General features: G+C 42.9%; 3 protein-coding genes across 3 annotated transcripts; 1 reads left to right on the top strand and 2 right to left on the bottom strand.

The window, feature by feature from the left end:
- Positions 1-8,267: 8,267 nt before the first annotated feature.
- Positions 8,268-78,861, bottom strand: setd1ba (SET domain containing 1B, histone lysine methyltransferase a). The gene is made up of 19 exons (XM_056291035.1): positions 78,658-78,861; positions 78,301-78,452; positions 77,932-78,030; positions 77,284-77,554; positions 75,123-75,244; positions 64,104-65,204; positions 57,990-58,739; positions 31,816-31,989; positions 31,610-31,703; positions 31,267-31,475; positions 31,057-31,135; positions 30,569-30,973; positions 19,445-19,654; positions 13,329-14,533; positions 12,893-13,060; positions 12,305-12,430; positions 12,089-12,208; positions 11,556-11,693; positions 8,268-11,251 (listed from the first exon to the last, which is right to left on the bottom strand). Exons 1-19 carry the CDS (start codon positions 78,716-78,718, stop codon positions 11,078-11,080), a joined length of 5,658 nt encoding a protein of 1,885 aa, XP_056147010.1. The 5' UTR covers positions 78,719-78,861; the 3' UTR covers positions 8,268-11,077.
- Positions 78,862-86,081: 7,220 nt separating this feature from the next.
- Positions 86,082-93,201, top strand: rhof (ras homolog family member F). The gene is made up of 5 exons (XM_056291038.1): positions 86,082-86,600; positions 87,003-87,090; positions 89,262-89,371; positions 90,150-90,284; positions 90,587-93,201. Exons 1-5 carry the CDS (start codon positions 86,481-86,483, stop codon positions 90,749-90,751), a joined length of 618 nt encoding a protein of 205 aa, XP_056147013.1. The 5' UTR covers positions 86,082-86,480; the 3' UTR covers positions 90,752-93,201.
- A 1,280-nt stretch (positions 93,202-94,481) lies between these two features.
- On the bottom strand, positions 94,482-116,627 carry tmem120b (transmembrane protein 120B). Its single transcript, XM_056291036.1, has 12 exons — positions 116,417-116,627; positions 111,524-111,642; positions 100,410-100,526; positions 100,247-100,306; positions 100,049-100,144; positions 99,858-99,947; positions 99,228-99,293; positions 99,043-99,104; positions 96,529-96,621; positions 96,179-96,243; positions 95,169-95,237; positions 94,482-94,636 (listed from the first exon to the last, which is right to left on the bottom strand). The coding sequence occupies exons 1-12, from the start codon at positions 116,477-116,479 to the stop codon at positions 94,520-94,522; spliced, it is 1,017 nt and encodes a 338-aa protein (XP_056147011.1). The 5' UTR covers positions 116,480-116,627; the 3' UTR covers positions 94,482-94,519.
- Between the last annotated feature and the right edge of the window lie 465 nt (positions 116,628-117,092).

Here is a 117,092-nt window from a genome sequence, read left to right as displayed (position 1 = left end):
TTTATAAATATGGTAAGGGCCTGATTACAGAAAGCCCCTGAAAGTGTGAAAGTCCTTTGAGTGTCACAGGAAGCAGTCCTGGAAGGTCCTGGCAGAAGGTGAGGACCAAGGGAGATGACCTCTTGGAACAATAAACAAGTTCTGTTACCCAGCAAGATAAGTTATCTCCTCCAAGACAGGATGCGGGAGAGTATGCACCATTGTGGTGGAAACTACCTCCTCTACATGATAAAGGAGACTCTGGGTACATACCATTGTCATCAAACCCCTGGGCCTTGTTCTACTGCATGGTATAAAGACGGTGCTCTCTGAGATCGGGACACACACAAGCGTCTGAGCTTGTGCGTCTGTTCATTGAACATATATTAAAATCGTGCGATAATACCGTGGGAGATTTTTGTCTCACTCCTCATTTAATGTCAGATTGGAATTAAATAACTGCCACAACAACCCCCAGCTGGGTCGCTTGGGCAAGGGTGTCTGATGTTAAGACCCGAAACACCTGATTACCCCGGGTTTATTACTGGGTTACACCACATGGTGTATCAAAGACCTATTCACCTGCAGCACTACTGCTACTGCTACTGCTACTACTACTACTACTGCTACTGCTACTGCTACTGCTACTACTACTACTACTGCTACTGCTACTGCTACTGCTACTGCTACTGCTACTACTACTACTATTACTTTCGGCTGCTCCCGTTGGGGGTCGCCACAGCGGGTCATCCGTTTCCATCTCTTCCTGTCCTCTGCATCTCCCTCTGTCACACCAGCCACCTGCATGTCCTCCCTCACCACATCCATAAACCTCCTCTTTGGCCTTCCTCTTTTCCTCTTCCCTGGCAGCTCCATATTCAGCAACCTTCTCCCAATATACCCAGCACCTCTCCTCCATGCAAGTCCAAGCCATCTCAATCTTGTCTGTCTTGTTTGTCTCCAAACCGTCCAGCCTGAGCTGTCCCTCTAGTATACGCATTCCTAATCCTGTCCTTTTTTGTCACTGCCAATGAAAATCTTAGCATCTTCAACTCTGCCAACTCTGTCACCAGCTCTGCCTCCTGTCTTTTCGTCAGTGCCACTGTCTCCAGACCAACATTGCTGGTCTCACAACCATTTTGTAAACCTTCCCTTTAACTCTTGCTGGTACCCTTCTGTCACAAATCACTCCTGATACTCTTCTCCACCCACTCCACCCTGTCTGCACTCTCTTCTTCACCTCTCTCCTGCACTCCCCGTTACTTTGGACAGTTGACCCCAAGTATTTAAACTCATACGCCTTCATCACCTCTACTCCTTGCATCCTGACCATTCCACTGTCCTCCCTCTCATTCACACATATATATTCCATCTTGCTCCTACTGACTTTCATTCCTTTTCTCTCCAGCGCATACCTCCACCTCTCCAGACTCTCCTCACAGTGTCATCCGCAAACATCATAGTCCACGGAGACTCCTGCCTGATCTTGTCCGTCAATCTGTCCATCACCATTGCAAACAAGAAAGGGTTCAGAGCCAATCCTTGATGTAATCCCACCTCCACCTTGAACCCATCTGTCATTCCAACCGCACACCTCACCACTGTCACACTGCGCTCATACATATCCTGCACTACTCCTACATACTTCTCTGCCACTCCCGAGTTCCTCATACAATACCACACCTCCTCTCTCGGCACCCTGTCATATGCTTTCTCTAAATCCACAAAGACACAGTGTAACTCCTCCTGGCCTTCTCTATACTTCTCAATCAACATTCTCAAAGCAAACATCGCATCTGTGGTGCTCTTTCGTGGCATGAAACCATACTGCTGCTCGCTAATCATCACCTCTCCTCTTAACCTAGCTTCTATTACTCTTTCTCATATCTTCATGCTGTGGCTGATCAACTTTATACCTCTGTAGTTGTTACAGTTCTGCACATCACCCTTGCGCTTGAAAATCGGCACCAGTACACTTCTTCTCCACTCCTCAGGCATCCTCTCACTTTCCAAGATTGTGTTAAATACCCCACTGCCATCTCTCCTAAACATCTCCATGCCTCCACAGGTATGTCATCAGGACCAACTGCCTTTCCACTCTTCATCTTCTTCATAGCTGCCCTCACTTCCTCCTTGCTAACCCACCGCACCTCTTGATTTACTATCCCCACATCATCCAACCTTCTCTCTCTATAATTTTCTTCATTCATCAGCCCCTCAAAGTACTCCTTCCACCTTCTCAACACACTCCCCTCACTTGTCAGCACATTTCCATCTCTATCCTTGATCGCCCTAACTTGCTGCACATCCTTCCCAGCTCGGTCCCTCTGTCTAGCCAATCGGTACAAGTCCTTTCTCTTTCCTTAGTGTCTAACCTGTCATACAACTCACCATACGCCCTTTCCTTTGCCATTGTCACCGCTCTCTTCGCTTTACGCTGCATCTCCTTGTACTCCTGTCTACTTCCCTCATCTCCACCTATCCCACTTCTTCTTTGCCAAGCTCTTCCTCTGTATACTTTGCTTTCATATCAGAGTAGACTCATCAACAGTACAAATAACACAGCAACTTAACTTTGGCTTACATTCACCATGACAACTTATCCAACAATGATATATACTCATCAATATCACCAACAAAGGCTGATTGGCCAGTTGACTGTTGTGGCTTTAAATACCACTATGCAGCACAAAATCATTACTTTGTGTGAAAGACCAGGCTAATGACAAGCTTTATCCCAGCAGGCTTGGAAACACCAGTTCTAAACAGGCACCGTACTTACTACTGTAAAATGAAAACTGAAATGATACCTGTCTTTCCTGGCTTAAAAGGGCTTCCTTGAAAATTAAAGACGCTGCATTGTTCCAGCAAACAATTACAGTGTAAAATGGCTGTGACTACCAAATACATCAAGGAGCCAAACTGGTTTATGTTTTATGCCAGTTTAGGTAGATACTGCTGCACTACTGCATTCGTTCATTTTTCGTTCGTTCGTTTTTTTGTTTTGTTTTGTTTTTTAATGTAAACTAGATTTATATACAGTTACACCATTTGACCAGTGGGGGCAGTCGAGTGTACTTGAATGAAGAGTAGTCAATAGTAGTAGAGAAGAAAGTTTACTGGAAGTGATAAGTGCTAAGCGGTGTCATGCATCTCTCATTGAGAATGTCGGGAAAAAAATAGGCTTTTCTAAAAGAACTGCATCAAAGTAGTGAATAGCAACGGGGGGGGGGTGCAGAGGGTGCAATGCACACAAGCGCCACATCAGCGGGGGCGACAAAAGACCGTACGCAAACAAATAAAATAATAAAAAAACATATATATAATTGAAAATATAACATGTAACTACGTGTATATTCTAATCCAAAATTAAATATTAAAACTTTTTAAAAAAAACAAATAGGCCGACAACCAGAAATTGTTTACTTTACATTGTACTTTTGGCGCCCCCGCTGATGCGGCGCCTGTGTGCATTGCACCCTCTGCACCCCCCCCCCCTTCGTTACGCCCCTGGTTAAGTTCATCCTTGTCTGAACCTTACAGAACAATAAGGCAACGAACTCTTCCTACCCTGGTGTCCTTGTGAAGTTGATGTCATGTGTAATATTACCAGCTCACGAGTGCTGTCAGTGTATTCATGTATTTATAATGTGATGTGTGTGGTGTGGGAGTGAAACATGTACGCACGGGTTTGTTGAAGGTTGTGAGGTGGAGGGATACATGTTGAAAATGAAGGAATTATTAATAAGCAGATGTTGAAGAGGTGGGTTTGTCGAGAGAATGGAATGGAGAGAATTGTGGTTGTTTGGGATGACTGGCAAAGTGAACGGATGTAATGTTAATTCATCAAATTGTGTTTTAAGCCAAAAGCAAGAGAGGCAAGATTGAGATGGGTTGGACATGTGTGGAGGAGAGATGCTGGGTATATTGGGAGAAGGATGCTGAAGATGGAGATGCCTGCCAGGGAAGAGGAGAAGAGGAAGGCCAAAGAGGAGGTTTATGGATGTGGTGATGGAGGACATGCCGGTGGCTGGTGTGACAGAGGAAGACGCAGAAGACAGGAAGAAATGGAAACGGAGGATCCGCTGTGGCGCCCCCTAACGGGAGCAGCCGAAAGTAGTAGTAGATGTTTTAAGCCACGCAGGGTTTGCTGTCAAGCTAAGGAAGAACATAGTCCATTATGAAAAGAGGAAAGCTGAGGTGTGGAATATTTTTAATAGTATAATGGAAAGAGATGTTGATATGTTGTATAGTTATGTTAGAGAAGAAGAGTTTGTTCGTGGATTTGTGGAGGGGAGCACTTTTATCGTGGTTGGGGGGGGGTGATGTTGGATTTTGGTTGAATGGTGTGGTGTGTGGAGTGGGATGCAGTGGGGATGGTGTGCGGGCATTTTTTGCTTGGTTTCTTTGATTTGGTGGGGGAGTCACTTGGGAATACCGCATAGCCCTGTTTCAGTGCCATCAAGTTTGAGTTTTAATTTTGATTATGCCTTGGACTGTTCGTTTTTTATAACACAATATTTAAGAAAGTGTTACAATATCTGTTTTTTTGGGGGGGGGTTTAGCCATCAAAGCTGTTGCATCATCAATGACTTGTCTATCTCGTTTTTAGAAAATGTGTCAAAGCTGAATACATACTACTACTTTGGCTAAACCTGATAGTTTTTCTCTAACCACTGGCAACTCTATAGTTCCTCCGTCACCTCAGGTTGAGAGTCTGGCTGTCATCTTGGACAGCACATTATCTTTTGAAGCTCACATCAACAATGTTACTCGGTCCGCTTACTTCCACCTACGCAATATTATCGTCTTCGGCCGTCACTTACACCTAACAGCACTGCCATACTCATTCACACCCTGGTTACATCCCCTATTGACTACTGCAGTCCTATTCACTGGTCTTCCTCTCAAGTGTCTTCATGAACTTTAGTTGGCCCAGAATTCAGCTGCCCGTATCATTACCAGAACTCCTTCCATAGATCATATCGCTCCTGTTCTTCAGCAACTCCACTGGCTCCCTGTTGAATACCGTACTTCAAGATCCTGCTCCTCACCTTTAAGGCCTAGCTCCTTCCTATCTCTCTGAACTCCTTCATATCCACACACCCTCCCGCACTCTCAGATCCTCTTCTGCTCTCCAACTCACTACACCATCGGCCCGCTTGACTACCATGGGGTCTAGAGCCTTCAGTCATTCTGCCTCCAGACTATGGAGCCCTCTCCCACAAGACATTCACAACACTGACTCTCTTTCAACCTTCAAACCCCGTCTCAAAACGTGCCTTTTCAAACTGGCATATTCAGTCTGATCCACACCTCATTGAGTTTTGTGTTGATGATGATTTTACACTTATCTGTTGTGTTAACTTTGTATTGTCTACCCTGCTTTGTTTTGATTTTATGCTGTCTGATACAGTGCAGCTTGTTTTTTTGTTTTTTTTAACTGTGTTATGGAAGGTGTCCTTGAGTGCTCTGAAAGGCGCCCACCAATAAAATGTATTACTATTATTATTACATTGGGTCTTTTATTGAAATGTGGAGTAAATTATAAATTACGGCATGCGTAAAACAGCAAGACCGGGGATGCTTCATTCAAATGTGATCGGGTGACAGAATCTTGCACATTCCTCTTTTACATTTCTGGTAATACCAATCTCCTCCTGTCACCGCCTCTGAGGGAAGACAGAAACAGAGGCCACTCTGTCAGTTTGTCCCTGTCTCAGGCAAGTGAATGAATGTAAATGCTGGAGTGGGTGACGTCACCGCGGTTGTAAAGGTCTCATTATCAAAGATGGTGGTGCCCTTTGCTCAGTTACACTATGCTTTATGACCACCCAAGTTTTCGAGTAAGGCCAGTTTGGAGGCACGGTATGCATAAGATAAGATTCATGACACTATATCTGCAGAGTGGTGGACTTGTTAATAGGTTAAGAGGACACTGGTCCAGCATTATGCCATGCCTCACCCCAAACATCAATGTGAAATACAAACATACGGGGTCCTCATTATGGTGTAAAGGTCAACAATGTAGATTCAACCTCTCACGGTGGCCCAGTGGTGAGCACTATTGCCTCACAGCAAGAAGGTTCTAAGGTTGAACTCCAGGCCGTCCCAGGTCCTTTCTTTGTGGAGTTTGCAGGCTCTCCCCATGTCTGCATGGGTTTCCTCTGAGTGCTCTGGTTTCCTCCCACCATCAAAAAGTCATGCATGTTGGGATTAATGCTTCTGTCTGTGTCCCTGAGCAAGGCAATGGAAAGAACTGGAGTTGGTCTTGATGCATGCTCAATAATCCAGGTCAGAACTTCAAAAAAGGTCGAATCAGTTCATCTGGATACAACTTTTATTGACAGATACGTTTCATCACTCAACAGTCTCAGACTGAAGTCTTAAGACTTCATCTTCAGACTGAAGATGTCACTTAGTTGACTGATGAAACATAACTGTCATTAAAAGTTGTATCCAGATGAACTGATTTAACCTTCTTGGAAGAACTGGAGTTTGTCCCCGGGCACTGCACCCCAGCTGCCCCCTGCTCCTATACAACAGGATGGGTTACATGCAAAAGGCACATTTCATTGTAACCAAACAACTGTGCAATGGCAAAATTAAAGTGGCTTTCGTTCTTCTGGCTTTCTCACACTTACTGCAGAAGCTCTAGGCACCTAAGGAGATGCCATTTGGTGGGACCACTGGTGTCCCTGCAGCCCCCTGCAAGTTATTCAGTTAGATCCAAGAACACCTGGAGTAAGCCAACACCTTTGCCAGAGAGCAACTGGAGAGAGCTAGCCTGCAAAGGAAGTGGAAATATGACGTGTGAGCAAAATGGAGACACTTGCAGGCTGAAATCTTTGTCTGGGTCTCTGGATCAGAGAAAGATGGGTTGATGTCCTTAGCTCTTTCTGGTTCACACCAGGTACATTTTGTCAGCCATCTTCATTAACAAGCGATGATTGTTTTATCGTTATTCTGTGGGTGGCATGGTGGTGCAGTGGTTAGCACAGTCCCCTCACAGCGAGAAGGTCCTGGGTTCGGGCCCCAGGGTAGTCCAACCTTTGTGGGTCATCCCGGGTCGTCCTCTGTGTGGAGTTTGCATGTTCTCCCCGTTTCCTCTGGGGGCTCCGGTTTCCTCCCACAGTCCAAAGACATGTAGGTCAGGTGAATCGGCTGTACTAAATTGCCCCTAGGTATGAATGTGTGTGTGTGTGTGTGTGTGTGTGTGTGTGTGTGTGTGTGTGTGTGTGTGTGTGTGTGTGTGTGTGTGTGTGTGTGTGTGTGTGTGTGTGTGTGTGTGTGTGTGGCCTGGGGGCCTGTCCAGGGTGTCTTCCCGCCTGCTGCCCAGTGACTGCTGGGATAGGCTCCAGCATCCCCACAACCCTCAAGTTTCTCTTGTTAGTGCTCTAGTTATTTTGACCTCTTTTATGGCCCCAGAATTATTGTTAGAAGTAGTTTTGTTACTTTGGTTTTTGTACATAATTTTATTTATTTTTTTACCCCCCTCCAAAAAAAACCAAAAAAAAAAACAAAAACCTGTCTCTCTCTGGTCTACCAGCTTGGTCCATGACAATGAGTTAATTAGGAAACAGACAATATCTGAATCTCAGCTAAGTTATTTCGTATGATCATCAATTCAACTCAGTGCTTCACTAACTCTTGTCCATCCATCCATTATCCAAACCGCTTATCCTGCTCTCAGGGTCACGGGGATGCTGGAGCCTATCCCAGCAGCCATTGCGTGGCAGGCAGGGAGACACACAGAATAGAGATCGTATTAGGATCTCTATTCTGTGGGAAGACACCCTGGACAGGCCACCAGTCCATCACAGGGCCGACACATTGACACCTAGGGACAATTTATTACGGCCGATTCACCTGACCTACATGTCTTTGGACTGTGGGAGGAAACCGGAGCACCTGGAGGAAACCCACACAGACACGGGGAGAACATGCAAACTCCACACAGAGGACGACCCCCAGGGTCGGACTACCCTGGGGGTCAAACACCAGGACCTCTTGCTGTGAGGCGACCACGTTGACCACTGCGCCACTGTGCCGTCTCACTAACTCTTGTGTTTCATAAAAAAATCTCCCCGCAGACATGTTCACCCCTATTATGTGGATGGAATTTACACACAAGCTTTGTGTGCTGTCTCTTTCTATGTAATAAGGAGCTGAAGATAGTAGTAGTAGTAATAGTAATAGTAATAATGTAGTAATATAGTAATAATGCTCAGGAATGGACCGCTTATCCAATTATAAAAAAGTTGAATGAAAAGTCAGTTGTATGCAAAACTGCCTTTATTTTTCCACGTTTTCCTTTTAATACATTTGTTGTGTAATAAATAGACATAGGAAGCAGGCTAAAAATTTGTCCCTCTTCCCATGCCAATTCTGCACCAATATGCTATTTTTCTCCACACTGCAAACAGTTTTTCATAGAATTTACAAGAGAAAATAAAAAACAAAGCTTGACACAAGCTGAAATCACTGCTACCAGCTCAACGCTCACTTTGTTACACAAATGTGAGCTGCATTCATGTAGCAAATCCCAGAAACAAAAAAATATATAGTATTCACATTTTAAGTATTTACATACTGTAAGATTACAAAGGAAATGGACAGGAAATGAAGACGTTTCTACAAGAAACAATCTTTCAAAGGGAGGTGGAGACAATTTATGTACAATGTGGACCTTTGCGTTAAATAACAACCCTTCGACCCTTGTTTAACTTTGCAGATTCCTTTTACAGATCCCTGATTTTTTTTTAAATATTCAGTCTTTTGGTAAAAAAAAAAAAAAAAGTAAAGATGCAGTTATAAACAAAAAAAAAGTATTACCCTTGGGAAGACAAAAAAAAGCATCATATCTATACAAGTGATCAATAATATACAATATTAACAACACTGGTGAAAAAAAACCCTCGATAATCAAAATGAATGAAATGCAAAACTGTCTTGGTCATAAGAAGACTCTCTAGATAGGGTATAAAGCATAAGTGCAAGCCTCTAGTGCATTCACAAAAGAAAAATGTACATTTCTTAACCAGCTTAAAAAAAACAACCTACGCACAATTTAAAGATGAAAGCTTGAGCTTAAGTGTGGTGGCTAAGACTAGGAGGTCTGATGGGTTTTTAGAAACATTTCTGTCTCATAGGTAGATTAAACACTGGTAGTATAAAGATCCTACTTTTTACAGTGGAGGAGGAAGCACTTTATGCATGATAATATACAAAGACATAAAAGAGTAGTCAGGCATTAATTTTAGTCTGTTTGCATTCACTCATCTTTTCTGAAGATGGTTGGAAAAAGGGGTGCAGGTGAAGAGGACAGCGACGGTGGTGTGGTGGGGGTCTGAAGGTGGAATTGGTGCAGCAGAACACACCGAGGTTCGTCACAAGTCTACCCAGGGCTTAGTTTGTTAACACTGACATATTGCCTTTCTGCTCATCTCTCACTGATCTACTGCACAAACCCACCTGTCACCTACGTAACATGTGTCTCGGCCTCTATATCGTCCCGGTATTACTTGGGCAATTTAATGGGGGCTGTGAAAGGGGGTGTGTAATTTTTTTTCCTTCTTAACATTATAACCAGGGCAATCTGCTCTACCAGCCTAGGTCATACCAACATGTTATCAGCTCAAAAAACAAACAAAAAAACAAAATAAAAAAAAACAAAAAAAACAAAACAGGCTAATAAGTTTTACTTCCTCTAACAGCCATCCTGAAAACACATAATCAATGAAGAAAAACATACAGTAATATTACAGTCAAAATAGGCAGCACTTCTTTGCATTTGCATGCAGGTTAACACATCTGCAACTAACAGCTCTAGGAAACAACCTTAATCTGTTGTTTTGCTATTCAGGTTAACTGGACAAGCCTATACGTGAATGGCACTCAAAACAATGCATTTATTTTTTTCAATTTTTGCCATGTTATTGGCCATCAAGGAATTTGAAGGATTTAATTTTTTTTTTTACATTTTTTTTTTACATTGTGCAGTGGTTACAAAAAAGAATCAACTAACTCTTTGCCATCATTAGTTTCGCACATTTCTCTTATCAGGATGACTAGTTAGCCTTCTATACAATGGCCGATAGAGTGCAGTGAACTCACATTTTTACACACAAACATATACTGATAGTTATTCAGTCTAATTAGCCTGTAAATTCATCAACACTCTCAATCATAATAACATACACAAGTATAGTGTCTTTTAACAAACTATGGAACAAATATCTATAAAGGAAACACTGGAACATCATTAATACCATTTTGAACATCTTTGCAAATGAGAATCTATTCATGACTGTGAACAAAATAACAGGAAGCAGCATCATCCACATTGTTGGCTGGTGACAGCAGGTTTGATACCCAAGTGTTCCAAATTAGCGGCTGATTAACCATTTAGTTGCTTAAGCCTGATCGATTTTTGTGTAATTTTAGGAAAACTGGTGCTGCAGAGGTAGAGTAAGAAAGGGGTTTCAGTCAATGGCAGGCTGATGGTGTCTATGATGGTGTCTTGAGTTCTCAGTGGTTTTTACCCCATCCCCCGTCTCTGCCCTTGGATCAGAATAGTGTAGCTTGCCATCTGCTAGCAGACTGACCATGTCTTCTTCCAGAGAGAAGTGTATTCTGGTAGGCTTGTGCATTTTAAAAGTATCAAAAAGTTGCTCGATGTGTGAGTTTCTATGTCGGGGGATATGTACCATGAGTGGTCTATGTAAAGCTTATGAGGAAAATAACTGTATAGACAAAACTGTACAAACCAGGACAACATTGTGCAGGGACTATGCTGAAATACTACTTAGAAGAGTGCTGCACCAGTAAGTCTATATATATATATTTTTTTTTAATTCTGAATCACTGGCAGTCTTAAAAAAGTATGCTTTTTCATTTTAAGAGCACCAGATGTCGTAAACAATCTTGAGCAAACATTTTTAATGTGAGGAGTCCTATATCGGTAGTAGAACTGTAACTGAATGAGTTTCATTTAGTTCCTTTTCCTCTTGGTTTTTTTGGCATGGAGTCTCTGTGCGTGTCTAGGATATAAGTATGGGACAGTGCTGTTTCAGTCAGGAAAATACTGTTACCAGTTTCAGTTCAATGTGCCCCTACAGTTTTCTGCCCCACACAAACAGGGGATCTTCTCATCCTCAATGGGGAACTTATAATCATACGTGATTTCTTCATTGACGCTGATAGATTGTCGGGAGTAAATCACAATCTTCTTCTGGGATTCCACAGTGATTACTTTAGCATAGCAGTTGGGCTAAGAGAAAGACCAAAAGGATAATATTAACGATAGAATATGTTTGCTAGTGTTTAAGTAACAATAAATTATATTTGATATATTTATATATCAAATATATTGAAATAAAAAATTAAATACATTTAAAATAAATAAAAATAAAATTTAAAACATTTATCAATACAAAACGTATTTTTATAAATAAAAACATTAATTAAATTAATAAAATAAAATATATTTATATTACATTTGATAGTGGTCAATAGGGCAGTACTTCTTTGGACTTTGTTGAATAGGAAAAGAAAAGCTTGCTTAGTTTTCTTACATTACAGCTGTGGTTGATGAAACGGGCAAAGTTGCCGCATTTTGTGGCATCTATGATGGTGTCATGATCTACACGGAACATGTAACTGCTCCCAATCCCCTCCTCTTCGTAACGTTTCTCCCGCATGTCCGCAATCACCTGGACATGGAAGTTTGTCATTTATAAAATATTCATAGTTTTAGAGAATGGGTTTCTCCAGCATATTCACAAAAAAACTTGTTTCACTTGAATGATGAATAAGGTTAAGCAGCAGAAATTTCACTGTTACACTGTCCTGGTATCAATTTGGGAGATTAGATCGGATGGATGAGAATAAGGATGTTCAAAACTGTCTATATATTCCCATACAAGGAGCTAGGTAAAAAAAGTTACAAATAATTATTATCAAATTATTATAATTGGTATATAATAATAATATAATAATCAAAATAATTATAAAATAATTATTTAATTACATTATTATTAAATCATTCCTACCTAAATAATTATTTAGGCAGGAAATTCCTTTTGGACAGAATAATTAACTGTCTCACCTGTCTGATGTTCTGTCCCACATATTCAATCACCATCTCATCTGCAGCAATAGGTTCCATAGCAAAAAGACCCCAGTCATGGATGTCTGACTTGGAGAACCTGATTTTCTTCTTTCGGAACTACAAGAGTTATGGATTAAATAAAAAAATACGTAAAAGGTCAAATTAAGTAAGAGGACAATTTATAATTCTGTGTAAAAGATACGTTTTGTTTACCTTCAACTGATTGAATTTAAGCAAGTCACTGTCGCACGCAAAAGATGACAACAGACGGCGCTGTTCTGATCGCCGCTCTGAGCCAGCTCTGGTGGAAGCATGTACCTGTGCAGGGATACTCATACCCTGATCAGAAAAAAACAATAAAGACAGGTATCAGCCTACAGCAACTTAAAGACTGGGTTCTGCATCTTTGAAAAATGTGCCTTTTTCCACACAAAAGCCAGTGGGAGAGCAGTCACACAGTGTGACAGGGCCACTGTCATAAGTTTTCATGATGGTAACAGCTTTTTCTTACGTTTACCATCCACAATAAAGGAAAATTTGGGTTCCATTTTAGACAGCTTACAATACATAACGGCAAAAGTCAGGATAAATATGAAGAACATATTTGTGCAAGGGTTTGAGAGGAAATTGGTAATTTTCCTTTTTTGACCACTAGATGGAACACGTACCCCTATCATCTCAGAGAACTCCCTGTATGCCTAATACACATGCACACTTAAACAGCTAAACTGACAAGGCTGTATGAAACTTTAAACTGATCTGTATTTAAACGGTGCACCACATTTTCAATTTATTGCCTACCTGGGTGTCTACTGGTGGCTCCTCTGACAGCAACCTTGAGCTTTGAAGGTATTTGATTTTATCCTTCTTATCAATTTTGTAGTAACCCTCACTACGCGCACAGCCAGTCATGTGATCTCTCATGCCATCATCTCTCCTCTTGCGTTTCACTCCTCTGATGTTGGTAGGTGCAGGGGAGTCAAGGAAAAGTCGGGAAACTTTAAATCATGACTGGACTGCCAAAGAAATCATTTTGAAACTTAACAGGTATTGGTCAACTCACGCTATCGTTGGATGTATCTATAGTACAGATATAAAGTGAATTAGTAAAAATGATTGGCAGCAGGGGGTACCACCTATTACACAGTATTAAGCAGAGTAACACACATTAAGGGATATATGTGTAGCTACAGTAATGATCTGTAGCTCAGGTAGAGGGACAGCAGTAAAGGATATGAGGATGGTTGACCCACAGTGTGTCATTGAGCCATTCATTCCCATTATCCTGCAGGAGCATCTTGTCATACGTGATTTGCAAAACGCGGATGTCTTCTTCATCAATGCCTTCGTTCCAAATGTCATACAGGATCGTCATCTCCTCAAACTCACTGCGTGGGGTGAACATGGGCCAAGGAGGGGAAGTGACAGGAGATAGGCTACCCAGCAGCAGCTCCTCCCATCCTCGCCGTACCCTCCTTGCAGGTTTCACAGTAAGAGGTGCTGCTTCTTCATAATGCAAAAAGGTGTCTGCTGGAGGCAGGACCGTCTGACTTTCTACATCACCTTCCCTGAAGTCCAGACTGTGGTGGCTGCAGATATCAGGAGACTTGGTAGACATAATGTCCACAGCTACAACATGAGGCAGAGGGGTAGGAGTAGATGAAAGCTCAAGAGACTCAACAGGAACTACAGGGGTCTTCTTACTCTTGGGCCGACCGGGCTTCCTTTTAGTTGGGGCAGTGTCAGATGGCACTGGGACATCTAGGTCAGCAGACACATATTCAGGCAGAAGGGTGGAGTTCTGTATGCCGGTGGACAGGTCCTGGTTTGGCAGGGTACTGATAGGGGGCTCCTTAAAGGCTGGCCTATCATCCAGGCTTTCAGAGGAAGGTTTCCTATGAATTGTTAGGGCTGTGGGGTCAGGGAAGACAGGCGTGAAGGAAAGGTCTCTGCCTGGGGTGCGGGGCACACCAGCACTTAAGACAGGTGACTGGGCAGAGTAGGAAAAGGGGCTGAGCAATACGCTGCTGCCTGTTAATGGAGCATCCCTGCCAGGTGTTATGGGGACTATATCTGTACTCTGGGACTTGCCTAGAGCCTGGCACATTGGGTCCCTGTCAGGGCTGTCCTCATCTGTGCGTAGCCTGACCCGTTGGGAAATGTCAGTTAGGGGGCCAGGGGGTGACAGAAGGGGGGAGTGGCCTTCCATAGATGGGACAGTTAGAAGAGGAAGATGCATGGGAGTGGCCGAGAGAGATTTTAGACCAGGTGCATCTGAGTCTTGATGGGATGATGATCTTTGACTAGGGGTGAAGGACACTTCCTGTTCACACTCGACCACTGAACCTGTGGGGGTGGGTGGTCGGAGATTCCCAACATGCTCTTGAAGCCCAGACTTCACAATGGAAATACTGCCATCTGCATCAACATCTGGATGTACCACTGAAAGACAACAAAGATATCATTAATAACCCAATACAGTCTTTCAGTAAAGTTTTTTTTTGGTATGGTATAAAGTCCATTACTTTTTGATTAACAAACTTTTATATAGCTTATTAACACAAATTACAAAATTTGCTTGAGTGAGCTTTATGGCAATACAATATCCTGTCCTTAGATCCGACTGTTTCATTCAAATCAATGTAACTCACGACATCTTGAGGCAAACAACTTACTGGAATGTAAAGGAAATGGCAGCTCTCCAATAGCTTGATTTCTGTAAGTTTAACAGGGGGATGGCATCCCCCCTGCATCCCTACTCAAATTGTCCTCTACTTATAATCAGTCACACTTTATTTGAAGGGGTGTGCACAAAAGTGCCATGGCACGACACCTGTCATGAACATGAAGGAATCTTTATGAATGTTTATGACTGCTGTCATTATGTGTCATTCAGTCAATTATGTCATTTTTAATACCACGTTGACATTGTTTGAGATGTCTTTGTTGTAGCAACCCGAGGGGGACTGATCTGCTCGATTTGATATATTTCACGCATCTGTAGCTCGAAAACAGACATCTCAAAGAATGTCAACTTTGCATTAAATATAACATAATTGATCAAATGACACTTAGTGACAACAGTCATAAACATTCATAAAGACTCATTCATATTCATGACAGGTGTCAGGTCATGGTTATCTTTTTACTGTTACCACTGCTGAAACACTAGATTGACTTTTCTCATTCACAGTCATAAATTATCATTAACACTGATCAACCAAGGGTAACAGGATGTTGTGTAACATGCATCACTTCCCATGCGACACCAATATTCCTCGCCAGTGTACTTACCAGTACACCTGTGATTAGAATAGGTGATAGCAAAGCCGGCTTGTGCCGACTGGTGATCGGATCGTACGTATATCGATAATTGAAGGGAGTATCGAAGACTGGTTTTTCCCATGCCGATAAAGGCGATTTTATCTATCAGAACTAAAATGTTATGAAAATCTCTAGAATCTGGGACCTAGTGTGCATTTAGAGATGTTTCTGGTGGAGCGGCATGTCCGCCTGCGGAGCCCTGTTGATCAGCACAAGTGACAACTTAATTTTAAATCCTTCATTACAAACCAGTTTGCTGTCTCCTTCATGGATCTGACACCAGCATCTCCCATCTCCACATGCCTGCTCACCCAAACTTTGCTCTGCACTCCATAGTAGTAGTTAATGGTATGGATATGATTTGGATTGTGATGATTAAAGATAACATAACAATATTAAACGCAACATGAAGCTTGGATATTGTCACACCAAACACAGACACAAGGACTTTTAAAAGGGAGACTTTGTTGAACATAGGAGACATTGCTACAAAATATTTTTTAAAGTTTAAATATTTTAAATAAAATGTTCACGCTCTTATGTTTATTCACGTAACTTTAAATGTACTGCTTACAGAGAGCTTAAAGGCTCAATTATTCAAAGCTCCATCAGATGCTGAGCCACGCTAAAGATGATTATTCAAAATCTTTAATCCAAATTATATTCTGATGTCAATAATAATTTTAAAAAAATGCTAAACAGAGAATAAGGTATGTAATAAAAACAAATAAATATACACCTACTACAAATCAGGTAAAACCCATAATATTCCCAAATACAAGATGTTAAATTTTTCTTTGACACTAAGCCAAGTCGTCTATGCTGGCATTTCACTGGCGTGCCGTGACGCAACTCTGCCAACCCCCTACTTCTGCCACCCACTGATGATTGGATCACCTGTCAGCTATCCTGAGTAGCAACGACTGGAGGATAAGAAAATAGCAACGATCGCCCAACCTTAGAGCAAAGTGTCTCAAACTAAATTTGTGTTTACACCTTGTACAGACTTTTAAAAGGAATTAAAAGTTAATATTTTACCATAGAAAAAGTTATTATATAGAGCTTTAAAAGATAGCGACACTACTAAGTAACTAAGCACCGTGATGACTGCTATTTCACCCATTCCTATAGAGCTAAATTCACAGGAATATTGAGAAATGTTTAGTAAAGTGATCTGGAATGTCTGTGAATGGGAATATTCTGAGGCAAGGGGGCAGTCCATGGCACAAGACTGGCAGCAGCTGCAGGTGGGAGTGGACTAAGCAATCAGGCCTGCATTTAGCCTAGTATTTTAGTATTTCAAACTGGGAGGACAAGAGTTAATAAAACTAGAGCATGTTTTCATTAAAACAAGGGAACAAATTAGTTAAATGAGAGCATGCTTTAACTAGCATTAGCCACCAAGACTAGATCGCCCAACTCAGAGAAGAGCTGAGGACACTTGGATCGAGCCAGTACAGGATGGCAAGTGAGGAAAAGAAGGCAGCCTTGTCAGAGCTTCGAGTCATGGTAAGGGAAAGGCTAATCACCCTGCTGCGCGCTGAGCGGCACAGGAAGAGGGGCAAGGAAAAGGCCTGCAAGCACAGTACCTTTATTGCAAACCCATTTGGATTTATGAAGAAGATGCTGGTGCCCTGAGGAAGAGATCAACTGCTACATTAGCAACACCGACCGACAGTGACAGCATGAGGGAGCAAGACCTTGGCCACTGTGCAGCTCTTATATCCCCACCCGAACCCAGCACCCTGTTCAACATCAACGAACCTACACTGAAAGAGATCAAGGAGGTTATCAAGTCAGCCAGAACATCTTCAGCCCCAGGCCCGAGTGGAGTGCCGCACAAAGTCTTCAGAAGGTGTCCCAGGCTTCTGGAATGCCTTTGGAAGATCTACAGGGTGATCTGCAGGTGGGGAAAGGTGCCACAGCAGTGGAGTTATGCAAAAGGTGTTTGGATTCCTAAGAAGGAGGACACAAGCAACATCGAGAAGTTTAGGATGGTCTCACTCCTCAGTGTGGAATATAAGATCTTATTCAAGATTGTTGCCAATCGCCTCATGGGATTTCTCCTGAACAACACCTCGGTGCAGAAGGGAGGAGTCCCTGGTGTTCCAGGATGCATAGAGCACACAGTGGTAACTCATCTGATCAGAAAGGCACGAGAGAGTGGTGGAGACCTGGCAGTGCTGTGGCTGGACCTTGCTAATGCCTACAGATCGATCCCACACAAGCTGGTAGAATTGGCGCTGATCAGACACCATGTCCCAGAGAAGAGCCAAACCCTCATCCTCAACTATTACAACAACTTTAGCCTGAGCTTGCTACGGTAAAGCCCAAGGAAAGGACAGGTGAAAGCTGATCCAGGAGGAGGTACGCACAGAGGTGAAGGACGCTCGCTACAGCAGAATGGCGGGTATGTGCAAGCAGGGGGCCTGGACCAAGTGGGAGCATACAACCAGCCAAAAGATCACCTGGGCAGACTCTGGAAGGCGGAATCACACCGATTCAAGTTTTTGGTCCAGTCAGTGTACAATGTCCTCCTGAGCCCTTCCAACCTGTTCAGCTGGGGCCTGGCGGACTCACCTGCTTGCCAACTCTGCCAGAAAAGGTGATCCTTAGAGCACATCCTGAGCTGCTGTCCAAAGGCTTTGGGAGAGGGGTGGTATTGTTGGCACCATGAGCAAGATCTGTGGGGAGTAGCAGATACCATCTGCACTGGGATCAGCTACAGCAAGCAGTAAAACCCCAACAAAATGCGCCACGGCCTTTGTTCGAGCAGGGTTGATGACCCAGCCCCAGCCAAAGGACCAGGGTGGGTTCATTGCAACAGCAAGGGACTGGCAGTTCCTGGTCGACCTAGGGAAACAACTGGGGTTCCCCGACACCATCGCAGTGACCACACTCCAGATATGCGAGACATGCCAGATATGCGCCTGATGTCTGTGGCAACCAAGCAAGTGGTTTTGCTAAAACTAACTGTCCCCTGGGAAGATCAGATCGAGGAGGCGCAAGAAAGGAAGACAGCCAGGTATGCAGATGTGGTAGCTGAGTGTTGGAGGAATGGGTGGAAGACCCACTGTGAGCCGGTTGAGGTGGACTGCAGGGGCTTTGGAGGCCAGTCTCAATACTGGGTCTGGAGACTCTTGGGGATTTGTGGGCTGCAAAGAAGAGCCATTAGCAACATCTTGAAAGCCGCGGAAAAGACTTCCCGTTGGCTCTGGGTGAAGAGGGGTGATGTGTGGAGTAATACACAGCCTGGATACAAGTTGGGGCTTGATCACCCCTGGCTGTTTTGCTCGGGCGAGAGTGTCTGATGTTAAGACCCGAAACACCTGATGACCCCGGGTTCATTATTGATGATATGTTCAGGTTGCAACACATGATGAATCACAGAACTGTGGCAGATGGGTAGGAGTGGATGAAAGCTTAAAAGACTCAACAGGTAGGGAACTACAGATGTCTTCTTACCCTTGGGATGACCAGGCTTCCTTTTAGTTGGGGCAGTGTCAGATGGCACTGGGACATCTAGGTCAGCAGACACATATTCAGGCAGAAGGGTGGAGTTCTGTATGCCAGTGGACAGGTCCTGGTTTGGCAGGGTACTGATAGGGGGCTCCTTAAAGGCTGGCCTATCATCCAGGCTTTCAGAGGAAGGTTTCCTATGAATAGTTAGGGCTGTGGGGTCAGGGAAGACAGACGTGAATGAAAGGTCTCTGCCTGGGGTGCGGGGCTCACCAGCACTTAAAATAGGAGACTGGGCAGAGTAGGAAAAGGGGCTGAGCAATATGCTGCTGCCTGTTAATGGAGCATCCCTGTCAGGTGTTATGGGGACTATATCTGCACTCTGAGACTTGCCTGGAACCTGGCTCATTAAGTCCGTGTCAGGGGTGCTGGGGATGTCCTTATCTGTGGGTAGCCTGGCCTGTTGTGATATGTCAGTTAGGGGGTCAGGGGGTGACAGGAGGGAGTGGCTTTCCTTAGATGGGACAGTTAGAGGAAAATGCATGAGAGTAGCTGAGAGAGATTTTATACCAGGTGCAGCTGAGTCTAGATGGGATGATGATCTTTGACTAGGGGTGAAGGACACGTCCTCATGCTCAACTTTATTCTTGACTTGTATGTCCTGTTCACACTCGACCATTGATCCTTTTGGGGTGTGTGGTCGGAGATTCCCAACGTGCTCTGGAAGCCCAGACTTCCTAATGGAAATGGTGCCATCTACATCGACGTCCGGATGTACCACTGAAAGACAACAAAGATATCATTAAAACTTCAATTCAGTCTTTTAGTATTGTTTTCTGGTATAGTGTAAAGGCTGTTACTTTTTGATTAACACATTTTTCACATGTACTGATTGTTTCGTTCGAATCAATGTAACTCACGGCATCTTGAGGCAAACAACATACTACTCCTTGGTTACAACAGCATGATGTAGCTAACCTACAAACATGGAAGAAATTATTCTACCATTATAATCAGTGGCTGATTTGTAAAAAAAAATTCCAAACCACAGTTACCTTTAAATTTGTAGCCATAGGCCTATATATACTTAACTATGAATGATTTTCTTACACCAACTGTATTTAAAAACTATCTGTATGCTCATAAAGTAACATTTCTTTGGTGTGCAAATCTCTAATATGGATAGAATTTGAATATTAATACTAGATTTACTTATACATATAAACATTTCTTGAGCAAGATGTATCTCATTGCGCCATTAACCCAAAGGGAATGGAAAGGAGATGGCTTTACAACAACTTTTTTGTAAGTTTATTTAACAGGGGGATGGCATCCCCTTGCATCTCTGCCCAAACTGTCCTCTACTTAAAATCGGTCACACTTTATTTGAAGGGGTGTGCATAAGACTGACATGACACGGTCATAACCATGATATGATACCTGTCATGAACATTGAGGAATCTTTATGAACGTTTATGACTGCTGTCAGTAAGTGTCATTCGGTCAATTATTTAATTTTTAACACTAGATTTCATACCGACCTAAAATGACCACAGGCAGTCAAAATGCCGCCGGTTTTAAACTCTATATTCTGTCGAGATAAATACCCAATTGAGATATTAATGCATTGCATCTGTTAGTATGTCTGTTAGGAAACGACTGCATTGAATACAGCGCGCAGGAGCTGACGACAATTTGAAGTAAAGGGGATTCATCCCGGATGCCTGTGGAGCTGAGACCCCCACGCAAAACACACCTTCGGCGAGTCCGAGACAACCTATCTGGGAAACAGCGGGTGCAAAAATCATGCTGGCACCGCGAGGCTTGCCTCAAGCATATCCAAGCAGTCGTCTATTACCTGCTCACCATTCACAGCCCATTTTTTCTGCAATAAGGTTGATGAGATCTTACACAAAATTAGTTCTTCAACTCCATCTACTCCTGCAGATCCTGTCATACTAAATTCATATCTACACAATGAGTCACTGACAGTTCCAATTATTACAGCTTTTGAGACTATCTCTCTTGATACTTTGACTAAGTTCATGTCAGCTTCTAAACCAACTGCTTGCCTACTTGATCCCTTACCAGCAAAACTTTTTAAAGACCTCTGGCCTTTTCTTGGACCTACAATGCTAGATATCGTTAATTTATCTCTTACTACTGGCATTGTTCCCAGCAGTTTTAAGACAGCTGTGGTTAAACCTCTACTTAAAAAACCGCACTTTGATCCAGGGTCTCTTAATAACTATCGGCCAGTCTCTAATCTTCCATTCTTCTCTAAAGTACTAGAGAGAGTTGTGTATCAACAACTTTTGACCCATATAAAAGAAAACCATCTATATGAACTAGTGGTGGGACTTGATTAAAAAAATTAATCGAATTAATTATGGGCTTTGTAATTAATTAATCGTAATTAATCGCATATCGATATTTGACACCAGAAGCAAAATTTTTCAATTCAAACAGGTCTTGGTAGATGACTAAATCAATGAATAGACACATACATAAATTTAAACAACAAAATCCTGTTTATTTTGTTCAAAACAAGTTTGTTTTGTAAACACAGCACTTTTTGTAACCCCTGATCTTCTACCACTGAAAGTGGTCTACAGTCCACAGCAATCCATTTCGCCAGTGAGTTTGTTAATTTATCAGATGTGGACTTACTCATCTTGGCTTTGAAACCCGTCATCTGGTGGAGAGTCGGTTAGCGACTTTGCTTGGTTGTACTAGGAGCACTAGCGTTAGCATTAGCTCTGGTGTTCGTACTAGCTGCAACGTGTTTCGCATTTAGCTGGTACCGCAGGCTTGAATAACTGCGGTGGAATGCAAACCTTTGTTGCAGAGTCTGCACACAACAGTGCTCTTATCTAGGCTTCCATCCGACCGTTTTTTAAACGTAAATTTCCCATCCACAGAGCTAAGCAACGCGGTGTCGTCCTTGTCGTCCATCACATCTGTTGTTAGCATACTAACTTGTTAGCCTAACCTACTCCGCCTTCCGCTTGACTGACGTCACTCGGTGCATCGGTATAATCCGTATGCCAGAAACGAGTGCACTGAGAAGCGTTCCGTGTTGACTGGAGTGTAAAAATAAAATGCGATAAAATGCGTTAATTTTTTTAACGCCGTTATTTTTCCTATAATTAATTATCAAATTAACGTGTTAAAGTCCCAGCCCTAATATGAACCTTTTCAGTCGGCTTTCAGGCCCTGTCACTCCACTGAAACTGCTCTGACCAGAGTGGTAAATGATCTTTTACTGGCTATCGACTCTGATTCCACTTCTGTGCTTCTACTACTGGACCTCAGTGCAGCCTTTGACACCATTGATCACTGTATACTTTTAGATAGATTAAATGTTAATTTTGGTGTCTCTGGCTTAGCTCTCTCTTGGCTTAAGTCCTACCTATCTGGAAGAACACATTGTGTCTGCTATAATAATATATCAAAATTTTCTGACGTTAAATATGGTGTGCCTCAGGACTCAGTTCTTGGCCCTCTACTTTTCTCTCTTTACATTACACCTCTTGGCCAAATTATACGCAGTTATGGAATAAATTTCCATTGCTATGCTGATGATACTCAGTTGTATGTGCCTATAAGGGCTGATGATCATACTCAAATCACTAACTTAGAGGCCTGCTTGGCTACTGTGAAAAACTAGATGTCACTTAACTTTCTGCTTTTAAATTCAGATAAAACCGAGATGCTAGTCATTGGCCCTGCTGGACACAGACACCAATTTGATCAAATAACGATAACAATCGACAACTCTGTGGTTTCACAAAGTGTGGCAGCCAAAAATCTTGGTGTTACGTTTGATCCCAGCCTTTCCTTTGATAAGCACATTAAAGAAACCACCAAGACTGCCTTTTTTCACTTACGTAACATAGCTAAAATTCTGTCTTTTCTCTCCATGGCTGACGCAGAGGTTCTAATACATGCATTTGTTTTATCCAGACTTGATTACTGTAATGTTCTGTTCTCAGGTCTGCCACATTCTAGTACTAAAAGTCTTCAGATGGTTCAGAATGCTGCTGCTAGAATCCTAACTAAAACTAGGAAATTTGACCATATTACACCAATTCTTGCCTCCCTTCATTGGCTTCCTATCCATGTTAGATCAGAATACAAGGTGCTTCTGCTGACTTATAAAATCCTAAATGGGCTTGCCCCATCCTACCTGTCTGATCTCCTTAAACCTTACATGCCATCTCGAGCTCTTCGTTCTCAAAATACAGGGCTCCTGTGTGTACCCAAAGTTAAAAAGAAGTCAGCTGGTGGCAGGGCCTTTTCCTATCCGGTTCCATTGTTGTGGAATAACCTGCCTGCTGCCATCAGACTATCAGAGTCTGTTGAGTCCTTTATATCCAAACTTAAAACTCATCTTTTTGCCTTAGCTTACAATTAGTTGCCTTTAAGTTGAATGCTTCACAAATCTGTACTGGATGGCGGGTTGGTTTTCTGTCTCAATGCATTTACCAATCACTGTTCTGCCGACGAGATTATCAAGTATAGATTACAGAGTATAGATTATGACTAATTGATGACTTAATTGATTATGGCTAATGACTATTGCAAACTGTTCTCTTCTCTAACATGTCTTTTCTCTCTCTCTGAATGATGTCTTCTCCTTTCTCTTTTTCTGTGTTTGAATGGTGTCATGCGAGTCTCTCTTGCGTGCATGTGCAGTCGGTTCTCCTCCCAGGTCTCCGTGGTGATGGTGGTCACCATTTGGATGCTGCCTGCCCTTCCTCTCCTCACATAAGTTTTTCTTTTTTTACATGATGATGCTGGTCGCGTGGCTTGGGTCCTGGACTGTTCCGTTGGCATGTGGACACTGCTTGGCATCCTGTGCATCATGTTCTTCATAAATTTTATGTCCATTATAATTCTGTTATCCTCTTTCAATGTTGTATTATGTAAATTGCGTGAACACAACATCCATTGCACGCTGTCCGTCTTGGGAGAGAGATCCCTCCTCTGTTGCTCTCCTTGAGGTTTCTTCCCATTTTTTCTCCTTGTTAAAAGGTTTTTTTAGGGAGTTGTTCCTTATCCGATGAGAGGATCTAAGGACAGGATGTTGTGTTGCTGTTAAGCCCACTGAGGCAAATTTGTAATTTGTGATATTGGGCTATACAAATAAAATTGATTTGATTTGATTTGATCCAAGACAAGCTCAAGGGGTTTCGACGCAATGAGGACGCTTCATGAGAACTTTCTGTATTGTGAGTTAACGATTAATCTAGAGATCGGTAAGATTATCATATCTAATACCAGATCGGATTATATTGTATTGTATAACCAGGCAAATTTTCCTACTGCGCACTTTATGGACTCTACTGATGTCTCGCCCAAGGACAAGTATGATGGGAGCATTTGGTTCGAGTTCTGGGATGAGGTGAGCCACTGACTTCAGGTGAGAGTGGTTAGATGCAGCATTGGGTGTCGGAATCTCCGATATGTTGTTAGGGATGTCATTGCATTCCAAGAGGCTTGGCAGGGGAAGACAGACTTTTCCATCCACTGATTCATTTTGGTAGCGTAAGGCACTTCTCCCCATGGTCTCTGTTACTCCAGAGCAGGTTCGGAGAGAATATGGAGAGGTGGGGCTTTGGACATTGAAGGCATTGAAGAACTCACAACACTCAGAACGAGCTAAAGATCTATTGCTATGCTTGTCAAGGATTGCGTAGACCTTCACTGCTCTATCACGATGGCCGGCAGGGTAGATATCAACGAGGCAGATTTTAGAGCACGATCCGTCACTCTGATTGCCACCACAGACTTCAGTGCTGCGAGTTGTGACTTGTAAAGATGGTGTAAGGTCTTGCTCCCCGCCATGCTCTGTAGAGAGGCATGGCTCATGGATCCACAGTGCTGGTCCGGGATGGAGGACAGAGATATGCTTCTCACTCCCACACTCAAGACATGTTGTTATGGACTTACAGTTCTTAGTGATGTGTTGTGTAGAAGTGCAACATTTAAAGCAAATTCTGTTCTACTTCAGGAATGCTTTGTGTTCCTCTGAAGGCTTCCCGCAGAAAGCCCGGCACTTCCTGGTTAGATGGGGCTTTTTATGAATGGGGTACTGTTTATCAGTGTCGTCAGCTTTAAGATCATCTCTGTCTGAGGCAAGAGGAGCAGCAGGAAGTATATCGGTTTTGTGGACTGAAATTTCCTTCTGTCTGCTTAGACTCCATGGAGTCTTGTCTGCTTTTGGAGGAGCATCCACTTGGCCAGTGAAGTTAAAGCTCGGATTGTTGCTTATTTTAGCCTGTTCTCTGATGAAGTCAACAAAAACTTCAAAGGGGGGGAGTGAGACATGGTACTGTTGTTTGTAGCTGGATCCGTGATACAGCCACCTACCTTTCTTTCTCCATCAACCATTCTGCCTGTGATATTGTCATCAGTCAGGAATGTGTTAGAGATCTTTTAAAATGGGTAAACATCAGAAAGGCCCCTTGTCCAGATCACATTTGTGGGCGTACATTGCGATACTGTGCTGACCAGCTTAGCGGTGTCCTCCACCATATCTTCCAGATGTCACTTGATTTAACCAAATTCCTGCGATCTGGAAATCCTCTACTGTGATACCTGTCCCAACGAACACCAATCCTAGGCAACTTAATGATTTTAGACCAGTTGCGCTAACATCATTATAGATGAAAGTCTTTGAGAAAATTGTTAAAAACCTTGTTTTGTTATCTGTGGATAGAAAAATTGTTTCACTGCAATTTGCTTACTAGGCAGGAGAGGTGTGGAGGATGCAAAACTTTTTATACTTAGCCTGTATAAGCACTTGGAAAAGCTGCAAGCCAATGCCAGGCTTTTGTTTGCTGACTTTTCATCTGCATTCAATACGATGCATCCGCACCTTTAATAGATAGGTTGCTATGTGATTTTAATTTGCCTCACCAGGTTGTGTTATGGATCTTGGATTTCTTGACTGACAGGGAGTAGAGGGTGTCTTTAAATGGTTGTCTCTCAGACTCTGTATCTATATCCACAGGCTCACCACAAGGATGTGTCCATTCGCCCTTACTTTTTATTATGCACAATGAGGGATGCAGGAGCACTCAGGAGGGCAGCTAATTGGTCAAATTTTCTGACAACACTGCATTGCTGACCCTCCTCCGAGATTCAGAATCAGTCCATGGGAATGCTCTCACTGATTTTATTTCTGAGAGTGATAACTTCTTGGACTTCATGTTGCTAAAACCAAGGGACTGATTATTGATTTTAGACGTAACAGAGATGCAGCCAAAGAGTGCATCATACATGATGAAAGTGTGGAAATGGTTACATCACACAAATATTTGGGCACTATCATCGATGAGCACCTTAAATTTGATGTGAACACTGAGGCTATTGTGAAACGGGGGCAACAGAGAATTCACCTTCTTCGTAAACTAAATTCCTTTTCTATCAGTCCCGTCATCTTCAGTCGCTTTTTAGCAATCTTTTATCGAGAGTCTTCTTTTATCTGCTGGTTTCACAGCCTCACGGTAAAAGAACAGCCTGAACAGCATTGTTAAAATTTGTTCTAAGATCACCGGAGTGAAACAAGTTTCTTTTTTTTTTGGAATTTGAAAAAGACTTCTGAATTCTTTTTGCAACCAACAAATCCTCCAGAAAGCATCAGGTATTTTGGCTTCTTCTGGACATGTTCTAGTAAGTGAATTTTCACTGTTGCCATCAGGGCTTCGTTATGTTTTACCTGCTTGTAAAACTAACTGTTATTCTAAATCATTCATACCTTTTGCAACTCGATTATTAAATGGTTCATAGTGGTTTTTTTTATCAGACTGTTTTATTGTCTTTATCAAGTTTGTTTTATTGTGTTTCTTATCGTGTACTTTTATTTTCTTTTTGGACCCCCCCCCCCTATCTGCGATTATACCTGGTCAATTACCCCACTCTTTTGAGTTGTTCCGGTCACTGCTCCACCCCCTCTGCTGATCCGGGGAGGGCTGCAGACTATCACATGCCTCCTTCGATACATGTGGAATTGCCAGCCACTTCTTTTCACCTGACAGTGAGGAGTTTTGCCAGCGGGACGTAGCGCGTGGGAGGATCACACTAGTTCCCCCAGTTCCCCCCTTCCCCAAACAGGCGCCCCGACCAACCAGAAGAGGTGCTAGTGCAGCGACCAGGACACATACCCACATCCGGCTTCCCACCGACAGACACAGACAATTGTGTCTATAGAGACGCCCCTCCAAACCAGAGGTAACATAGGGATTCAAACCGCCGATCCTTGTGTTCTTATTGCGTACTTCTATAGATTTTATTCCACATTTAGCATCCTGGGGTATTATTCGTTGTTTGTGTTATTTGTTTGTTTGCATGTTACTGTGTTTTTTGTTCACTTCCTTCTCCAAACAAATTGCCCCTAGTGGGATTAAGAAAGTTGTTTGTATTGTATTGTATATACACTCACTGGCCACTTTATTAGGTACAACTTGCTACTACCGGGTTGGACCCCCTTTCGCCTTCAGAACTGCCTTAATCCTTCGTGGCATAGATTCAACAAGGTACTGGAAACATTCCTCAGAGAGTTTGGTCCATATTGACATGATAGCATCACGCGGTTGCTGCAAATTTGTCGGCTGCACATCCATGATGCGAATCTCCCGGTCCACCACATCCCAAAGGTGCTCTATTGGATTGAGGCCTGGTGACTGTGGAGGCCATTTGAGTACAGTGAACTCATTGTCATGTTCAAAAACCAGTCTGAGATGATTCGAGCTTTATGACATGGCGCATTATCCTGCTGGAAGTAGCCATCAGAAGATGGGAACACTGTGGTCATAAAGGGATGGACATGGTCAGCAACAATACTCAGGTAGGCTGTGGCGTTGACACGATGCTGAATTGGTACTAAGGGGCCCAAAGTGTGCCAAGAAAATATCCCCCACACCATTACACCACCACCACCAGCCTGAACCGTTGATACAAGGCAGGATGGATCCATGCTTTCATGTTGTTGACGCAAAATTCTGACCCTACCATCCGAATGTCGCAGCAGAAATCGAGACTCATCAGACCAGGCAACGTTTTTCCAATCTTCTATTGTCCAATTTTGGTGAGCCTGTGCGAATTGTAGCCTCAGTTTCCTGTTCTTAGCTGACAGGAGTGGCACCCGGTGTGGTCTTCTGCTGCTGTAGCCCATCTGCCTCAAGGTTCGACGTGTTGTGCGTTCAGAGATGCCCTTCTGCATACCTCGGTTGTAATGAGTGGTTATTTGAGTTACTGTTGCCTTTCTATCAGCTCGAACCAGTCTGGCCATTCTCCTCTGACCTCTGGCATCAACAAGGCATTTTCGCCTACAGAACTGCCGCTCACTGGATATTTTCTCTTTTTCGGACCATTCTCTGTAAACCCTAGAGATGGTTGTGTGTGAAAATCCCAGTAGATCATTAGTTTCTGAAATACTCAGACCAGCCCGTCTGGCACCAACAACCATGCCACGTTCAAAGTCACTTAAATCACCTTTCTTCCCCATTCTGATGCTCGGTTAGAACTGCAGCAGATCGTCTTGACCATGTCTACATGCCTAAATGCATTGAGTTGCTGCCATGTGATTGGCTGATTAGAAATTTGCGTTAACGAGCAGTTGGACAGGTGTGCCTAATAAAGTGGCCGGTGAGTGTATTGTATATAGCCAGCTCTTTTCCTTTACCAGTCGTAGTACCAACATTCAAAGTTCTGACTCTCACCTCCACACTCTTACCCTTCCTCCTCCCCCACTGCCTCTGCACATGCCTTCCCCCTCTCCTTCTTCTTCACAATGACAAAATAAAGTGACTTTATTTCTTTTTCTGGATATGATTTGGATTGTGATATTAAAGATAACATAATATTATACGGAACATGGTGTTCTCATATTGTCGCACCAAGCACAGATATAAGGACTTTTAAAAGGGAGCCATTGTTGAACATAGGAGACATTGCTACGTTGCTATTAAATATATTTTTTTTAAAGTTTAAATATTTAAAATTGTTCACACTCTTATAAAGGGTTATTCCTGTAACTTTAACTGTACTGCTTACAGAGAGCTTAAAGGCTAAACTATTTCAAAGCTCCGTCAGATGCTGAGCTACGCTAAAATATTTAATCCAAATTAAATTCTAAAATCAATATTCCATCCATTATCCAAGCTGCTTATCCCAATCGGGGTCGCGGGGATGCTGGAGCCTATCCCAGCAGTCATTGGGAGGCAGGCGGGGAGACACCCTGGACAGGCCGCCAGTCCATCACGTCAATATTAATTTACAAAATGCTAAACAAAGAATAAAGTATTTAACAAAAAGAAATAAATATACAACTACTACAAAACCAGGTAAAATACATAATATTCCCAAATACAAGATGTTACTTTTTTCTTCGACACTAAGCCTAAATCGTAAATGTTGGCATGTCACCGGCGTGCTGTGATACAGCTCCGCCAACCCCCTACTTCTGCCGCCCACTGGCGATCGGATCACCTATCAGCGATCTTGAGTCGCCATGACTGGACGACATGGCAATAGCAACGATTGCCCAACCTTAGAGCAAAGTGTCTCAAACTAACTCTGTCTCTACATCTAATACAGACTTTTAAAAGTATTTAAAAGTTAATATTTTACCATAATAAATGTTATTATATAGAGCTTTAAAAGGTGGCAACACTACTAAATAACTAAGCACTGTGATGACTGCTATTTCACCCATTCCTATAGAGCTAAACTCACAGGAATATTGAGAAATGTTTAGTAAAGTGATTTGGAATGTCTTTGAATTGGGACATTCTGCAGCAAGGGGGCAGTCCATGGCATAAGACTGGCAGCAGCTGCGGGTGGGAGTGGACTAGGCAGTCAGGCCTGCATTTAGCCTGGTATTTTAGCATTTCACACTGAGAGGTTAAGAGTTGATAAAATTAATGCATGTTTTCATTTAAAGAAGGTAATGAATTAGTTAAATGAGGGCATGATTTAACTAGAACAAGGGAAGGAATTAGCAAAATGTAGGCACAGTTTTCCAAAAATGTGGAAAATCATTTAATAAAATTATATACAGGGCGTTGTAGCCTCACCATATCTAGTATCATATTTGGTGTGAATACAGTTTTGTAGTTAGTGGTGTGTTGGCTCTCCAAAAAAAAAAGGTAGCTGAGGGCCCACACTCTAAGGACAACCTCAGAGTGCAGTAATGTTCAATTCATTAACAGCAATAAAAGTTTATTCCCCGGCAGACAGGTTTCAGCGCAAGCTGTTAATGCCATACAGGACATCTATGGTCTCAAACTGTGGGCCTCTGCTACATTGTTTCATCCAAAGATAGTCTAGGCAACTCATAAGGACGCCACAGAGCCCGTCTAGTGGAAAAGGTTGGTAATACCAGTGCAAAACTTTAAAGGTTGAAAGTAAGTCCAGTATAAAAACTGTACCAACATGATGAGGCTGATATCAATTACTATACTTGATTTTAGTAAGCCACAGTGTAGCCCATGGATGCTTGGGAACTCATAAAAAGTAGCTAATATCATTAAGCTAGTTTTACAATGCTAAGGTTTGAGCTCTTCTCTACTTTCCCCCCCTCAATGGTAGCAGGTTATTATTGCAATATTGACTGCCTCAATGGACTTAGTCCTATACATATATGTATGTATAGGTTCAGTATGAAACTGGTAACAGTGCTCCTACCTGGGATTTCTTTAGGTGACGGTGCCTTCATGTCCTCCAGACTGATATGCCCAGGATCTATTCCTTCTTCTAGAGGGCTATGGGCTCTACATCTGGACTTGCTAGTTAGCTCCTCCCTAGATATCTGGTCCTCATCATCCTCTGGGGCTTGTCCTGGAGGGATGCTTGGTTCCCTGGCCTCAGTCTCTGTTTCCTCATCATCAGAGGATGAAGAGGATGAAGAGGACGAAGAGGATGAAGAAGTCTGGACCTCGTCTGTTTTACATTCATATTCTGCATCTATTGCAATCTCCGTCTCTTCTAACTCTTCTTCCTCTTCTGAGCTCGACTCATAATCAGATGAGTCTTCACTCTCTGCTGAAGAGTCTGAGCTAGCCTTGGAGGATGCTGAGCTCTCCACTTCTGCTATAAGTGATAGACAAGATGACTAGTTACAAGGGAAAGGCTTAATAAGCAAAACCATCATCTACTTAAAACAGAGCATGTACCCTCATCAGATGTATCGGACAAGTCACTCTCACTGGATGATTCTGCCTCATCTTCTTCTTCTTCTTCATCTCCACTTTCCTAAAATAAATGATCACATCTTAAAAATATATAGAGGATTTCTACAGAATATTAACTCACCCAGGGTAACATGATGATGAACATGATGACATTCACTATAGATTTGCCATTAGTAAATTGGTAACAGCTACCTTGTCTGATAAAATCCTTTGAGCGGTCTCTGTTTCATCTGGTTCTTCCTCCCTATCAGATAGTGATTCCTCCTTCCCAGAGGTCTCCATCTCCTCCTCTCCCTCACTAACCAGTTCAAGAGGCCGTGAATGCCGTCGTTTTGCTGCTGTGCCATCAACGTCCAGTTTGCTTTCATCCAAGGGGAGTTCAGTTGGGTCTCGGTCCCGTTCTGAATAAATGAACCAGTCAGAAAAAAAAAATCTGTTAGCAACACTCCACCACCTTTGGCTGATCTAATGATAGGAATTAATGGAGTAGGATCTTTAGATTTGGCTTTAGTAAACTTCAGAAGTACATAGTCACCTTCATCTTCCAGCTCGTCATCCACATGTGTAGAAGTTCGGGCTCGCTTGTTGTCCCCTGCAGCTGTGGCTTCAGGAGGGCCCTTCCTTTTCACCTAAGCACAGCATACCAACATTAAATACTCCAGTGCCATATCCAGTAGACAGACACTTGATAAAATTCTTCCATATCCGTTTACAGAAATACATGCAAATTTCAAGAATTACCTTGAAGGAAGGCAAGTGGATGGCTCCTCGCAGGCCAATTCCCAAGCCAATGCCCTCATAACCCAGTCCTTCACCCTTGTTCCAGTTCTCTAGTAAACTAGATCCGATCATTTCTTTGGGTTTGGGTCTTTCTTCTTCCTTCCCTTCTCCAGCCTTCACTGGATTCAAGGATGCCTGGAAAAAAAACACACAATATGCAAGTGAATTATTTAACCCTCATATATTATTGAATAAAACAAATATAAATCACCATATTCTGGTATGTTTTCCTTTCACAAAGGTAAAGTCTAGAGCAATGTTTATAAATATGCAGTTCTAACTGTACTGCTTCAATACTCCATAACACGAGTACATTCACAAATGGCCAAGACATTTTTTTTTTGGTTGAAATTATAAGCATACAACTGGCACGTCAAATGTGATATAACAACTTTTCTGAATCTAAGCTACAGCCAAAATCTCCAACTGGATTTTCTGTCAAACAGTGGGCACCGTGATGTCATTTGTTATCAAAGTGTCCTGGTCAAAATGGGCTTTAAACCATTTGAAAAAAATAATTGCGAAAGAAACTCAATAGTGTCGGGTGAACAAGAGATTGGCAGGGTTGGGCTGTAATGGAATACAATCACATATTCAGAATACAGATATTAAGCATCTATATTCAGCTCATGTTATGTTTTGAAACACCAGTGTTAAAATTAGAGATTAAGATTATTTTGGAAGAGAACACTTCTAGAACACTTTCCTCCTAAACAGTGCCAGCGTAACCGGTGGGACTATGTGTTTAGGCGCAAGCTCACGTGAAAATTGGAAACCAAATGAAAGGAATTTGGCTTTTAAAGGGTTTGGCTTAGGCTGCATTCTACAACGCAGTAACAATAAAACACATGGAGAGCATCTAATGTGTCGCAATAGACTTACTCTATGCCTTGTGGTTTATTTAGCGCACCTGTGAGTGTGTGTGCGTGTGTTTGCGCAGGTCCAGTGTAGTGTGTAGAGTTGTACTTCTGTACCCTATTTCTCATTGATGCAATGAAGTAATAGCGAGGTGAGATGAACTGAAAAGCCCCCCTGGTGAAACTTGCATGCCCTGGTGCTGACCCTGCTTCGAATTAAAAAGAGTGATACAATCTACTAAAAAACTAGTAACTATTTTCAAACCAGCACATGCGCATTTCCTCCTGCGCACACGTCACTACGACAAACCGCAGCAGTAGCTGGCAGATGGTTAGCACACATATATATAATGGCATGGAGACACTAGTAACACCAAGGAATAAGCAACAATTTAAAAAAATAATATTCATGATACAGCACGACTTGTTCACACATGCCTTTTGAAGATGTAGTATTCTAAATGTAATCTGAACAAGTTATACCTTGTTGGATATTGTAACTGAATGCCTTACTGATTACATTTAGGACAGCGTATTCAGTATTCAGGGACTAAACGCATTTTCAAAGTATTCTGCCCAACCTGGAAGATCAGCATGTTATCTTAAATAAACCCGTTTTTATTAACACTTATCTTACGAAAACATTCAAAATATTCTAATTGGACTATCAACAATATTTACAATGCAACCACTGAGCTGCTGTTGGCGACATTCTTTCAAAACCTTTCTGTCAGATTTGGAGAAATTCCCATTATATACCAACAGGTACACATCAAGTAAAAAGTAAGTAAAGTCCTATGGAAAAAAAATCTGGCCTTTCCAGCTGCTCTTGAAGCTTTATTCTGATCCATAAAAAAATCCATTCGGTGAGAATGAAACAACCAATCACCACTACGGAGCGTGCCTAACTCATTGCCAATCATGTCATGTGCACACACAGGGCAGCCTGGTACTTTGGAAATAGTGTTCTTTATAAATCTGTAAGTAAAAAAGTTGGGATAACTAATAAATTTGCTGAAAAAATATCTTTTCCATGCATCAAATTAACAACTGTGATACATTTGACTGGATTCATGTTATTAATACTGATCTTGGACAGATGTCACACAAGGTGCCGCTGGTCATTTGGAAACAGCAATCTTCATAAATTCTTCATCCATAAGTAAAACAGTGATTCATAACAACAATGTCATAGGCATCGATTATCAATGACAATACAAATTTTGCCATTTACAACAGCCGAACTCATGAAGCGCATGCAGCTAGTCTGGAGGGAGGGGTTAAGGAAGAAGAAGTGAGGCGGGAGAGTGGATTTGTTTTGAGGGGTGTTCCATCAAAATGGCTTAACACGCACAAGGTACCAACAGCTGCTAATCTTGTTGGTAATTTGGTTAACAATCTAGTTGGAAGCTGTCTAGATTAACAACCCGTTGATGTCAAATTAATGAAATCAACATTGACATTAATGGGTTATCGTTATTCCGAAAGTTTTAAATGAAATGCTCAATAATCCAGATAAGAAAATCAAAGAAGGTTGAATCACTTCATCTGGATACGTTTATTGAGCTATGATTCATCACTCGACTAAGTGACATCTTCAGTCTAAATTGACAGCAGGTATCCCCACCAAACAATACAGAACAATACATACAATGCAATACAATACAGTTGCACAACGACCGAAACCAACGACCAGGTTCATATGCAAATACGGGTGTGACCATTAGGTAGCGTTTCAATGGTCCTGTGTACTATTCAGAGGATTAGGGAATGTTTGCAGTCACAGCATTGTAAGACGGTGACAGATGCATAACGACCAAAACCAATGACCAGTTTCATGTACAAAATGACACATACTATTTTTAATGGTTGGGTCAAGAGACTCAACAAATTATCCTTCCACAAATTGTATTATAAGAGATGACTTTCCTGTACAGGGCAAAAAAACACACGACAACCTATTAGCAGGCTATTAACAAGCTTTTTTCTTCTTTTTTTTTTTGAAAATTCCAAACAAATATATACGAATATTTGTTGGACACAATGCAATGCCATTGGCAAATTATTGTGGAAAGAAACTGCCACCTACTGGTCATTGGTTTTGGTCGTTATGCATCTGTCGCCATGTTACCATGCTGCGATTGCAAACATTCCCTAATCCTCTGTGAATAGTAAGCATGGCTACTGAAACTCTAGTTAATGGTCACGCCCATATTTGCATATGAAACTGGTCGTTGGTTTCGCTCGTTACGCAACTGTATTGTTTGTAATGGGTAGGTGGGGGGGTGGTACATGCAGTCAGTTTAGACTGAAGGTGTCACTTAGTTGAGTGATGAAATGTATCTGTCAATAAATGTATGCAGATGAACTGATTCAACCATCTTTTTTTGTTGTTGCCTGGATTACGGAGCATGCGTCAAGACATTTTGACTCATTTCGGCCAGGATTGCCTTAAACTTTTACGCGAGTACGAGCAAACGGCGCGTAAAATGGCAGACTACAGGATCCGCCTGAGACACAGCGGGGTTACACCCAAGAGCCTGCAAATGACATCTTCGGTCAAAGGCCACCGAGCTAAGCAGATCCTCCAGCGGGCACAGAGCCAGCTGTTGAACGAACGGGCGAGCCAAGCACATTTTATTATCGATGCTCTGAAAGCCCAAGAGGAGCAGATCCAACAGAGACTAACGTCGCGTCGAGGTGAGACCACTCTACAACGTGTGACTGAGTTCGCGGAGAAGGCTCGTCAAGCGCAACACGGGGAGTCGAAAACCAGGCAGCAAACGAAGTTCGATCTACTTGCTGGACGCCACAGACATCGGCGGGCAGAGAGACGGACGCCTGCGATGTGGACACGTGGGTGAAATGCCGACAGACAAACGTCATTACCCGACCGTTACGGAAACACGTTTTACGCATGTGGATGGAGCCAAGATGGCGGCGTAGTGTTCGGTCTACTGCAGAACCCGCTCTGCCTTGAAAACTTTTTAAAAGCAACAAAACGAAGTTTCAGGATAAAAAATTGAAGCCACATATGATGGCAAAAAATCTGGGCTCAGATAAGAGAAAAATTACGACTCCCAGTTCTTCTCCATCCAAACGTTTTGGCAAGAGACAAAACATGGAAACCGACGCCGCAGAAAACGTCATTGCTACGCTCAAGATGGCTATCAAAGAGCAAGGAGCTAGTAGCATTGGGAAAAGTATCAGTGACCTGCAGGTTACTGTTAACTTTATTTCTGAAGAGCTCAAGGAGCTGAAAGGAAAGTTGACGCACACCGAAGCGAGAGTGAGTAAAGCAGAGGAAAAAATCCAAAATGTGGAAAGCAAGGCGCTGGAGCTGCCACGATACAAACGAAGATGGAACCTGCGACTCCACGGGCTAACTGAGGAAGACGTTCGCAGAAAGGTAATTGAAATCTGCCAAAACATGGCTCCTGACCACCGAGAGACATTCCCGGAGGTGCTCGACTCAGTGCACAGGCTTGGGCAAAGACGTGAGTCTTCAGCGGCACCACTGCCACGTGTAGTAATCATTCAGTTCACTATGAGGCATTTTCGAGATATTATCTGGAAGACGGCGAAACGATCCGACTATTTGACGACCAGGAAGCTGCGCTTTAAGGAAGACCTTTCTCCCGAAGACCGAGAGAGGCGCAACCTATTGTGGCCGCAGGTTGAGGAAGCACGAAAGGAGGGGAAGGTTGCATACTTCGTGGGAGCCCGTGCGTTTGTGAACAGAAAGGAGATTCACTGAAGTGCCTTTCATCATGTAAGCTAATGTGACTCAGGAGTTATTTTTCCTTATTCGTTTTCTAAATATACAATATGCTGTTGTTGCTAAAAACACTTGTTATGTAATGACAGAGTAGTTCTGTTCTCTCTGTAATTTACACACTTTTTCTCAGGGTGAAAAGTTAGTTACACTCAAAATTTCATCTTTATCTTTTGTTTCTTTTAATGCTCGAGGATTAAGGGACAATACCAAAAGGAAAGCACTGCTATTATATGCTAAAAGCCTGAATACTGATTTTTGTTTGACACAAGAATCTCATTCTGAACCTAATGACATCAGATTCTGGAAATCCCAATGGGCAGAGGACTTGTGGATGTCTCATGGCACAAACCACTCAGCAGGAACTCTGACTTTGAAACACAAGTTTAAAGGGAAAGTTATCTCTTCACAGACTGATCCAAACGGTCACTTTATTTTGTTGGTTATTCATTTAATGACCAGGTATTTTTATTGGGAAACGTTTATGGTTATAACAACAAACAGGAGAATATTACCTTAATGCATTCAGTAAATGCAAAAATTGATTCTATAATAAGTAAATTTGCAGATTTAAAGATCATATTCGGAGGAGACTGGAATCATTCAATTAATGATATGTTACATAGATGGCCAAATAAAAGTAATACAAATAATAGTTATTTGTTAGATTTTATAAATGAAAGAGATCTGATTGATATTTGGAGGTATAAGAATCCTACAGTTAAAGAATTTACGTGGAAGAACAGGTCAGGGTCATTACAGTCTCGTACTGACTATTGGTTGATTTCTGATCCATTGTCTGAACATGTCTCTTCAGTTAAAATGTTACCAACACCCTTGACGGATCATAAAACTATCTTTTTGGAGCTGTATATGTCTACTAGTCATCAAACTAAAAGAGTCAACTCATATTGGAAATTAAATAATTCTCTTTTATTGAATGAATCTTTGGTAAAGGAGATTAAAATAAAAATAGATGAATGCTGGGATAGGGCATGTGCTGAAAATATGTATGGCAAAAATTGGGAGTTCATGAAATTTGAATTAAGGTCCCTTATAATGAAAAGAGGAGCTGAAATAGTTAAAAACAGAAAAAAAGAAGACTCAGAAATTATCTCTGAAATTATTGCTTTATCATCACAGCCACTTGAAAATTTATCAGAGGATAACAAGAACAGACTTCAAATTCTACAATTAAAATTAGATAATCTATATATTCACAAGGCAAAAGGAGCCTTTGTGCGCTCTAGGAGGAGATGGCTTGAGGAAGGAGAGCAAAACTCCAGCTATTTCTTCAAATTAGAGAAACAACATAATACAATTTGCAGCATGACCAAACTCTTTCAGATGGTGTCATCACACAAGACCCTAAAAAGATTTCTGAGACATGTGAACTATTTTATAAAGAATTACATAAGTCTAAACTGTCAACAAATGACATGGAAAGTTTCTTCAACTCTTTAGGTAATATTGAGAGCATCAGCAATGCTAATAAAGATTTGTGTGATGCCCCATCACAACATTGGATGTTGAGGATGCTATTAAAAAAATGAAACTCAATAAGAGTCCTGGGAATGACGGATTACCCTCAGAGTTATATAAATGTTTCTCCAAGGACTTATCACGCTTTTTACATAAAGTATATATAGAAAGCATTGCTAATGAAAAGCTCCCTCGTTCATTGTCTCAGGGGTTGATCACTTTGATTCCGAAACCGCAAAAAGACTATTTGTTGTTAGATAATTGGAGACCTATTTCACTCTTGAACAATGACTACAAGATAATTGCTATGTGTTTGGCTAAAAAATTGAAAAGTACACTTAATGACATTATTGATGAAACACAGTCTGGTTTCATGACTGGTAGACATATAACAAACAACATAAGAATGGTGATTGATATCTTGGATCATTCAGAATTAATTACAGATAACAGCTTCATTCTTTTTTTAGATTTTTATAAAGCTTTTGATTCCATTGAACACAAATTCATATTTAAAGCACTTGACATTTTTGGTTTTGGGAATATGTTTAAAAAAATCTGTCAAAACGTTATATGCAGGCGCAAATAGTTCAATCAAACTCCCATATGGCACTACTAAAAGATTTAACTTAAATCGTGGAATCCGTCAAGATTGTCCGATCTCGGCATATCTCTTCCTTCTTCCTATGCAATTACTCTCCATTCATTTCAAAAACAGTGATGTATTGGGTCTCTCTATTGTTGGCAGAACACTGTCTATACCTCAACTTGCAGATGATACAACACTTTTTTTAAAGGATAAATTTCAAGTTAATAAAGCAATCAAAGTCATTAACGCTTTCTCAATGGCCTCCGGCCTTAAACTGAACATTTCAAAATGTGAGCTTCTTCCTGTTAATAGTTGCACAGATACTATTATTTCTGGGATCCCTGTGAAGCATAAGGTTAAATATCTTGGTATTATAATTGAAAAAGACCAAAGCTCCAGACTATCTGAAAATTTTAATCCACTTATAGCTTCTGTCCAACAGAGGTTTAACCTTTGGCTTCAAAGAGATTTGTCTATTACTGGAAGATCCTTGGTAGCTAAAGTTGAAGGCCTCTCCAGACTTATATATGCAGCTATGGCACTTGATGTCTCAAAAGACATATGCACTAAAATTGACAGAATATTATTTGAATTTATCTGGAAAAAAATACATTATATTAAGAAGAATGTCATGATAAATAAGTTATGTTTTGGTGGGATTAATTCTTTAGACTTCACCTCCTTAAACTCTTCTTTTAAAGTCAAATGGATCAAACTTTTCTTAAAAAATCCCAACTCAATCTGGAATTTTATTACTGCCCATATATTTAATTCACTTGGAGGAATGCATTTTCTCTTAAGGTGCAATTACAATATTTATAAATTACCGATAAAACTGTCCAACTTTCATAGTCAACTTTTGTTATCCTGGTCAATGATGTACTCACACAATTTTTCTCCCCATAAATATTTCATTCGGAACAATCAAGATATTAGGTTTAAGAACAAATCTTTATATATTAAGAGATGGGTTGATAATAAAATTTTACTTGTTAGTCAATTACTGAATGACAATGGTCAGCTTTTCACTTATGAAGAATTTCTTTCTGTATATGGTTTCCCTGTTACACCAAGAGAATATTCTATTGTATTTGATGCAATACCAGATGGAGTTAGAAGGTTATGTTGTCTGCTCCTAAAGGTAAAAGTTGTACTATTCCAGGTTTAACTCCTGAAGACATATATTGGTAACTTGTGTCCTTTATTAAGTGATAAAGCCACTAATCAATGCGTTAGAAATATTATTCAGAGAGACATTGTTTCTAAACCTGCAGCCATTTTCTACTGGAATAATATTTATAATGACATAGATTGGAGGAACACTTGGATTTTATCACGAAAATATTGTATTACAAATAAGGTATGAGACGTTACATTTAAACTGCTTCACAGATGTTATCCAGTCAAGTCCCTTCTTGTAAAATACAAGATTAATATTGACACACTCTGTTCCTTTTGTGGCAATGTGGATGAAACCATATGTCATTTATTTTGGGATTGTACCTACTCTCATATTTTTTGGATTGATCTAAATAATCTCATAAATAACAAAATTGACTCTTCTTGTAAACTGGACATCCAACATGTTTTATTTGGTCTGTCACAAAATGAGGAAATAAGTTCAGAAAAAATGTATATTATCAACCTTCTATTAATATTTGCTAAATTTCATATTCATTGTACCAAATTTGCACGACAGCGTCCAAACATTAGTGTATTCAAAGCACTTCTTTCATCCTATTTAGAATCTATAAAAGAATGTATGAATCCTAAAGCCAGCAAAACCAGAAGACTATGTGAAGAATATAATTTAACTTAAATCCTGTATATCGAGCTTTTTTATTTTGTCTTTTCTTTTCTTTTTTTTATGGATATGTAAATTTTAATTTAGAAATAATTTATATTTTTGTAACTACTTTTTGTCCTATTGTGATGTAATATTTTCTTGTTTATATGTTTTGTTCAATAAAAATAATAATAAAAAAAAACGTTTTACGCATGTGTGAAAATACGTCTACTTCCTGTCACCGCTATGGTTTTACGGCATTGTCGAAAAAGTGTCCTCCCCTCGCCTGACATGGATTCTTTTGACTTGTGCCGCCATTTGCAGGAATGCCTCTTAAAAGGGAAAATTGCCTCCAACGTTGATCGCACAGACCGAGTAAAACTGAAACGGGCATCTTCAAATTTCATCCCCAAAGGTAACGGATAAGTAGACTTTAAAAATAAACAAAAGAAAAGTTAAAAAAATAACGCTAGTTAGCCGGAAATGCCGGAGTTACTGAACAAATAATTGTCACATATTTTTATGTATAAGTCCACGAAGCTCTCAAAAAGGATTTGGTTTACAAATTATTACGTACGTATGGAGGTTTAAAAGAACTGGGCCTTTCTGGTTAGTAACAATTTGGTCATGTGTTTAATACACAAATGCAATTTGTTTAAAATAAAAAATACTGTCCAACAGCATTTAAAAGTTAACTGTACTTGTTCAACTCCTGTACCAGAGTAGGAGAAGTAGTGTACAAATGACTTTGTTTAATGTAATTTAATCTCAGTCAGATATATAGTCATTCCTTATACTTTGAACTGCAACTTTCTCAGCCGGTTTCTTTTTTGCTCTTAAAACAGACAAGAGAGTCTTCTACGCCGGCCGCAGCAGGCGCTACATGCGGCTAGTTGTGCTGTCAGAGGACGAGAAGAGATCTGTTCTGACGTTGTGCCACAATAACACTGGTACTGGGATTCACAATGGCACCAGAAACAGGGTTATTGCTGGCTACTGCTGGCCTACACTGATACAGGATGTTAAAGATTGGGTAATGTACTACAGAGTGATATATGCCTGTTACTTGACATATCTGCTGATTTGTTTCGATTCGGACATGATATTTGCCTTTTTGTGATGCTGCATAAAATGAAAGCGTCACACAATTTCCCAATTTGCAATTACTGTCTTACAGGTGGAACATTTGTAGGATGTGATATTGTTAGATACCTTGTTAGATACCTCCTTCATTGGCCTTTCATAATGCTAGACATTAATTTTTTTTTCTAAAAGTGTATTCATTTGTATTAACCTGTCTTTCAGGTCAGAGGTTGTCACCGCTGCCAGTTGAATGATCCCATCAAGACTGTTGCACTGGTGTTACATTCCATTAAGGTACAGCTAACAATATTTTAGCATAGTGAAGACTAATGTGGATTAACGTGCTAGTCACAAGCTTGTATACAGGTAAAAGAAGCTTGGGAGGGGCTTGGTTTGGATTTGATTAGACCACTGCCAGAAACAGCACGTAACAACATATATGTGCTTACCATGACGGACCTCTACACAAAGTGGGTGACTAAGACAGCAACTGAGGTGTCTGCAACAATAACTTGGAAGTTGTACATGTTTGATATGGTCAGGATAATCATCACAGATCAACGGAAGGAGTTTGTCAACAAGGTGATGCATTATGAAAGTTTATTTAATAATGTGGAGGTTTTTTTTTTCCTACCCCACTCTCCACATACTATATGTTATTGTCTGCAAGTACTTCAGTCTTGTGAATTTAACTGATCATTCCTCTGCAGCTCAGTGCCAGCATTTTCAGTATGCTGAAAATCAAGCACACAGTCTCCAGTGCTGACCATCCCCAGACCAATGGACAGGTAACCCTTTGGATGTCTGTCCTCTAAGATATGTTGTTGTTAAATCACTTATGTTTATTCATCAACTTCACAAATACATTGAAATGTACAGGATGAAAGGACCAACCAGAACATCAAGAAAGTTTGTGAATGACAACCACGACTGGGACCTCCACCTTCGTGCTGTGGTGTATGGAATTAACACTGCAAAGCAGGTTGTGTCTTAACACATCCACTTTTATACACTCACCGGCCACTTTATTAGGCACACCTGTCCAACTGCTCGTTAACGCAAATTTCTAATCACCCAATCACATGGCAGCAACTCAATGCATTTAGGCATGTAGACATGGTCAAGACGATCTGCTGCAGTTCAAACCGAGCATCAGAATGGGGAAGAAAGGCGATTTAAGTGACTTTGAATGTGGCATGGTTGCTGGTGCCAGACGGGCTGGTCTGAGTATTTCAGAAACTGCTGATCTACTGGGATTTTCACGCACAACCATCTCTAGGGTTTACAGAGAATGGTCCCAAAAAGAGAAAATATCCAGTGAGCGGCAGTTCTGTGGGCGAAAATGCCTTTTTGATGCCAGAGGTCAGAGGAGAATGGCCAGACTGGTTCGAGCTGACAGAAAGGCAACAGTAACTCAAATAACCACTCAATACAACCGAGGTATGCAGAAGAGCATCTCTGAACGCACAACACGTCGAACCTTGAGGCAGATGGGCTACAGCAGCAGAAGACCACACCAGGTGCCACTCCTGTCAGCTAAGAACAGGAAACTGAGGCTACAATTCGCACAGGCTCACCAAAATTGGACAATAGAAGATTGGAAAAACGTTGCCTGGTCTGATGAGTCTCGATTTCTGCTGCGACATTCGGATGGTAGGGTCAGAATTTGGCGTCAACAACATGAAAGCATGGATCCATCCTGCCTTGTATCAACGGTTCAGGCTGGTGGTGGTGGTGTAATGGTGTGGGGGTGGTGTAATGGTGTGGGGGATATTTTCTTGGCACACTTTGGGCCCCTTAGTACCAATTCAGCATCATGTCAACGCCACAGCCTACCTGAGTATTGTTGCTGACCATGTCCATTCCTTTATGACCACAGTGTTCCCATCTTCTGATGGCTACTTCCAGCAGGATAACGCGCCATGTCATAAAGCTCGAATCATCTCAGACTGGTTTCTTGAACATGACAATGAGTTCACTGTACTCAAATGGCCTCCACAGTCACCAGATCTCAATCCAATAGAGCACCTTTGGGATGTGGTGGACCGGGAGATTCGCATCATGGATGTGCAGCCGACAAATCTGCAGCAACTGCGTGATGCTATCATGTCAGTATGGACCAAACTCTCTGAGGAATGTTTCCAGTACCTTGTTGAATCTATGCCACGAAGGATTAAGGCAGTTCTGAAGGCAAAAGGGGGTCCAACCCGGTACTAGCAAGGTGTACCTAATAAAGTGGCCAGTGAGTGTATATATAATAGTCACACTTTTATTACATGAAAGAGACATCGTAGTGATCCACTGTTTAATATCCCTGCTAAGAATATAGATTTTAGTTTATTTTTACAATGTTAAAATTGAATTGATGAATTTGTGATTATTAATATTCAGTGTCAAGGGGGGATTTTTTTTAATATATATTAGATTTAGTTATTAATGGGAAGCTTCCTTGTGATCAGAACTCCACTAAGCACAGTCCCTACTTCCTCCTTTTCCATCTACACCCACATCTGCCAGAAGTGATGAATGCCTGTCCCATGGGAGATGATTTTGAAGTTGCTGCCCCAGAAGATGACATCGACACCAAGGCCAATGAGATGAAACTTCTGAATGAAACGGTTTGTATTGAAGAGAAGACACCAGACAATTCTATGTTCATTTACAGCAAGTATTAATTATTGGGCACTGTTATTTTTTTGCAGGTTCTTTGCAACATAAAGAGAGCACAGAGCATGCAACAAAAGACCTTCGGAGATCACAAGCGCAAGGATATGAGCGTAAGTTTGGTTCAGGCTGGTGACAATGTTCTCATTTCACAGGACCCCAAAAAAACGACTGGAGACACTTAAACATGTCAGCACGGAGGACCATATATTGTTGCCAGCATCACTTCCAAAGGGGTAGCCAACATTATGAAGGGTTCAACTTGCCAGAAGGTCCAAGTGTCAAGACTAAGGACATACTACAGATTGAAAAGTAAGGATGTTAGATACAATGTATATATAACTCTTAACAATTAAATGCTGGGTCCAAAAATATTGGATTCATGTTTGGAATTCCTGTTATCAGTAATTCTCACATATTTGTGTATCATGCACCAACAGAGAGGAAGTTTCTCCAGGACCACTGTTATTCAACACTTATAAATGGCAGATGGAGCATCCATATGCTTGGTCAGATGCAAAGTGGGAGAAAGACTTGGGCCCCCTCAGGATGATCTTGTAAACATTCTTTCCATCCAGGGACACCTTTGCATATTTTGTAGTTTTTCCATTAATTAATCATATCAAATGCTCTTTACTTTTAGCTGAAGTACGTGTTGGACAAAAATAAGCCATCAGGAGAGCTGATTGTGAAGCAAGGCCAAATCTGCCTCACACGAGAAGACTTTTGGAGCCTGGGTTTTAGCCAGTGCATGGAATCTAATACGAGTGTGTTTAGTGTCTTAGTTTACTGCACAATGAAGAAAATCCCAGATAATGCATGAAGTTACACATGGCAGCTTTAACTGTGTAATCAACTGCTTTCTGTAATTAATTTCAGATTGGAAATGCTTGCCTCAATATTTTCTGATGAGTACACCATCAAACTAGTTTGATGGTGTACTCATCAGAAAATAGTTTTTATTTTGTGTGTGTGTGTGTTTTAGTGGGAAATGCCATTAATTCGCCGGTGCTGCTGTACTCAGCATGTCTATTCTTGTCAATAGCTTGTGTATATATCCAGAACCTGGTGACGCTATTTTTATCTTATTGTATACAAAGGGTTCTTTCGTTCTTGACACATGCACCATATGAAATTTATGGTATAGTTGTGCTTGGCAAAAAGGATTGTGTTTGTGATAGGTTCAATAATTATTCATTTATTGTCATACTTGTACAAATCTATATTTTTTATATACAGTGCATCTGGAACATATTCACACCCCTTCACTTTCCCCACATTTTGTTATGTTACAGCCTTATTCCAAAATGGATTAAATTCCTTTTTTTCTCATCAGTCTACACACAATACCCCATAATGACAAAATGAAAAAGGTTTTGTAGACATTTTTGCAAATTTATTAAAAATAAAATTGAAATATCGCATGTACATAAGTATTCATACCTTTTACTCAGTACTTGGTTGAGGCACCCTTGGCAGTGATTACAGCCTCAAGTCTTCTTGGGTATGAAGCTACAAGCTTGGCACACCTATATTTGGGGTATTTCTCCCATTCTTCTCTGCAGATCCTCTAAAGCTCTGTAAGGTTAGATGGGGAGCATCGCTGCACAGCTATTTTCAGGTCTTTCCAGAGATGTTCAATGGGGTTCAAGTCTGGGCTCTGGATGGGCCACACAAGGACATTCACAGACTTGTCCCGAAGCCACTCCTTCGTTGTCTTGGCTGTGTGCTTAGGGTCGTTGTCGTGTTGAAAGGTAAACCTTCGCCCCAGTCTGAGGTCCTGAGCGCTCTGGAGCAGGTTTTCATCAAGGATCTCTCTGTACTTTGCTCCATTCATCTTTCCCTCAATCCTGACTAGTCTCCCAGTTCCTGCCGCTGAAAAACATCCCCACAGCACGATGCTGCCACCACCATGCTTCACTGTAGGGATGGCATTAGCAAGGTGATGAGAGGTGCTTGGTTTCTTCCAGACGTGACGTTTGGCATTCAGGCCAAAGAGTTCAATCTTGGTTTCATCAGACCAGAGAATCTTGTTTCTCATGGTCTGAGAGTCCTTTAGGTGCTTTCTGGCAAACTCCAAGCGGGCTGTCTTGTGCCTTTTACTGAGCAGAGGCTTCCGTCTGGCCACTCTACCATAAAGGCCTGATTGGTGGAGTGCTGCAGAGATGGTTGTCCTTCTGGAAGGTTCTCCCATCTCCACAGAGGAACGCTGGAGCTCTGTCAGAGTGACCATCGGGTTCTTGGTCACCTCCCTGACCAAGGCCCTTCTCCCCCGATTGCTCAGTTTAGCACGGCGGCCAGCTCTAGGAAGAGTCCTGGTGGATCCAAACTTCTTCCATTTACGAATAATGGAGACCACTGTGCTCTTCAGGACCTTCAAAGCTGTAGAAATTTTTTTGTACCCTTCCCCAGATCTGTGCCTCGATACAACCCTGTCTCAGAGGTCCACAGACAATTCCTTTGACTTCATGGCTTGGTTTCTGCTCTGACATGCACTGTCAACAGTGGGACCTTATATAGACAGGTGTGTGCCTTTCCCACTCATGTCCAGTAAATTGAATTTACTACAGGTGGACTCCAATCAAGATGTAGAAACATCTCAAGGATGATCAGTGGAAACAGGATGAACCCGAGCTCAATTTTGAGTGTCATAGCAAAGGGTGTGAATACTTATATACATGCAATATTTCAGTTTTTTATTTTTAATAAATTTGCAAAAATTTCTACAAAACCTTTTTCACTTTGTCATTATGGGGTATTGTGTGTAGATTGATGAGAAAAAAAAGGAATTTAATCCATTTTGGAATAAGGCTGTAACATAACAAAATATCGCAAAAGTGAAGAGGTGTGAATACTTTCCGGTTGCACTGTATATATAAACCCAGGCAAACACAGTTGCACACAAGCATGTGCACGTGCACAACCATATATTAGACAGATGGGCAAAGTGCATTGCAGCATGACGAATGTAGCAGCCTTCGTTTATTCATTTCAACACAAGCACACACGTGCGCGCGCATACACACACACACACACTCACAACAGCGCCATGCACGTATAAACTCAGAACATACACACATTTACTTTACAGATTTAGTCTTTAAGAAGAGGCATCTTTGGTCCAGATTGGGTGTTTTAATAACACTAATACTAAAATACACACTAACGTATACACAAATTTGTGTATGGTTTGTATACACTACCGTTCAAAAGTTTGGGATCACCCAAACAATTTTGTGTTTTCCATGAAAAGTCACACTTACTCACCACCATATGTTGTGAAATGAATAGAAAATAGAGTCAAGACATTGACAAGGTTAGAAATAATGATTTGTATTTGAAATAAGATTTTCTTTACATCAAACTTTGCTTTCGTCAAAGAATCCTCCATTTGCAGCAATTACAGCATTGCAGACCTGTGGCATTCTAGCTGTTAATTTGTTGAGGTAATCTGGAGAAATTGCACCCCACGCTTCCAGAAGCAGCTCCCACAAGTTGGATTGGTTGGATGGGCACTTCTTTGAGCAGATTGAGTTTCTGGAGCATCACATTTGTGGGGTCAATTAAACGCTCAAAATGGCCAGAAAAAGAGAACTTTCATCTGAAACTCGACAGTCTATTCTTGTTCTTAGAAATGAAGGCTATTCCATGCGAGAAATTGCTAAGAAATTGAAGATTTCCTACACCGGTGTGTACTACTCCCTTCAGAGGACAGCACAAACAGGCTCTAACCAGAGTAGAAAAAGAAGTGGGAGGCCGCGTTGCACAACTGAGCAAGAAGATAAGTACATTAGAGTCTCTAGTTTGAGAAACAGACGCCTCACAGGTCCCCAACTGGCATCTTCATTAAATAGTACCTGTTAGAGCCTGTTTGTGCTGTCCTCTGAAGGGAGTAGTACACACCGGTGTAGGAAATCTTCAATTTCTTAGCAATTTCTCGCATGGAATAGCCTTCATTTCTAAGAACAAGAATAGACTGTCGAGTTTCAGATGAAAGTTCTCTTTTTCTGGCCATTTTGAGCGTTTAATTGACCCCACAAATGTGATGCTCCAGAAACTCAATCTGCTCAAAGAAGTGCCCATCCAACCAATCCAACTTGTGGGAGCTGCTTCTGGAAGCGTGGGGTGCAATTTCTCCAGATTACCTCAACAAATTAACAGCTAGAATGCCAAAGGTCTGCAATGCTGTAATTGCTGCAAATGGAGGATTCTTTGACGAAAGCAAAGTTTGATGTAAAAAAAATCTTATTTCAAATACAAATCATTATTTCTAACCTTGTCAATGTCTTGACTCTATTTTCTATTCATTTCACAACATATGGTGGTGAATAAGTGTGACTTTTCATGGAAAACACGAAATTGTTTGGGTGATCCCAAACTTTTGAACGGTAGTGTATGTACACACACATTTGATTGGACAGATGGCAAACGGCTGGGGGATGGACCAAACTGTCCGTGTTATCTTTAGGTGTAATGGTGCGGTTAATGATTCTGGTGCTCGAGTGCTATAGAATATCACATCAATTGCAATGTATGCATTATCAGTTCACGCAAAAGACGAAAGAATTTATCTTAAGAGGAGCTGTTCATTTAAGTCTCTCCCACATGCATTGTGATATAAGAGTCAAACCCAGCCAGACAAAGCATCCAAGTTTCATCCTGAAACTTTTGTCTGTGTTTAGTGTGACCCGGTTTGATTAGCTAGTCATTAGAATGCAGTGTCGAGCTCCAAGTCCTCAGTGTGTGTTATAACACAAACAGGACATGTCCTGTGTGTGTGTGTATGTTTTAGTGCATATAAGTGTGTCTGTGGCCCTGTGATGGACTGGCGGCCTGTCCAGGGTGTCTCCCTGCTTGCCGCCCAGTGACTGCTAGGATAGGCTCCAGCATCCCGCAACCCTAATTGGGATAAGCGGCTCGGATAATGGATGGATGGATGGATATACATAACACTTCGTTAAATGAAACTCTCAACGGTAGGGAAAGTACTCAAAAAATAAGGAGCCAAATTATCCAGTTAGTGAAGTAAATTCTTTGATGGACAGTACAAGCCTGTTTCATGCCATAAGCAATGATGATTACATATGGCCATCCAGCATCAGTAGAGATGAGAGGAATGCTCTCACGAATCTCAGTAAGGACAATAACATCATCATACTTCCGGCAGACAGGCAGATGCACTGTTGTATTAAACCAGCTAGAATATCGTAAGAATGTTATGACGTTACTTATTGACGTTACTTATTACAAATACTTATGAGCCCCTGAAACGAGATCCAGGCAGTGGTTACAAGAAAAAGGTGATATTGTCTGAAGCAGTTAGACAAGGACAATGCCATTGACAGAAATTTGAACCACATATTATACCCAGGGGAAGCTACACCTAGTCTGTATGGGTTACCTAGGATATATAAATAGAATGTGCCATTACGGGCCTATTGTTTGTATGATTAACTAAGTGACCTATAACATCTCTAAGTTTCTGGCATCTATTCTTTTTTTTGGGGGGGGGGGGTCCCCCCCTCTTATTCTCCCCAATTGTATCCGGCCAATTACCCTACTCTTCTGAGCTGTCCTGGTCACTGCCCCCCCCCTCTGCCAATCCGGGGAGGGCTGCAGACTACCACGTCTCTTCCGATACATGTGGAGTCGCCAGCTGCTTCTTTTCACCTGACAGTTGGGAGTTTCGCCAGGGGGATGTAGCACGTGGGAGGATCATGCTATCGCCCCCAGTTACCCCTCTCCCCCAAACAGGCGTCCCGCCCGACCAGAGGAGGTGCTAGTGCTGCGACCAGGACACACACCCACGTCCGGAATTCCCACCCACACACACGGCCAATTTGTCTGTAGGGATGCCCGACCAAGCCGGAGGTAACACGGGGATTCGATCTGGCGATTCCCGTGTTGGTAGGCAACTGAATAGACCGCTACGCTACCCAGACGTCCCCTGGCATCTATTCTTAACCCGTTGGTAGGCAGTAAGGAACATCACAATCAGAACAGTATGGATTTTGTGGATAAGGTGAGGGACATCATCATGGAGCAGGATGAAGCAATGGTCTCTTATGATGTTAAGTCTCTCTTCACGTGCGTTCCTGTTGATGAAGCAGTGGAGGTAGTCTGTATGAAATTACAAAATGACCCCACCCTTAGCAATAGGACCACCCTTAACACTGACTAAGTGTGTCTGCTCCTGAAACTGTCGTCAGTCCACATACTTCACATACAGGAGGCAGTACTATAGGCAGAGGCATGGGTGTACTATGGGTTCCCCAGTCTCACCTGGAGTGGCCAACTTGTATATGGAGGAAGTGGAAAAGAGGGCTCTGATGTCCTATCCAGGGACACCACTTAGCCATTGGTACAGATTTGTGGATGACACCTGGGTTAAAATTAAATCTCAGGATGTACCACATTTCACCGACCACATTAACTCTGTGGACAATTGCATGAAGTTCACCAGGGAAGATGTAAAAAAAACGACAGGTTAGCCTTCTTAGACTGTGAAATTGCGATTGGTGATGGGGGAATTTGATTGTTGATGTTAACCATAATCCAACACATACTGATCAGTACTTAAGGTTTGACGCTCATCATCCACTGGAGCACAAACTAGGAGTCATCAGGGAGCTTTACCCCAGAGCTGATAATGTCCCCACGGAGACAGCGGCCGGGGAGGGGGAGAAATCCCACATTAAACAGGCCCTGTTTGAGTGTGGTTATCGTAACTGGGTGTTTGTCAAAGCCCCGAAGATGCCCCGACAGTGCACCAGCCAATTGAAGAGAGAAGGAAAACAGCTGCCTAAGTGTAAACCAGTGGTGATTCTGTATGTGGCAGGAGTGTTGGAAAAGCTTAGACGCGTATTTTCCAAACACCGCGTCTCAGTTGCTTTCAAACCCCAAAACATGCTGCGCCAGAAGTTGGTCCACCCCAAGGATCGGGTCCCCTGGTAAGTGCCAGGAGGATTGCCATGACTTATGTGTTGGGGGAAACTAAACGCACACTGGCCAAGAGAATGGCACATCACAGGACAGCTAACATGCCAGGCCAGGACTCCACAGTCTACACCCATCTACAGGCCAGTGGCCACTCTTTCAAGGATGAAGATGTGCACATCCTTGATAGGGCAGAATGCTGATTTGAACAGGGAGTCAAAGAGGCTATCTATGTTAAGATGGAACAACCATCCCTGAACTGGGGGGGGTTAGAGTACATCTGTCGCCATCTTACACTGCTGTGTTTGCAAACATTCCCAAATCCTCTGTGAATAGTACACATGGCCACTGAAACTCTAGTTAATGGTCACACCCATATTTGCATATAAAACTGGCCATTGATTTCGATCGTTATGCAACTGTATTGTTTATAAGGGGTGGGGATACCGGCAGTCAGTTTAGACTGAAGATGTCACTTAGTTGAGTGATGAAACGTACAGTGCCTTGCAAAAGTATTCAACCCCCTTGACAGTCATCACTAATTTCTGGATTATAAAAGATACTCACACATGTGTTCCTGAACAATATTATTTTTGTGAACTCATACGCTCAACAGCATGTTCCCAAAGCCAAAATAAGCTATATTTCACTGACTTTTTATTAATAAATTAAAAACTAAAATATAGTGCTTGCATAAGTATTCAACCCCTTGTGCTCTGAAAGCACCAAGTTTACACAAATGACAAATTATTCTAAAACAAACTCAGGTAAACACAACTGGACATAATTAGTGTGCACCAGTAAGATATTAAAGTTAACAGTCTCGTTTATGGGTATAAAAAGCACTCTGTGTACAGTTCATTAGCTGGGCATGAACTCCATCAGAAAATGAAGACAAGGGAGCATAATATTGAATTAAACAGACAAAGTGATTAAAATTCAGAAGGTGGGAAAGGGATACAAAACAATATCCATGTGTTTGGATGTCCCATGGAACACTGTTGGATCCATTGTCAGAAAGTGGAAGCTGTATCAAACCACCCACACACTTTGTAGGACAGGCCGTCCCACAAAGCTAAGTGTCTGAGCAAGATTTAGGCTGATAAGGAAAGCCACAGATGACCCTGCAATCATTTTGAATGAGCTCCAGAGGTCAGTGGCTGAAACTGGAATAAAAGTGTACGAGTCAACCATATGGCCTGTATGGGCATGTGGCAAGAAAGAAGCCGTTGCTCAAAACTATGCATATAAAAGCACACTTGGAGTTTGCTACCAAGCATGAAAGAGACCCAGTTAGGATGTGGGTAAAGGTTTTGTGGTCAGATGAGATGAAAGTTGAGCTATTTGGCCAAAACTCAAAAGCGTTATGTGTGGCGCCAACCTAACACTGCTCATGCCCTAAAAAATACCCTCCCTACAGTGAAGCATGGCGGTGGCAGCATAATGCTATAGGGTTTCTTTTCATCTGCAGGCACTGGGAACCTTGTTCAAACTGAGGGAAGAATGGATGGCGCTAAATAAAGGGAAATATTAGAAGAAAACCTGTTGCAGCCAACCATGAAAATGAAGCTTGGGAGAAGGTTCACCTTCCAGCAGGACAATGATCCTAAGCACAAGGCAAAAGCAACAATGGCATGGCTCAGTAACAAAAAAGGTGAACGTTTTAGAGTGGCTAAGTCAAGTCCGGACCTCAACCCCATTGAAAATCTGTGGCACAGACTGAAAATCACAGTCCAGAGGCATGAAGTTGTTGAGTGGTCCTTTTAAGAGGTAGAAGTTACCACATATTTTTGGCGATGAGGTGAACTGGGGTTTTTTTTTTGGACGCGCTGTCCCCGTTTTTGTTGTTAGCTTGAGCTAGGCTGCAGTGTGTAGCTAGCTAGGTGGCTACGTAGGAGCCAAGTGGGGACAAGAGGAACAGTGCGCTGGTGACTGCAGAGGAGCCTCACGATCAGATGGCTACGTTTGGGACTATTGGTGAATTGGTGGAGGGCAACGGGGACAGGATGGAGTATGAGGAAATGTTGGTACACTTTTTCCTTGCTAATGGAATTACTGAGGAGGCTAAGCAGAACTCTATTCTCCTGGGTGTGTGTGGGGCAAAGACTTACAAGCTGATAAGAAACTTGGCCACAAAAAACCAGGGGATATTCCATACGATGAACTGGTCAAGCTCGTGGGGAACCACCACAATCTGAAACCTGTGATAGTTCAGTGATTTAAATTTCACAGCCTTTTCAGGACGCCAGGTCAGCCTGTACCCAACTTTGTAGCTGAGCTGAAGCAACTGTCAGAGCATTGTGATTTTGGGGCAGTGTTGGATGTAATGCTCAGTAAAAGATTGGTATGTGGCATTAATAATGATGCCATACAATGCCGTCTACTGGGGGGAACTCCACCATTGACTTTCAAGAAAGCCCTTGACATTTACCAAGGTGTGGCGATGGCTGCCAATAATGCCAAAGATATCCCACAGGGAAATGGGGGGGCGCAGATGGCGACAGTGCACCAAGTCAGGAGAGAGGCTGGTAAACATTCAAAGTGGGTTGAATGTTTTTGGTGTGGAGGGGCACACTATTCAAATGATGGCAAATTCAAAGACACTCACTGTCTGCCATGCTTGTAGCAAAAAGCGACGGGTAAGGGTAAACCTGGGCAGGGAAAAGCTCAACAGGCTCAGGCAGCCACACACTACCTAGAAGCAGAAGACAAGGCAGCGTGTGCCTACAACATGTTTGGAGTGGAAGCGGATGAGGAGCCACCTGAACCCTATTATGTCACAGTCACTGTCAGTGGGCAGGACTTGAGGTCTGAGATTGATTCAGGGGCCACTGCATCAATCATCAGTAAGGAGACCTACAGGAGAACATGGGGGTCTAGCCTGCCTCCCATCAGCCCGTCAAAACTCAAACTCAGTACGTATACAGGGCAGCCCATACCTCATTTAGGGTTGCTTTATGTGGATATTTCAGCTGAAGATCAGAAGGCAAAAGCCAGGCTGGTGATAGCTAAGGGAAGTTGGCCTAGTCTTTTGGGCTTCGCAAAATCCAACTCAGCTGACATGAAATTAAGTATGCACACACGACAGAGGACATTCTGCATTGGTAAAGTGATGTTTTCAGGTACGAGCTGGGCATGCTGAAGGGCATAACAGTGGAACTCAATATAAACCCTGAGGCCACACCACGGTTTTTCAAGCCCAGGTTGGGGTTTCTTGAAAGGCAAAGTCGAGGAGGAGCTGGAACGTTTACAGATGTAGGCCGTTCGGTTTTCAAGGTGGCCGGCTCCCATTGTTCCAGTTTTGAAGGAAGACAAAACGGCGAGGATATGTAGGGACTACAAGCTTACAATGAATCAGGTCTCTAAGCTGGAGGAGTACCCATTGCCACAGGTGGATGACCTGTTTGCGACCCTGTCAGGGGGTAAGCTATTCATAAATCTTGACATGAGCCATGCTTACGAACAGTTGCTGCTCAATGAGGATTCAAAAGAGTACATCACAATCAACACTCACAAGGGATTATTCAAATACAATCCCGTGGTGTTTGGGGCGGCATCCAGTCCGGCCATTTTCCAAAGGACAATGGACACTTTGTTGCAGGGGATTCTGCATGTAGCAGTTTATCTTGATGATATTTTGATCATAGGAGCCATGGAGGAGAAGCATCTGGCAAAATTGGAACAGGTGCTGAAGAGGCTCTCAGACGCGCAGGGCTGCGATTGAAATGCGGAAAGTGTGTGTTCTTGGCACCGGGTGTGACCTACCTGGGACACAAGATCACAGCTGAGGGGCTCTGCCCAATGGAAGACAAAGTAAGAGCTATCAAGGAGGCCCCAAGCACCAAGAGCATCCATGATCTCAGATCATTTTTGGGCCTAGTGAATTATTACGGCCTCTCAAAGGTTTTGGCCCCACTGTACAAGCTGTTTCACAATGACACTAAGTGGCAGAGGGGTGAAGAGCAGGAGGAAGCTTTCAAGGAAGTGAAAGACCTCCGCCACTCAGTGAAGCTGCTTGTTCACTATGACCCAGACAAGGAGATTACCCTTTCATGTGACGCCTCACCCTACGGAGTCAGGGCTGTCCTCTCACATGTCATCGTGGACCGTTGAGAGAAGCCTATCAGTTTTGCTTCATGTACCCTGACGGCAGCTGAGAAGGGATATTAACAGTTAGAAGAAGAAGGTCTAACTATTGTTTTTGCTGTCAAATGCTTTCATCAGTGCCTCTACGAAAGTGGATTCACAATTTATACAGACCATAAAACCCTGATGAGCCTGTTTAGTGAGACCAGATGTATCCCACCGCTAACCTCAGCCAGGACACAGTGTTGGGCTCTCACACTGTCAGCCTACCAATACACTATAGTGTACAGAGTGGGTAAGGACAATGCAAATGCCGATGCGCTGAGTCAGCTACCTTTACCTGAGACACCTGCTCTACATTAGTGCCACCAGAGACTGTTTTCATTGGAGAAGCTGTCAGAGACACCCGTAAAGACGACCCAGATCAAGCAGTGGATAGAGAGGGACCCAGTTCTGTCCCAAGTCAAGACTTTCCTTTTACAAGGTTGGCCCAATGTTGTGAAAGGAGAGGAACTAAGGCCTTATGCTAAACGCAAGACAGAACTGAGTCTGCAGGATGCCTGCATCTTTTGGGGTTCAAGGGTCATTGTACCTCCCCCTGGCCGTTCACAGATTGTGGAGGAAGTACATGAGATTCGTCCAGGTGTGTCTTGGATGAAAAGCCTTGCAAGATCCTACATCTGGTGGCCAAGAATGGATCATGATCTGGAGGACAAGGTAAAATCATGCACACAGTGTCAGACCAATCAGAACATGGCACCACCAGCTCCTTTTCCCCCATGGGAGTGGCCAGGCCACTCCTGGTCTAGGCTACATTTGGACTTGGCTGGCCCCTTTATGGGGCAGATGTTTCTTGTCATGGTGGATGATTTTGATTTGATATTTGATTTTGATATACTATATTAATCCCTGTGGGGAAATATTTCTGTGCATTTCACCCATCCTAGCTGTGTAGCTAGAAGCAGTGGGCAGCCGCCGTGCAGCGCTCAGGGACCAACTCCAGTTCATCTTGCCATGCCTCGGTCAGGGGCACAGAGAGGAGTATTAACCCTAACATGCATATCTTCTGGATGGTGGGGGAAACCGGAGCACCTGGAGAAAACCCACCGCAGACATGGGGAGAACATGCAAACTCCACACAGAGTTTCAAACCCAGGACCTTCTTGCTATGAGGCGACAGTGCTAACCACTGGGCCACCGTGCCGCCTTTGCACACTCTAAATGGATAGAAGCCCACATCATGAGCAACATCGCAGCCCACTCAACCATAGACAAACTCAGGCAAGTGTTTGCAGCCCATGGATTTCCTGACACACTGGTCACTGATAATGGCCCAACATTCACCAGTGAGCTGTTCAGAAAGTTCATGCAACAGAATGGCATTCATCACATTCGGATGGCTCCTTTCCACCCAGCCTGAAATGGTTTGGCTGAACGGGCTGTGCAGTGAAGGAAGGCCTGAAGCAGATGACAGGGGACTCTCTTAGCACTTGGCTTTCACGTTTCCTGTTTAAATACCGCCTTATGCCATAGACTAGAACTGCATGCACTCCAGCAGAGATTCTATTTGGGATGTAGGGCCAAGTCGAGATTGGACCTGCTGCTCCCGGACATGAAGGCAAAAGTGGAGAGAAAGCAGGAAAAGCAGAAGGAGGGACATGATCACCATGCACGAGAGAGACAGTTAAAACCGGATGTCAATGTCTGTTGTTACCTGAGGTTGTTCTTAGGCAGAGCAGTCCAGTCTCCTATGTTGTTAAGCTGACTGAAGGACATGTTTTCTGCAGACATCAGGACCATGTGTGCAAGCGTCATGATACAGGCTCAGCGACAGTTTCCACAGAGTTGCTAATGGTGAGATAGACTACTGTGGGAGCAGGTCTGCCAGTGACTATGCCAGGGAGACACACGGGCAGAGTGTCTTGTGTCCCCTGAAGAGACTGGACAGGCTCACACTGACACACAGACCCTTCTCATGCCCCCAACAGCAGATCCAGCCAAAACACCTTCACCATTGGTGCTTGCTGGGTCACCGGGGGTACAGTGCACTTGCAAACCTACAGACAGACTGAATGTGTGACTGGACAGTTTTTGTTAGGCTGAATGTTGAATCTGTCATGCTTTTCAGGTGCTTGGATTATTAAATTGTTGTGGAGACACTAGTATAGGTTTTAGGTGTACGCAGGCTAAAGACACCACTTTTATCGTTTTCCAAGGTCATTTACATTTGGGGAATATTGGGAATTTAAACGGGGAGAAGTGTTGTAATGTGATCGTTATAAAATAAAAGTTAGGATAATGGTAATATAGCCATACTCCCGCTAGGGGTAGCTGTTTGTTAGGGGATGCTGTTTTTGGGAGTTTCCATGTTGTGGGGGTCTCTCTATTTTGTTTTGTCTGTGTGTGTGTGTGTGTGTGTGTGTGTGTGTGTGTGTGTGTGTGTGGGTGGGTGGGTGGGGGAGGGGGTCCGTCACCCCTACTAGTTAGTTGGCATAAGCCTCTGTATAAAAGTATTGTTTTGCCCGGCCTAGGTGAAGTCGATCTTGGAGCATGTAATTGTCAAGTGGTCCTTTTTAGTGGTAGAAGTTACCAGAAAAGCAGTTATGTGTTATGTGGTAAATGTGCACGGAGTTCATTGGTAATCCCCTACCTGTTTGTGTGACCAGTAAATAAAATTTTATATAACCTGTTTAAGTCAATCCTTGTGTTCTATATATCTAAAGATTTTGTTGTAGTGTTGTTACTGTTAAGTACACACAGAGAGCTATGAAACCGGAGTCAAATTCCTTGTATGTGCAAACCTAAATGGCCAGTAAACATGATTCTGATTCTAATTGAAAGTGCAGGTGTTCTTTGGAAGGTGAGAGGACAACTAACCTTGGCTGAGCATTGTTTCTTCTCCCACCAGTCATCAAAGGCTCTAAAAGCCACACCTTCCACCATTTTGCGGTTGAGGTCCTTCTTCATTATGGATTTCAGCTCTTTGACAACGACTGACAGCACACCATCCACTGTGGCCTTGTTGGGGTCCTCCTTTTTATCCTCGTATCCAGGGGGAGGAACAGCAGGGTTAAAAGTTGGCATGCTGGGATGAGGCCAAGGATGACTGGGTCCTCCTGCACTGCTAGCTGGTGTAGCACCCATGGAAAGGGGTTGGTAGGAGCCCCAAAATGGCAAAGATGAACCACCACCCATGAAATAAGGATAAGGATAGGGCCCTCTAGTTTGAGCCATACGGCTCAGCATCTGGGTCTGCATCTGGAAAGACATGTGGACACTACCCCACTGTGGAAAGCAGTTTATAAGGTCAATTTGCATCATCGGCATCATGCCAGTATGGTAATGACCCATAGGTGGCAGCATATGGGGATGAACTCCAGGTGGGGCAGCCAGGTGAGGATGGGGTCCTGGGACAGCGGAGTGAGGGGGCAGGTGGGGAGGTGGAATAGGGAAGCCAGGCTGAGGGGGCAGGGGGGGGAATCCTGGAGGAGGGATGGGCATGGTTTGGGGCATGGAAGACACTGCAGAGTTTACAACAATGCCCTTAGCACAGTCTCCACTTGTGATTGGTGATCCAGGCATTTCATCATCAGAGATTTCCATGTCTTCTCCTGATGACTGATGGTCCTAGGTCAGAGGTGAGAAAAATAACTTTGGATCAGACTTGACAGATTCTCAAGTGCATATTTAAGATGTGGTGCAGTGACATACTATAGACAAAATCAATTTGGTGGACTATATGGAACACAGGCATCATTCACTTTCAAGCCTTGAACAAAAAGATAATCATATATTTTAAGTCTGACATTAAAATCCGCTATTAGCTTTTTGCAGTATTTCATTTACTTGTTAATCATTCAAAACAAGAGCAGACAATCATTTGAAGGCTGATCCAAGTTCAAAGTTTAGTATATGCACTGACATAATCAAACACAACTGACCCATGTCATTTGGCAGCATGATTTCAAACATATAACTGTTGGTTCACATATTAAATAATAGCTCAGAAACTAATCGATGATGTGAATGTAACCGCATGACATGAACTACAGCAATACTACATTCTATTCCCCACTGTTATTCGTTTCAAAAGAACCGCTGTAACACCTGTTAGAGAAATTAAACAACTAAACAGAGTAAGCGAAGTGTGGGAGTGGCTTCGTAACCTAAATGACAAGTTTGGAATGTTTGCCTTGTGATAAATTGACATTTGAGAGATGAGACGTTTTGGCCAATCCTGACTGTCAGGCTCAGCAAAACCAGGGAGTGCACTGATGAATTGGCCCAACAGCCAGATTGTTTTCTTCCAAGATAGCAAGTTGCGAGTGTTAGAAAGAGGAAATAAAAGTGTACTATTCCCCAGCAAAATGCATCTTATTTTATCGTTTCAAAAACATCACAAGGTATAGAAGTAAACGTTTTTATGTAACACTTGTAGTGGACTTATGGACATAATTGGACATTATAAAAATTACGATAAATTTTTTTTTTTGATATGTTGGATATATGTGTTTTTGTAGCTTTGTAGTTTTTTTTGTAGTTTAGATATAGGTGTTCTTGTAGTTTGGATGTGTGTTTTTATCTATGTGTTGCACTGCTGTGCACTGGGGGAAACGATATTTCGTTTCATTTCTTGTACGCAAGTGCACAAAATGAAATGACAAATAAATGTTCCTGATTCCTGAATTCACACTGATGACATTGCCACACTCCAGGTTGAAGCGGAACAACTTTAAGCCGAACTGATAAGAGTGGAAAATAAATCTTGAGGCAAGATCACGGCACAACAATATAAGGATAGTGGGTATTTCCGAGGACTCAACCAACTCCTCCGCTGCAGCAACTATCTCCACTCTGCTAGAGGCTTTTAAGCTTGAGAATGAGCCGCTCTTGGACCGCGTTCATTGCACTCTCCAACCGAAGCCAAGTTATGGTGAGTGCCCTTGCCCAATAATTGCTCAACTACATTATCATATGATATTCTGCAGCGAGCCAGAGCCCAACAATGGATCAAGATTTGAGACATGGTCATCTCAGTCTTTCCCAACTACACCGCGAATACAGCCTGTGCCCTAGCTGCCTTCAATGACATCCGGTGCCAGCTCCGTGAGATACTGGGGATCAATTTGGTTCGCTATACCCGGCGCGCCTCCATGTTATGCATAACGGTTCTGAGGAGTTTAAATCACATTTTACATATCACATTTTCTTTTTATCTATCTTTTGATATATTTTATAAATCCATATCCAGAACAAACTCTGATCTTGAACATAGGAGAGTGCAGTCGGTTGGTAAGTGATTTGAAATTTCTTGAGTTTGATTCGGATGTAGGCCGTTATCAGGCTTTGTCAGGCTGAGCACTTGCTAGTTTCACTCTCTGAGCTTCAACAGGTGGGTCAGCTGACACAGGTCACCCTCTATTGCTTCTTTTGTTGGGCTGAGCACTTGCTAGTTTCACTCAGAGCTTCAATAGGTGGGTCAGCTGACACGGGTCACGCCCTCTATTGCTTCCTTTGTTGTGAAAATCAGACAGGGGCGGGTTCAACTGTGGTACTTCCTGGTATTTAAAAACACAGCTGCGCTGTAGCATCATCAGAAGCATCAGACCGCATTATGTTAAAACCAAATTGGGTAAAGACCTTCGAGTCTACCTGTGCAAGTCCACCGAGCAAGGAGACTGGTAATTCCGTTTCCCACTATTTTCTCTCGTTGCCTACCTCACCCACCATGATCAAAGATCCCTGTCATTCAAGGTTAGCGAAAAAAATCGCATGTCACAGACAATGCAACCCTGAGAACCTCTATTTACTCAGGAAGGCCTCCTCTACTCAATCCTACTTTACTTTTGGCTTATGGAATTGCCAATCGGCTGTAAATAAAATAATTTATCCAAGCACTTGCTAATCTGTCAGACATTCAGGTACTAGCCCTGACCGAAACCTGGATACGTCCAGAAAACACTGCCACACTGGCTGCACTCTCTGTTGTCTCTGCTTTCTCACACACAACCCATTCGGTTGGGCATGGAGGCAGTAGGGGTGTCCTCATTTCCAAAGACTGGAAATTCACTAAGCTTTCTCCACTAAGCAACAGCTCCTCCTTTGAATACCATGCAAACATAGTTACTGCTCCTATTAAGCTATTTTTGGTTGTCATATCCCACCCACCAGGGTGTCAAACTGGGGGACTTTGCAGTCGAACTAGACAAGTTATTCTCAGCCATTCCTGATGATGACACACCACTGATTGTCATGGGAGACATGAATATCCATACCGACAAAACCCAAGCAACTGACTTCCTCCTGTCAACCATTTCCTCCACACTTAACCCCGCAGTCACAAACATCATCAACTCCTCACTTACAATGGGTGTGTTCCCCACTGCATTTAAGCAAGCTTAGGTCACCCCGCTGCTCAAAAAAACCTACACTCAACCCAGCCCAGGTTGAAAACTACAGACAGGATTCACTCTTACCCTTCCTATCAAATATACTTGAGCGCACACAGTCTTTAACCAAGTCTCTGAATTCCTTTCTGAGAACAATCTGTACGATCTGAATCAGTCACTCTACCGAGACTGCACTCCTGTCGGTAATGGAATCACTGCGTTTGGCTAGAGCTGCTGGTCAGTCTTCAACTTTATTGCTGCTAGATCTGTCAGTTGCCTTTGACATGGTTAACCACCGAATCCTCCTTGCCACACTCACTGAGCTGGGTATCTCAGGATCTGCCCTGCTGGTTCATGTCCTACCTCTCAGGGAAATCTTTTAGAGTATCTTGGAGGGGAGAAGTGTTCAAACCACACAGCTTATCCACAGGGGTGCCTCAAGGGTCAGTGCTCGGTCCCCTTCTCTTCTCTGTATACACCACCTCACTTGGTGCAATCATCTGCTCCCATGGTTTCTCATACCACTGCTATGCTGACGATACCCAGCTCTTCCTATCACTCTCATCAAATGACCTTACAGTCTTGGCACGGATATCGTCATGCCTTGCTGATATCTCTGCATGTATGAAAGAACACCACCTTCAGCTTAACCAATCTAAGACTGAGCTCCTTGTCATCCCAGCTAGTCATCCATACAACAACAAATCAATATCCAGCTCGGATCAACCCAACTCATGCCCACAAAGTCTGCCCGAAACCTGGGTGTCATGATTGATGACCAACTAACCTTTAAGGTTCACGTGGCCTCAATTGCTCGGTTGTGCTGATTTGCCCTGTACAACATCAGGAAAATTAGACCCTACCTGTCTCAGCATGTATCACAACTCCTGGTACAGGCTCTTGTAATATCACGCATTGACTACAGCAACTCATTACTGGCAGGTCTTGCTGCATGCACTTTCAAACCTCTGCAAATGATCCAGAATGCGGCAACGCGTCTGGTCTTCAACCAACCCAAAACAGCATGTCACTTTGCTGTTCATATCCCTGCACTGGCTCCCAGCAGCTGCCTGCAAAAATTCAAAACCTTGACGCTCGCTTACAAAACAGCAACTAAAACGGCTCCCGCCTACCTGAACTCCTTCATTCAGGTCCCCACTCAGTCCCACTCACTATGTTTTGCCAATGAAAAGGTGCCTGGCACTTTCACCACAACGGAGGCCTAAGGTCACTAGCCTGACTCTTGTCTTCTGTAGTTCCCTGGTGGTGGAACAAGTTACCAAACTCCACTTGATCCGCTGAGGCCTTCTCCATTTTTAAGATGAAGCTAAAGCTTTTCCTAGCTCTTTCATGAACACCTCCACACCTGATGGTATTAATAAAATACAACAACAAAAAAATCGCTTCTATGCACCTTATGCATTGCCTTTGTGCACTGCCTGTTGACACCTATGTCCTATTGGATTTGAACCTAGCACTTGGCACTTGCGTTGTTGTCTCCTGACTAGATTCTTGCTTGTGTTGTATTAACTCTCAAATGTATGTCACTTTGGATAAAAGCGTCTGCTAAATGAAATCGTAGAATTTTAACATATAATTTTGTTATCCTGTTTCAATGTTATATCCTTCTCTCACTCAGGCGTGTGACCAATGTTTTTTTTTTGGTTTTTTTTTTTGTTCCTCTCGTCTCTTCTCCCACGTATGTGAATGGTGTGATATGAGTCTCTTAAGTGCATGTGTAGTCTGTCTCCCTGTCTGGTGTATATGGTGATGGTGGTTGCGTGGCTCAGGTCCTGGGCTGTTCCGGTGGCATCTGGACACTGCTTGGCATCCTCCTCATCATAGTCTTCATATATTTTATAATTCCATTATAATTCTGTTATCCCCTTTCAATGTTGTATTCTGTAAATTGTGTACACACAATATCCATTGCATGTCTGTCCGTCTTGGGAGAGAGAGAGAGCCCTCCTCTGTTGCTCTCCCTGATGTTTCTTCCTATTTTTTCTTCCTGTTAAAGAGTGTTTTAGGAAGTTGTTCCTTATCCAATGTGAGGGTCTGAGGACAGCATGTTGTGTTTCTATAAAGCCCACTGAGCCAAATTTGTAATTTGTGATAATGGGCTATACAAATAAAATTGACTTGACTCTCTAAACAGCAACATATGAACTTGTTGTATTCCCTCTATGAACTTCTTCTCTCAAATGATTTCTTTTCTCAGTCGGGGTGAAAGTAGCTTGATTACTATTGCCTCACCAAACACTGCAGACATTACGAATGCCTGTTTGGCTGCTTTCACTTTCCATTTCAAAAAAGTTCCACACTGCAGATGTTTTAGCCGCTTGTTGTTAACGTTTTAAAACATCTGAACTGCTGCTGAAAATTGTGCATAATATCAGTTTATAACAATTAGACGGTGCACGTTTACATCACCTATATATGACAGCTGGTGTAGACAGAGAGCAAGGCAGTAAAACAAAGGATTGCAATTTGATGGGGTTTAATATAGCCAATTCCGATCAATTGAAATAAGCCTTGATCAGCTCCAATACAGATCTCTCAGACGGGACATGTTAAACAACCTCAGAATATTGTAGTTTCTTACCATATCAGTTTTGTCGGTGGGAGTGTGGTTTCCAAAATGACCATCTTTGAGGTCACTGGTATCCATCTTCTCATGGACAGGAGAGCTGATTCTCTTGAGCAGGGAGGCAGTTCCAGTGATTGACTCTTCATCATCTGAGTCTGGCAGTGGGGTTGGACTTATATCCTCTAGACCTGTACTAGATGGGGGAGAGTTTGGCTGCCTACAATGAGATCCATATGTATAAGGAGGGATTGGAGATAGCTGAGAAGATGAGGATGAAATAGGACTTCCTTCCATTCGCACCTCAGTGTCCGAGTCACGTTCAGCCAAGAAGGGCAGAAGCTTTGTCCTTTTCTCCTTGAGGAGCATCTCAATTCGGGAATCCAGGCTATTTCGCTCTGAATCAAGTGTAGGGGTGCCAGGTGAAGGGCAGGGCTCAGCTGTTTGAGGAGGTGGAGTGGTTGGGTGGGGCCCAGGTTCTGGTGGGAGTTCAGGGATTGGTGGGGTCTTTGGTCTCTCTTTGGCTGACAAGAAATCAGTCGCAGCTGGTAGAGGTGGTTGTGGGGGTCTTAGATACTCTCCTTCCTGCTGGATGGGATGAGGAAAGGGGGGCTCTGATGGAGGAAATGCTAGGGGAACAGGGGCCTGGTAAGAGAAGTTTGACTTAAAGTTGGCTGGAGCAAGAGGAGGTGCTGTATAGGAAAAACACAACGCAGAGGGTGGAGGTTCAGGTGGGGTCAACTGAAGCTGTTTGAAGGAAACTTGGTCAGAAGTTGCACTTCTATAGGTGGTACTCCGGTACTGTGGCCTCTCTGGCCTACGGTTGTAGGCATCCTGGAACTTGCCTTCATGTCTTCGTGACTTAAAGCCTCCAGATCCTTCAGCCCGACTGGGCTGGTATGCAGGCGTGGAATGCCTGCTGGAGTAATTGGAATCTTGAGAAAACGGTGTACCTGTCTGGCGTGGGGTCTGAGGGGTGCCCTGGGATTGGGGCGTGTCTTGCCTTAGGCTGGAGTATGCTGTGTCCATAGACAGGGGAGTGGTGGTGCTACTGGGGGGCACTGTTCCTCCCGCAGCAGACCCACTGCTCTCAGACAGCCTTCGGATTGGCTCACATGCCTGAAAGGAGAGGTAAATTGTTATAGTGTTGTTATTCAATGTTAAGTACACCGAGAGAGCAACAAAACCGGAGTCAAATTCCATGTAGTGTAAACCTACATGGCCAATAGACATGATTCTGATTCTGAAAGGCTCACTCAAGACACTGCATACAGGACAGAGCAATAATTTTTTTACCCGAACAGCAAAATGACATATATTACATGTTAAACAAATCCTTGTGGTTACAAAAAAGGTTTGATAAATTTGATGTAATCTATCTACTACTACTACTACTACTTTTGGCTGCTCCCGTTAGGGGTCGCCACAGTGGATCATCCCTTTTCAAATTTGATGTAATCTATATTTGATTTAAAATAGGATAAAAGAGGAGCATCTAGCCAGATTTTAGTTGAGGGGCTCTCATGTTTCAAAGTCACAGCTCAAAGTGCATGTTTCAATAGCTTAGCGACTTCCACTCCAAGGCAAAGGGCTGGAAAACATTCTTTACTCAGACCTATTTAACCACCTGCTGCACAGATGAAAAAAATTAGAGATAAGGATGTCAACTTGGATTAGCAAACTCATTCATTTGTAAAAATTAAAAACATTATTCAGAAACAATAATTAAATAAAGGGGTTAACTGCGTTACTCAAAAGACAATTTAAGCAGACAGAAAAAATAAGAAATTGTATCCCCCTGTCGTCATGCCAGACCGTCATGATTTGAAGAAAAAAAAAAAAAGAAGAGGAATTTCTCTTCTGGCCGATTTTTTATTAATGTGCATGTCATTAAAACCTACAGATCCTAGCACCTTAGCAAATCTCACAACGTGCCTCTCTGACATCAAATCCTGGATGTCCAAATTATTTTTTTAAATTTAATGATGATAAGTCTGAGGTCATTCTGTTCAGTCCCCCAAATTCCATCAGCCCTTTTGGTCCTAATCTTCAGAATCAGAAACAGAATCATGTTTATTGGCAATGAAGGTTTGCACATACATGGAATTTGACTCCAGTTTCGTGGTTCTCAGTGCACTTAACAAAAAATAACAACACTACAACACAACAATCTTCAGATATATACACAAGGATTAAATTATACAGGCAAAATAAGAGGTGATAAAGTGCAATGGTGCAGAGGATATATCAGAGATGCTGAAACAGAGGTTAACAGGTTACTTACATACATGCCTGAGGTAGATGGACATGACAGAGTATACCAGTATATGTACAATGTACAGTACAGTATAGTATACAGAAAATAGGGCTGTCAAATTGGCCAAAAAAATTCGATTATTTGTTCTAAAAAAACACATAGGTTCAAACCCATTCAAATATATTGTAGCAACTGGGTAGGCAGTTGCTCTGACTGTTGGCGGCTCCGCGCTGGGAGAGCGCAGGGGCTCATGGGACTGTTGGTGTGAGTTGGAATTGTTATGATTTATGTGTTTAAATGTTGTGTTCATGTTTTAGTTAGTGTGTTGTTTGCTTGGGGGTTTGACTCAGACTGGGTAGAGGACTGTTACTGACTGACTGACCTTACGACCATGACTTAGACTTATGTCGCCAACTGCGATATCGGGGGGAGGAGACATCGTCGTGTTATTGTCTGTTCTAGCTGGTGTAAATAAAAGAGCACTCCCAGGGTCATATGGTGTATGGGCATGGGAGTTGCAATTAAAAAGAGATCTCCGCTTCTCAACTCGTTCTTCTACACCAGCTCACCACTCTGGTGTCAGAAGTGGAGTTGAGCTTAAGAATTGAGAGGGAGATCAAGAGACTGGAGCGGGACATTGAGCGCTTGGAAAACCCAGCATGGCAGAAAACGGAGCCCGCCAGAGATGAAAGTTTTGCAGCCCGTGCCTCCAGTGCACCACGGTCCCACTGACCCCTAGAGGCCGGAGGGCCAATACAGGGGCGCGCCTGCTGCCACTGACTGCCCCACAGAGGCCAGGACGGCCAAAAAAGGGGAACGCCTGCTGTCCGTCGCCACCGACCGCCCCTTAGCAACCGGGAGGGATGCTGTGCATAGAATGCCAACCAAGCAGCCCAAGTACAGTGGGATGACGAACCTAGAGCCATACCTCTCACAAGTCCAATTAGCAGCATTGCACAGCGGATGGAGTAACGGGGAAGCTGCCAGCCACCTGGCTCTGGTGTTGGAGGGACAGGCTGTGCAGGTGCTCCTTGAACTAGTGCCAGCAGAGCAGCGGGACCTCCAAGCCCTGACCAAGGCACTGGAGAAGCAATTCAGCTAATGACTCTTCACTGACCAGAGCAGGGAGCAGCTAGCCAGCCGCTGCAGCCAAGAGGGAGACAGCCTGGGTGTGTTCACTGCAGATGTGCAGCTACATGCCCAACACAGTTACCTGCAGTTCAACGCAGCCGCCCAAGAGGAGCTGGCCCTACACGCTTTCCTGTAGGGGCTCACACCGGAGTGGTTGCAACAGCATGTTTGCCTTGCCATGCCCCAGTCTTTCAGTGAAACTCTCTGTAAAGCTGAATGGGCTGAGGTGGTACTCTCCACACGGCTTACCCAGCAGAAGGCCCCCGCTGTATGACAACTCATCAGGTTGGCCGATGGTGATGAAGAGGAAGCGTTAGAAGAGGTCTACAAAGTTTGGCTTCCACCATAGCAATCTCAGAGATAGCCTCCAATACCCAGGCAACGCCCACACCGGCTGACTGACCGCTGTTACCGGTATAATGAGCCTGGTCACACAGCCCGCGACTGCCCAGCCAGCACTGGCACCAAAAGCCAGAGTCACCCGGCTGGCAGGGAAACGAGGGCGGAGTGGCCTAGTGAGGGCACCACCACTCCAGTCTCAAGCCCCCCCTTAACACTAGAACGACCAGGCTGTCACTCCTATCTAAAACGGCCATAGGTGGTCAAAATGACTGCCGGTTTTTAAACTCGATATTCTGTCAAGATAAATACCCAACTGAGATATTAATGCATTGCATATGTTAGTATGTCTGTTAGGAAACGACTGACACCAAACTTAACATTTTAACAACTATAATACTATTTCTAAACAATTTAAACTTCAGAGAGACATGGTTGAACTTGAATAGCAAAATTTAAAAAGTGAAACTATTACCTGAAAAACAACGAAAAATGCATATTGCTATTCTAACAAAAGTAACAAGGCCTATACAACATGAAATGCAAAATAAATGTCTGAAAATAACCATTGAAACATTCCCAAACAACCACCAGAACTTAAAAACTACCAGAACAACTATGGGCGGTCAAAAATAACCAGGCAACGTGGCATGGTAGTCTATTATGTTGCCTACCAACACGGGTAGGTTTGAATCCCGGTGTTACCTCCGGCTTGGTCGGGCGTCCCTACAGACACGTGTCTGCGGGTGGGAAGCCGGATATGGGTATGTGTCCTAGTCACTACACTAGCGCCTCCTCTGTTCGATTGGGGCACCTGTTCAGGGAGGAGGGGGGAACTGGGGGGAATAGCGTGATCCTCCCACGTGCTAAGGCCCCCTGGCGAAACTCTTCACTGTCAGGTGAAAAGAAGTGGCTGGTGACTCTACACGTATCAGATGAAGCATGTGGTAGTCTGCAGCCCTCCCCGGCTCAGCAGAGGGGGTGCAGCAGCGACCAGAATGGCTCCGAAGAGTGGACTAATTGGCCAAGTACAGTTGGAAGAAAAAGAGAGAACCCCCCCCAAAAAAAGTCCTATACTGTAAAACTTCATAGACCATAGGTTCCATAATGTCTTTATGCATGCTCAATAATCCGTGTAAGAAAATCGGCAAAGGTTGAATCAGTTCACCTGGATACAAAGTTTATTGACAGATGCGTTTTATCACTAATCTAAGTGACCACTTCAGTCTCAACTGACTACAGGTACCCCCATCCTTATAATCAATACAGTTGCATAACGACCAAAACCAACGACCAGTTTCATATGCAAATAGGCGTGACCATTAAGTAGAGTTTCAATGGTCATGTGTAGTATTCACAGAGGATTTGGGAATGTTTGCAATCACAGCAATGTAAGATGGCGACAGATGTACTCTTAGTCCCCCCCCACCCTCAGTTCAGGGATGGTCGTTCCCTTTTAACATAGGACCACCCTTAACACTGACCAAAGAGCTGTTTACACGGCAACGTTTTCAACATAAAACGGGAAAGTATTGTAGCGTTTTGGCCATTCGTTCTCACGACAACGGCATTTTGGGGCCTGAAAACACAAACTTTTGAAACCGGGTTCCATAGTGAAATCTTTTCAGAACGCAACTCCAGCATCGCTGTGTAAACTAGCAAAACCAGTTCCTGTGAAAACGGTGACGGCTCCATTTCGCACATGCGTATTATGTTTTCTGTCAAATAGCCATGCACGAGTAAGAACAGCAAGTAGGAGTAGAAAGGACTTGGGGAGGGAGGTGGGGGGGTGGGGGAGCAGGAGAGAACAGAACATCATTAGCAGGTTAAGATTAGGGCATACTAGACTAAATTCTTCATTGCAACTCATCAGGAAACATCAAACTGGGAACTGTGATGTCTGCCACCAACCAGAGAGAGTGGAACATGTATTTTCTATTTGCCCAACATATGCAAGAGAGAGAATCATACTGAAAGCTATGTTGGAACAAAAAAGAATTGTGCACATGGACCTGAAATCAATTTTTACGGGGAACGCTGGAAATGATGTCCTTGGATGTATCTTCACCTTCCCCAGTGATAGTGGACAGGTGGAGAGGTTATAAATTAAGGAGTCTTTAATGCAACAATAGGTGGCGATAATGCTCCATCCGGTTGCAATTCGCCATTCATCCAGAAGAAAAAAGCAGAAGCAGAAGAAGATGACGACGAAGAAGACAACGTTAACAATGGTGGATCACTGAGTTGTGTTTCTGCTGTTATTTCTGCTAAGTTTATCAACGCTCCATCAGCAACTCTTTATAGTCCAGGGTCACTCGGAGTAACAACTCCACTTCATCGTCCGTGTTTTCGAGCGTACACTCGCCATCGTCTGTTTACTCACCGCTCTGAGAAGAAAGCGTTTGTGCGCAGGCGCGTGGTGTTATTGGGGTCCACCAGAAGGGCTATCTACTACAAAGATTAACCACCATTTACTGGCCTGGCATGCATACTACAACGTTTTCAGTCGTTTTTTGCGGATCCGTGTGCATGTAGATTGTATTCAAACCGATGTCGTTTGAACGCGGAACTTTTTCAAAACGCAAAGGAAAAACTTTTCCGTTTTTAGCAAGACTCGTGTAAATGTAGCCCAAGTGTGGTTTCCCAGTCTCACCTGGAGTGGCCAACTTGTATATGGAGGAAGTGGAAAAGAGGGCTCTGCTGTCCTATCCAGGGACACCACCTAGCCATTGATTCAGATTTGTGGACAACTCCTGGGTTACAATTAAATCTCAGGATGTACCACATTTCACTGACCACAACTCAGTGGACAACCATATCAAGTTCACCAGGAAGGATGTGAAAAATGTCAGGTTAGACTTCTTAAGACTGTGAAATTGCAATTGGTGATGGGGGACATTTGATTGTTGATGTTTACCGTAAACCAACACATACTGATCAGTACTTAAGGTTTGACTCTCATCATCCACTGGGGCACAAAGTAGGAGTCATCAGGACATTGTAACAACGTCCCCACTGACACAGCAGCCGGGGAAGCAGAGAAATCCCACATTAAACAGGCCTTGGTTAGGTGTGGTTATCCTAACTGGGCATCTGTCGAAGTCAGGAAGATGCCCAAACAGTGCACCAGCCGATCAAAGAGAGGAGAAGGACAACAGCTGCCTAAGTGTAACCAGTGGTGATTCCGTATGTGGCGTGAGTGTCGGAAAGGTTGAGATGCATATTTTCCAAACACCGTGTCTCAGTTGCTTTCAAACCCCAAAACGCACTGTGCCAGAAGTTGGTCCACCCCAAGGATTGGGTCCCCCGGCACAAACAGAGCAATATAGTGTACGTTGTTAAGTGCCAGGAGGATTGCTATGACTTGGACAGTGCCTTGGAAAAGTATTCAACCCCCTTGACAATCACTAATTTCTGGATTATAAGATACTCATTTTGTGAACTCATAAGCTCTACCAGCATGTTCCCAAAGCCAAAATAAGTCATGTTTCGCTGACTTTTTATTAATAACTTAAAAACTAAAATATAGTGCTTGCATAAGTATTCAACCCTTGTGCTCTGAAAGCCCTAAATTTACACAAATGGCAAATTATTCCAAAAACAACCTCAGGTAAACACGATTGGACATAATTAGTGTGCACCTGTAAGATATTCAAGTAACAGTCTCGTTTATGGGTATAAAAAGCACTCTGTTTAAAGTTCATTAGCTGGGCATGAATTCCATCAGAAAATGAAGACAAAGGAGCATAATACTGACGTAAGAGACAAAGTGATTAAAATGCAGAAGGCGGGAAAGGGAGACAAAACAATATCCAAGTGTTTGGTTGTCCCATGGAACACTGTTGGATCCATTGTCAGAAAGTGGAAGCTGTATCACACCACCCAGATGCTTTGTAGGGCAGGCCATCCCTCAAAGCTAAGTGTCTGAGCAAGACGTGGGCTGGTGAGGAAAGCCACAGATGATCCTGCAAACACTTTGAAGGAGCTGCAGAGGTCAGTGGCTGAAACTCGAGTAAATGTGCATGAGTCAACCATATCACGGGCTCTCCATAAATCTGGCCTGTATGGGAGGGTGGCAAGAAAGAAGCCGTTGCTCAAAACTATGCATCTAAAAGCACGCTTGGAGTTTTGCTACCAGCATGAGAGAGACCCAGTTAGGATGTGGGTAAACGTTTTGTGGTCACACAATATGAAAGTTGAACTATTTGGCCAAAACTCAAAAGCTGTTATTTGTGAAGCAAACCTAACACTGCTCATACCCTAAAAAACACCCTCCATACAGTGAAGCATGGCGGCAGCAGCATAATGCTATGGGGTTGCTTTTCATCTGCAGGCACTGGGAACCTTGTTCAAATTGAGGGAAGAATGGATGGAGCTAAATATTGGAAGAAAACCCGTAGCAGTCTGCCATAAAACAAGCTTGGGAGAAGGTTCACCTTTAAATAGGACTGCCATAAAACAAGCTTGGGAGAAGGTTCACCTTTAAATAGGACAGTGATCCTAAGCACAAGGCTAAAACAATGGCATGGCTCAGCAACAAAAAGGTAAACATTTTGGAGTGGCCAAGTCAAAGTCCGGACCTCAACCCCATTGAAAATCTGTGGCACAGACTGAAAATCGCAGTCCAGAGTCACTGTCCCACTAACCTGCAAGACCTGTATAAATTCTACCAAGAATAGGCAAAAATTACTCCAGAAGAATGTGCAAAGCTTGTACATACTTACCCCAAAAGAATCATGGCTGTTATGCAGCAAAAGGGTATTCTACAAAGTACTGATACGTGGGGGTTGAATACGTACGCAAGCACTATATTTTCGTTTTTTAATTCATTTACAAAAAGTCAGTGAAACAGAACTTATTTTGGCTTTGGGAACATGCTGTTAGAGCTTATGGGTTCACAAAAAGAATACTGTTCAGGAACAGATGTGAGAGTATTTTTTATAATCCAGAAATCAGTGACGCCTGTCAACGGGTTGAATAATTTTGCAAGGTTCTGTAACATTGGGGGAACTAAACAGACACTTGCCAAGAGAATGGCAAAACACAGGAGAGCTAAAGCGTCAGGCCAGGACTCCACAGACTACACCCATCTACAGGCTAGTGGCCACTCTTTCAAGGATGAGGATGTGCACATCGTTGTTAGGGAGGAAAGTTGGTTTGAACGGGGAGTCAAATAGGCCATCTGTGTTAAGAGGGAATGACCATCCCTGAACTGACGGGGGGGGCGCTTAAGAGTACATCTGCCGCCATCTTACAGTGCTCTGATTGCAAGCATTCCCAAATCCTCTGTGAATAGTACACGTTGCCGTTGAAACTGTAGTAAATGGTCACACCAATATTTGCATATGAAACTGGTCGTTGGTTTCAGTTGTTATGCAACTGTATTGTTTATAACGGTTGGGACCCCTGCAGTCAGTTTAGACTGAAGAGGTCACTTAGATGAGTGGTGAAACGTATGTCAATAAATGTTGTATCCAGATGAACTGATTCAACCTTCTTCGACATAGGTTCCACAATTTTTCCGTTTTCTGACCAAAATCTGAAGTATTTCCAAACAGGGCTTTTTAGACTGTTTGGGGTGTGAATCACTCTCTCTAAGGACGAGTTGGATTGTGAACTCCTTGCCATCTTTACCACACGGTTGTTGTTGAATTATTTCAGCTTGACCTAAATTTCATTTTCAACTAATGAAAGTGACATTGTGTGACTCCTGTCCATCATGCAGCATATTCAGTGCATCAACCAAGGCCCTCGCGAGAATTCACGAGGCAGACAGCTGCAGTAGTGCTGCTTTTTTTCCACAAACGAATATTAATTTTCACACTCAAATGTCTGTTATTTTTTTCTTAACAATTTGGTTATATATTCGAATTTGGAATATTAATTTACAGCCCTAATATAAATAGTTGGATTATTTGACAGTGTTAAGTGTTAATTTGAGTGAGAGCCTGCAGAAAGAAACTGTTTTTATATTTGGTGGTTTTCGGGTACAGTGCTCTGTAGCGCCTACCAGAGGGGAGGGATTGGAAGAGGTTGTGACCATGGCGTGATGGGTCTGCAGAGATGTTGCCTGACGGTTTCCTGAGTCTACTGCGCTTAGTGGTCTGTCAGGTAGTCTTAAGCAGGTGGCAAGGAATCTTGGGGTAATATCCGATGCTAACCTCTTGTTTTGATAACCAAATCAAACTCGTTGTTCAGTCATACTTTCTCCAGCTCAAGCTAATCTCCAAAATTAGGTCATTTTTTTTAGCAATTGTCGATCTGCAAAAAGTTGTACATGTTTTCACCTATTCTTGGCTTGACTACTGTAACGTACTTTACTCTGGTATCAGCAAGGGCTCCCTCCGCCGTCTGAGGTTGGTGCAAAACACCGCTGCTCGGCTCATTACCATGACAAAGAGGCATGACCATATCACTCCTGTGCGTGCCTCCCTACACTGGCTCCCTGTTATATTTCGAATTGATTTTAGAATTTTATTGCTCACTTTTAAGGCCTCAAACAGTCTTGTTCCTACATATATTTCTGATTTACTGACTTGGTATATGCCCTCTTTGACCATTAAGATCTGCAGATTGAGCCCTGCTGGTTATTCCCAGGTCTTGGTTTGTCACAAAGTGATCTGGCTTCCTGTTGAACGAAGACTAACCAAGTCTTTAGCTTCTTTTAAATTTTGTCATAACACTTTTTTCCCCCTTTTTCTCCCAATTGTACCTGGCCAATTACCCCACTCTTCTGAGCCATCCCAGTCACTGCTCCACCCCCTCTGCCGATCCGGGGAGGGCTGCAGACTACCACATGCCTCCTCCGATACATGTGGAGTCACCAGCCGCTTCTTTTCACCTGACAGTGAGGAGTTTCGCCAGGGGGATGTAGCGCGTGGGAGGATCACGCTATTCCCACCAGTTCCCCCTCCCCCCTGAACAGATGCCCTGACCGACCAGAGGAGGCGCTAGTGCAGCGACCAGGACACATAGCCACATCCAGCTTACAACCTGCAAACACGGCCAATTGTGTCTGTAGGGACGCTCGACCAAGCCAGAGGTAACACGGGGATTCAAACAGGTGATCTCTCTGTTGGTAGGCAACGGAATAGACCGCTATGCTAGCCGGACGCCAAATAGTTTTCTTTTTATGAAAGCTTTTACAAATGTTTGATATTTGTTTTTATTGTTTTTATTTGTACTCTTGCTTATTTGATCTTACTCTTATTTTTGCCTTGTCCCGTTTTATTTCTTTGTAAAGAACTTGGTAACATTGTTTTAGAAAAGGGCTATATAAATTAAGTTATTATTATTAATGAGGCTCTTACCAATAGAACATCCGCCAGGCTACGAGGGGAAACTTCTCTGGCCTCTCCCCCACCAAGAGGGAGTGTCCAGGGTGTATAGCTGCCATTCATAAGGAGCTGGAAGTACCTTAGGCGATTCTCACCTAAACCATGGAAAACATCAATAACAGATTAGATTAGACATACTTCATTCATCCCTGTGGGGAAATTCACCCTCTGCATTTAACCCATCCTAGCCGTGATGCTAAAGAGCGGTGGGCAGCCGCCGTGCAGCACCCGGGGACCAACTCCAGTTCTACTTTCCACTGCCTTGCTCAGGGCCACGGGCAGGAGTATTAACCCTAACATGCATGTCTTTTTGATGGTGGGAGGAAACGGGAGCACCTGGAGGAAACCCACCACAGACATGGGGATAACATGCAAACTCCACACAGAAATGGTCCGGGACAGCCTAGGATTTGAACCCAGGACGTTTTTGCCATGAGCAAAAAGGCAACAGTACTAACCACTGGGCCACGTGCTACCCTATTTTATTTGTATAGGACATTTTGCACAGCAAAATTCAATATGTTTTACATGAGAGAAAATCATAAACACACACTTCCCTGGAGAACAGGATATATTAAATGATGTGCCAAAAACAAACAAAAAGAAAAAAAATAAGCATTTACTCATTTCTATTTTTCTATAAGAGAATCTGTGTGTGTGTGTGGGGTTAATGCAACCTCTGTTTAGGGTCAGGGTCAAGTGCTTATATGTGAATGTGCTGATGAGCTGTAAAGAAAGCTGAGTTCAGGTCAGGGTAAAAGGAAGGGGGCTGAGTTGAGCCCAGTTGATTACCAAATCTTGATACGGGCAAGGGATGAGGGAGAATCTCAGCGTGTGTCAACATGGATATCAATAGTTAATGGCGGGACTGGGATAGAGGGACCAACGTGTGTATCACAAGATAAAGTGCATGAGAAAATTAATGGATACATTAGAACATTAACTATGATAAAGAAAATATAATAAAATCAGCATGAACAGTACCAAAACTAAAACGGTATCTAAGTAAAAGCAAGGCTAAATGACAAGTTTTCAGCAAGTGCTTGAAAACGTCAAATGATAATAGATACACATATTCACAGGGAGACATTCCAAAGTCAGAGCTAGAAGCGGTCTTGCCAAGGCCGACAAGATGTAATTGATTAAAAATATTAATTATTAAACATTTCTATGGCAATGTCCACTTGAAAACTACAATATTAGTAAGCACAGCTATAAACTGTTGAATCAAACCTTTCCACCTAAAATAATTACGAATGTGATGCAAGTAATATTGTCACTACGGCCTTAGGAAGATACACATTTAATTCATGTGATGAATCATAGGCTGCTGTAACAGTGCAACTAAGACACTCGTCACATTATTTAGATATTTTCTACAAGCCATAATTAGCCATCTCACTTGACTTCTGGAAGAGACTGTCTCTTTAAGAGTATCTACTGAAATTATTACAGGATGCCACCGCAAGGAGTCATGTAGAAATTTATAAGGGGGTTAGGGGAGTTGAAGTCATGAAATCCAATCCAAAACTAGGTATATACAGTAAAGAAATGTTTTTGAACATTTGAATTATTATTATTTTTTTTTTCTGATAAGGAGTTGTTAATGAGTACATTTAAACATTCAACAAGCAGTAAGTGCTGGAAAATTACACTTTTTTTATGATTGGGGATAAAAACAGTTGCGGGGCAAATCAGTATGAGGTAGAAGTAATAGCAATTAGTTTTATCTCTATATCAAGTCATACACAGTCAGGATATCTTTCAAAGCTTCCAATACAACAAACTTGAGAAAACAAAACAAAAAAGCTTGCAAGAGAAAGGGGGGAAAAACATCCTAATTAAACTGGAATCTGAGAGATTACCTCATATTTCAATATATGTCTGAAATTACACAGTGGGACTCATTACACAGCAGTCTCAGCTCAAGACTTGCAGGAGACGAGCACTCAGTGCAATTCAATTAGCGTACGTTACCAAGCAACGAACGTAAACTCAACCACGTGACTACTGCACCGGTAATAACTTCAGCAAAAGATAAAACTTTCTTCTAAGTGTTGCTGCTGCCTGGGGGACATTAACGATTGCATAATGTAATGCTGCTACATGTGAACATGAAATAACTCTTGTTTACCTTTAGGGTCGAGCTCCACGTGGATTATGTTGCCCATGACAGACGTGTTGTGAAGAGTCTGGACGGCAACTTTGGCGGCCTTCACGGTCTCAAAAACAACTTTAGCAATCCCCAGATGTTTTTTGTTCTTTGGGTTGTACAAAATTTCCACTTCTTCGATATGCCCAAATTTTTTGCACATGTCTGTCAAAAAGCCTTCCCTAATGTTATCATTCAGCCTTGCAAATGTCACCTCCTTTGGGGGAATACGGCCGATGTAACACTCATCGATCTAAATTGGAAAAAAAAGCATAAAAATAAATAAATATTATAAATGTCGTAGGGTTAATAATCAGCACCATTAAACCATGTTTGGGTCATTACTGAGAACCGGACATAGAACGGATTTAAGCCTCTTTATAATCAATAGTAAGCACGGATAAATATTCTTAGGTTCCTTATTAAATATTTATACATATAAAATCCAAAGCCGAACTTTAATTGTGCATGAAACAGTTAAGTGGATATTCGCCGAGTAAGATATCACACAATCACGTTACATTCAAGTGATTGGCGAGGGGGTGTGTCTGACAACCCATATTTGTCAGTCCCCAAAAAACTTAAGCATGATGGACGTCGTCAAAGCAAGTGTTGTGCCACAATATTTACCTTAAATTTCGGGACCGGTAGATCGGTTTCCTTGTATTTCGTCCAGAGACGACCGATTCTCGGGTCCCGGACGGTATCGACTGGCGGAATTCCGGGGTTCTGTGTGGGAAACAGTCCAAAACTTTGAGGCACGCTTCAATGACTTGTTGCGAAGAAGTTACTAGTTAACGACTGGCAAAGTGTTCAATGTCTCTGTGCGCTTATCAACACAATTGGCACGCTGTGCAAGTTGCAAAAAAACAAGCCTTTCCCGTCCAGCCGACCCAAATAACAAGGCTACATTGTAACATAATCATGGAGGTCGGTTACTCTGTTTCAATGGTAATTATTCGCCGCATCAAAGGCTCGTGCACGAACGATTACACTTACGGGCATGTTAAAAGTGTGTCCATCGTAGCGATACAATTTGTGTGATCCCTTCTTCAGTGCCGGGTCAATAATCAACTTGTAACTTCTCCAATGGTGACTTCGCTTCTCCCCTGAACCGCAAACGGGATGGCTATCCATGCCGTTCGACAAACCTGAAACGATAGAGCTACCTACCATGCGGAAAACATGCTACCGCTTTTAGCATGATCAGTAATCACAAGCTGGCTATGTATCACAGATGCTTGAGTTTGGTTAAAGGGTCACTGACTAGCCCACCTACAAGCAAAATAGAATCTAGCGTATCTCAATTACCGAAACAGACATTAGGCAAGAGAAAGAAAAAAAGAACAAGCTTACTTGAACTCTGCTTTTTGCCATGGTCTTCGTTCACCCTATTTCTCTCTACCGCCTTGGACATGATGTGGTCAAATGTTTTGTTATTTAAGGAAAAACAAATTGTTTTCGGTCCGCTAGTACGAGAACATGGTTTTGCTTGAAGAAGCCTGGTTCCTCGCAAACGAGCAAACACATATTGTGTGCTTCTACTATGTAGCCACTGTCTCTCCCACAATACAACGCTGCTTGCCCACGTCCCTTAGCGTTCGCACTTTCGCTACTAAGTTCTTTCCAGACCTTTATGTTTTACGACATAAACGCATCGCCGCATAGCATTAAACCATCGCGAAATATTCGGAAAGTTAAAACTACGCGAACTTCTGGGTACGCGCAGGCCTATAATAGGGAAGTGGTTCTAATCCCGAAATTGATTTTTTGTGACGAACTTAACGATTGCATTTACTTAAATGGCAAACAAGATAGAGACAAGGGGTAATACCTTTCAAACTGATTCTAATGCTAATGAAATAATCCCTCCCTTATTTGTACAATTCTGCTACCTTTGATAATTCCACCAAATTCTGTTTATTTAGCACAACAATTGCGGTGGCCACAATCGATTTAAACCACCGAACTGCCATTAAGAGTGATGTGGGCTGCAAATTGAAAACCCCGGCGTAACCTACTGTAGCCTAAAGGGATATGCTTAAAATTTTAGACTGTAAAGTGTTTTCGGGGAGGGGGGGGGTTGGGTTTTTTTTTTTTTGGTCGTACAAGCGCTGTTGCATAGCAGTTTGTCAGATCTTACCCCACTCTTGTCGATTAGTAAACTGCCTACTTTCTATCCTAATCCATATTTATTGTTGAAAACATTTTTCAATTCCAAATCTATTCTGTTTCATTTCAATAATTTTGAGTCAACAAGGTTTTTTTGTTGTTTTTTTTTTTGCTAACGCTGATTAAAAAAAATGAGTCGAGGGGGGTTGTTTGGCATTGCTTGATATTTCGCAGTGCTCGGGCAATTGGCTGGTTAACAGCAGCAGCTCCGCCGACCAATCAGAGCGCAGCAGCATTTCAGCATTCTGCTATTAGAGGCACGGCTCAGGAATCCTTCAACAGAGAGCAGAGAGAGGGGGCTGTGCGCTCTCGGCAGCCATTTTCCTGAAACAGGACTCAATGGCCTATATGGGTTTCCTTTGTTCCAAAAGGGATCTTATACTTGATTTCCTCATCTCTCATGGACTATGATAAAACTATGATTCCTCCTTTAAAGGATTGAGAAGAAGGAAGATAAAATACTGGATGTAATCCCTTTGACATTTTGAACCTTTTTTCTCTGCCTGGAATCCATCTTTGTCTTAACTAGGTCATGGCACACCCATATAATAGTATTTGTTTCTGAAGTAAAAAAGAAACCAAATGTTGTAAATAAACAGTTTATAGATTTGGAGGTGTTTACTTGAGAAAAACACAGTAAAATTAACAAAATGTCTATTGGCATATTGCACTTTATGGCCTTGTAGGATATGAGTAGCAATGAGTAAGTTCAATTCTTTTATAGTACTTTTAACATTTTGGTAATTAAGCTTTATGTAAATATTGGGCATGCAAGTTACTGTTATTAAAAGTTTTTCTCTGTTAGTTTATTATCTGAGCTATGATCACATTGATCATATAGGCAAATGGTATATCTAGAAGCCAACCTTCATTATGTTCACTGGCATGCTGGTATCAGAATATCCATTCCTGGTTTCTACCACGACTCCTCAAACGACAGAGAGCAGGCCATGGTCAAGTAATGGCCTTTAGCAAAAACGTTTTCATTGTGTTTTCTTAAATTTGTGGATTCATTTCCCCTATTATCTGATTAATGACTTAAACACTAAGATTTACTTGTTCACACGCCAGTAATGTTTAGTGACCTCGTGTCAGCTCAGTCTTATAATGCCGTGCTGCTATAATGCTGGCTCAACTTGCACCTGCATAAGAACGTTGAGATAGCTCATATCTTGTTATTGTGGCTAGCAAGCGTTTGGGAACCAAACGTACAACAGTGCCTGACCTTGCTTCAAGGGCATATTTCAGATTGTGGAGAACTTCAGCCAGGCAGCCTGCAGTCTACGACGGCTCTCAGACACCCCATTAAAGCTCAAAGGAAACAGATGGAGGGAGAAATTCTGGTGAAAATGTTTACCTCTGTATTTTGGTGAAATGCATTTAACAGGCCTGAATGAAGGGGCAGAAGGAATGTTTTCAGTTCCATCTTCGGATCCTCAAAAAATGGCATAGAGGGGTGGGAATGCATCTCCTGAAAAGGAACAACACATTAGCAGGAACATAGCCCGTTTGAAAACGTTTGATGAGTTGTAGGCTCCTGCCTCTGAAACCAGCGAATATGCTGAACATCTTCAAGCCTCATCTGTCTGGGCACTATGCAAACTATCCTCCCTTTTCCTTGAAGACAGGATTACAGTCAAATGTGCCCTCGTCAGTTTCAAGATATTAAAGTGAACCTACACAACACAAACAAACTGCAGTGGAAAGTTGTTTTGAAAGGTAATGGATTTTGAGCTGTTTCCTTGAGTAAGCTAATTGTGTAAGCATTTTCTCGAAAAGAGGACAAAACACAAATTACACGATTTAAAAACATGATACCAACAAAACCACAAAAAAAACGACTGTTATAAAATATAATAGTGGCATTGTTGTTTTATTTTATTGACTGTTATCTTAATTGGAAACTTACAGTTAAGTATTCAAAACATGTAATCCAAAAGAGAATATTAAAGGTCTTATTGGCTGAAATAGCTCGCATATTTCAGTGCCTCCCTTTGTCCAAACGGACCTCCTGATGTCTAACGTGAGCTTGCTCAGCGAGCTCCTGTGCCGCTCTCTCTCAAAATGGCTCCCGCTCAGACAAAGGGGAGCGCTGTGCTGCGAACGCTGCTGCGCCATAACTGGGTGAGGCTCGGCCATTTGACGGAGCGCTGTCTCCGAGGGCTCGCTCGTTGTTTTTTTTTTTTTTAACCAGCAACATGCTTATTAATTGTTGATTTTAAACGTTCTTGAAAGCCTGTGATGACTAAAAGTAATCAACAGTGTGTGTGTGTGTGTGTGGCGGGACAACAATAAGTACAGGCATGGCGGCGTCGGTTCCGTCGCCCTGCTGCTGGCTGCGCAGGGCTGCGGGTAACAGCTCCAGACTAGTCTTGGCAAGAATAGGAACTGAATTTTTTTGGCTCGTCGCCATTTGAGTTTCAGAGCGGGTGCACCCCTCCCCCCTCCCCATCCCCCCTCCCCTCATACACACTTAGCCATATAAGGTCAACGGTATCCTTTTGTTTTGCAGCAGCGCCGTGTCTTTTTTTTCTCTCCCCCGGACTCTTAAAGGGTGCGCGAAAAGGCTCTCTGCGTGCGCTTTGCGCTATCTCGCTTTCCACTCAAGACAATGGGGCAGTTCTGTATGTTTTCGGAGAGCTGATCCGCCACGAGGAAGACCATAGAAACCACCACGATATAATCCATGCGGCTGGTAAACGGTTAACAGAGAAGGGAGAAAGGGAGACTGGGGAGCGGTGAAGGAGGAGGAGGGGTGGGTGTTGGCGTGTGCGTGTGTGCGTGTGCGTGCGAGTGTGTGTGGGATTACTGTAGATCATAAAGGTTACGCAGTCATGTCCCCACGGTGCCTGTCACGCAGTGTGCTTTTGCTTCCAGCACTGCGCGTCAACGCCGGGCCGGGCCGGGCCGTGCCGTGCCATCAGTGTGCATTGTGCTGTGTTTGAGCAAAACGATATTCAGTGTTATCTCGCCACACTGCTGGGTGACTACTGACCAGAGCCGAGTCGTGGTATGGCGCAAACTTTGAAAACGTCCAGCTTTGCGGGGTTGTTTTCCTGGCACAGAGGACCGAGGCCTGCCTTTTTTTTGTGTGTGGTGTGTGTGTGTGTATTTGTGTGTGCGCGCGTGCGTGTGTTATCTATTCACCTCACTGCGACGGGCGCATTCCTCTCCGCCTTTTTTAAAGTCGCAGGCCCCCGCCAGTTCTCGTTTCTCTCCACCGTAAAACAAACCCGTGAAGGATACGCGGAAAAGAAACCAGGCCAGTTTTTTTTGAAAACCCTTGAATGCGAGTTAAGCCGAGATCAGAGTGCAGCGTTTGCAAAAGGGCAGTGAGGCAGTTATTTTTAGGCCCTCCAGAAACCTCCTCAGTTGGCTTACCCTTGTCATTACGCACAAACTGACTGGAATATTCCACACAATGGGCATGGCCGGTCTCACTGGAGGACCGTCTTGAGGCGAATGTCAGTCGATTAAAGTGGTTGTTTTTGTTTTGAGTTATTCTGTATATGGGTCATTCAATGATAACACTGCAAGGATGTACGTTTTGAATTTTAGGCCTTTATGTAACCATGCATGCTTTTGTACTGCGCGTGTGGGCGCTAGTCAGTTTTTTTTGTTTTGTTTTTTAATCAGGAGCGATTTTCACTGTTGTAATCTTGCGTTTAATCAGTGATTGTGTTGTTATTGTAGGAGGCAGTCACCAGCATTTTGGTTAAGATTAGTCTGTTGTTCGGTCAGGCTGGGCCGGATGAAGACCGCAGTGTGGTGAAATCCATTTTGGTAACATGCTCATTTGTCTTCTTACGTTGGACGTTGAGTGTGAAGGATTGTTCTTTTCTTCTTTCTTTCTTCTTTTTCTTTTTTTTGTCAAGACTCCCCGGCGATGTGTTGTGTGTTTGATAACCTGTTCGTTTGATAATCTTTCAAGTGAAGGACTCGTACCGTGGTAATGCTGCTTTACTCCGACATTTTCCTCTCCTCTTTTTTTCCCCTTTTTTTTGCACCCTCATGTTTGCAGTGTCGTGACTGGCATATCTCTAATTTGTTTTGTTGATTGACGTGTTTTGCTTGGCTGTTTACCCCTCGCCTGTCTGAGGTACTTCATCAATAAAACACGCTAAACGTGAATTAATACGGTGTTGTTGCTGCTGTTGTTGTCTCTGAACCTAAACACAGTTTGGCATTCAAGTTTCCTGTGTACCTGGGTCTTTAGTGTGATGGTTTTCTGTATGAAACTGTGTTTTAGTCATGAGTAAAAAAATGCATTTTTGCAGACTTACACTATGATTAAAGTAGACAGCATGGAATAGTTATAATTGTAATTAATAATAATACTAATAATGAACAATAATAATAATAATTGATATATTCTCTGCACCATTGCACCTTATCACCTCTTATTTCACCTGTATAAATCAATCCTTGTGTATAGAGCTGAGGATTGTTGTGCTGTTGTGTTGTTATTCTATGTTAAGTACACTAAGAGCCACGAAGCCGGAGTCAAATTCCATGTTTGTGCAAACCTACATGGCCAATAAACATGACTGATTCTGATAACCGAAACTGTAAGATAATATGGTGCACAAAGGCAGGTTGCAAATTTTTTTGAAATATTATTCATTCTAAATTAATACCCCACTAATTGAAAAGTGATGTTTTGGTGTGTGCATGCTAACATCAGTGTGTGTGTGTGTGTCTGTGTCTGTGTATATATCTATATATACACACACACACACACACACACTGATGATGACACTACCTGGATATGCATGGCATGGAAATAGTGTGATGTATAGATGGCACCATGGGTTGTGGCATTTTTTCCCCTTAAAGGGATAGCTTGCACACATTTTTTTGGGATTTCCACTTGCCGGTGACAGCCGTCCCTAGTAGTTGCCACTGAAATGTAGATTTTCAGGCATTTTCTTGTCTCCACAACCAGGAAAATGGTCCACACTGAAAACTGGGTCATTCCCACCTCTGTTTGTTATATAATTGTTTGCACAACACCCATTGTAAATTGAGGTCGCCTGCCCAGCCGAGCATCATCAAACTCGGTTGCACCTATTAAAATTTCTGTAGGTATTTCTTAAATTATTTTGACCTTTGAGAAAGAGGTCACACTATGCACAGAGATATCAATATAGGAAACTCGGGGGGATTTCAGTGTTTCCAGCGGGTTACCGGAGAAATGCCTTGTGACTAGATTAAACAAGTTTGCTGAGCCACCTTATTTGTGACGTCATGGTAACGGTCGGCCAGAGAACGGACAAGGGTGCAATCTCGCTTTTTAAATAGCCCCAGGCATTCCCACTTTTAAACATGGCAGGGGGGAAAGTGGGTGTTTGTTTGGAAAATCTCTCGGCCATTGTTTCCTGACCTGGAAACAGGAAGCTGTTGGACATGGCGGGTAAAGGGTTTATCTAGATGACGAGACTCGTCGTATTTTGCATGTCCACGAAATCTATGGGCTTAGTTTGTCTGAAGCTTTATAAAATGTCCACTCTTTGCGAATTTAAGTATTGAAAATGCATCCAAAGGCCTGCTAGGTTAGTCAACGTGAAACCCCATTTGGTATCACCACTACTACTGCAAACGTTTTATTATACTGCTATTACGGCTGCTCAGTGACAGCAATAACTGGCATGTTAATAAAAACGTTGCACAACAAGGAAAACATTAATGCCTACAAAAGAAAAAAAAGAGACGAACTAGTACAATAAACTACTGCCGAGGAAAGAAGGAGAAGAGGACGTTAAAGAAAATGGAGGATGCATGCCCTGTAAAATCTCACATTATGTGCAGTTAGTGTGTACTTATTCGTTCGTCATTACTGACAAGCTAGTAGCGACGTTGCTCAGCACTTCCGCTGCGTTTATGAACCGGAAGACGTCCTTACTTCCCGGGTTCCGTCTGACGTGACGGCCCTACCAGAAATATATATATATATATATATATATATATATATATATATATATATATATATATATATATATATATATATATATATATATATATATTTTAGGAAACGTTTAATCAAGACGTAGTCCGTCTCCAGTAGATTTTCAGTGACGCAGTTTTAGGCGTAGCCTGCCCGGTATCAGTATGTCGAAACGCCAGTTCTCTGGTTGCTAACTGCGGGGGGAGGATTGTTGATTGTTGCGCTGTCTTGGGCCAAACAGAGGTCGACTTGTAACAAGGCTTCATACACTTAAAAACCATGTTCGCCCACACGCGTGCGCGGTGCGAGCGGGGGGCCGTAGCTGTTAGCCAATGATCCTCATCGGCGGTCACTCGGGGTCGAGTAGGTCCCTGCGAGAGGACGCCTGCGCGTGACAGCTTTGTTTTACGCGGAGAGGCTGATGCGCCTTGCAAGCCGCCACTTTGGCCAGGGCGTGGCCAGAGTCCACACGCCATGGAGAAAGAACCAAGAGGACCGGGGAACCGCCCTCTTGTTGCAGTCTTCATCCGCCCTCGCTGCCGCTGTCTTCCGCCAGTTCCGCCTTTCAGGTCTTTGTTGGATCTGGCACACACACACACACACACACACACACACACACACACACACACACACACACACACACACACACACACACACACACGCACGCAGAGTTCTCAGAGGCAGTGCTTCAGAGTTCAGTCCCCGCCCAGAAAATTAGGCAGGCAGATGCGGGGACAGCAGCCAGACATAAATGACACGGACTCTTGGATGTTCAGCTGAAGTTTAATAAAGACCTGCCTTCGGTGAACACAGCTGAAAGGAGAAAAGAGGGAAATGTCCGGGGTCAATCCGAAACAGCTCAAGTGAGACAGGAAACAGGAAGTGGTGAACAGCTACCTGGTAAACATGTGCACTGACTGTTCCTCTCTCTCACGGCACACTATAAATCATCTGTCAGCCTTCCCCAGTTAACTCACAGGGCCGTGATATGCATTTAGCCCAATATTGGAGGGAGTAGGTGAAGTCTTGTTCTGTTTGGCCCCTTGGATTATTTTGAGCTGACATGACAGAAAACGGTCCAGTGAAAAAAAAGGGTGACGAACTGAAATTTGTCATTGTGGGAGATGGAGGCTGTGGGAAAACCTCTCTTCTGATGGTTTATGCCAAAGGAGACTTTCCAGAGGTAAGAGGAACTTGGAAGTCATGTGGCATCTTGTGATGGCAATGTTTAATTACATGTTCTTTTTTCTTTTTCTTTTTACCATACTGTTAAGTACATACCACACGATAGTACAGTCACAACGCTGAATTTTACACCTGTCTAAAGTAAATCTTACCACCAGTAATTCAAATTAAAAGCGATTTATCGAAAATTTGTGCACCTCTATATCAGCTATACACTTTTAGACAACATAGAAAAGCGTAAAAGGTTATAGAGGAGTTAAAACTTGGCACATGATGTAAGGCCTTTGAAATAATTGAACTTACAACATTTTTTAATTGACTTGAATCTCGCTTCTTTCGATAGCACTGTCGCATAGACCTGTTATATCTTTGTCTCTTTCGTTCTCTTTGTATATTACAGAAATATGCCCCCTCAGTTTTTGAGAAATATGTCACCACAATTTCTCACAAAGGAAAACAAGTCAAACTCAACTTGTATGACACAGCCGGTAAGACTTCTTATCTTATCAAACAGGTGACTTTGATAAACATTAGCAATTGCCTTATGAACAAGAATGTGAGCCTTATTCCAGGATCAAAGAAGGTTGAATATGTTCATCTGGATACAATGTTTCTTGACAGACATCTGTCAGTAAACATTGTATCCAGATGAACTAATTCAACCTTCTTTGATTTTCTTACCTGGATTATTGAGCATCAAGACTTATTCAGAGATGTGTGGATGTTTAGATAAACGTCTAGATAATGACTCAAAAATCACCAATGAGCCTCTTCACATCTTTCACAACATTCAACACCACCATATAGATGATGCCTTTATTCTTGGCCTGGGTGTTTGCCACGTTACTGATGACTGCCAATGTCTTTGGCAGAGGAAATGATGAAGTTTCATGTTAGCGCAAACTTTGTGGTCAACTGTGCATCATTTCCCATCAAGACCTACCCATCAGGTTTTACATTTCCAACTACCCAACAAGCAGTCTAAAGGTGAAGTCAGATGGTTATCAACAGCAACTTTCCCCTAAATTGTGACAAATGTCTGAATAAAGGGGGGGGAAAAAGGTGCCAAAAAATAAAATTGAATGTTACCAGAGAAAAAGACAGGAACACGCTGAGCGACTTTTGTCGTTTCCCTTTCAATTGTACCCTATGATTAATAAGGTGAATAAGTTAATAGGTATAATAGTTAAATATATAAATAAATATATATACCTATAATTAGATAGGCAAATAAAAAAATTTTTCCTTCGGTCACTGCATAAGCTCAGGGAAGGGTGTGTCAAAAAGATTTTCAGAGAACTGTCACGACCACGTGATTGACAGACCAAGATGTCCCCGACACCCTCGTCTTCCATGTTGAACTAGACACCACATTCAAACAACTACTGCTTGTGGAATAATTTGTTATCCAAGATAACAATGGCATCTTCCCTGTGCCCTCACAATAAGCTGCTTATCGTTGTGCACTTGCAGCAAGGCTGCTTGCTGATGCAAAGGGAAGTTCGCACCCGGATGTGGTTTTACACATCTACTCCAAGACAGCATCACGTTGCTTCAGGCATGAGTGTTGCTTGACATTGCTCTCAACTGCCTAATAGGCATTTTGCTTTCACCTCTAGAATGTAAAAGTGAAAAATTTCAACTTAGTACTCATTAACAACTTAAATTTACTTAAATATTAAAATTCTTTAACGTTCATCCTCTTGTTATGTGGACGGCATGGTGGCCCAGTGGTTAGCACTGTTGCCTCACAGCAAGAAGGTCCTGGGTTTGAACCCCAGGCTGTCCCAGGCCCTTTTCTGTGTGGAGTTTGCATGTTCTCCCCGGGTCTGCGTGGGTTTACTCTGGGTGCTCTGGTTTCCCCCCACCATCAAAAAGACATACGGGGCGTCCGGGTGGTGTGGCAGTCTATTCCGTTGCCTACCAACACGGAGGTCGCCAGCTGGAATCCCCGTGTTACCTCAGGCTTGGTCGGGTGTCCCGACAGACACAATTCACTGGGTCTGCAGGTGGGAAGCTGGTTGTGGGTGTGTGTCCTGGTCGCTGCACTAGCGCCAACCTCTGGTTGGTCGGGGTGCCTGTTCAGGGGGGGGGACTGGAAGGAATAGCGTGATCCTCCCACGCACTGCATCCCCCTGGCGAAACTCCTCGTTGTCAGGTGAAAAGAAGCAGCTGGCGACTCCACATGTATCGGAGGAGGGATGTGGTAGTCTGCAGCCCTCCCCGGATCGGCAGAGGGGGCGGAGCAGCGACCAGTGGGGTAATTGGCCAGATACAATTGGGGAGAAAAAGGGGGAAAACCCAAAAGAAAAAAAACAGACATGCATGTTAGGGTTAATACGCCTGTCTGTGCCCCTGAGCAAGGCGATGGAAAGAACTGGAGTTGGTCCCCAGCTGCCCACTGCTCCTACACAATAGGATGGGTTACATGCAGAAGATGAATTTCCTTGTAACCTTACAATGACAGAATATAATGGCTTACTTCTTCTGCATCTAACCACCATCTTCCCCCAGTGACCGATGATAACATCCATCTAACCGTGCCTCCTGCAGTAGGACGTGTACTGATTTACCACAAATTTCAAGTGAAATCAAATTTCATTAAAACCACACAACCCCCCCCCTCCAAAAGAAAAAAAATGCATGTTATTTCTCATAGGGCAGGAAGACTATGACCGATTAAGGCCTCTCTCGTACCAGGAAGCCAACCTGATTTTGGTCTGCTATGATGTGACCAACCCTACCAGCTTCGAGAACGTCTTGATCAAGGTAATGGTGACTCCTTGGCCACGCCAGGTGACTCAGTTGTTGCTCTCGCAGCATGAAGCCAAGCGAACGTCTGTGAACAAGCTTTTAGCGTTTATACCAGCAGATTTGATGCTAGGTGTTCATATAGCAATGTAGTCTGAAAATTATTGTCAAAGTGTAATACATTCTCGCATTCTTTTCAGTGTAATTGGTATGTGATTCAGGTATGAACAGAGAATCAGTGCAGATATAGTTGTCAAAAGTAAACTAGCAGGTACACTTGAACTCTGCCTTACTGGGAAGAATGCAAACAACGGCGCGGCCCGCCTGTGAACACCAGAAAAGCAAACAAAAGGACACGACAAACGATGTAAAACAACGTAGCTGACACAAGACTATTACCTTTAACTAACTTAACCTGTGCACAGCCAAAACTTGAGTATGAGATGTGGAGATTATTTTGTTCCTTGGCGTAAGGTGTGTAGTGTGCAATGGGTTTTGTTTAACAAATGCTCACCGACATTGCGTAGGTGCATTACTAGTAGCATTTAACAACAACACATTTGCATATTGTTGAAACATGCTGGAGGCAAATTCCCGAGTTCTGCACATTGGATGAAGATCCTTTTTGGATGAACATTGGATGAAGATCCCTTTTCTATAAGTGACCGAGTGTAGCTCAGGATGATGTTGTAATTTTAAAAGAAAATATAATAAAAAATGATAATTTCAGCAGTTGGCAAATTGAATAAATTCAAGAAATCTGCATTAATTTTTTTGTTGTTGCATTTTCTACCAGTGGTATCCAGAGGTGAAGCACTTCTGTCAGGACATCCCAATCATCCTGATTGGTTGCAAGACTGATCTTAGGAAGGATAAAGAGTGTATAAGGAAGCTTAAAGCCATGGATCAGACTCCAATAACCTACTTACAGGTAACTAAATAAAGTGTTCAGATGCCCTACAAATGTATGACAACAAGCATTTTGTTTGATGTAATATTGTCCAGAACAATTTGCAAGAGGAAAAAAATCCTCCTGAAAAAACTGATTATTAATAATTTCAGCTGTATCACTATGTGTAATAAGTTGTTAACATTAATTCTGATTTGAGTTCAGACTTCCAACATTTATTTCAGTACAATGTGCACCTTAAAAGAAAAAGTGGTATACTATGTGTTCCTCTACCCTTACATATTTATACCCCCAGTTTTAATGACATGTGGTTGGGTACACAGGGAGAGGAGACTCGACAGCGGATGAACGCCGACCTTTATCTGGAGTGCTCCTCTAAATATCAAGAGAACGTGGAGGACATTTTTAGGGAAGCCGCAAAAAGAGCTCTGGTAGCCTGCCGTAAAGCGCAGCACTCTAGCAGGAAGAGGAATTGCGTCATCTTTTGACGTCACGCGCTTTGACGCATGCTCAATAATGCAGGTAAGAAAATCAAAAAAGAAGGTTGAACCGGTTCATCGGGATACAACGTTTGTCGACAGAAACGTTTCATCACTCGTGTACGTGACCTGAAGGTATCCCCACCCTTATAAACAACACCGCTGCGTAACGGCCGGAACCAACGATCGGTTTCAAATGCAAATAAGGACGTGACCATTAACGAGTCACAATGGCCATGGGTACTATTCACTCACAGCATTGCAAGATGGCGACAGATGTACTCTTAGCCCCCCCCCCTCCTCCTCCAGTTCTGTCGTTGTATCCAGCTGAACCGATTCAACCTTCTTCGAACATTCAATGTGACGTCGAGTGGACTCGGTGATGCCGAGGACCGGTGGTGGTGGGGGACGTCATCTGGGAAACTGGAAAAGACGACCTTCCTAAACCAACACATCTCCACTCAGTCACAAGACGATAACTCTGTTTCAGAAACCCGTTTGAAAGAGCGGTGCACCATGTCCCCCTGACACAGGCAGGGGACATGTTCCAGATCAATCCATCGATCAGGCTGCATTTTATATAGCGCTTTTCAACACGAGAGACTCATAGATCATATTTTGATAAAACCGGTAGATTTTGATCTGTGGTTCAAAATTGGACTTTTTTTCTGTCACAGGCTTTGATTACCTGCATGGAAACGTTTCACGAGTAAATGAATGTTTTCTATTTATTTAAGAAATGACATAAACGAGACCTAAGGACAAAGCATTGCTTCATGTTGTTTTTGTTTTTAATAGGCTGTACCTTAAATGAGGTGTATCTTGAATGAATTTGATCTACAGCAAAATGAATGTTTGAATGAAATAGACACATTTAATTTTGGTGTCTTGACCTCGTTGGGCAAACACCTGCATCGTCAGCACAGGGAAATGCTCATTTTGAGAATACGGTTCCTGTAACAGCTTTAGCCTGCTGGTGTTTTCATCAGTCCGACGTTGTTGAGAAAATAAAATGTACTGTATGCAGCATTTTTTCCGTATAGGTAAACGCACAAACCAATATTTCTGCAAAGCTATGAGGTTCGTTAAGGGAACACACTGGACTGGATTTCCTTAGGCGATTGTTTTTCACTAGTGGGTTTTGTCTTGACTAGCAACGCCCACTAGTGTTTGAATGTGGTATCGCTTAACGCCTCAACTAGTGGTCACAGTTCTGACATAAATTCACAGGTACGAAAGTAAATATCTATTTACAAAAAAATGGTTGGCATATAATCTTGACGATAAAAAATAATTTCATGTACAAGAATTACCTTTAACCTAGTTTTTTTTATTTTCATTATTTACAGTAATGTACAGAGAATGTAAAACTGTCGTCTCTTTAATGATCATGTTCATGTTCAGGCACAGGTTACAGTCTTGAACTTAATGACCCATAATAAACATGTTAATGTTGTCAGATCGGCTACATTGTATAAACGAGAAAATAAAGATGTTTTGTGCGTTGTGGCAGCTCTTATCAAATGTAACAGTTTGGTCTGCAACTCAGTAGGGTTCAGTTTCAGCCATTAGAAGTGATACACGAGCGGTGGTTCTCTGAAAGAGCAGAACATATTCTGAGAGAGGAGGAATACACTACCACTACAGTTTTTGGATTTTCAACAAACAACACATGTGAACTGTGATAGGCTACATAGTGGATAAGGCCCTGTCACTACTCCACTCATCCATCCATCCATCCATTCATTGTCTAAGCCACTTATCCTACACAGGGTCGCGGGGATGCTGGAGCCTATCCCAGCAGTCATTGGGCAGCAGGCAGGTAGACACCCTGGACAGGCCACCAGGCCATCACAGGGCCCCTACATTCACACCTAGGGACGATTTAGTATGGCCGATTCACCCGACCTACACGTCTTTGGACTGTGGGAGGAAACCGGAGCACCCGGAGGAAACCCACGCAGACACGGGGAGAACATGCAAACTCCACACAGAGGGCGACCCGGGACGACCCCCCTGAGGTTGGACTACCTCCTGGGGTTCGAATCCAGGACTTTCTCACTGTGAGGCGACCGCGCTAACCAAAGCGCCACCGTGCCGCCGACTCTTAAGATCAGTTCATCTGAAAGCATGATTTTTCCATGGAAACGAAAATCCTTATTTAAATACAATACAACAGAACAAGTATGAAACACAAACCACACTGAACATATGAAATGAAGCGAAAGCTCAAGAGTTTGGCCTCAGAAAAGTGATACACATTAGAATAATGAATGTTGATGACAACTCTAAAAACAAGTATCCAGCACATTTTTGTAGTCATCCGGACTAAGGATCTTACAATACCCGTGCAAATAGCAGCATTTTGTTCAACACAGGCCTTCGCAGTGAAACACAGCAACATGTAACTGGAACTACACACATCACTTTTTCTTCAGAACTAACACTTATCCCATAACAAATGTGTGGTTAACAAGAAGCCATTTTTTATTCCCCCCCCCCCATTTTTCTCCCCAATTGTATCCGACTAATTACCCCGCTCCTCTCCCGGGACGGGCGCTGTCCTGTTCGCTGCTCCACCCACTCTGCTGATCTGGGGAGGGCTGCAGGCTACCACATGCCTCCTCCGATACATGTGGAGTCGCCAGCTGCTTCTTCTCACCTGGCAGTGAGGAGTTTTGCCTGGGGGACGTAGCGCGTGGGAGGATCACGCTGTTCTCCCCCCCAGTTCCCCCTCCCTCGCCGAACAGGTGGCCCGATCGACCGAAGGAGGCGCTAGTGGGGCGGCCAGGACACATACCCACATCCGGCTTCCCACCCGCAGACACGGCCAATGTGTCCATAGGGATGCCCGACCAAGCCGGGGGTAACACGGGGATTCGAACCGGCGATCCCCATGTTGGGAGGGAACAGAATAGACTGCTACTCCACCCGGATGCCCATAACATGAAGCCAGTTTACCACCAGCCAGCAACAAGGTAAACAGCATTAGAAAAACAACCCATATACAAGTTCAGATTTGCTGACAAAACAACATCAGGTGCAGGGAAACGGTTTATTTCAAATGTAAGAGCTTTAGTCCTCAGTGGGGGTTATACTACATATGTATCAGTTCTCTTCTTGCAAATTAGTCAGATAATCATGATTCCCAGTTCACAAAGTAACGTAATAAATGGTGGTTACTATCTGTAAGGACTGATAGTGTTTTCTGGCCCACTCTCTGAAGGAGCCATAGAAAAATAGTCAAAAAAACAAAACAAAAGCAATATTATCATAGACTCATGCATGACAGATAATACAGTAATGGCACCAGCTGATGAAGGGCTAACATTTATAACGACTGACAAGATGGTAGCGAGCCACGCGCCACTACTACCTACCCTCATATAATTGCATATCGTTTGGAGAACTTCTTCAACAGATCCATGCAGTGATACAAAAGTAATACCCAAGTAAAACAAGATCTGCCTCCTCACTTTATATCTACACCGAGTGACAAACTGTAAAGGGTTTCAGTGGTTCGTCTGTCGGGTGACTACCTCTGTGTTGTGAGCGAGTGTGCAGGGAGAACAATGGTAAGTCAGTAGGAGTGAAAAGTCCGTTCGCTGAACACTTTGGCCAGATGTTGCTGCTGTCATCACCAAAGGCCTGAGAGGAGTAGTTGTTCCAGCGTCGTCCTGCTGTAGTCCGTCTTGTCGGGCAATTTTTGTAAGCCACAGTTCTGCTCCAAAGTTACTGACCATTTGAGGAGTTTGAGACGTCTCACGGAGCTCTTCCTCAGTCCTTCTTTTTCACCTTTTCTTGGTTTTTCTGAACTTTTTGACGCACAACTTTTAATGTTGTGAGGAAATTCCCCAGGAACAGGACAAGAAATGTCAGTGCCAACATAAATACCTAAAACAAAAAAGAAAAAGTAAGGCTATTGTATTAGTGGGCAAACCTCAAATTGATCATCATCAAAAATAACGATAATAATTGAGGACTACCTTATCGTTGGGCAGGGGTGTGCACACAAATTGGAAATAAACCTCTCATGGGGGGGCGGGGTGCAAACAAACTATGTTAAACCACGGCATATTTAACGTTTGTTTAGTAAGTAATCACATTGTAAATGAAAGGCATTGCAGTACATTGGTATATTATAGCATTATTAATAGAATTTATATACTAACGCCATCTGCTGGGTGGGTTAGATAGAGAACTGCCTATAAATAACCTAGCTATTTGCTGGGAACGTTGCATGAGTTAGGCCTATTTTTTATTATGATAATTTATACTTTTTATACATTTAAAATTTGTTTTCCTTTTTTCCATGATTGCTGCCAATCATGGGAGGGGGGGGCGAACGCCCCCACTCGCCACAATGAATGCACGCCCCTGCCACTGGGTTATTATAGTGTTTGTATGGCTGCACCGTGGTACATACCTGCCACTCTTTACAGTCCTCATGTCCTGCCAACTGAAACAGGGTCACTGAGTTGTATAGTTGCCAAAACTGTAAAATTCAATGGAAAGACTGACAAATCAGCTACAAGACATGGGATGGCATCTTGCCCAAACTTGGCTTCTGAAGTCACTAAAGGTTTTGTCCTGCTCTATTCTCTCAACAAAAGGGCATTATGGAGCCAAATTCAATCAAACCCCTTTCCAATGCCCAATCTCTTAAACACACGCATGCACACAATTTTATTATGAATGACTACCGCTGTTGTTAATTTGTTCAGACATCTGTTCTCACTTGTATTTGTATATTTACAACTCGTGACCATGGTAAAGATTAACATTCCTTTACTATATTTGGTGGTATCTGGATGATTAAAGTTAGCAAACTGGCATGTGTGTGCCATTTTTAAAACATTTTCCCCCTTTCTTCCCCCCAATTGTACTTGGCCAATTACCCCACTCTTCCAAGCCGTAGCTGCTCCACCCCCTCTGCCAATCTGGGGAGGGCTGCAGACTACCACATGCCTCCTCCGATACATGTGGAGTCACCCCCCCTCTGAACAGGCGCCCTGACCGACCAGAGGAGGCGCTAGTTCAGCAACCAGGACACATACCCATATCCGACTTCCCACCCGCAGACACGGCCAATTGTGTCTGTAGGGACGCCCGACCAAGCCAGAGATAACGCGGGGACTCGATCCGGCGAGCCCCGTGCTGGTAGGCAACGGAATAGACTGCCACGCTACCCGGACGCCCTCATGTATGCCATTCTTGTATTCAGCATGAGTATTAGTATTTTAATATAACACATTTGACTCAAGCATTTGCAACCTTTCGTGAGAAGTCTTCATAAACACACTTTCCAAGAAAACCACAACGTAACACTGATCGATGTAACACTTATAGCGAAAACATAGTTTGATATCTTATTCCTAGTATGTATGTCACCCAGGATGGCGTCGGAAGTTGCGCAACACAAAATTGTAGACTTACATGGCCAAAAAAGAGGAAAGGCAACAGAAAAGTTAGACCTCTCCACATCCAGGACTGAAATCCCTCTACAAGCACACAGAAATCTTGTTAGCATGGTCGTTATTGTAGCAATAAAAGAAGACACATTATAATCTGAAATTACTGAAAAAGCTCAGTTAGCTGTGCAACACAATCAGACATTTGAATTTAATCAGGGCACACTACAGCAAATCTGACAAGTGTAACTCGAGACAGTATGCCACGACTTCCCCTGAACCTCACCTCTACCCTATTTCACCCACCACGGCTTCCTGATGGCAACAGAGTGTAAGGACTAGAATGACTATAACCACAGACGACATTCAACTGACCTACTGTGAGATCGAGCTGATTTCTCTCTCCCAAGGCTCGCAACCTGTACAGGCAACCACTCTGGTAGTAATACTGGAGGAACTGAACGAAGCCTGCAAAACAAACGTACACCAAAACACAATTACAGTGCAGTAGTACATGAAGAATAAGTTATTCATACTATTCACATCTGTTTGGTTTAATCTAAGTAGAGATGTGAAGGGTGAGGGGGGATGTCATGGTTTGATATGTACATTATCTCAGGACAAAAGCATCTCTGAACCAAAATGCTTTACAAAATGAGAAATGACAGAAAACAAACACGTGCCACAACTACCTCCACAGGAAGGGAAAACGATTAAGTATTACAATGATATAGATAATGATATAGAGATAGACCACCCGACGCCTCCAACTGGCAGATCTGAGGGGCATGGCGGGATGATAAGTGGAGAGGAGTTCAGGGATAAAATGTAGGAGCAAGGCAAGGTAGATCTTTAAAAACAAATAGATTTTTTTGGGGGGGGGGGGGGATTTTCTCCCCAGTTGTATCTGGCCAATTACCCCACTCTTCTGTCTGAGCCATCCTGGTCTCTGCTCCACCCCCTCTGCCGATCCGGGGAGGGCTGCAGACTACCACATGCCTCCTCTGATACATGTAGAATCGCCAGCCGCTTCTTTTCACCTGAAAGTGAGGAGTTTCGCCAGGGGGACGTAGTGCGTGGGAGGATCACGCTATTTCCCCCCAGTTTGCCCTCCCCCTCAAACAGGTGTCCCAACCGACCAGAGGAGGCGCTAGTGCAGCGACCAGGACACATACCCGCATCCGGCTTCCCACCCACACACACACGGCCGATTGTCTCTGTAGGGACGCTCGACCAAGCCGGAAGCAACACGGGGATTCAAACTGGTGATCCCTGTGTTGACAGGCAGCAGAATAGACCGCCACACCATCCGGGTGCCCCAATAGTAGGATTTTTCATCAATTCTATATCGCATAGGAAGCCAGTGTAGAGATTTCAGAACAGGGGTCATATGATCACTCCTCTGGGGTGTACTGAGGCTGGAGGTGGGAGACGGAGGTCTGATGCCTGAATACATGGAGTTACAGTCGTAGGGTGGGAGGAAGTAAAAGCATATATGACTCTCCCAAGGTCAGGAGACGACATACCAGTCCTGATTTTAGAAATAACTCATAAACAACTGTTAAAAGCTCGACTAAACAACAGAAGCAACTAACGCATCAGACCTTACGAGACTGTCAAATGTCACACCGACGTAGCTTAACGGAACACGATAAATGGCCCAGGTTTAGTTCGATAACCTTTAAACTGGCAAGGGGTCTTGTTGCACAACTTCTGATTTGTTCTCATTTAAAAGGAAAACAGCTGTGAGGCATCCAGCACAGCACTTAATGTGCTGATAGCAGTATTTCGAGACTTGCCCGAAGGTCTGGCTTTACAGGGAAATGAAATTGTGTTGCTGGCACGCAGACCGACTTCCTGGCAGAAACACCCCAGATTTCGTTTAAGGCCACATACCTCAACGTGTTGAGCAATCTCAAACTCAGATCAGGGCTGAGTCTGAGATGACTAAGTTCATATTAATGGTTATTAATTTAGAAAGTAAATGTCTCCAGAGGGGGAAAAACATCTTATCAGGGGCTGAAAACCAAAAAGGACGATATAGCAGAGGAAAAAAAGAGTGTAAGATTAAAGGAAAACTAAAATGTTATTTTACAATCAGAGTCAGAATCAGAGTCATGTTTATCGGCCATGTAGGTTTGCACTACATGGAATTTGACTCCGGTTTCGTGGCTCTCGAATAACAACACTACAACACAACAATCTTCAAATATATACACAAGCATTGAGTATATACAGGCGAAATGAGAGGTGATATGGTGCAGTGGTGCAGAGAATATATCAGAGATGCTGAAATAGATGTTAGCAGGTTACTTACATACATGCCTGAGGTAGATGGACATGACAGAGGGCACCAATATATGTACAACGTGCGGTACAGTATGTACAGAATAGTTGGATTTATTGACAGTGTTAAGCGTTCAATTGAATGACAGCCCGCAGAAAGAAACTGTTATATCTGGTTGTTTCAGGGTACAATGCTCTGTAGCGCCTACCAGAGGGGAGGAGTTGGAACAGGTTGTGACCCGGGTGTGATGGGTCTGCAGTGATGTTGCCTTTGTTGTTGATGTTTGTCAGCTACTATATTTACAAGCTAGCTATAAAGATCCCTTTCAGTAAATCAGGATGTAACATCAGCAAACTAACTTTAGAGTGAAACAAGCAGTCGGAGCCTGGAACATAACTAGAACATAACTAGAACATATCTAGAACATAGCTAGAACATAACACATGGGACGTGTCGCAGCTGACAGGTTTGTAAAAATTAGTCTTCGGTTTTCAGGCACGATTAAATCAAATGGTATTTAACCCAAGGAGGCTGTACGGTGAAGACCTTTTTTTTTATGAGATACTATCTTGAGGCGAGTAAACCGATTCTCAAATTCTTACTTTGATAGATGGAGAAGGCGAGGAACTGACTCCTGAACATCTGATACATGGGCCCCTCGGGCCTACGGGGAGAGAATCACACCACAAAGTGATTAAGTTGCCTTAAAAAACAAGTATGTTAAAGAGGTAAAATGAAATTCCTGAGATGACGTGACAAAGAAAGGATTTAAAACGGAAACACTTACCAAGTAAGCATAACACCCGAGAGAAAAGTGGACACATAATGATGTGACACCCACCACCCTTTAATCCTGAAAATACAGTAACACATGTAAACAAGCAAGACAGCACTCAGTGTAACAAATTCATAAAGTAGATTAAATACCCCCCCCCCTTTTCTCCCCGATTGTACTTGGCCAATTACCCCAATCTTCCGAGCCGCCCCGGTCGCTGCTCCACCCCCCTCTGTTGAGTCGGGGAGGCGCTGCAGACTACCACATACCTCCTCCGATACATAAGGAGTCACCAGCTGCTTCTGTTCACCTGACAGTGAGGAGTTTCGCCAGGGGGACGTAGCGCATGGGAGGATCACGCTATTCCCCCCAGTTCCCCCTCCCCCCTAAACAGGCGCCCCAAGACCAACCAGAGGAGGCGCTAGTTCAGCGACCAGGACACATACCCACATTCGGCTTCCCATCTGCAGACAGGGCCAATTGTGTCTGTAGGGACGCCCGACCATGTCTGGGGTAACACGGGGATTCGAACGGCGAAATATTTTTTAAATACAAATCATTTAAAAAAGGCTCACATATTTCACTTTGAATTAAATATTTTAGCATCTTATATTACCAAATGACACATTTTATACTACACACCTTGATCCATTGCTCATGAGGATGCTTTCCCTTATGGTCAATGTGCAGTAGTACCAAACCAGCAAAAAGTTAAAGATTTCATCTGTGACACTGAAGTAAACAACACACACACACACAAAAAAGAAGATATTGATGAATTCAATAAAGAAGAGGCATTTACAAAGACGTTTGAGGGGATATATTCAACTCACCGATAATTGAGCAAGAACAGGCAAGTGATGGACCCAAACATGAGAATTATGGTCATGCAAAGCTTGAACTTCTCATACTCATCTTTGTAGGCAAATCTGTAAGAACATGGACGGAAGACAGAAGTGCGGATGAAATGCTGCCGGCGTGTTAACGCAACCTCAGGGCATTAATAGTCTGATATTGGAAACGTTTCATACTTTGCCTGATTGCTAAGAAGTGTTACATTTACGTTCCCAAGGACCAAATTAAGATATAATCTGAAAAAAGAGAGGCAAGCAAACTAAATTCGCAATCCATACTGTTAAGCAAATGATCTGAATTTGATGCACAATAACATACGTGAAATTGAAAAATACTGACCCGTTCTTCTTTGGCAGATATGCTTCCATATCAAAGAATACATTCTCTTTATCTTTAATTTGTACTTCTATGTCCTTTATTAGTTTCAGTTCTTTCTCATCACATGTTTGCACACACCTGCGAAGAAATTATGTAATAATAATAATTATAGTATGTGTGAAAACTATCATCGTACCACCACCTAGTACATGTGGTGTGACTCCTTCCTTTGGTTGTCCTGGAACATGTCTCATGTGAGAGGACGAGACACCAAAATAAATACATTACTAGGCATAATAAGACTCAATGTGCTGCACTTCAAACAGCACTGAGGTGCACCAAGGCGAAGCGCCTTCGTAGCCGAATGGTTACAGTACATGCCACATGGTCGCAACTGTCACTGGTTCGATTCCAGCCAGTGACCTGTGTTTTTTTTTTTGTTTGTTCGTTTGGATTTTTCTCCTCAATTGTACATGGCCAATTACCCCACTCTTCTGCTCCTCTGCCGATCCGGGGAGGGCTGCAGACTACCACATGCCTCCCCCCGATACATGTGTAGTCGCCAGCTGCTTCTTTTCACCTGACAGTGAGGAGTTTCGCCAGGGGGGACACAGCACGTGGGAGGATCATGTTATTCCCCCCAGTCCCCCCTCCCAAAACAGGCATCTTGACCGACCAGAGGAGGCGCTAGTGCAGCGACCAGGACACATACCCACATCCGGCTTCCCACCCGCAGACACGGCCAATTGTGTCTGTAGGGATGCCCGACCCAGCTGGAGGTAACATGGGGATTCGAACCGGTGAGCCCCGTGTTGGTAGGCAACGGAATAGACCGCCATGCCAGCCGGCGACCTACTATGTTGCATATCATACCCACATTCCCTGTCTGGCTCTTTACTGTCACTATCAAATAAAGGTACAAAAGAATAATCTAAAAAAGGGATGAAACAAGGTAGTATGTAAAGCAACACCAGCAATTATTTCATCAGAAAAGCAACAACATACAAGACACGATGTACTTTTTAACAATATTTTTATTGTGTTTTTCCTTCAATACTTCTGTTTTCCCCCAAAAAGTTCAACTAGGTGTTATTTTCTAGGGTGCACGTCTATAAATATTTGTGTGTTGTTTGTGATGTTTATGTCACTAGGGAGAAGTCCAGACATGGAAACTCCTAGTTTTAGAGGCAGAAGCACATACACACTTCTGAATAACGTATTCTATTTGTATACTGCATTTAAAGGTACACAAAGACACTTTACACAAGATTAAAAAAAAAATCCTAAACGCAATACACGAAAAGCATGTAACACACAACATGAATCATGCATTACAATCAATTCTGAGGGCGCCCGCATGGCGCAGCGGTCTATTCCGTTGCCTGCCAACACGGGGATCACCGGTTCAAATCCCCGTGTTGCCCCCGGCTTGGTCGGGCGTCCCTACAGACACAAAGCCTAACCCGAGGCAGACTAAGGACTGAGCACTTGGCCTGCTGCCCCCTCCTCTTGGACCCCAGCACATCAGACACTGCTGCGATCTGCCCACATTCAAGTCATTAATCAGGCCTCATCTCTTCACACTTGCTTTCATCTGTGATTTGTGATGTTTGTTTTACTTCCCCTTTTGTATCTGTCTAAGTGGGAGAGTACTGCTGGCGTCGTGTGTGGCTGCCGCTTCTCCCTCTCATAGCCCCCACTTCCCACCCACTCCTGTATGTCTGTGTTATGTTTATCTGTTGTCTTGTTTCACCCCGTTTATTGTAAAGCGACTTTGAGTGTTAGAAAAGCGCTACATAAGTTGAATTTATTATTATTATGATTATTATTAATCATAATAATTGGCCGCGTCTGCCGGTTGGAAGCCGGATGTGGGTATGTGTCCTGGTCGCTGACCTAGCACATCCTCTGGTCGGTCGGGGCGCCTGTTCAGGGGGGAGGGGGAACTGGGGGGAATAGCGTGATCCTCCCACGCGCTCCGTCCTCCTGGAGAAACTCCTCATTGTCGGGTGAAAAGAAGTGGCTGGCGACTCCACATGTATAGGAGGAGGCATGTGGTAGTCTGCAGTCCTCCCCGGGTCGGCAAAGGGGGTGGAGCAGCGACCGGGATGGCTCAGAGAGTGGGGTGATTTGGCCAGGTACAATTGGGGGAAAAAAGGGGGGGGGGATAAAAAATAAATCAATTCTGTAAAGGTGAGTTTTGATTAATGATGTGAATGTGGACAGATCGGTTCGGTCTCTGAGTGTGATGTCTGTCTGACACCTAACTAATAAGAAGAACACACAATACCAAGTCTGAACCTCAGGAGCCTTTAATAAAGCTGCTTGACCACATTATATACACACACAGCAACCGACTTCCTGTTAATGTCACATACCACAAATCCCGCGAGATTCCATACATTACATCTCCCCCTCAAAGATGCGTCCTTCTCCATAACTATCACACAATGTTTTTTTTTTACATACATTTTTTCCCCCTCTGAAACACAATGTTCTCACAAATCCAGCTGAGGGGCGGGCTTACTCACGCTACCCGAGCGAGTCACAGTAACTGTCCCTTGTGTGTGTGTGTAGCTGCTCCTCCAGCCAAGGTGTCTGTGATTTTATGATCAGCGTTTATTTCGGTCCCAGAATCTCCAGTCACCTCTACAGTAACCGGCTCTGTGGGTGTACCATATGTGTGGGCTGGTACTGTGGGTGCACTTAAGAGATGATGTCGGTTTTGTCTGTACTGCCCCCCTCTAGCCGTGTCCACCACATAAGATCTAGGGGAGGAGCTGGCTTCACGGACAGTACCTGGTGTTGTCCATTGTTTCTCACTGTCCAGTTTCATGACAACACTGTCTCCTGGGCTCAGTAGAGGTAGTCTCCTTATCCTGTTCCTGCGGTTGTATGGTTGATATGCCTGCCTCTTGTTGACAGCTGCATCTGCTTGTCTGATTTCTTCCTTATCTGGCCAGCTTGGGTCCAAGTTCTCAGACAGGGTGGGTAAAGTTGTCCAGATTTCTCGACCCATCAGCAGTTTAGCGGGACTGACTCCGGTGGAGGAAGAAGGTGTGGCTCTGTACACAATCAAAGCCAGGAGGGGGTCTTCCCGCCTAAGGATCCCTTCGCTACCTGTACAGCCCTCTCAGCTTGGCCATTACTCTGGGCATAATGTGGACTAGATGTTACATGAATAAAGTCATATTTCTCAACAAACTGTCTGAACTCCTCTGAGAACAGCTGAGGTCCATTATCGCTTACTAGCACTTCTGGAATACCCTTTCAAATGTGGCTTTTAGCTTCTCTATGACCTGGCTACTGGCTGTCACAGGTAGGTATAGGATCTCCAAGTACCTGGAGTGGTAGTCTGACACTACCAAATAGGACTGCTTCTTGTGCTCACAAAGACCTATGCCTACTTTTTGCCATGGTCTTGAAGGTAGCACAGTTGGCATTAATGGCTCTTTCCTCGGCATGTTTCTGTTCTCTCTGAAAAACTTGCACCGAGTTACCTTTGTCACTATGTCCTGTGGAATTCTTGGCCACCACAATGACTGGTTAGCTCTCTCTTTGCATTTCACTAGCCCTTGATTACCTTCGCGAATCCTTTCAACTATCTCTGTTCTCAAAGAGGTGGGGATTACTACGCAATTTCCCCTGACCACTAACCAGTCTACCACTGACAGTTCTTCTTTCACCTTGTAGGAATCCCCGACCACCTCTGGTACTTTCTTTTCATAACCTGGCCAACCTGACTGGATTAACTTTCTCACTACCTGGAGCTGGGGGTCTGTGGCTGTGCGGTCTCAGATCTCTTGCATCCTCTGTGGTGAAGCAAGGACATGACTCAGGACTGAGTTTGTGTGCTGCCACATTGTCGGTAGACCTACCCTCTCCAGAATTCTGCATGGGACCCCTGGAGAGTGCATCAGCTACTGCTAATGTCTTTCCTGGTGCATACGTGGCCTCTGCATCAAAGTGCATCAGTCTCATCAGTAGTCTCTGGCACTTTATTGGGACATTGTCAAGGTCTTTACTGTTCATTAAGGGCACCAGGGGCTTGTGGCCAGTGATCAGTTTAAAGCTGTCGAGTCCAAACAGGTATTTCTCAAAATGTTCACATGCCCAGACATTGGCCAGGCATTCTTTCTCTATTTGAGCATACCTGGTCTCTGCGTCCCTGAGCCTCCTGGAGCAGTAGGCCACAGGTTTCCAGTCCTCACCATGCTCAAGTGCTCAAGCACTTGTCGTTGTTCGTAGAGATGAGGATTTTGAAAACAGCAACAAATTGAAAGCAGATGGGAGTGAAATACCAACTGAAATAATCTGCACCAATGGGAAGCTTTTTCCAGCAGTCCAGACTACGGGAAAAGTAATACATTTTTGTGCTCATTTGAAATGCCTAATAGTACCACAATAATTTTGGGAGATGGAAGCCGCCTCTACCATATGGGAGATTAAACAGTTGCATATAAATTATAGATCAAACCAGATCAAATCTGTAAAGAGCTTTCTCAGATTTGTAAAAAGGTATGTTGGGGTAGCTAGTGGGATGTTTTGGTACAGATACAGAAGTTTAGGCAGAACGTTCATTTTCAATATATCAATATGATCTATGAGTGAGACAGCGAGAGATGACCACTAATCAATGAAGTTGCATATTGAGGTCATTAGAGGCTGACAACTAACAGAAGCTTTTCTATCCACATCACAAACAATATTAATTCACAGATATTTGGAAGAATCAGCTGCACCAAAACATGAAGTCAGATGAGCAGATCACGTCCCCTCACTTTCTATCAGGAACATCACCGATAAATGAAACTGATCTATTGTGAACCCCCAGGGTACTACGTTAACTTTCTTAGCTGGTAACGCTGGTGCTAAAGAGGTTTACATTTTTGTGCCACTGGCAAAAACATTATAGCACTGATGTAAAAATGGTAATTTTAACTGTGAAAAACACAGAGATGGAATGCAGAAGGTCAACTATCGAATGAGTTTATTCTGTCAATAAATGCACTAAGTGAAAGACTGAAAGAAAGCCCTATGCACACATACAATCACACAATACTATTCAGTAACAAAGTTCTTTATCTAGGGATTTTATTCTACTAAAAAGCAAAGCTAAAAGATCAAAGATAAAGAATAAATTCTGCTGGCCATTCTGTACTGTTTGACCTCCTAGACCTCTTAGAAGAGACTTCCGCTTCACTGCAACTTTTGTTGCAACAAGTTGCACAAGTTGTCCTCTTAAGGATGCAACTTGGACTCGTGGACTTTGTCCATCATTTCTTCACAAGGCTTCATACTAGCACGCGGAATGGAGTTTCTGTGGAAAGTGTCATCTTGTTAACACTGGCCAAGTAGTAGGTCTCCCTATGTGTAACAACCCAAAACAACTAAACACCTATCACCTATATTCATTTAGATAATTAGTGACAAACGATTTTCATTTGGAAAGTGATATTTTAAAGGAGCTCAAACGTCTATTTCTATGATTACTGTCAACATATATTGGTACTCATATATATTACAATCACACACACACACACACACACACACACACACACACACACACACACACACACACACATGAGCCAAAACATTATGACCACCTGCCTAATATGCTATTAGTCCTCCATGTGCCGCCAAAACAGCACCAACCTGCCGAGGCATGGACTCTACAAGAACCCTGAAGGTGCCCTGTGGTATCTGGGGCCAAAATATTAGCAACAGCTCCTTCAAGTCCTGTAAGTTGCCAGGTGGAGGAGCCGCCGGGGATCAGACTTGTTGGTCCAGCGCATCCCGCAGATGCTCAATCAGATTGAGGTGTGGAGAATTTGGTTGGCCAGAGTAACACCCTGAACACTTCATCATGTTCCTCAAACCATTCCCCAAACAATGTGTGCAGTGTGGCAGGGAGCATTATCCTGCCGAAAGAGGCAATCTCCATCAGGGAATACCATTGCCATGAAGAGGTGTGCCTGGTCTGCAACGATGTTTAGGTAGGTGGCACGTGTCTAACTGACGTCCACATGAACGGCCAGTCCCAGGTTTTCCCAGCAGAACATTGCCAGGGCATCACACTCCCTCCGCCAGCTTGTCGTCTTCCTACAGTGCATCCTGGTGCCATCACTTCCTCAGGTAAATGGCACACATTTACACCGCCCTCTGTGTGGTCTAAAAGAAAATGGGACTCATCGGACCAGGCGACCTTCTCCTACTGCTCCAAGGTCCAGTTTCAACGCTCGTGTGCCCATTGTAGGCACTTTCGACAGTGGACGGGGTCATCTGGGCATCCCCATATGCAGCAGGGTGTGATACACTGTGTTTTGTGACACATTCCTCCCTTAACCATCATTAAAATGTTCTGACTTGTGACACAGTACACCTTCTGTCAGTTCAGACTAGACAGGATACCCTTCGTTGCCCTCGCGCAACGATGAGCCTTGGGCACCCAACATCCTGTCACTGTTTGTGGTTTGTCCCTCATTGGACCACCGTCAGTAGGTACTGACCGCTGCTGACTGGGAGCACCCCACAAGCCTTGTTGCTTACAGATGCTTTGACCCAGTCATCTGGCAATTACAATTTGGCTCTTGTCAAAGTGCAGTTTTTAAAAATCGTTGTAAATGCTCCCTTCTTACTGTTAAAAAAAAAAGTTATCAGCCTTGAGGCTCTCATGTTTCTTATCTGCTGCACCAATCCTATATGTTGCATTGTAATTTCCTGTTCACCAAAACCAAACAGTAACTTTTTATCTGAGTTCTCTGATTTCATTGCTGCTGCATTTGTCAAGTATGACAAAGTGTCGCCTTATTAACAGTCAGTGTATAGTCACATTTTCCTCTGCTTTTAACAACATTGAGCTATTCATTGAGCTCTACTTTGAGCTTGGCCTAAAATATAAACAAGTCAAGTCATTGTTAGGCTCTAGACCTGGTTTTAACATAAATGAAAGGCATATTAAGAGGTTTCTTCGTGCCAGAAGGTTATCTTGACAGAAAATATACTCAAGTCTGGCGGACCTCATCGACTTCATTCGAGACCAACTGCAGTACTCCGGACAACTTCACAGGTACTGCTGGACGTACACCAAGTGTAGGGAACACGGCATGCGTGTGGGGAAAGAAGACGTGCGCTTGGTTCTCAAGGAGCTGTATCCTCAGGGAGTGTCAGTGAGGAAATCAAGACGTCTCAGACGATGAAATTACATCTCAAGGGGGCCCAATTTGATCTGGCACATTGACTCACATGATAAACTAAAGCCATATGGTATTTGTGTCAGTGGATACATTGACGGCTTTTCAAGAAGAATGATCTGGTTTACAGTGTTACAATTTCATTTAGCAGATGCTTTTATCTAAAGCGACGTACATCTGAGGGTTAGATTTTTTGGCCAAAACTCACAAGCAAGGATCTAGTCAGGAGGCAACAATGTAAGCAAATGCCAAAAAAAACTAGGTTCAAGTCCGATAGGACATAGGTGTCAAAAGGAAGTGCACAAAATCAATGCATTGGGTACATAGAAGCTTTTTTTTTGTATTTCTTATTAATACCATCAGGTGTGGGGGTGTTCATGGAAGAGCTGGGTCTTTAGTTTCTTCTTGAAGATGAAGAGGGACTCAGTGAATTTAATGGAGTTTGGTAACTCGTTCCACCACTGGGGGACTACAGAAGAGAAGAGTATGGCTAGTGACTTAGGGTCCCATTGTGTGTATTGGTGTTAAGAATAGTATTATATTTGGGTGGAGTCTGTGGAGTCATTTTTACCATCTCACTACCTTTAATATGCCTTGTCTCCACGCCAAACTCCCCACTTGTACAGGAACCTTTATCAGAGCTAATAAAAGTTCAACCTTTGTGCACCTTTACACAGGCCATTTATAAGTACACAGTGTTTCCCCTAGATTTATTTTCAGACAGGTTGGTGGACTTCCAAAAGCTACATGTGCCATCAAGGGGAGCTACTGCAGTGGATGACTTGTCACTGCCAAATGAAGTGTACACCATTTGGTCACAGACACAAAGGGAGGACTTTGTTTGTATGAAAAGGTATATTTAAGCTGAAAGAAAATAATTCTCAGCCAAACACAATTTGAGAAATATGAACGTATCTTAATAGTAACAAATTATTATGGTAGCTGCCCTACACTTGGGTAATATCAAAATTTCACTATTGATATTTAGACCTACATTTAATAACAACAGTCAAATAAGTTATTAACATTGCAATGCTAATTCAGTTGAACACATGCTCAGGGACTGTCTTACTACATGTGGTCTTTACACACTAGGCTTCTTCTTAGCAATACTAGAACGGCTTACACTAAATTAGACTTCCCTTAGGTTTGGACCATGCATTTTATTTATTATGACTGATTTTCCTCTCAACCAACTTACAATGAAGTAACTACAGTGCACCTGTTGGGGAAATAGCTTCTGGTTGAGTTGCTGTAAAAAAATGCAAAGCACATGCCTGAAAGCACACTAACCTATTGTATTGGTATCAGTAGACACCAATAAATCATAATTTTACTTTTTTTTTCATTAAATAAGCACCACTAAAGGTCTGGTCTAGTGAAATGTCTTTTTTTCTGCACTTGGCACTGTTTAATGACAATCTGAGGTGAGAATAATACATTGGGGTCATGGATAATTGGTAATGTACATCTTTCATTCTCGCCTTGTGATCAAAATGCCTCCTGAATGCTCACCCTATCAGAAACTGGGACTTACAGGTACCAGGGTGATGCAAAAGAAGTCATTTTGCAGGACGCTAAATTAATGATCATTTGAGGGTCTGCTTAGACTGACAATCTTAAAATCTCATTCAGACATTCCGACCAAACTTCCTCTCAAGTGTACGTGTTGGGCTCATGTATGAACATGAGCTGAAGTTGATAGTCTGTAAAAGTTGCGTTGGCAATTTGCTGACTCACAAGTCACAACCTGGTATCATTTACAGAAGTATTACTGAAAGACCACAGTGTGAACAAATGCCATTGGATTGCTCAATTAAAATTGCTTATACAGGAGCAACTGAACCAATCACAAGGAATTTATTGGTGATCTTTACCAGCCAGATGAAGTGTGAGATTTATTTTTAAACCAGTATACGAGCATTTAAAAATGTTAACCTAGAAAAGAGATTTTCTTTCAGTTCGCGCAGAGGATGAAATCAATAAGCAGCTATGTGGTAGAGTTGTATGGAAAATTGAGAATGCCGAAATAACAAAGGAATGAATAAAAGAGTCATGTTTGAGATGCCACAGTACAGTGCCTCGCGAAATTATTCAACCCCTTTGACAGTCATCTCTAATTTCTGGATTATAAAAGATACTCACACAACTGTACCTGAACAATATTTTTTTTGTGAACCCATAAGGTCTACAAGCATGTGCCCAAAGCCAAAATAAGTCATGTTTCACTGATTTTTATTAATAAATTAAAAACTAAAAAATAGTGCTTGTATAGGTATTCAACCCCTTGTGCTCTGAAAGCTCCAAGTTTACACAAATGACAAATTAATCTTAAACCAAACTCAGGTAAACACAATTGGACATAATTAGTGTGCACCTGTAAGATATTAAAGTAATGGTCTCCTTTATGGGTATAAAAAGCACTCTGTGTAAAGTTCATTAGCCGGGCGTGAACTCCATCAGAAAATGAAGACAAAGGAGCATAATACTGAAGTAAGGGACAAAGTGATTAAAATGCAGAAGGCAGGAAAGGGATACAAAACAATATCCAAGTGTTTGGATGTCCCACAGAACACTGTTGGATCCATTGTCAGAAAGTGGAAGCTGTATCACACCACCCTGATGCTTTGTAGGACAGGCCGTCCCTCAAAGCTAAGTGTTGGAGCAAGACGTGGGCGGGTGAAGAAAGCCACAGATGATCCTGCAATCACTCTGAAGGAGCTCCAGAGGTCAGTGGCTGAAACTGGAGTTAATGTGCATAAGTCAACCATATCACAGGCTTTCCATAAATCTGGCCTGTATGGGAGGGTGGCAAGAAAGAAGACGTTGCTCAAAACTATGCATATAAAAGCATGCTTGGAGTTTTGCTACCAAGCATGAGAGAGACCCAGTTAGAATGTGGGTAAAGGTTTTGTGGTCAGATGAAATGAAAGTTGAGCTATTTGGCCAAAACTCAAAGCATTATGTGTGGCGCAAACCTAACACTGCTCGTGTCCTAAAAAACACCCTCCCTACAGTGAAGCATGGCGGCAGCAGCATAATGCTATGGGGTTGCTTTTCATCTGCAGGCACTGGGAACCTTGTTCAAATTGAGGGGAGAATGGATGGAGCTAAATACAGGGAAATATTGGAAGAAAATCTGCAGCAGTCTGCCATAAAACTGAAGCTTGGGAGAAGGTTCACCTTCCAGCAGGACAGTGATCCTAAGCACAAGGCTAAAACAACAATGGCATGGCTCAGCAACTAAAAGGTGAACGTTTTGGAGTGGCCAAATCAAAGTATGGACCTCAACCCCATTGAAAATCGGTGGCACAGACTGAAAACCGCAGTCCAGAGTCACCGTCCCACTAACCTGCAAGACCTGTACAAATTCTGCCAAGAAGAATGGGCAAAAATTACTCCAAAAGAATGTGCAAAGCTTGCACATACTTACCCCAAGAGAATCCAGCACAAGGGTACTCTACAAAATATTGATATGTGGGGGTTGAATACTTATGGAAGCACTACATTTTACTTTTTAATTTATTTACAAAAAGTCAGTGAAACATAACTTATTTTGGCTTTGGGAACATGATGTTAGAGCTTATGGGTTCACAAAAATAATATTGTTGAGGAACAGATGTGAGAGTATCTTTCATAATCCAGAAATTAGTGATGACTGTCAAGGGGGTTGAATACTTTTGCAAGGCACTGTACATGATATAAAGACATCCCACACGAGCAGGTGATGAGCCAGAAGACACTGCCATGTGATGCTTGAAAAAATGTTATCTGTAAATTTTACAGCTATAGAAACTGTATGTGTCAACAGCGAAAACCACCACTAGCGCTAGAAAAATCATTTCAACAATGTTACATGTATGTTTGAAAGCGGTTTAAGTGTCACAATAAAGAGGTTTCAGGGCAAATGAACAGAACTAACACAGACTAAATGGTACTTACTTCGTTAGACTGTTGCCAAGGTCTTTGAGACATTTCCTCTGTTTATTGATGGCACTGCTGCATGTTGCCTGTAGATTGGTGAGCTCTTCAAGTTTTTGTCTGTACACTTTGTGAGTTTCCTGAAAAGTAGACAACGTGTCAACCAGCTGGACATTGTCAATGAGGCTGGACAAACTTGCAGTGGTAGAAATGTAACGCAAATCTGTTGACTGTTAAGAGATGGACATATATATCTTATTAAAATTATTTTGTCTATTTCATAGTAAGTAATATTAACAAAGCAATATCCTTTTTACACTGATGGAATCAATATTGTGTTGCAATGACAAATATTTTAAAGAATGAGAAATAACCCCATACTTCCTAATATGTAAAAAAGTCTGGTGGTTAACATCCGTTTCATACTGGCATCCTGTTTATTATGTAATCCAGTTGCTTTCATATGTTATTTGACATCCATCTGCTTTATCAAGACAATCCAGATGCACAAACAGAAAAACACTTATTGCTAAATACTTGCATACTGTCTATCAACATATTCTAAATAGCATTTTCATCTGCTGAGGAATAATGTTTATAGACACATTCTCAATGGCACTGGCACACAACATGGCATTGGCAGAACTAGCTAGCAATTATAGGCAAACTGAAATTGTGAAAACTGTTTGGATAGCCTTACTTAAGTCAGATTCTTAAAATGATCACAGAAGTGACATCCAAATATATTATACCAGTAAATTGGTGGTATCCTTTATGACCCAGTACTGGTTTCAATAAGGCCTTATGATGTAGGATTAATGTAACCTGTGCAATAATATTGTCTTTAGATAATTTAATCACCAAAACACTTGTTAAAGTACAATGTACAGGGGAAGTGTTAGGAAAATGCAATTTTACAGTACCACAATATTCTAAAATGCATCAAAAACTGTGCTCAATGGAGGATAACAAGCTCAACCTCATGGAGAGTGTTTTGCTGGGAGAGTCTTAGTAGATGTTTTATCACACCTGTTCAGACATCTCACCTCTCAGGCTCTTCCAGAGGCTGGAGAAATTGTGGCTCCCAGGAAGCCAATCACTACCACTTGTTTTGGGCCTGTCCAAAAGTAAATACCTTTTGGCATAAGATTTATAAAGAATTAGTGACTATACTTGGGACAAAAATTACTTTTAATTGGGATGAACTCCTCTTTGGTCTATTACATGCAGACCCACAAACATTAATACAAGTTAATTATCTGAAATATTGAGTGTAGCTGCTAGAAAAGCAATTACAAAGAAATGGCTTAAGCCAGACATACCATCTATAGAAGACTGGTATGATATCATTTACGACATTTTTGTGATGGAAAGAATTACTTTCTCCATGAGGCTTGAGGAAACTAAATTTGAGAAATTTTGGGAGAAGTGGAAATTGTATATTTCCCCAAAACGTCCTTCTTTTGTTTAAATGTGTTTATGCAAATATGGGTTTTGTACTTTTTCAGTCTTTTATCTCACATGGAAAAACACCCCATGTTCTATTTTTGTGTTCTTTATATTTACTCTGTAAAATGCAGAAAAGATGGATCACTTTATAAAACTATCTAACTAAAGATGATTATGTAAAAATGCTGTTGATATGTGATTCCAAATAAAAAAAATTTTTTTTTAAAGTGCTAATCTTTCTTTAAAAACCAAACAGTATTCTGTTATGAATAAAATGTGTCTGTTTCGTTGTTGAGAACGGTCAAAATTTGCTGAAATTTTAATCCAAATCATGCTAGCTTAGTACACACACCCATGCACACAAACCATACTCAAATAACACCCACTACCACATCAGGGTCGGCTGGACAGAAGGAATATGAGTGGTTTGATTCTGATGGGCCTAGACAACTCATACCCCCACACGTTGCCATTTTAATGCCATACATGACACAAGTGCACATTAAGCACTGGGACTACCGGAATGGGTGGGACATCGCTGAGTCGGTGTGTGTGGGTGGTTGGCCGGGGGGCAGCTGGGAGAGCCTCTTGCCCAGGTGGATCATTCTATCCTTGGTGCTGGGCAGTGCTCTGCCTGCTGTGTACTATCAGGGCTACGGTGAGCGCCGCCGGTGGCTTTCCGGGGCCCCTGGGCAGTGGCTAGTCATCGTGAGTCTGGACTGCGGCGCAGGGGGCAGCTGTCTGGCATGCTCCCGTTGCTTGGATTTTCTGTGATGGGTGCTGTGGTACGAGGGATGGTGAGGTGACTGCATGTCTGACTGTCCATGGACACTGGCGGGGCTGTCAGGTGGCCTACATGGGTGGGTTTGTGCTCGGTGTGTGCGGTTGGATGGAGCAGCTAGCCGGCGGCAATGCGGTGGGCCAAAACCCCTGCGCTGTACACGAGCAGCCCCCCCCCCGGTCCATCTGCTGGGTGGGTGGTGCATTGGTTTGTCGGTCGTGGGCTGGCAGTCTGTGTTTGCTGCCCGCAGTTCGGGTCCCACGCCTGCGGTTGTGCCTTGTGCCTGCATCTGCAGGTTTTTGGTGGAAGTGCACCTCTGGCCCAGCTTGTGCTTTTGGGGACTGGTTTTTGCTTCTTGGGGACATGCAGGGCTGTTGCTCTGTGGGCTCCTGGCCTCAGTCTGAACTCAGTGTTCCTCTGGGGTTGTGGTGCTTTGGGCTCCAGCTGTTCTCTTGGTCATTGGCGGTCTGCACAACTGAGAGGACTGGGTGGCTGCAGAGCCTGTCTGTTGCTCGGAGGCACTAGCGTAAGTCGCGGATCTCAGATAGCAGAATTTATTTAGACTAAATGCCCTCACAGGTGGACACTTCACATACACGTACACACTGCTAGTATCAGCCTCACACACCCCCTGGAACACTTTCCAGATTACATCCTTCTTCCTAGTCCAGGGTTGGGCAATTTTATCCAGAAAGGGCCAGTGTGGGTGAAGGTTTTTGTTCCAACCAAGCAGTTACACACTTGATCCCACTAATCAACCAGTAGTCTTTGCCGAGGAACTTGATAAGGAGACACAGGTGTGTAATTGCTTGGTTGGAAAAAAAACCTTCACCCACGCTGGCCCTTTCTGGATACGATTGCCCACCCCTGTCCTAGTCCTTTATTCTTTTTTCCCTTCTCTTTTATCGCTATAACCGTTATCCTAAACTGATATAGATAAGATCAATGTAATTATGTTTTGCTGAACATATGTCAGCAACTGTTTTTATGTCTATGTCTTATAAGATATATGTTGTCATTTTTTGTTTTTAAGTTTCCTTGTTTCACTTGTGGTGATTTTCCCCATTGGAGAAGCGATACTGATTGGTTTTTTTTTTTAGCTGGGGGGGACCAGTGGCAGCTATAAAAAAGAAAAACCCTGTGCTCTTGTTATCCCACAGATCATCCAAAGCCCAGAGTTATAAGCGGTTCTTTATAATTAACAAAGACTGCCTTTGCAGGTGGAGAATCTGAACTCCACTTGCAGATTAACTCTGTCTAGGACACATTGGCATACAAATCCCGTGTTGTATGCCAAGCCTGAGTGAAAGCACAGGTAAAAAAAAATAGATAAATAAAACAGAACAGTCAAAACTCCATAGAATGAAGAATTCATGTCTTCATTCTAAAAGATTTTTCCCAAAACCATAAATGTACAAAAACATCTCTGCCACTTGGTATAGTAACCAGTTAAAGCAATGGTCTCCAACCCTGCACCCGGAGCGTTACCTTTGCACTTATGCTTCGCAACAGTTTTCATTCCAATCCGAATTTAACAAACCTGGTTCAGTCATGGTCTTGGTGAGCATGTAATCAGTCTAAGTATGCTTACTTGGAAAGAAAACAAATAGGACTGCCGCTCTCGGAGCACAGCTGGGGACCACCCAGTAAAAGGAAAATATTAAATTTGGAAACTCATATGACCATGGTCTATGACGAATCAGCACATTAATGGCTCTTTCCCAGTCATAAACCAAAGAACCAAAATGTACACATCTGATGTAAAATCTCAACTATTGTTGCTCTACACAAAACGGACAAGTGATTTGCTATATTAGATTTTGATTCACGAAATAGTTGCGGATTATATCCAGGCTCTAACGTGTGGTAGCAAGAGTCATTCAAGACTGACATCTAAACGTCCCCTTATCTAAAAAAAATAATAATAACCATAGCCAGGCTCCATGCCACCCACATCGTCTCTCATTTCACTCATCAAAAGGCAGCATCACATTTAACATTTCGATAGCGTCACAGGTCCAAGTCGCAGTGTTCTTGTTCGTCGGTGTTCAAAAATGTGGACTCCCTAATAACGTATGCACACACGCGCTTAACTTGACGCAAATGATATCGCCTTTCAACTAACGCCAATATTTCACTTTGCAGTTAGCTACAGCAGCTCCCAAGCTAGCGTTAGCACGCTAGCAAGACAACGATAAGGATGCGGCTGATGCACGCTATCTCAGTGTCCCACGACGCCAACTTTTAAGCATCAGCGAATAACGACGCGTCAATGTTGTCTAAACAGATGACCAGGGGATTGGTACAGCAACTGGTATAAGTCACTTTTAAACCAGCAACATAGCCACACTACAGCTAATGTTAGCTCACATTAGCATAGGCTGATACAACCATAACTACACGCACACACAGACGAGGATGCTCTCGGCAGATTAACTTGGGGGGTAATCATGATCCTGACTCATGATACGCCCTTCCATTATTTTGGTTCCTTCTAAAGTTTACATGTAGACGCCCGTGGCAAATAAGAATGAGCCGGCTAACTAGCAAGCGCTGCTCTGCTGTTGGCTGTCAGTGTCATCCACGTCACCCTTTATGCACCTAGAGGGAAAAGTAACTCAGTAATCCCTCGATATCGTTTGCGTTTGCTAACATTATCTCGTATATACCATAGTAACGGTCACCTGTAATTGTTGGTATTCTTGGTCAATTTCGTCCCAATCATTTTGAAATCTCAGCAGTGACATTGTCGTACAGTAGTTGATGTGGTGAAATGAGGGGAGGGGGGGTAGCAGCTCGACAGGGTTTTAGTCCTCTTAGCTCCCCTCACTCCGTCAGTGTCAGTACAGCTAGTAAGAACACCACACCACGGCCGGTCTTGTGCCGTTTCCCCACTCCCCGCACAATCCTACTCCCCTTCGCGTGAACGCGCATTCGCCTCTTGGCGCTGCTTATTTTATTTAGTTCGACGCGCTCCTCTTCTGAGAAATAAAACGAGTGTTTATGCAGTTCCTACCACTCAGCAAGAACCAGAACATCACGAGAGGAACAATTTATATATATATATATATATATATATATATATATATATATATATATATATATATATATATATATATATATATATAAAAAAACCAAAACAAAACACGCCCCGTGTATTTTAGGTTTTAAGACGAATACATTGAATTTGATCCTCAGAATGGCACTAGTGATAGGCGGCCGATAGTGCACACTATAATGTCCATGATAATGAACTACGAGAGCACTTAAATAAGTAATTGTTTACAAGGAATACATTTATGTATTATGTAGGTGAGACTAAGTAGTTCAGGTGCGACAGCCGTCGCCAAAGGTGTGTTG

The sequence above is a fragment of the Lampris incognitus genome, chromosome 12 (genome assembly GCF_029633865.1).
Source record: "Lampris incognitus isolate fLamInc1 chromosome 12, fLamInc1.hap2, whole genome shotgun sequence".
Classification (NCBI taxonomy): Eukaryota; Metazoa; Chordata; class Actinopteri; order Lampriformes; family Lampridae; genus Lampris; species Lampris incognitus.
Note: the sequence above shows the minus strand (reverse complement) of the source record. Positions and strands in the feature narration are given on the sequence as shown.

Coding starts and splice junctions, on each gene's coding strand:
- setd1ba (XM_056291035.1), bottom strand. CDS start 78,718: ATGTCCAAGGCGGTAGAGAGAAATAGGGTGAACGAAGACCATGGCAAA. Junction 14,534..19,444: donor TCTAGACTCAGCTGCACCTG/GTATAAAATCTC, acceptor GTTGTCTTTCAG/TGGTACATCCAGATGTTGAT. Junction 12,209..12,304: donor TTAAATTCAATCAGTTGAAG/GTAAACAAAACG, acceptor TAACTCTTGTAG/TTCCGAAAGAAGAAAATCAG.
- rhof (XM_056291038.1), top strand. CDS start 86,481: ATGACAGAAAACGGTCCAGTGAAAAAAAAGGGTGACGAACTGAAATTT. Junction 87,091..89,261: donor CAACTTGTATGACACAGCCG/GTAAGACTTCTT, acceptor TATTTCTCATAG/GGCAGGAAGACTATGACCGA. Junction 90,285..90,586: donor CTCCAATAACCTACTTACAG/GTAACTAAATAA, acceptor TTGGGTACACAG/GGAGAGGAGACTCGACAGCG.
- tmem120b (XM_056291036.1), bottom strand. CDS start 116,479: ATGTCACTGCTGAGATTTCAAAATGATTGGGACGAAATTGACCAAGAA. Junction 99,948..100,048: donor CTGTTCTTGCTCAATTATCG/GTGAGTTGAATA, acceptor TGTTTACTTCAG/TGTCACAGATGAAATCTTTA. Junction 96,244..96,528: donor TCAGCTCGATCTCACAGTAG/GTCAGTTGAATG, acceptor GTGTGCTTGTAG/AGGGATTTCAGTCCTGGATG.